This window comes from Nelumbo lutea, chromosome 3, assembly GCF_056320005.1.
Source record: "Nelumbo lutea isolate HS-2025 chromosome 3, American lotus-T2T, whole genome shotgun sequence".
NCBI lineage: Eukaryota > Viridiplantae > Streptophyta > Magnoliopsida > Proteales > Nelumbonaceae > Nelumbo > Nelumbo lutea.
In genome coordinates, this window is record NC_142686.1 from 100,431,327 (window position 1) to 100,575,505 (window position 144,179).

The 144,179-nt window shown below is 37.9% G+C and overlaps 4 protein-coding genes, 1 long non-coding RNA gene and 1 pseudogene across 11 annotated transcripts; 3 read left to right on the plus strand and 3 right to left on the minus strand.

Moving 5' to 3' along the window:
* The first annotated feature begins 12,111 nt into the window (after nt 1-12,111).
* Nucleotides 12,112-75,204, plus strand: LOC148867161 (gamma-glutamyl hydrolase 2-like). Of its 4 annotated transcripts, none has more exons than XR_016109966.1 (11): nt 12,112-13,079; nt 14,006-14,092; nt 22,303-22,392; nt 32,052-32,146; nt 32,600-32,660; nt 53,978-54,067; nt 54,191-54,253; nt 62,465-62,512; nt 62,616-62,704; nt 74,779-74,871; nt 74,952-75,204. XR_016109966.1 is itself a non-coding variant. In XM_088978402.1 (10 exons), the coding sequence occupies exons 1-10, from the start codon at nt 12,627-12,629 to the stop codon at nt 74,983-74,985; spliced, it is 1,155 nt and encodes a 384-aa protein (XP_088834528.1). In that variant the 5' UTR covers nt 12,203-12,626; the 3' UTR covers nt 74,986-75,204. The 4 variants fall into 4 exon arrangements, 2 of the variants coding, with proteins under 2 accessions (XP_088834528.1, XP_088834527.1); XR_016109965.1 differs by having other exon boundaries at nt 12,248-13,079; nt 32,600-32,672; XM_088978402.1 differs by lacking the exon at nt 62,465-62,512 and having other exon boundaries at nt 12,203-13,079.
* A 2,948-nt stretch (nt 75,205-78,152) lies between these two features.
* LOC148867162 (uncharacterized) lies at nt 78,153-81,094 on the minus strand. Its single transcript, XR_016110557.1, has 2 exons — nt 80,429-81,094; nt 78,153-79,379 (listed from the first exon to the last, which is right to left on the minus strand). It is a non-coding gene; the product is annotated as an uncharacterized LOC148867162 (long non-coding RNA).
* Nucleotides 81,095-102,782: 21,688 nt separating this feature from the next.
* Nucleotides 102,783-121,965, plus strand: LCB1 (long-chain base1). 4 transcript variants are annotated; one of them, XR_016109720.1, is made up of 14 exons: nt 102,783-103,082; nt 103,241-103,279; nt 106,299-106,640; nt 106,736-106,830; nt 117,035-117,126; nt 117,366-117,459; nt 117,547-117,619; nt 117,753-117,885; nt 118,499-118,673; nt 120,303-120,443; nt 120,516-120,611; nt 120,732-120,949; nt 121,261-121,420; nt 121,525-121,965. XR_016109720.1 is itself a non-coding variant. In XM_088977044.1 (14 exons), the coding sequence occupies exons 3-14, from the start codon at nt 106,544-106,546 to the stop codon at nt 121,699-121,701; spliced, it is 1,443 nt and encodes a 480-aa protein (XP_088833170.1). In that variant the 5' UTR covers nt 102,783-103,082; nt 103,241-103,279; nt 106,299-106,543; the 3' UTR covers nt 121,702-121,965. The 4 variants fall into 4 exon arrangements, 3 of the variants coding, with proteins under 3 accessions (XP_088833170.1, XP_088833172.1, XP_088833173.1); XM_088977044.1 differs by having other exon boundaries at nt 120,732-120,873; nt 121,293-121,420; XM_088977046.1 differs by having other exon boundaries at nt 106,380-106,640; nt 120,732-120,873; nt 121,293-121,420.
* A 143-nt stretch (nt 121,966-122,108) lies between these two features.
* LOC148867164 (THO complex subunit 5B pseudogene) lies at nt 122,109-124,727 on the plus strand (annotated as a pseudogene).
* Nucleotides 124,728-133,785: 9,058 nt separating this feature from the next.
* On the minus strand, nt 133,786-134,357 carry LOC148867165 (brassinosteroid-responsive RING protein 1-like). The gene has a single exon (XM_088980945.1). The coding sequence runs from the start codon at nt 134,311-134,313 to the stop codon at nt 133,786-133,788; it is 528 nt and encodes a 175-aa protein (XP_088837071.1). The 5' UTR covers nt 134,314-134,357.
* A 2,129-nt stretch (nt 134,358-136,486) lies between these two features.
* LOC148867166 (uncharacterized) lies at nt 136,487-138,423 on the minus strand. Its single transcript, XM_088974893.1, has one exon. The coding sequence runs from the start codon at nt 138,022-138,024 to the stop codon at nt 136,609-136,611; it is 1,416 nt and encodes a 471-aa protein (XP_088831019.1). The 5' UTR covers nt 138,025-138,423; the 3' UTR covers nt 136,487-136,608.
* Between the last annotated feature and the right edge of the window lie 5,756 nt (nt 138,424-144,179).

Sequence of the window (144,179 nt, forward strand, 5' to 3'; positions counted from 1 at the left end):
TGTCTATGATCTATTGCCTCTTTCGAACAAGCGAAACTACAACGAAAAGCTGAGGTTGAGACTGCGGGCGCAATATATTTACCTCAGTTGAAGAAGGGAAAAACCCAACTCTTTAAGGGCGAAGCAATTGTAGAAAGATGAACAATGCTCAAGGATCATATACACATAAATTCGTAAAACGGTAAAATAGGTATTTTGAAAAATGATCATCTCTTTAATGTTATCTATCTCAGTCATTGACGAAAGGGAGGTATTTGTTGAATTTTTCAAAAATAAAAGGGAGGTTTTTGTTAAAGTGAAACTATAGGGGAGGTGTTTGTGATTGTCAAAAACTTTTGGGGAGGCTTTTGTATTTTACCCATAGTTTTATAAAAAAACATTTGGACACATCTCTAATATCGCATAATAATAAACAAAAGGGGAGATTCTTAAAATAAACCCATGGTTTAGGAAATTAACTAACTCTACCCTTACTGTTTATATATTGTCTTAAAATACCCTTAAGTTTTCTGACAATTGTCTAAAACCTCCCTTGTTGTTAAACTCCGTTCACATGTGATATCACGTGATTGGTATATTTTTAAAATTTTCTAAAATACCCTTTTTTGGTTTCAATGAAAAACTATAGATGACAATGAAAACCCGCTTCTAAGTCCATTCCATTGCCAAGGTTGGTGACTAAAGGAGAATATGTTGTTGATGTGGCAGTGGCAAAGGTAGGGGAGCCACGGTTCTTGTGGCTACAATGGGTTAGGGTTATTCCAACGAGGGAACTATTGATATTGGATAAATGCACAACTTAAACTTTGCCACCGTATCAATTGTCCCAGACCCACAACATGATAGGTAACTCGCCTTGGTGTTTCAATTGCCAACTCGGACATGGCCACAACGGCCTCTACTAGTAGAGACTCTAATCTAGAAAACAGGGCCCCTTCTCGGACTCCATAATGGACAGCTAGGGGTTTGCATCCAATTCCACTCTCTCCTCTTCTTAGACTAGCCGAAGTCAGCGACCAAAGTCATACACAACAGGCGATCCTCTCTCTCTCTCTCTCTTTATATATATATAAGGTTCAAAGTATCGATAGGTATCGGCCGATAGTATCGTTTCAGGAGCTCTCCGATACGCTCTACAGGGGGTGTATCGGGGTTCTGACTGATTTAGGGGGTGAAGGAGCCTTAAACCGCCCCCTAAACCAGTTTTGAAAAAAATAAAAAATAAAAAAATATATATATAAAACAAAATACTGATATGGCCCAATACGCCCCTACAGATACTTTTAAGGAGCATCCAATTCCACTCTCTCTTCTTAGGTCTATACTATTACATATATTGTTTGTAATGGTAGTTAGGTTCGTGGTAGTAGCGGTCCATGTTGTTCTTGTGATGGCTGTGATTTCGGTTTTGGGAGAAGATTCCCGTCTGTGATAATTTCTTTTTTCGTTATTTCGATCAAATCTGTGCTCTATGGTCAAAGATTTCTTGCTTTTTTTTCTGTTTTTTTTTACTTCGTGTACAAGTCTGTGCTCTATCCTTTAAAGGGCAACAAAATTGTTTTGTTTATTGTTCTTGTGGCAATTTAAGCAGATTACAATAGAGGGTATGGAGGTTATTGTCCCGAGCCACCTTCAACTGAGATTCATAGTAGAAAGGTTTCATTTTGTAACCATAATCTATAGCTCAGAGTTCAAACAAAGCTTTTTTTGTTTTTTTTTTGTCATTGTTATTTTACTTAAATGAAGCTTTTATATGTTACACCTTTTTTCTATGTTTTTGTTTTCCAACTTGTTCATGCTCCGAAGGTGGTTTTCAAGAGCTTTGTGCTGCTGAATTCTCATGGTGGTGGGAAGTTGCCACAATTGTGAGCCTTCATAGCACTTCAGGTGCAGGGAGGATATGGGTAATCTAGGACAAGCTCTAGGCCCAGCTACCGCTGTTGTTCCGTCCCATGTGTGAGGGTTTTTTTTGCTTGGATTACTAGGCTATATAGTTATGTACTTGGTTGAGGGTTAAGGCCATGTTTAGTTCAATTATCATTCTTTCTCATTCTTATGCAAGATGAAATTCTAAGATGGAAAGGAACGAGTAAAAATAGGAAGAATGAGAAAATATTGCTGCGAACCAAACACCTTTTTCCTAAAAAATGATTTTTTTTTTGTAGCAAGAACGAGAAAAAGTTTTAACCTATTTGGTTTTCATTCTTATTCATTTTTTTCATTAATCGAAATAATAACATATATAGGTATACATACAACACTAAATGGAAAATATATATCATAGAATCATGTGGGCCCCACATCAATAGAGGCAAAGGTGGTAATACTTTTCCTATTACCCTTTTTGCCCTGCTCTACAATTCAACAAGTATCTTCTGCTCTTTTCTTGACCATTTGGCATTATCTTTTGTATCGCTAGATGTACTATGTGACATATCTATAACAAAACAAATAAAAAAAAATTGCATTTATATCTAAAACCATGCATTAGAAGGCAAGTTCCATGAAGCAAAGATAACAATGAGCATAGCCTTATTGAATTAAGATGCATTTGATAACAATATATGCCGTTAAAAAGAAACAATTTTAGATAGAAAATGGAATCAAGCACCAATTTCAAAATCAAGACAAAGTGCACCTAGGCAATGCATAAATTCTATAGTAGAGTATAATTAGCAAATTTTTTAGGTTTCTAATGAACAAGTTAAATAACATTTTAAAATCAAGACACAATTATCATCAAGTTAATCTTGAAGGCAAACAAGATGGTGCCTTGGGCATGGTGTAACCCGTATTATGATGCCAAGGCTTTGGTTTCATCTCATGTGGATGCCTCTTTTTCTTTTATCAGTATGAAGTTTCAATGTTTCATCCCATAATTTAGCAGCTTGGTGTTTTAGTCAAAATGTTTATGGGACTAATATAGGGACCCTCATTGTATTTCTTCTTTGTTAATTAATTCTGTTTTGTAATAGAAAAAAAAAATTATACACAAACCTATCTCTAGAATAAATATTGGTCCCATCATTGACTAGGTTGACCTAAATATTTAAATAAATTAAAAGTTTGAATTTAGTATTTTGGATTCTAGGCACATTGGACTTGTTATGTGAAATTTCTTATATTATAGTCATGTGAAAAATGAGCTAAGGGGCAATAACTATGGTGGATATGGCACTGAACAGTGTGGAATGACAAAATAAGGATTTATGTAGCTAACTCCATATGGTTGGGACAAGGTTGAGTTAAGTTATTTTAATTATAGACTAAAGAGTTCATTTTATTCAAAGTCCACCATCCTGGGTTAGTTTAGTTTCTGTATTAATAAATTACAAAAGTTTTTTACAGGCTCCATTACTTTTTTATTAATCAGTCTTTTTTTTTTCTTTTCACTAGATACTTGATTTTCCTTCTTGTTGACTTATATGGTCTTTATTGTATAAACACTAATCAAGAGTTCAAGTTTGCTAAAAGCCTAAAATGATGTTTACTGTCCTATTTATTTGACTAGATAATTAGATTCACAATTAATAAATAAACTCAACATTTGTTTCTCTCTTCCTCTCCCGAAACTTCTAAGGAGTGACTCATTGTTTTTATGATGGAAAACAATGAAAACTCATAGAATATTAGAGGATTTTGGGTAATTTTAGAGGTCTCTGTGATATCAGCACCACATAAGAGCAATTTGGCGGAGAAGCAAACCTCATAATGGACATAAGTTAATTTGCAGTTTATGCTAATTGGAAATAGATACATGTTTTTTCATCAGATGTAGATGGGTGCGATTTTAGGGGGCTTGGCTATGTAGGAGTAATTTTCCAAGTCTTTGTGATATTAACACCACGTGAAGAATTTGGAAGAAAAGTAACCACCTACTGGCTATAGTTTAATTTGCAATTTGCAAATTATGCTAGCTGGAAACAGATACATGTGTACATAAGATGTAGATGTGGAATGATTTTAAAGGGCTAGGGGTCATGTAGAGGTAATTTTCCACATGTGTTTGCATCAGATATAGATATGGAGTGTCACACACTCTGTCCCCAGTAAATCTGACGTGGATGCACATAAAGTTGGATTTTGAGAATATGCACCTAAAAATTTGCCACTCTCTATTGGAAAAAATGCTTCTGCTTTTTAAGTCTTGTTGATTGGTCAATCAATCATATAAAACTACAGAAAAGGAGATGGAAGGTGACTCCATAATTGCTTGTCGTGAGTTGGATGAAAAGCAACAGCCAAGCAACAAGGGCTTATAGGCAAACATTGAGGGAAACACTCTGCTGAGCAAGGGAGATGGAAACAATTTTCAACTGGGTGGAGGAAATAAAAATAAAAATAATTTTCAAGTGGGTGAGCAAATCTGTAATTTAATGCATACAATAAAAAATAATGTGTAATCCCAGCTTATACCATGGGATGCAAGGCATACTTTATACAACATTCTTTTATTAAACTTAATAAAATTATCACATTTACCAGTAAAAATCATATTAAAATGCAGAAAGAGTGCAGTCAACGTAGCTGGTGTATCATTTAACTTATATGTTCATGTCTTACACAAACCATATGCATAAAACTTGAAAACAAGAAATGTGTTGAACCATGTATTAGCTTTGTTAGGAATAGCTTTCCACCTACATGTCATTTTGCATTTTTGGAGTTTCTTCCCTAAATGATGTGTGCTGTCTTTTTTTCTTCCTTTTCTGAGAATGACAAGGTTAGTGTTTCAACTTTCAATACAGGAAGGCTGCAAAGCCCATATTTTGATTGGTTTTAGCCTTTTTTTTACTTTAATTCTCCTTGCATGTTGAATATGGGTAGTTCTATCTTGAATATGATAGTAGGGGATGTTGAAGAAATCATCACTACAATAGAAATTGATGGTGAAACTTATGAAGGGATTGTTCAGGTATTACATATTGCACTTTTTTTGTTAATTGTAAAACAAATAACTAAAAATGAATATATGCCAAACTAAAATTATAGAGAAAAATGCAAGGAGATTGTTCACTTCCATGTTCCATCAATCTTCCATGTCTTTCTCTATTTTTTTTTTCTGTTCAAATATTCTATTACTTTTTTTTTACTTAAACTTTTCCTGCACTAAATTAGTTTGATCTTGTTATAAGTTAGAACTTTTAATTTGTTTCCATAGGGTCTTGCTTGGATCTCCTTTTTGGTAGACTATATTTGGGAGGGGGTGACATATTGAAATGTTATATAGGAGTCTACTAAGAGAACTCCTATACAATTCTGAAACCTAAATCTCTCAATCTCCCTTTGTGACAGTTTAGGCTAACATAGTCCATGCTTTCTAGCACTATATATATACCTATCAACCAACAGCTTACATACTATGTTATTACTCATCTCCTTTTCTCCTAGGAGAAGTAAAAGTCCCTACTTCCATTCATACTGATTTAAAATCCTTTTTGAAGATGCAATGGATTTTGCACATTCTGAGAAACCTCAACTAATTGGATTGAACAATTTTGCTTTATCTTCTGGAAAATTAGCTTAATTGATTTATTTTGATTGTTTTGGAGTTGTAGTTGTTTTTTTACCAGGGGGTATGTATCTCAACTCTTAACTGAATAGCACTTCTACAACAGATTTCCTTGATCTTTTGACATAATTTTTGCATATAACTGGCTATTTTGTTATACAGTCCGATCTAATAATTTGAAAGCAGAAACCACTGGAGTACTTAAGTCATGTAGATTCTGGTGTAATACCTAAGGATATAGAACAAATAGAAAGCATGAGAAGCATAATGTTACATCTTTACAAGTCCACATTTTTTAGACAATTAAACCATAAATGGCATTGTCAGCAATCTCCGAGATTGTTACAAATTGAAAATTTTTTGTTATGGTTCTTGAGAAAATAATCAAAATTCGTGAAGTAGGTAATATTTTAGGGAAATAGGTTAATTTTAACTTCCAAGTAGGCAAGTATTCATCTATTTTTTTCCCATAATTCTACATTTTGGAGCTCTTCTAAAAATTAAGATTTACATCCCCTTTCTTCAAGTAAGCTAACAATAAACGTGGAAAGTTGTGTGACACAATTCAACAAAACTTAAGATGCTTTGGACTTTCTCTCTCCCCCACCCTCATAAGTTAAGAATTTTGTATGTTTTGAAGCTTTTTAGAAGGAAGTTATTTGCTAATAAAAGGATGAAAAAGAAACCATCCTCTGGGTTTTTTAATGGCAAGCTTAATGTTGTATGAGCAATCTTGCCCTTTTCATTGCCTGAATTAATAAGTTGATCTGCATTTTATTGGTAAATATACTCTATAAAACCTTTACATTCTTTTTGAATAATTTATTGTTTATTCCAAAAGAGGGGAATAAACTCTAGAATCATAGTTCTATACATGCTTAATTAAAGAGATCTGTCAAACAATTTTAGTAAAAAATAATGACTTCCTACTGGTTTTTAAAGTGATTATGGGAGAGACCTTAAATAAACAGTGATGCTTGACCGGCAGTAGAACAAGTTAATTATCACCTTTTGGATAAGATCAAATGGGTATCTATGGTCTATAAATCAGTTTTCTTGTATGTTTCCTTTTTTGGATAACATGCAATGAATAAAAAAAATAAAATTCAAAAATCAGCTATTTTTAGAACCTAGCTTTCTTTCATTCTAGCTTTTGAGTTAGATATCTAATAGATAAAGTTCAGTGATCCATTTTGTCTTTCTAACTAGAACTAAAGGAAGATATTCTATTTGGAACAAAATTCCACCACAATTAATCACGTAGGCCACCAATCAATTGCTACCTTAATTGAAGCTCGTTAGTGTTGTACCTTAGTCTGTCGTCCTTCACTGATTAATGCCCTAAAATGGGATAAAACCAAAATGAATCAGCACAAAAGAAGAAGAAAAAGAAGAGAGATCAATTTTACCTTTGTGCTCTATAGCGAGAGACATAGATCTTACCTTTGTGCTATTGAGAGAGAGTGAGAGAGAGAGAGAGACGGATTTAGAGGAGAAAGTGTCTGAGATTCGAATTTCGAATGAAAAAATAGAATGAAAATTTCGTGCCACAAAATACATACCATTTTTTGCCATAGATGTAAGTTTCATTCCCCAAAAATGAGTCCTACGGCAAAAAATTTGTACCCAAACACCCTCGTGTCATTCATTATTGCCCATTCTCTTTTAGAACCAGAAAGAATTGAAAAAAAATGAGGCCAGTGGCAACGAACCAAACATGGCCTAATTTGTTTTTTTTCTTCTGGATTTGTTTAAAAAAAAAGCAATTATAATGCACTTCTCGAGCATTTTTCATTGTTTTTTGCTATACGTCAGGAGACAAAGGAGTTTACATATGAGTGTACCCGTTCACAGGTTGGGCTTCGGATCTAACTTACACTGTATTAGGCTCGGGCTTTGAGCTGGGCTCCATTCAAATTTTGGCAAAAGCCAAACCTGAGCCCAACCCATAAACAGGTCTAGTTCTGAGCTGGTGCTTGAAATTACTCCTGTTCTTGATTGAAAGAGATTTGAACAACGGTTTAGACGTGTAACGGTGGTGATAGGAACAACAATATTGTTTAGTGGAAGGGAAAGCCTGGGTTAACATGCTCAAGCGAGGAAGGGCATATACGCTGGATACAAGAGCTTGGGGGTTTGGTGGCTGCTAACACCAATATCATTCATCTTCTACCACTTTTTCATGAACTTGGTTTTATTTTGAAATTTTGAGAAATAATGGAGGATAAATTTAATATTTTGCTTTTTTTTCCATCAATATTTAACGATAATGATAATTGTTAGAAAACTTGGGGATACTTTAAGATAATATGTAAACAATAAGGATAGAGTTAGTCAATTTCCTAAATATTAGGGGTACTTTAAGAAATTTACCCTAAACCAAAATAAGAATAATAAAAAAAGTGTAAAAAATGTTGAAAATATATTATTTATTATCATCATCATCACAAAAATTTGCCACGTGTTGTGAATACTTATTAGTTTAATTAAAACATGTAAAAACATATAAACTATTAATTATCCTTCATATAAAATTTAGGGTCCGTTGGTTCGTAGTCAAAATCGAAATGGTCTATTTTATTCCCATATAAGGGTGCTCACGGTTCGGTTGGGGTTATTTTTTGAACCGAACTGACCTGATTAGTTTTTTGAGTATTTGAATCGAAACCGAACCGATGCAATTAGTTAAATGGTTGACCAATTAACCACGGTTCAATTTTTTATGCACTCAAAATAAGAGAGAGAGAGAGAAAGAGAGAGAGAGAGAGAGAGAGAGAGAGAGATTGTCAGTCGATTAGGGATTTTTTCCCATTAGGGAAGAAGAAGAGAGATAAGAGAAAGAACTGAGAACTTGGAGGCTATTAGTTGGAGCCCGGAGGTCGTCAGTCGAAGACTTGGAGGTCATCAGTCAGTCTAGGGAAGAAGAAGACTAGAGAGATGAGAGAGAAAGGGAAAGGCATTTACTCTGAGAGAGAGAACTGAAAGATGAGAGACTAAGAACTCAAAGGTCGTTGATCGGAGACTTGGAAGCCATCGGTCGGTCTAGGAAAGAAGAAGACTAGAGATATGAGAGACTGAGAACTGAGTGTGAGAGAGAAAGGCCTTTAGGTTAATTTGATTCGAAGAAAGGAAGAATCTAATGTCTCTTTTCGTATTCCTAGTTCAACTCATACATTTCTTTTCCCTTCAAACTTTTCTTTGTAATTTTCCAACCATCTTTACATCAAAATTTTCTTCATCCCCTACCAATCGATTCAAGTTTCCAAGTAGTGTAGAGACTTAGAGACCTGATTCATGAGGACTCAAAGACCGAAGAAGTATTTTTTGGACATTCCCAAAACAAGAGTGGAGCTCTAAGAACACTTTGCACTGATAGTATGAGAAAGCCAACCCACTGTTCGATGACCCAGCCATGCATAGGGAATCTTTGGTCTTGGATTATCGGATTGCACGGGGATGCGCATCACAGGTGGATACATGTTGCTCTAGATCTGCATTCTGCAACAGGAAATCATGAAAAGTTGTAACCGAAAATGACAAAAAGGACTATACTTAAACGAGAAAAAAGTAAAGAGAAAGCGAGAAGCCTATTCGATTTTAGAAAATATAAAATATCATATAATATATATTAGTATACATATATCGGTTGGTTCAGTTAACCACCGATTTTTTTAAGGTTAACCGAAATCGAATTGGAATTGTCGATTTCTTAAGAATATCAAATCGAAGCCGAACCAACCGGTTTGGTTAATTGAGTTTTTAGTTTGGTTTTGGTTGGTTTTTTTGATCAGTTTGGTTTTTCCATTTTTTTGCCCACCCCTATTCCCATAGTCTATTTGGTTTAGACAATAATGGGAATGAAATTAGAATCAACAAGAATGAGATTTCATTTTGAAGGGAGAGGAGGGAAAGGCCATTCCATCAAATGGGAAATGCTATTCTACCATGAAGGAGAATGGGATTCTGATTCTACCCAACCAAATAGTTAGAATTGGAATAGCCCATTCCGATTTTGATTCTAGATCCCTATTCTAGTGAATCAAACATGGCCTTAATATATTATCAAATTTAACCCCTACTATATAAATTCATACGACTTCTAAGTATATGCAATTCAAGAAGGGTGGATTTAGCTTTAGCCTAATATCATAACTACTTGTAAATATATAGTTTGTAAAATTTCAAAGGCATAAGAATATATAAAAAGGGTTAAATTGCATATTAGTACCTTGTAGGTATAGTCTCACTTTGGTACCTGAATTTCAAAACGTGTCAACCTAGTACCTGAACTCCCAAAGCATCACAATTTAGCCCTTGTTGTTAGTAATCCATCAGTTATCTACACATGATGACATATGCGACTTAAAACTTCTGAAAATGTCAAAATTATCCTTCGAAATAAGACACTATTCATCATCTTCTTCCTCAATAATCAAGGTTGAACCAAAGCAATGATGAACAACTCGAAGGACATTTGGATTTGGGCATTTAAATGATTAATGAAGAAAATTAGATGACACAAAGGGTATTTGCATATTTTTACATACCATTTAGTGGTAGTTAACGGTTTTGAACTAACCTGGAATATTTTGCATCCGGTACTAAATTGGCACATTTTAAAATTTGGATACTAAAGTCAAACTAGGCCCAAGTAAGGCTGCAACTTGGGTTGGGTTGGCCCAAACCTAACACAAAAATGTTGAATTGGGTTGACTCGGGTTGATGCTCTGATTAGGATTAAGGTTGAAATTTATGAACCCAACTTTACTTCAGGTTGGGTTAAGGTTGACCCCTCGGGCAATCCCCAACACATGCTATCATGTCTTTCTTTTAAGATAATCACGTCACTTAATTCTAATCGAAAATATTAAAAACAATATCATATTTTGTTTTATCTCCTCTATTGTTTTCCACCAATAGTGTGCTGCCCATAAAATATATATCATAAGTCATAACTTATGATAAACTATTGCCATTTCAAACACTTAATTTTCTGAATTTAACCCGACCTAACCTGGACCCACTTGCAGCCTAGGCCCAACGTTCTAAAGTGTAAAACCCTATATAAAACCCCAAATTCCCTCCAAAATCATGTCACTCCTTCAACATCTCCTTTTTAAGCCAAAATACCTATTCCATGGCCGTCGGGAAAAGGTTTAAAATTTCGATACGATACACCCGATACGAGGCATATCGTATTGTATCTTTTAAAAACCAATACAAGATACACATGAAAACTGGATGTTTCATTTTTTTTCATGCGTATCGGACCTGTATTGGGGTGTATCAGTGCGTATCAGAAGCGTATTAGGGGTGTATCAGGGCGTATTGGTAGCGTATCAATGAAAAAGATATGTCCAAAAACTAAAAGAATTTAAAGGGGAAAAGTAAGCTTTTTTTCCCCGAAATAAGCCTTCTTTCACCCCAAATGACTCAAACTCCAAACTCTATTCCTAGAATACTAGATTTGCAAAATTTTGCAAGAAACATGTGTGGATCGTTATTTTTTTTAAAGATTTTTCAAATTTTGAAAAAATATGGCAAAAATAGGTAAAATTTTTCAATATTTTATAATATGTTGTGATTTCTTTTTTTTCTTGAATGTTTAAATTTATGTTGATCTACATTTCATACATTCAAAATCACAATTTTTTGTGCTATCAATAGGTTTATAAAAATTTCATGAAAATATTTGGGGAAAATATAAATTAACAAAAAAATTGAAAATGTAAATTTTTTCTCTGCCTATAAAGACTAAATATGTATTAGATCTATGGATTTATCTATCATATCCATAGAGCAATTGAAATTTCTTTTTTAATAGATATATTTTTTATTTTTTTTTATATTTATAAAATTTAAAAATAATTAATAATTAATTATATTTTATCATTTGATCATAACAATTGAATACATTATAATTCTATGGATGATCTATCATATCCATAGACCAATTGAAAATTCTTCTTTAATAATAATTATTTTTTATTTTTTAATTAAAAAAATAAATAATTAATTATATTTTATCATTTGATCACAATGATTGAATATATTATAATTCTATGGATGATCTATCATATCCACAATTGAAATTTCTTCTTTAATAACTATTTTTTTGAATATATTATATAATGCTTATTTATTTTTTATAATTTTTGAAAATGAATAATAAATAGTAATTATTTAAACAATAAATAATTATTAATTATATTTTCACATAGAAGTTGTGCCAATGCATATTTTATGGTTGGATAGGAGAGTTTGGTTTTTCTCATCCCATAAAACTTTAAAACTTAAGAAGTATATTTTATAAATTATAGTTATGCATAAGATTTTTAATAAAATTATAATTAACTATAATATATTTCTTTATTGAGATCTTATATTTGACAATATTAATTAATTATATAATTTATTAAAGTATTTATAATATTTCCAAACATATTTATACGCATCTTAGATTTTCTCTAACGTACATGCATATCCAACATATATACGGTTACATATATTAAAATTGCCTTTCTTATACACTTCACGTTTTCCATACTTTAAACCTTGCGTCGAGTATAAATTGCGGTGTCTTACCTAGAGTCAAGCCTTTAGCCTACACAACACCGCCACGACCCACGACGAAACATGTCGAATGCCTACACGTGTAGCCAACCGGCTTTTACCAATCTCAACGTCCATGAGAAAGGAGAACATATGATCTTACCTCTTCTCGATTCTTCGGTTCTTCCTGTTGTTTTTAATTTGAACACTGTCTCTCTCTCTCTCTCTCTCTCTCTCTCCGTCTCTCTCTCACACATCCACATATAGATACAGTGTTCTCACTTCTCACATTCACTGGGATAAATTGGACCAGCTTTTTTTAACAAACTTGACTCTGACTTGTAACGCACTGTTTGTTTAACGCACCAGTGTCCATGGTTGATGCTTCTTCATCGCCTTACGTTCTATCAAATCAAACCCTGCGGTCTAAGAAGAACGAGACAGCCGGCTATCGATGTCCAGAACCAGAAGAGTGGCCCTCGTTCTTGCATGACCATCGTCTTTTCTGGCTTCCTCATCGTCGCTAACCCTAACTTCTTTCTTTCGTCGTCAGTTTTCGAAAATGCACTCTCGATTCCACTGTAACTCCATTTCTGATTTCTCCGACAATCAACACGAACAAGACACCAACGACTCTCAGCATCGCGTCGCTTCTTCCGCTTCTTCTTCGTCCTTGTCGTCTGCTCGGTACTCGGAAATTTGGAATTGCTTATGGACTCCTCTTTTGATTTCTTTGTCCAAGGAGATGAATTCCGCGAAAGCTCAGTCGATTCTACTGCCCGGCGAGGTTGGTCTTGGGTGTCCGCGGTTGTCGAGCTCTCCGACTTCTGATGCCGCGCTTTATTTTCGGCCGGTGATTGGGATTTTGAGTCATCCCGGTGATGGTGCTTCCGGAAGGCTTAACAACGCTACCAATGCCTCGTATATTGCTGCCTCTTATGTGAAATTCGTAGAATCTGCTGGTGCTCGCGTTATTCCTCTCATCTATAATGAGCCAGCGGAGATTCTCGCTGAAGTGAGTGCTTCGTTTTCCTTGAAATTGGGAAGGTTTAATGCTTCACGCCCTTCCTTGTTGAAGCTAGGAAATTACATTTTCGTAGAAGCTGGAGTCCATTAATATTTTAATTGGTCGTTTGGAATCACTTGGAATGAAATGATCTTCACTGGATTTAATATTTTAATCAGATTTTCACTGGATTTAATTTTTAGGGCACAAGTTAACCTACCAAACAGAGCAGTTTCAGATTGTTGACAAAATGTTCACCCATTTCCGTCTTACAAGAAATGCACGCATTTCGAATTTTTCATTGCAATGGGAAATCGCTCCAATTTAGATGAGGATATTTTGGGTTTTAAATTTTAATACTATACTACCCAGAAAAAGAAAGAGTAATTTCATTTCACGCGGCATTGAGACACCTAATTTATAATTAAAATTGGGTTAGTGCTAGTTCTCCGCTCCTCAACATTGTATAGGAACACTAGTTTTCCTTGTCGTTCTTTTCTTCTTCCTTCATCACGGAATAACATGATTGTGTACCGTTCTCTCATATGCAAATTGGAGCATCCAGTATTATCGTAGTATTATTAAGGATAATTTATTAATTCTTAGATATTGATATTACAGTACCGTTCTCTCATAAGCAAATTGGAGCATTCAGAAGTTGAAGCTCTTTCATAGTTCATGTAGTACACTTGTTGCATTGGTTCTCCAGTTGTTATAGATCATTTTAAACAGGCTATAAATATTTATCTTTAGCCTTTGTTAAAAACGGTTTGGCTCTCTTTTGCTTTTAATTGCTACAATGTTCCATACTAGGTAGTCTAGGTATTTTATTAAGGTTCATGGTGTTTTCATGGTGTTTTTCCCATCTCCAGTTCTCCATTTTGTTCTGCTAGTTATATGGAAATAGATATGACAATATTTCCCATTTACTGCAGAAGCTCAGTCTGGTCAATGGAGTGCTCTTTACTGGAGGGAGGACTAAAAGGGGTTTATACTATGAGATCGTGGAGAGAAATTTTAAGGTACTTTACTGCAAAAGAGGCAAACTCTCATTATTTTGATATATACATTCATGTGGTAAACCATGATTGAAATAGCTAATGATGCCTATGCTTTTAATTATTATTATTATAATTATTGTTATCATTATTATAAATGGTGGAAGTAGTTCTGTTAAGTATAGACTGTAAAGGAGGGTTAGGAACCCTCAATTGTATACAAAAAGTGTGCCTGTATATATGCACATAACATATACATTCAGCTCCTATACATAGAAATCAAAATATAATAGATGGCCAATGATCAGAAAAATGGCTGGCCGAAGTTCCCACAAACAGCCTTGAGTTACCGGTCCATCGCCTCAAGTTCCATTCCACCTTGCTAACAATCACCTCCAAAGACTCAAGCTTCACTGAAAAAATTTTACAGTTCTGCTCTTTCTGAGATCACAATGTCAATGTATTTATTATTGATTGAAAAAAAAATCCATGTATTCATTATTATTAGCAAGGAAGTTATGTTGTATTTTCCTTTGGGTACAAATATTTTGAAAATGCTCATAGCAGCCAACAGTCTTAATGTTTATATTTTTGGAGGATACCACACCTAATCGATCTCATAGTTCCCTTTCAATGGTAATTTTTTCCAAGTCTTTATCACTGGACCTTAGATCTATTGTTGGTATTCCAACGCAAATTAGAAATTGGGAAAAGAAAGATGCCAAAGCATGGAGATTTGGGGCTGCATTGAAATTGGGAGGATACTTATCAAAAAAATAAAAAAGAAAAGAAACAAATTGGGAGGAGAAATGAAATCAGTGGCCCTCCAATGCCACAAGTTTATGGACTTTGATATTTGGATAGAAGCAAGCAGGTTTTGAAATTCCTAGGGCTAGGGTGAGGGTGCTAGCTAAATGCCATGGAATTGATGGGGAAATGAAATTCAAATCATTGCTTCATGGTTACCCAAACACAACATTGGTGTGGATTCTTTTCTCCCCTTGGATTAGGTACGATGTTAACTCTGGCAATCGAACAAAATTTTGGGAACATCTTTGGGTTGGGGTTTCACCTCAGAAGGACCGGTTTCCTTCCTTGTATGCTTTGTCAGATTTGAAAAATGAACCTATCTCTTCTTTTTTAGTTCCTTCAGACTCCACTTCTGGTTTTGGGTGGAACCTCGGCCTGCGAAGGGCAATTAGGGATATAGACTTGGACAGCCTCTTACCTTTATTAGCCATCTTTGAGAATTTCTTCCTTGTTCCTAATAGGGAAGACACCAGAATTTGGATCCCTTCTACTTCAGGTACCTTCTCTTGTGCTTCGTTTTTTGAAACCTTAACTCAGTCATCTGTCCCTGCTGGTGTGTCATTTCCGATTAAGGAATTTTGGAGCAAGCCCATTCCTCCTCAGGTTGGGTTTTTTTGTTGGGAAATTTTCCTGGAAATAATAAATACAAATGATCTACTTCAGAAAAAGAGACCCAATTCTTGTTTACTTCCTACTAGATGCTCTCTCTGTAAAGATGATGGGGAATCCGGTTACCACCTTTTGGTCTCTTGTAAGGTTACTAAAACTGTTTGGGAGTGGGTACTTTCTCGCTTTGGGTGTACTTGGAACCCTCCTAAGAGTGTCCAAGGTTTGTTCTCCCCTTCGTTTTTCAGATGGCCTAAGAAGCGAGGGAAGATGATGTGGAGGAGTATTAGGGCAGCAGTGTGTTGGTCACTATGGGAGGAAAGAAATTCTCGAATATTTTCAGAAAAGGAAGGATCCTTGGAAGAAGTATTAGACCTAATACCTTTAAGGGCTGCCTACTGGCTAAAAACTATGGAACTGTTCTTAGACTTTCCTATTGCTGACCTGTTAAGAAACTGGAAAGAGATAGCAACCTCTACTCTGTGTAAGAGGACTCTTAGTCCCTTGTGGTCCCCTCCTCCCTCTGGATTTATAAAAGTGAATTTTGATGGCAGTAGCATAAGGAACCCAGGGCCCTTGAGGATTGGGGGAGTTTTCAGGAATGACGAAGGGATTGTTATTGCTTTATTCTTTGGCCCTATTGGAGAAGGAGACTCTATTAGGGCTGAGATCCTTGCAACTTTGGAAGGGGTTCAAAGAGCAAGGGAACTAAATATCAGTCGGCTGATTTTAGAAGGTGATTCAAAGGTGGTGATTAGCTGGTTGAAGAAAGAGGACAGTGGCTTGTGGAGTTACAATAATGAAAAGCAAAAAATTCTTATGGCTATGTAGAGGCATTGAGATACAATAAAGCTGGGTGAAAAGGACTGTTAATTCTTTTGCAGATGGGTTGGCCAAGCAAGGGGTGAATAGGGAGGCTATTTTTTGGGCTAATTTTTAATCTTCTTTCATTGTAGTTTTCTGATGGGGAGATAAGACTCTTTATCTCCCCCTTTTTTGTACCTAAAGCTTCATAATTCTTAATAAAGTTTCTGTTATTGATAAAATAAAAAAAACATTGGTGTGAATTCTTATTGTTAAGATGTGCCGAATAGGGGTAGTTTAGTCTTCTTCTGTTTATTAAGTAACTTGCTTATGTGGCAGTGTTATTAGAGTTACTCTGCCCCACACTTAAGTAAGGTCATTTCTGTCTTTGTAACTATGATTAGAACCTAATATAGATTAAGGGGGTCGACTGAATGGGTACCCCATCAGATTTTCGACAGACCCTTCTTCTTCTTCTTCTTCTCCTCCTCCTCTTCCTGTTCGGACTACTGTAGCAACAGTCGAAACACGGTATCAGAGCAATGCTCCTGACCTAAGTCGGTTGGTAAAGCACCTCAGCACTGTTCGTGACTCTTCACCTTCGTTTTTGATCAGTCGATGGAGAGAACTGGTTCACCCTAGGTCAGAAACAGTACAACTTGTCTCTCTGCTGTGCATAACCTTCTTCAACAAGGAAAATGACTTTAGTAGTGAATGGTTGATTGATGTTCTCAAAGGAAGGTCGGTTCTTTCTTCTTCTAGTGTTACTTATATTTCTGGGTAGAAACCCTACAAGAAGCTGTTGTACTGAGTAGAACCTAGAGAACTAGGTTCATTGTTGCCCTAGGAAGGGCTGTGTGTGCAGTAGCCGAATGTGTAGGGCTGTTGTAAGTTGTTGTGTAATAGCCGAATGTGTAGGGCTGCTGTAAGCTGTTGTGTAATGCCCTCTTGATACGGTATAAGGTAGAAGCAGTGACCTTGCTGAACTCCTTGTGGTTGTGTAATGCCCTCTTAAGTGTGTAAATAAGTCTGAACTGGGTGCAGTAGATTTGGCTGTGTTGTGGTGCTTGAGTGGTTGTAAGAGGGCCTCTACTTGTGATTAGTGAATGGTAAACTGATGTTTATGTGGGACATAAGTGTGTGAAGTCAGCAGTAGTGTGAATAAGAACAAGTGTGTGAAGTCAGCAGTGGTATTTAGAGGCTGCAATAGGGGCTGAAATATCAAACTGTGAACAACATCAATCAGCTTGTAGCTGAGAAGTAAAGTTAGAGACAACTGTGAAAAAGGTACAATGGCAGCAATAGGAGATGGCTACAATGATCAGAAACCTAGTGTAGTAATTTCTTCCGACTACCTAGGAGTACAAATGACCTCAATTAAGCTAAATGGGGAGAACTATGTTACATGGGATAAATCCGTGGAAGTTTTTCTCAAGGCAAAGAAGAAAGCAAAGCATGTTAGAGATGAGAAGCCACCGGTTGACTCTCCAGGGTTTGATGATTGGGAACAAGAAGATGCTCAAATCATGACTTGGCTGTGGAATAGTATGGAACCCAAAATCAGTGCCAACTTCATGTTCCTTGATACGGTAAGGATATATGGGAGCATGCTAAGAAGCTATATTCTGGACAAGATAACACAGCAAGAGTATATCAGTTGTATCAGGAGTACTTTGATTTGCAACAAGAAACCAAAACACTAGAAGAGTACTATGCCTGCATGAAGAATATAAGGAATGAACTCAATGTCTATCATCCCCTTACTCCAGATATTCAAGTTCAGCAACAGCAAAGGGAGCAGCTAGATGTTACAAGATTTTTAGTGGGGCTGAAGTCGGAATATGAACCAGTTAGAGCTCAAATATTGGGGGGCTCTAATCTTCCTACACTTGAGGAAGTATTCTCAAGACTTCGTAGAATCTCTTTGGGCCAGACAGAGAACCCCACACAGTATGATAGATCAGCACTTGTGACAGCTAGAGGTGGTGGACATAGTACAAGAGGGGGAGGTCATTCCAGAGGGGGCCGTGGCAATTCCATGATTGGTAGGGGTGGCCGTGACTCAGGGGGAGGCCGTGGTAGAGGAAAAAATAACTCTACAAGGAAGTGTACTCATTGTTGTAGGGATGGACACACAGTGAATTTCTGTTATGATCTACATGGCCCTCCCTCTAAATTGGCTAATCATGTTGTAGCAGGCGAGGTTGCTATTAGTGACAGTAAACTGGCAGACCTAACTCCTTCCACATCTACATCTACTTTTGGGAGGGAGATGGTGAGTGTTCCACGTGATGAGTATGAACGGTTCCTTCGAACTACTTCACAGCATACCACTGCCACATATGCCCAATCAGGTATCGTTTGCATGCCATCTAAAACTCCTTCATGGATTATTGACTCTGGAGCCTCAGATCATATGACCGGGACTCCAGGTGTGTTCTCTTCTCTTGCTGAAACCTCCACACCACAAACTGTTACACTTGCCAATGGGTCCTCATCTTCTATCTGTGGTGTTGGTATTGTTGACTTGGTTTCTGTCCCTTTATCATCTGTTTTATACGTACCTAAGTTTCCATTCAATCTTATGTCTATTAGTAAAATAACCAAAGCTCTTAACTATTCTGTTACCTTCTTTCCTTCCACTTGTGTTTTTCAGGATCTCAAGACGGGGAAGAAGATTGGTGGGGGGCATGAAACTGGTGGATTGTATTACCTTGACGACGATGGATCTTCAGTTGCACTTCAGACTTCCCTTACTCCTCTACAATGGCATTGCCGACTGGGACATTCATCTCTCAAGGTCCTCAAGATGTTGGTTCCATCATTGAGTCAGTTGTCAGTTTTACAATGTGAGTCATGTCAGTTTGGTAAACACCGTCGTGTGTCCTTCAGTCCAAGAGTTGAGAGTTGTATGTTGAGTCATTTTTCTTTGGTTCACTCAGATGTTTGGGGTCCGATCAAAATAGAGTCTTATAATGGGTACAAGTATTTTGTCTCCTTTATTGATGATTGTTTAAGAATGACATGGATTTACTTAATGAAAGAAAGAAGTGAATTATTTTCCATTTTTCAAAAATTCCATGCTGAAATACGCACACAATTTTGTGTTCCAATCAAAATTCTCCGTTCAGATAATGGTCGTGAATACTTTCTTACTGCATTTCAACAGTATTTAGAACAGCATGGCATTATTCATCAGACCTCGTGTGCTTTCACTCCTCAACAAAATGGGGTGGCTGAACGGAAGAATCGTCATCTTCTTGAAATTGCTCGGTCTATGCTTCACCACATGCATGTTCCTAAACGGTTTTGGAGTGATGCTGTATTCACTGCATGTTTTCTCATTAATCGGATGCCCTCTTTTATTCTTTATGGTCGGTCCCCCTTCTCCATCTTGTTTCCCACTTTATCCCCGTTTCCATTAACTCCTCGTGTCTTTGGTTGTGTGTGCTTTGTTCATAATCTGAGTCCTGGAATAGACAAGCTAGATGCATGCTCAATTAAATGTGTCTTCCTTGGCTACTCTCGGACTCAAAAAGGGTACAAGTGTTACAATCCTATTGCCCGAAAGTGCTATGTCTGCCCTGATGTCACATTTTTTGAGTCTGTCCCCTTCTTCTCCAGTCATGAAGCACCCTTGTCCTCACCCTTACCTCCTCTTCCTCTTCCTGTCAGTGATTCAGTTCTAGAGGCTGTTGTTGGAGTAGACTCATCTCCTCATCCAGTGCAGGTCACCGCTGAACGACCACCGATCCGATAAGTGTATACACGTCGAACGACACCGGCCCCTCCTCCTGCTTCTACCTCATCTGCGGATCCTCTCATGGCTCCTATTGCTGAACCTTCAGATCTTGACCTACCCATTGCCTTACGGAAAGGTAAACGTAGTTCCACACTCCATCCCATTTCCAATTTTGTTTCATTATCTCGTCTTTCTGCATCACATCGTCGGTTTGTTTCACTTTTGTCTTCTATTTCTCTACCTAACAATGTTCAAGAAGCTCTTAGTTCACCTGGATGGCGGCGGGCAATGGAGGAGGAACTTTCTGCTCTTCAACATACTCAAACGTGGGAACTTACTACTCTTCCACCTAGGAAGCATGCTGTGGGCTGTAAATGGGTGTATACTGTGAAATACTTGCCAGATGGTAGTGTGGAGCGTCTGAAGGCCAGACTTGTTGCTAAAGGTTACTCACAGGTGTATGGTGTGGACTATATGGAGACATTCTCACCGGTGGCTAAAATTGGTTCCGTTCGTGTCCTAATTTCCTTGGCAGTTATGTATGATTGGCCTCTCCTTCAACTTGACATAAAGAATGCCTTCCTCCATGGTGATCTAGTGGAGGAGGTATATATGGAGCAACCACCTGGGTTTGTTGCTCAGGGGGAGGGTGGTAAGGTGTGCAGGCTGAAGAAAGCAATTTATGGGTTGAAGCAATCTCCACGTGCTTGGTTTGGGAAGTTCAGCGAAGTGGTGAAGAGTTTTGGAATGAAGCAATGCCAGGTTGATCACTCAGTGTTCAGCTATGACTCAGAAGCTGGGAAGATTTTATTAGTGGTCTATGTGGATGATATTGTCATCACTGGTAGTGATAAATTGGGGATTGACAAACTAAAGGTATTTCTGCAAAATCATTTTCAAACAAAGGACCTTGGAACATTAAAGTATTTCTTGGGAATAGGGGTTGCCGGGTCAAAACAAGGTGTGAATCTGTGCCAAAGGAAATATGTCCTTGATCTATTGGAAGAAACAGGACTGTTAGGTGCAAAACCGGCTGAGACCCCTATGGAACCAAATGTTAAGTTGAGCAGGGATACAGGAGAAATATTTGAAGATCCTGGAAGGTATAGACAACTAGTGGGAAAGCTGAACTATCTGACTATCACGAGACCCGACATCTCCTTTGCAGTCAGTGTGGTGAGCCAATTCATGCAGAACCCTCGTATACCTCACTGGGATGCAATCCTTAGAATTGTGAGGTATCTGAAAGGTGCTCTAGGCCGTGGGCTATTGTATAAATCAGGAGGAAAACTTGAAGTAGTTGGGTATATAGATGCAGATTGGGCAGGCTCAGTGAGTGACAGAAGATCTACTACAGGCTATTGCACATTTCTGGGAGGAAATCTTGTGACATGGAAGAGTAAAAAGTAGACGGTTGTAGCCAGAAGCAGTGCTGAAGCCGAATATAGGGCCATGGCTCACACTACCTGTGAATTAGTGTGGCTGAGGAATCTCCTACAAGAAATTGGGTTTCACATGGATAAACCTATGAAATTGTATTGCGACAACCAAGCTGCACTACATATCTCATCCAATCCTATCTTTCATGAGAGAACAAAGTACATAGAGGTTATTGCCACTTTGTGAGAGAGAAGGTTCTTGCCAGAGAGATAAATACTGAACATGTGGGCTCCAATGACCAGTGGGCAGATTTGTTTACAAAAGCTCTAAGCTCAGGGAAAGTGAACTATCTATGTAACAAGCTAGGATTATATGACATATATTCTCCAGCTTGAGGGGGTGTTAAGATGTGCCGAATAGGGGTAGTTTAGTCTTCTTCTGTTTATTAACTTGCTTATGTGGCTGTGTTATTAGAGTTACTCTGTCCCACACTTAAGTAAGGTCATTTCTGTCTTTGTAACTATGATTAGAACCTAAATAGATTAAGGGGGTCGACTGAATGGGTACCCCATCAGATTTTCGACAGACCCTTCTTCTTCTTCTCTTCTTCTTCTTCTTCTTCTTCTTCTCCTCTTCCTGTTCGGACTACTGTAGCAACAGTCGAAACACTTATCATCTTAGTTATACCTAGGGAGTTTTCAAACATATACCTTATTGAGAACTTATTTATTGAATTTTATCTTAGTTTCCTATATTATCTTTTTCTCTGTGAGTGGACAAATATATATTGTTGGGGAAGAATGGGGAGAGAATCCCCTCAGAAATGACTATGAATAGCATCTTTTCCAGCTTACTATTACTCATGAACATAAGCCATTTACCTTTTTTGCAGCATGTTTTGGAGAAAAATGATTCTGGAGACCATTTTCCTTTGTTTGCTATTTGCTTGGGATTTGAACTTCTTAGCATGATCATCAGCAAGGTAATGAGTCCTGCCTTATTTTTGTTTCCCATTATTTCTGGTTCATTGTGGGCATGATTCTCGGTATTTTAGTACTGGATTACATGTTGAGTCAAGAGTCATGCTCTCGTGTTGTTCTGTTAGTTTAAAACGAAGAATGCCACATGGCATATCTCAACTTCCATTTTATTGATATGGTTTTCAGATAGTTTATGCCAATCTTTTCTTTTCCCGTGCTTGGCTGTTTGGATCTAGTGGGAGGCCACAATATGACATTATGGTATTTGTTACCGCATTGACCTTGGGATGGATGGACTGATGGATAATGAGATAATCTATAATTAAGTATACCTCCTGCAAGTTTTCTGGACACTAATTTGTGAATAATCCTTATGAAACCACTCAGGTGTTGGTTTTTGCTTGGAGAATTATGCAGATGAGATTTATTAATATTCCTTTTTTAGTTACTTCTTACTGATTATATGTCAATGGTGTTTTGGCACATGATTTGAAATTCATAAGAGGCGTCCTTTCTGTGAACATGGGTAACCATAATCTGTTGAAAAGACCATAGGAAATCCATAAGACCATAATCTGTTCCTAATCAAAATGAAATTCTGGTATTAGAAATCTAGGAAATCCATAAGACCAAAAAGATAAAGAGTGCTGGAAACCTTAAAGCATGTCATCCTCTGATTTTCTCATTCTGAAAAATGTGTCTATCATATCCAGATACCTAAACATGCCTAGCATACCTGTGACATCCATATGGTGATGGTAATGACATACACTTAACATATCCACCAAGATAGGTGCTCACCTTGCTCTTTTTTTCTGCCTAGGCATAAGTTCAACATGGTTGGCGGAATTTATCATTCATGGTTCAAATCATGAATTCCAAGGTTCCCAATTCTAAATTTACATTTGAATCCTTTTCTGAAAATCTTAAAATTACTATTTGAATCTTGCAATTTAAAGGAGCCTTTTTTTCTTCATGGGGCTATACAATGGGGGATGGCCTGTCCCTGTACCCATAACCCCCAACCCTGGTGACAGTTACTGGAATAAATTTTGTTTACACTATTTAACACCTTTTAGGAACTTTACTGAGTTTTTTTTTTTTTTTTTCCAGCATATGTAGGTTAAATAGAAATAATATGTTTGTTACTTGACTTTGAAGTAAAACTTGATTGTGATGCATATGTGGTAGGCTAGCAAACGTGCACATGCTTTGCATGTGGCAATTTTAGATGATGTTGATAGTAATAATATGTTTTCAAAATTTTCTACAACTTTTTTATTTTTTGTTTGATATGATAAATGTATAATATTAGAGATGTGCCCAAATGTTTTCTACAAAATTTCTGCATTTGTTTCATGATTTCTTGTGTTTTTTATTATTTAATTATATGATATCAAGGCTTGGCACATTTTCCAAAAGGTTGAACTGTTGACCTTTATCACCAAATAGAAAAACAATTTCATTTAAGGGTCAATTTTAAATTGTGTATTTCATTTCCATCATCAATAGAAACAATTCTTGTTTATCACACTTTTTTTTCTTTAATATGATATAAAATAATAGTGAACTTCTGTAATTTTCATTTTTTTGTGTTTTTATCCTTTTTAAAATTTTATTTAGTTCTGACATAAAAAACTTGACACATTTGACCCAAAATGTTGAATTGTTGACCCACCACCAAATAGGAAAACAATTTCATTTTTAGGTCAGTTTTAAATTTTGTATTTCATTTCCAACATCAATAAAGAAAATTATTATTTATTACACTTATTTTTTCTTTAATATGATTAACATAAAATATTATATTAGAGATGTGCCCTGTTTTTTCTACTTTTTTTTTTTTAATTTTTTGTACTTATTTCTATTTTAAAAGTTTTATTATTTGACTATGACATCATGGTTAACCCACTTAACCTGGAATTTGCTTACCCACCATCAGGATGAAAGAATGGTTTCATTTTGGGTTATTTTTTTTTTTTAAACATGGGTTTTATATTGTTAAAACATATAAATATTGGATATACATCTAGTTGATGGAATTTATTGTTGAGAAAAAAAATCTTAAATATAGGATTCGATGAGAGAATGAGAGTTAATACATTAAATATAAGACTTAATGAAAAATAATTGAATGAGGTGAAAAAGTTGGTCAAATTACATTTTCTGCCCTCACAATTAGAGAGGGGCCAAATTAAAAAATACGGGTATGCAATCAAGAATATGATTCAATGATAGAAAATGGGAGTTTATACCTTAAATATAAGACTTGATGAGAGGGGATTGAATGAAATGAAAAGTATTAGTTCAAATTACATTTTCTACCCTCACAATTAGAGAACGACCAAATTAAAAAAATAGGGGTATTTTTGTCAAACAAAAGTTCCACTCTCATTTGTACTTTATAGCAGTATAGATATAGATATAGATATGGTATATAATGTGCATATATTTTTAGTTTTTTTGGTAAATTTCAAAAACAACAGAGATGACTTGGACTTACATTATAATTCACTATTTGATTTGATTCAATCTTCTCCATGTTATATGATATGGTTACAAATTTCAGATCATTGGTGTGTAGTTACCCAATCAGGTTTCTTGAAGACAAGGTAGGTGATGCCTTGACAACTATGCTTATTTTATTTTTTCCTGTTTCAAATGCAGGAGTGGTGTTCAAATCTGGCATCATTTTTCTAGATTGTGCTGGATGTTTTTGTACCTCTAAATTTGAGTTCTGTTGTGTTTCTGAAAAAAATACTTAAAAAAATAAATAGATAAGAGGATAAGTTCCTTGACAACTATGCTTTATGATTTTCTGTTTCAAATGCAGGAAAGATGTTGAAATCCATCACTTATCAAAAAAAAAAAAAAAGATGGTGAAATCCATCATATTTCTTCTAGACTGCTGATTAAATTTACACCTCTGAAATTCAAATTCTGTTTTGTTTCTGAAAAATAATTTCCTCAAATATACAAATAGATTGAAGATACGGATAAGCATATGATTGTCATGCCTGATTTCCTTATTTAATATTTTCTATAAATTCTATATATATATAAATATTTGAATATCTTTTGTTGGTTCAGCTGATTTAGTGTTTATGTTAGTCATATTTGTGTCTTTAAGTCCTTAGTTATTGGGCCTAAACTTGTTTAATGTTTTATTTGTCTAGGTGTCCCGTCACTAATAAGGGGCATTCTAGTCCATTCATGTAACATTATTTTGTAAACATCTATATAAGATTGTAGGGCCGGCTGAAGTAGTAGAGCCGCCATTCTCAAATCTTCTTCTCTTCTCTTCTTCGTCTTCTTCTTCTTCGGCTGCTGTGTTCCAGCAAACATGGTATCAGAGCACTAATCTGTCTGTCTGGTTACAGCCGCCACTTTTCTGCTCTTCTCCATTCCTTTTTTCCTCTCTCTCTTCTATCTTGACCGCTGTGAAGAAACCCTAGGGTTGACCGTAGAACACAGCAAGGTCTGTATCTAGGGTTTCCCTTGGTTGTAGGGCCCAAGGGGAGTTTGTTCCAGAAGTCGATGCCCTACTAGACTCCTTGCAACAGGTAGTAGCCATTCGGCTGCTAAGAGAGATCTGTGTGGAACAAATCTAGGTGGAAGGACTGACTTCGACAGTCCTAGTACAGATCGTAAGGGTGATCACAGTCTACGACAGCAGAAGTCAAAGCTCAACCTAGTCCAGAAGTGTTCAACTTAGTACAAAGGTGGATTATTCTTGGTTTCAGACCTTTATGAGGGATTCTCAAGCTTGTAACAACTTCGGTAAGTCTGAAATAGTGTTCTTTGTACTGAGTTTTCAATTGTGATCACTGTAAGAGGAAGGAGATGTCTTCAATATCGGGAGAAGTGTCTTCTAGGGATAATAGAACTGGTCGTAGGTCTCCTAATCTGGAAAATCCAAATCTGCACAACTTGCAGATCACCAGTGTGTTGTTGAATGAATACAACTTCAGAGAATGGTCTGTTTCAGCCATGCTCTTCATTACTTATGGGAACTCACGGGTTATTTAGATGGACAGAAGAAGGAACCTGAAGTGGGTAGTGCGGAGTACGCAGTATGGCATAAGGAAAATGCTACCGTTATGTCCTGGCTGCTTGCTTTGATGACTCCAAGAGTGGCCAGGACTGTTCAACACTTTCTCACTGCTGCTAAGATTTGGGAGAAAGTTTCTAAAACTTATGGAGAAAGAAAGAACAATGCCAGAATTTATAGGCTAAACCAAGACATTGCTGCATTGAGACAGGGAGATATGACAATTGCAACGTATTTTTCAACCCTAGAAGGACTATGGGAAGAACTTGATCATCATCTTATTCTTGATTGGGAGAATGCAAAAGACAAGGAGAGGCATGATAAACAAATTGAAGAGGGTAGAGCCTTTAAGTTCTTGGCTGGTTTAGACCCAATGTATGAGAGCATAAGGTCTCAAATTTTGGGAAGGGATGAAATGTCAGATTTACATCATGTCTATTATCTAGTGAGGAATGAAGAGGTTAGGAGGAAAGAGATGCAAGTTGACACTCAAATACAACTAGTTGAACAGCCTGTTGAACATTCAGCCTTGATTTCTTCAAACCAAAAGGGGAACAAGCATTCAGACAAGAGGCATCTTAAGTGCACTCATTGTGGAGGTGAAAGGCATGTAAAAGAGACTTGTTGGGTTCTTTATCCTCATCTGAAACTAGTTGCGTTAAGGAAAGACAAGAAGCACCAGAAGAATCAAACAAGTGGGAACCTTGTTACTAGTCACAGTGGTGATAGCTCGAAGAACACATCTACAGTTGCATCTTCTCCCATGGGACAGACTACTAATTCCTCCGCATCCGGGTCCTTGGGTTTCACTACTGATGAGGTAGAGGTCCTTAGCCGGGCCTTAACCCGTCTAAGGACTAATTCCCTTGCTTCCACCTCCCTTGCCAGATCAAGTATTGTCTCTGCTTATAGTGCAACTAGTTCTATTGACTCTGCTTCTTGGATTATTGATTCTGGTGCAACTGACCACATGACACACATGTCCTCTTTATTTTCCTCTTATCAATTGATGTCTAGCCAAGATAAGATGAGAGTTGCTGACGGTTCTCTCTCCACCATCTCTGGGAAAGAGGGGGGTTGACCTAAGCAAGGACCTCTCTCTTAAATCTGTTCTACATGTTCCCAATCTTACTTTCAATTTCTTATCTGTTTCAAAGCTTACCAAGAATTTAAACTGTAGCATAACTTTCTTTCCTACTCATTGTGTCTTTCAGGACAGATTGACGAAGAGAATGATTCCGGTCATGAGTGTGGAGGTCTTTACTATTTTGATGCAAACATCAGTTCGGCCTTACAAACATCTACTGCCAGTAGTCAGAATAATGAGGAGTCAATAGCTAGGTTACACTTGTGGCATGCTAGGCTAGGTCATTTACCTTTTTCATCATTGCAAGGGCTGTTTCTTGAATTATTCAAGGGTATTTCAAGTCAAAGTTTAGTTTGTGAAGTGTGTCGGTTGTCAAAATAATGTAGAACTCTTTATCCAATTTCTAGTAATGAAATTCAAGCTCCTTTTGATTTGGTCCACTCTAATGTTTGGGGCCCTTCACCTCTTGTTTTTGTAGATGGCTTTCGTTACTTTATCAGTTTTATTGATCACTACTCACGATGCATATGGATCTACTTGTTAAAAGGACGTGATGAAGTGTCACGGATAACTATGGCATTTTGTAAAATGATTGAAACTCAATTTGGCAAGAAGATTAAGCAATTCCGTTCAGACAATGCTGCTGAATATTTTGAAAGATCCTTGAACCTGTTCATGGAGGATGCTGGCATGCTACATTAGTCATCTTGTGCTAGTACCCCTCAACAGAATGGGGTTGCTGAGCGCAAAAATAGACACTTATTGGAGACCGCTCGTGCTTTACTATTTCAACACAAGGTTCCCAAGCACTATTGGTCTCAAGTAGTCCTTACCGCATCATATTTGATAAATCGGATGCCATCTAAGGTGTTGGGTATGAAAACTCCTTTCTCTGTCCTTTGCCCTAATCTTCCAGACTTTTCTCTTCCACCAAGAGTCTTTGGTTGTGTATGTTTTATACATGTAAAGGATCCAAAGAAGACCAAGTTGGATCCTAGGGCTACGAAATGAATCTTTCTAGGGTACTCTCTTACATAGAAGGGTTATAAATGTTATGATCCCGTCACCAAGAAGAAATACGTCACAAAAGATGTGGTATTTTTTGAGTCTCAATCTTATTTTCATTCTTCCCAGAATCCTCTTTAGGGGGAGACTAGTGGGATGGAAGAGGATTCTTCTTCCCCCTTTTTTTTGTGCCTCTTTCTACCTCGGGCCTTCCATATTTTCCTCTTGATCCTCCTAGTTGTAGCATCCCGGGTGAACCTAGTGAGGCTCCCATTGCACTTGTTACCACTCTTGATGCTGCAGATGTAACTGAGGACACTAGTAGGCAACAAAAAGATATAAGAATCACCTACAACAGAAGGAAAAAAGATCCTCTAACACATGGTAGCAACCAATCAGACTCGGATCAATCTGTCTCAGCAACTCCAGGTAATCTTATCACTCATACTTCTGATTTGGATCTCCCTATTGCTCTTCGTAAGTCTACCCGTTCGACACCCTATTAGTGAATTTGTTTCTTACTCATGTTTATCTCCTCGTTATTATTCCTTTGTATCTGCTCTCTCCTCCATGCATGTCCCTACTAGGTACTCAGGGGCAGTGTCTGACCTAAGATGGAGAGAGGCTTTGAATGAAGAAGTGAAAGCCTTAATGAAAGCAAGGACTTGGGAATTAGTGGATCTAGTAGAAGGGAAGTGCACTGTGGAATGCAAGTGGGTGTTCACTGTAAAGCATAGGGAGGATGGATCCATTGAAAGATACAAGGCCAAACTTGTGGCAAAGGGGTTTACTCAAAAGGAATGGATTGACTACAAAGAGACCTTTGCTCCAGTCGCGAAGCTCAACACAATCCGGGTTTTATTGTCATTAGCCGCAAACTTCTCATGGGAGCTACATCAGTTGGATGTGAAGAACGCTTTCCTAAATGGCGATCTACGTGAAGAGGTATTCATGGGAAAGTGTGTAAACTGAGGAAAGCATTATATGGTCTTAAGCAGTCTCCTCGGGCTTGGTTTGAGAAGATTTGTGGGGCCATGAAGAGAGTGGGATACACTCAAAGTGGTGCAGATCATACCTTGTTCATAAGGAAACAGAATAGCAAACTTACGACACTCATCGTCTATGTGGATGATATGGTGATTACTGGGGATGATCTGAAAGAGATAAAAAGATTAAAGGAGTTCTTGGCTTCTGAGTTTGAGATCAAAGACTTGGGCCATCTGAGATGCTTCCTTGGAATTGAAGTCGCTAGGTTACAAGAGGGCATTTATATATGTCAATGGAAGTATGTCCTTGATCTTCTAGAGGAGACATGTATGATGGGGTGTAGACCAGCAGATACTTTAATAGGACAGAACCATGGTCTACAGGAATCAGTAGGAGAGGACTACCTTGATAAAGAGAGATACCAAAAACTGGTAGGGAAGTTGATATATCTGTCTCTCACTCGACAAGATATTGCTTATGCTGTACATGTTGTCAACCAGTTCATGCACTCTCCAAAAATTTCTCATATGAGAGCAGCGGAAAGGATTCTTAGGTACTTGAAGACTTGCCCAGGAAAAAGAATTCTGTTAAAAAAAACAATAAAATTGAAATTGAAGCGTATACTGATGCAGATTGGTCCGGTTCTGTTGGAGACAGGAAGTCTACTTCTGGGTATTGCACATTTGTTGGAGGGAATCTGGTTACATGGTGAAGTAAAAAGCAGAATGTGGTTGCTAGATCAAGTGCAGAGGCTGAATATCGAGCTATGGCTCATGGTGTTGCTAAACTACTGTGGCTTAGGACCCTTCTTGGTGAGCTCGGGATGAAAGTCGAGTGTCCTCTCAGGCTGTACTGTGACAACAAGGCTGCCATCAACATTGCAAATAACCTAGTGCAACATGATAGGACAAAGCATATTGAGATTAACCGACACTTCGTTAGAGAAAGAATAGTCTCAGGGGAACTTTGCATTCCTTATACTCCTTCCGAGATGCAGATTGCAGATGTGCTAACAAAAGGACTAGCTTCAACGAAATTCTTAGACTTACTTGGCAAGCTAAACGTGACTGACATCCATGCTTAGCTTGAGGGGGAGTGTTGGTTCGGCTGATTTAGTGTTTATGTTAGTCATATTTGTGTCTTAAGTCCTTAGTTATTGGGCCTAAACTTGTTTAATGTTTTATTTGTCTAGGTGTCCCATCACTAATCAAGGGGCATTCTAGTTCATTCACGTAACATTATTTTGTAAACATCTATATAAGATTGTAGGGCCGGCTGAAGTAGTAGAGCCACCATTCTCAAATCTTCTTCTCTTCTTCTTCTTCTTTGGCTGCCGTGTTCCAGCAAACATCTTTTATGGTGTTTATTGATTTGTGTAAATCTGTATTTTGCTCTTCCTGACATCTTTATTTGATATACTAGTCAATAATTTCTTATATTTCAGGTGGTTGTTTTATGATAGTTTAATATTAGATGGCGAATGCAATTATTAAAAAAATATTAGATGGCGAATGCATATCCCAAGAGTTTTTATTATACCTGCAAAAGTTATCGGCATTTATATTCCACTAGATGAGCTGATGTTCATATCCTTAAGGGCTAATACATGGTTTAACAATAAGAATGTATAGCCTACAACAGATAGGGGCCTACATCTTTAAATAAATAAATTGAACCATGTTTCTTTTTCTGTATGTCTTTTGTTTATGTTGTGAATTAACTGGGTGAAGACTTTGGAACTCCTTTCTTCCTTCTCTTTTGATGATTTATGGGGAAACTAGGAAGCGGTTGCCAAAAGTTGTATTGTGAGATTAAACTGTCAGTGGAGTGGAAACCTCCTGAAGAGGGGGTCATCAAGCTCAATTTTGATGGTAGCAGCTTAGGGCCTTAGGCAATCTGGGGCCTTCTGGTATTGGGGGAATGTTTATAAACGCAGAGGGACTAATTGTTGCTTTATATTCTGATCCTATAGGAGTGGAGAATTCAGTTAATGCAGAAATCCAAGCAGTGTTACAAGGAGCAGAATTTTCCATATAACTGAATTGTGAACAACTTTTAATCGAAGGTGACTCCAAGCTGGTAATTGGGTGGTTAAAGGAACCAGAAATTGCTGCTGATCCTATAAGGGGGCCTTGCAAATTCAGATGGCTAACTACAAATATGCCAGTCCACTTTCAATGGGAAAGAAGATAGGCAAAATGGATTAGTAGATTCTCTAGCTAAGCAAGGGGTGCATAGGAATCAGATTTTTGGGGCTAAATTGTAACTTTTTGTATTGATCTGAGGCTGCATCTCGAGCCTCATTGTGGGAAGCTTTCTCCGTGTATCATTTGTGTTTTCTAATCTTTAATAAAATCATTCACTACATATAAAAAAAACATGTTTGTGTTGACATTTGGCAGTCTCTTTTATGTGGTTACTGGGCTAGTCTAATTTGTGATTTTAGGACATTTCCACCATTTTGTTAAGGAATCCAGAGAAATAAATATTTGTCTTCTCATATGAACTTCTATTTCATTCTGTTCTTTTAGGATGATGGCATTCTTGAACGATTTAATGCATTAGATCAGGCATCTACTCTTCAATTCACAGAAAAATCAAATATTGAAGGCACTGTTTTTCAAAGGTATATTTTCTTATATGTGTATCATTTTCACATATTACATTCATGAGAGTTGTGCTCTTCTCAAATCTCTTTGTTTCAATAATTTGTAGCCATGTTTTATATTGCATTTGTTCAAGAGAGATATTCTTATGGTCATGTTGGCATTTATTATAGAAAATGTGTTGCAAATGTAGAAATTTATTTTCTTTTGTATTCTTAAGCTATTCTTGTGTTATCTAATGTGCAAAGTGAAGATAATAGAAAACATGGTATAACCACATCTTACCCATCATTAAAAACATTCTTGTTAATTCCCTCTATTACCCTCAAATGTGCATACAGGGAGAGAAAGTGGGATATTCTGTTATTTATTTCAATATGTTAATATTCTCTTCAGTCTTATCAATTTGTCTGCTCAAATAGGAAATGTCATTCTTCTAGATGCTATCATATTATTCATTGCTGGTTATGCAGATTTCCGCCAGAATTGTTAAAAAAGTTGACAACAGATTGCCTTGTCATGCAACACCATCAGGTGATTCTCATTGTATGATATCACTGGACATTTCAGGGTTTCTTAGTAACATTTTAGCGGATATTGTCTTTACCAATTTTCACTGATTCATGTGACTCATCTAGTCTTAGGAGTGCACTAAGAACCCTTTTTTCATTTTTTTAATCATTAGACAAGCAAAACACAAAATCAGGGCCTTGGACACAGAGCTACAGGCAGAGTAGTAGTGCTGTGGTGGTTGATAATCATAAAATTTTTGTCAACCTTTGTTTGATTTGTGATAGTTAACTTCTGAAACTATGCAATTAGATTTTGGAGATTCCTTATAAAACGTTGGATTATCACATGATGTATTAGTTCCCTTAACAGAAACTGAAGTTTGTCTGACTAGGAAGTTATGGTTGCTTTACTGGCTTCTGTCTCCTTTTTTTTTTTTAATATTATTATTGACCATGATCAGAGTTAATGCGAAAAACTACAAAACCCTTCACTAGAAGTGAGTCAAATGCACTTTACAAGAGATACATAGCTTATAGCTGATATTCTGTAGGTAGAAGCCCCTCTGCTCATGGTGCCGTGCTGGCATAACCATCCAACAATCATTTCGGTGAAATAGAGCATATATGAACATTAACAGATGATAAAATTGATGAGAAAGGTTGCTGATTGACACACTGGAGTGTCAATCATAAAATTTCATCATGTACATCCCCCCTCTTCTTTTCTGAAAGAAAGCAACCTTTTTTCACTTCAAAAAAAAAAAAATGATGAGAAGGGTTTCTGATTGACACACTAGAGCAATACACTTCAAGTTTTGACTGCTCACATCTGAAGATCCTAACATCCTTTTTAGATACTGGAAAGTGTTAGCCAGAATTAAATGTCTAGAAATTGCTCTTTTCTGGACTGGGACACAACCCATTGGGATGTAGACAAACTGTCAATCCGATTCCTTTGAAGTTATCCCAAGGGTGTCCCTTTTATAATTTGAATTAAATGCCTTTGGCTGCATCAGTTGGCTTATATTTGTCTTGGAAGATCTATATCCTCTTCTCATGGGGAATTAGCCAATTAATACTTGCAAGCATGGAGGTGAAGTAATAAAAAGAATATTGATTTTGGGCTTCAAAATGGACTAATGGATCAATATTTGGGCTACATTAGGTCCACATCCAGCCTTATAGGATCTTTAAAAGATTATAAATCTTTGTGGTCATAGTTTTCAAGGCACCAAGGCGAGGCTAGGCGATAGGGGGGCACCTTATCACCTAGTCACCTAGGCAATGGATTTTTTTAAGTAAAAGACATTCTAGGGTAGTTATCTAGGTTCCATAGCCATATTTTCCTTAATAATTATCCATAATTTTCATAAGAAAAGTATAAACTTCATGTTTAAGTATAGAAAATCAGCATATTCATGGAGAAAAATGAATAAAGAAAGGAAAATCCAAAAAATATAGGGTTGAAGCCCTATTTTTGTTATAGGAAAATAAGAAAAGAAAAGTGGAAGAAGAAGATCTATGGATTAGACAAAATTTTAAGTTCTTCCTTATTGGTTCAGGTTTTGAAGTCTTTGAGGGTTCAATACACCATTTAGCAATGTTTGCGTTGATTAAACATAGCAAATAAGAAAATAATAAAAAGAAATTAGTATATAACACACAAAATGAATATTTTAGTTTAATAATGTGTTGAGAAAGTTTAGGCAAGGGTGTTTTTAGTCTTTACCTCTTCCCTTTGTACTCTTTTTGTATTTGGGCGCCTAAGTAGGGGCCTCTTTGTAATTTCTTGTTTAAAAATATAAAGTGCCTTTTGAGGGTGTGAACAGTAACCAAAAAACACACCAATCGACACATTCATCTTCTTCTCTTTTCTCTCTTTCTTGCTTTCTTTCTTTCTTTCTTTCTCATACAAACCCTAGATTTACAACACTAGTTTCCAACTTGGTACCAGAGCGGGTAATGGCACTTGGGAATACCTTTCTTGATTACTCTCTTTCACGAGATGAACTGCTGATGTCAAACCGCCGCCGGATGATGTCAACAGTCCATACAGGTGTCGGCAACACATGAGTCATATATGGTTTGATTCACCCTGATTTTAGAAGATTTTTGGTATGACTCTTGTCTTTGTTTGAAGCTTCTATGAATTTTAGTAAATTTTTCGAGCAGAAAATCGCAAAGAATCCAGATATGATGTTGAGTCTTGAACACTTTGTTTAATCAAATTTTCTGCTGCAAAACCTAGACCATTCAGGTCGTTTTTTACCTTGGAGCAACGAGAAGTGGTCCCATATTTTTCTGAGCCCTAGACAAATTTTGGGAGATTTTCTTCTTCTATTTTGGAGCCAACTTAGATTTTTGGCCTTTTTTTTTTCCTCTTAACCGTGTGGTGGCCTAGTTTCTTGGATCATTAGCTGTGCTTAAGTATTTGGGGCCCCTTTTCGTTGACGCAAAAGTGTTTTGATAGATTATGGAATCATCTAAGGATGTACAAATGGTTTCTAGTGTGTTCCCGGGAAGTGCAAACATTTTTAGTGGTATGATAACTACTGTTAAACTTGATAGAACCAACTTTTTAGAGTGGTCCCAATTTGCTGAACTTACCATTATTGGGAGAGGTAAATTGGGATTCATCACAGGAAAGGAGGTGAAGCCAAATCTGAAAGATCTGAAATATGCAGAGTGGGAACAGGATAACTCATAACTCCCTTGTAATGTCATGGTTGATTTGTTCAATGCAACCTCATATTGCCTAAAACTACATGTTTCTTCCAACGGCCAAAGATATTTGGGATTGAGTTGTTGCCACTTATTCTCAAGTTAATAATACTACTAGAATGTACTAGCTTCGGAGGGAAGCTTGTAGTATGCGTCAGGGGGAGAGATCTATGGCTATGTATTTCTCTTCTCTACAATCTATCTGGGAAGAAATGGAGCACCTGAAGACTCTTGTATGGAAGGACCCTGAAAATGGTGAGCAATATCGAAAGTATATAGAGGAGAATAGAGTCTTTGATTTCTTGGCTTGCTTGAATGTAGAGTTTGATTTTACTAGGCAACATATTCTTAGTGTCGACATTGTCACTCTTGCTTCTGCGTAATCCCTTGTACAAGGGGAAGATAGTAGAAGGATAGCCATGATGCAACCTCCTATGATTGATCACTCTGCCTTTATGTCATCTCGATCCAAGCAAAATACTAGTAAGCACCCTGTTATTGAGAAGATTGAGGATGTGATTTGTGATTATTGCAAAAAGCCAAGACATACTAAGGAAAAGTGTTGGAAGCTCAATCTTCACTTAAAACAAAAAAATACAAAACCGAGAGGAAGGGAAATGCTCACTTGGCTACAGTTGGTAATGATGTTCAACCTTTTGATGTTCTTGACTCCTTTGATGTAATGGACAAACTCATGAATATATGTTGTAGCTGGAAAAGGGTGGTACATCATCCTCACTTGGTTCTGGACTTAGTAATCCATCTAGTTCTTATGCCAAGACAGGTATTGCACTTGCTTGTTCCACATCTTTTAGTCCTTGGATTGTAGACTCTGGGGTCAGTGCCCATATGACTGGTATGCCTTCACATTTTACCTCATATAAGTTAACCCTAGGGACGGGCAAGATTACTGTTGTTGATGGATATCGGACCCCTATTTCAGGTCAGGGTGAAGTTAGACTCACTCATAACCTTTCTCTTGAATCAGTTCTTCATGTGCCCCAATTACATAAAAGTTGTCTGTTAGTGTTCTCTTACAAAATCCCATAATTGCTTAGTGACTTTTTTTCTTACCCATTGTGTTTTTCAGGACCTGAGCACGGGGAAGATGATTGGAAGTGGGCATGAAGTTGATGGTGTCTACCTCTTTGATGGACCTTAAGAGCATGGATTATCGAGCCAGACTAAGTCTTGTTCAAATGTGAAAATGAGTCTTTTGAAATTATGGCATTGCCGTCTTGGTCATATGTCTTTCAATTTTGTAAAACTTTTGTTTCCAAACTTGTTTGATTCAGTGTCAAAGTTGATCTTTGAACGTGAAGTTTTTCATCTATCAAAACAATGTAGAACCACATATTTTGCTAGTAGTAAAAGAGGTAATGTTGCTTTTCATTTGATTCATACTGATATTTGGGGCCCATACGCCATCTCTTGCATGGGTGGGTATAAATACTTCATCCTCTTCATTGATGACTACAGTTGGTATACATGTCTCTACTTGATGAAAAGTCGAGATGAAGTTCCTATGGTGGTTCAAAACTTCATGAATATGGTAGAGACAGTTTGAGAAAAGAGTTAAGATAATAAGATTTGACAATGCCAAGGAATACTTTGAACATCATTTGCATAGATTTCTTGAAGATCGGGGCATTATTCACTAGAGTTCGTGTAGTCATACTCCACAACAAAATGGGGTAGCTGAAAGGAAGAATTGGCATGTGGTTGAAGTTGCTCGAGGTTTACTGTTCTAGACTCATGTTCCCACTCGTTTCTAGGGTGATGCTGTTGAGACATCTGTTTATCTCATCAACAGACATCCTTCAAGGACCCTTAATTTTCAGTCTCCTCATCAACTTCTATTTCCTAATGAACCTCTTTTCAATCTCCTCCTTAAAATCCTTTGTTGTGTTTGTTTTGTTCATGATATAAGTCCTTTTCGACGTAAGTTTGATCCTAAGTCAGTTAAATGTGTCTTCCTCGGTTATTCTCTTGTCCATAAAGGCTATAGATGCTTTGATGTTCTCTCTGGCAAGAGATATGTCTCTAAGGATGTTACCTTTTTAGAGTCCTCATCTTTTTTCCAGTCATCCCGTCTTCTTTAGGGGGAAAATGCAAGTGAAGATCGGACTCCCTTTTGCCTTCCTATCCCTGTCTCTTATGTTTCTCCTTCTCCTCTCTCTCTTCCCTGTAATAATGTTATTCCTTATCTTCCTCCTCCTCCTCTTCTTGTGTATCAACTTCGGTCCTAACAGTAGTTTTTCATCGGGCGCAGTAAGAGGGTGGCTCCTGAAGTAGAATGCCCATCACTTTCTATTCTCCTAGACTCGAGTAATCTTGAACCTCCTGATAACTCTATTATTGATCCTGACCTTGATCTTCTTATTGCCATTCGAAAAGGGAAGAGGACATGTGGCAAGTATCCTATTACTAATTATGTGTCTTATATTGCTTTCTCACCTTCCTATTGTGCCTATATTTTTGCCATCTCTTTTGTTTCCATCCCATGTAGTGTTATAGAGACAATGCAGTCCCTTCACTGTAAGGAAGCTATGAACCAAGAGATGGAGGTCCTAATAAAGAACTAGAGTTGGGAGGTTGTTCCTTGTCCGAAGGATAAGACTCCTATTGGGTGTAAGTGGGTCCACACTGTTGAGCACAAGGCAGATGGCTCAATTGAGAGGTACAAAGCCAAGCTTGGCTTGTAGCCAAAGGATACATACAAACTTATGGCGTTAATTATCTAGAAACCTTTGCTCTATTTGCTAAAATGAACTCTATTCGTGTGATCATGTCTCTTGTTGCCCATTACTCTTGGTCTTTATATCAAATGGATGTGAAGAATGCTTTCCTCAATGGGGACTTACAAGAGGAAGTGTATATGAACTTACCTCCAAGAGGAAGTTAGAGACAAAAATCCAGGTGCAAATGGCTAAAGGAAGGGGACATCAATACAAGGTTTTTTCATTCGTTGGCAAATGGGAGGAGAAAGAAGAATTTTCTTTCAAAATTGGAGTGGGATGGGCAATTGCTGACAAGGGAAGATGATATAGCTCAAGTTTTGGTTAATTACTTCAAATTAGTGTATGAAAACCTAGGAAAACCTAGTGAGAGCTTAGAGAACTTGAAGTGGAGGGTGGAAGATAGTGTCTTATTGGAATCTTTGGAAAGAAGATTTGAGGCCCAAGAAGTGAGAAATGCAATCTTCTCCATGGGTCGAGCTAAAGCTCCTGGCCTTATGGTTTTTCGATGGCCTTCTATCAAGATTATTGGGAGATAATTAGAGAGGACTTGTTGGAGGTTTTTGAAGAGTTCTATCAGAGAGGCAAATTTAACTCGGGAGCAAATGCAACTTTTATCGCCTTGGTTCCTAAGAAGAAGGACACTCTCCAATCAAAGGATTTCAGACCTATAAGCCTGGTGGGAAGCATGTATAAGATCATCTCTAAGGTCCTAGCGCTAAGATTAAAAATGATCCTCCTGTCTCTAATCTCACCGTATCAAAGGGCCTTTGTAGAAGGAAGATGATTTGTAGATCAAATACTTATTGTCAATGAATGTGTTGAGGTGAAGAGGAGGAGAAAGGAAAAGGGGTTGGTTTGCAAATTGGATCTTAAAAAGGCATATGACATGGTGGACTGGGATTTTTTACTAGAGATGGTGCAGTTGGGAAAAGGCATATGACAATGTGTTCATGTCATTTCTCAATATTGGTGAATGATGTAGCTAGGGGTTTCTTTCCTGCAAAGAGGGGTATTAGGCAAGGAGGTCCATTGTCCCCATTCCTCTTTACCCTAGTAACTGATGTGTTGAGTGCCATGATTTCGAGGGCCGATGCTAACAATTTGATAAGAGGTTGGAGGATTGGTAGGGAGGAGGTGGTGATTACACACTTACAATTTGTAGATGACATCATCTTGTTTTGTGACGGGGAGGAAGGGGAATTATGGAACTTAAAGAGTCTAGTGCTTCAATTTGAAAGGAAGTCCAATCTTAAAGTGAATTGGGGAAAAAGTTGTGGCAGGGCTCAATCTACGCGGAGAGGAGGTGGATTCCCTAGCTAGGATTTTGGGGTGTGAAGTGGGGGGTTGGCCTTTACAATATTTGGGGCTACCACTGGGAGGGAACCCAATGGTTGAGAGTTTTTGGTACCCTATAATTGAAAGATTCTTCAAGAGGTTAGCAAATTGGAAGAGGAATTACATCTCTTTAGGGGGTAGGATAACCTTAATCAAGTCAACCTTAGCAAACATGCTAGTTTATTTCCTGTCTACCTTTAGAGTACCAATGAAAGTAGCTAATCATCTAGAGAAGATAATGAGGGATTTCTTGTGGGAACTAGGGGATACTAAGAAGGATCACTTAGTAAAGTGGGAGGTGGTTTCTAGGAGCAGGGATGATAGAGGCTTTGGGTTAGGAAATATAAGATTAAGAAACATGGCTTTGCTAGGGAAATGGATTTGGAGACTATCGATGGAACATGACAGACTTTGGCCTAGAGTGATTGTTAGTATTCATGGATTGGCAGATAACGACTGGGATGCAGAACTCGATCCCGGGGCTTCTCAGTGTTCTCCTTGGAAAGCTATTCAAGGTATTTCGCCTCTTATGCTTCCTCATTTCAAATATGATGTCTGTGCTGGAAATAAAGTCTTGTTTTGGGAAGATGTTTGGGTTGGTGAAAACTCCCTTAGAGATAGATTTCCTTCTATTTACTCCTTGTCTGAAAACAAAAGAAAAGTGATTTCTCAGTGTTTGTTGATAACTCCTGGGATTTGGGCTTGAGAATAGGTCTAAAGGATTCTGAAATGGGGATGGTTGATGATTTGATCACTCATTTAGGGGAAGTTTTTCTTGATCAGTCCTGTAGAGATAGCAGAATTTGGAAACCTTCCCCTTCTGGTTTTTTCAATTGCTCTTCTTTTTATAACATTTTGCTTTAGACCTCTAACCTTGTAGGGAACTTTCCTTCAAAGGAGGTGTGGGGTAGCCCTGTACCCCCTAAATAAAATTCAGGCCTTTTGTTGGGAAGTGGTACTCCAAAAAATCAACACCTTGGATTTATTGCAGAAAAAGAGGCAAAATATGTGCCTCTCCCCCTATGTTTGTTACCTCTATTTGGGTTATGGTGAGACGATTTCACATTTACTAATCTCATGTCCCTTTGTGTTCTTTATTTGGTCTTGATTTTCTTCTCTCTCTGGCTACAGGTGGACTCCCTCCTTAAGCGTGGTGAACCTCTTTGATCCAACTTTTTACAGGCAACCAACGGTTCGTGGAAGGATTATGTGGAGAGCCACTAGAGCTGCTGTATTGTGGTCAGTGTGGGAGGAAAGAAACAATAGGATCTTTAAAGGCAGATGTAGATCCAAGGAAGAGGTTGTGGAAGGAATTGCTACTAAGGTTATCCATTGGTTGAAATCCTGTGATCTTTTTAAGGATTTCTCAATTGAAAACATTTATAGAAGTTGGGATATTGTGGCATCTACTACTACCTCCAAAGCTATGATACAGGAAGTTTGGTCCCCACCGGCACAACAAAGGGTGAAAATGAACTTTGATGGAAGCTCTATAGGTAATCCAGGCCCATCTGGTATAGGAGGTGTTTTCAGAGATAATGAAGGCAAGATAATGGCTTTGTTTTCAGGTCCAGTAGGAGTTGGAGATTCCTTAAGAGCGGAAACCTTGGCACTACATCAAGGTGTAAAACTGGCCAAACAGTTGGGGCTACAACAAATTGAGATAGAGGGAGACTCCAAGTTGGTAATTGGGTGGATGCAATCAGGACAACTGGGAATTTGGCAATATGGACAGCTGATAAGGGAAATTCTTAGCATAACAAGGGAGGTGGGTGTTTGGAGATCAGCAAATGGTTTTGCTGGCGCTCTAGCAAAACAAGGGACTGCAAGGGAGAGTCTTTTTTGGGCAGTGCTGTAATGTTTGATGTTTATTGGATCAACCTTTTCTAATAAGGGTTGAATTCTGTATTTCAGGTTAATTTATCTCTAATGAAAGTTATCGTATCTTATAAAAAAAAACTTACCTCCTGGGGTGAGCTTTCTTAACAGTGAAGGAAAAGTTTGTCGCTTGAAGAAGTCCTTGTATGGGCTCAAGCAATCTTCCAGAGCTTGGTTTGACAAGTTCAAAAATGCTATCTTAAAGATTGGGTTTTCTCAATCTTAGGTAAACCACACTTAATTCATTTAAGGACCTTGGTGATCTTCGATACGTTCTTGGCATTAAAGTTGCAAGATTTAAGAAGGGAATTTTTCTGTCACAAAGGAAATATGGACTTGACTTGCTTCATGAAGTTGGGAAATTAGGGTGTAAACCTGTAGAAACTCCAATTGATCCCAACCACAAGTTGAGTGCTATTGACGGAGAAGCTTTTCCAGACAGAGGGGTATATCAAAGATTGGTGGGCCGCCTTTTGTATCTCTATTTGACTAAACCTGACATATCCTATTGCTATCGGAGTGGTTAACCAATATATGCATGAACCTAGGACCTCTCATATGTAGGCAGTTAATAGAATTTTAGTAAAGGGATGTTGTATTCTAACCACAACCATCTAAAGATTGAGGCTTACACAGATGCGGATTGGGTAGGGTCCATTGATGATAGAAGATCAGCATCTGGTTATTGTGCATTAGTCGGTGGGAATGTGGTTTCATGGAGGAAGAAACAATCTGTGGTTGCTCGTTCTAGTGCTGAGGCAGAATACAGGGCAATGGCTCATGGAGTGTCTGAACTACTTTGGTTGAAAACCTTATTGGCTGAGATGGGCATCCAAGCGGGTATCCCAATGAGACTATATTGTGACAATCAAACAGCCATAAACATTCCCCACAATCCTGTTCAACATGATCGTACAAAGCATATCGAGGTGGACAAACACTTTATTAGAGAAAAAAATGCTTGCTAGTGGAGAGATTTGCCTTCTTTTTGTAAGACTGGAAGACCAACTAGCCGATTGCCTCACTAAAGGTGTTCACCACCCAAAGTTTGCTAAGAACCTTGCCAAGTTGGGCATGATTGACATATATGCTCAACTTGAGGGGGAGCGTTGAGAAAGTTTAGGCAAGGGTGTTTTTAGTCTTTACCTCTTTCCTTTGTACTCTTTTTGTATTTGGGCTCTCAAGTGGGGTCCTATTTGTAATTTCTTGTTTCAAAATATAAAGTGCCTTTTGAGAGAGTGAATAATAACAAAAAAATACACCACTCAACACATTCCTCTTCTTCTCCTTCCTCTCTTTCTTTCTTTCTATCTCATACAAACCCTAGATTTACAACACTAGTTTCCAACTTAATGTCTATTTTATAATTATAATCTCGAAAAATTAAGAATATAAAGTATTTTATAACACAATGTGCAAAACTGCTTGGCAATTGGGTGAGGCAAGCCTCCAAGGGTGCCTTGTTTCCTAGGCGTTGCCTTGACAACTATCTTTGTGGTTTTGTTAGATCTATATAGATTTGTGTAGGTGATATTTAGCGTCATCTTCAGAATTCTTCATTTAAAAGATTCTTATTGTGATTTGTAATGTTTTATGGAGCTTGATGAATGTGGTAGCAAAGGATTTCTTCCAGATGAATGGAGACTGTGGATTAAAGGATGAATGGGGTAGAGGATTCAGACAGGGTGATCCCTTATCCCCATTCTTATTCACCTTTGTGGCTGAGGTCTTGAGTAGACAAATCATCAAGGCTGACCAAGATAATTAGTTTAAAGGTTGGAGGATTGGTAGTTTAGAAGTGGTGGTTTCTCACTTGCAATTTGCTGATGATACAATCATTTTTTATGAAAGTTGTGATGAATCCAGCTTAAGGAATTTGGAAGGTTTGGTGGACAAGTTTCAACAGGCCTCCAAACTAAGTTGAATTGGGGAAAAAGTTGTGTAGCTGGAATAAACATTGGGGAGGGGGGCATCTAAGCCATGGCAAATTTGCTAGGTTGTGAAGTGAAAAGCTGGCCTCTAGAATACTTAGGTATGCCCTTGGGGGGAAACCCGAAAGCTGAAAGTTTTGGAAGCAAGTGTTAGAGAGGTTCACAAAGAAGTTGGCAATGTGGAAGAGAAATTATATTTCCTAGGGGGGAAGAATCACTTTGATAAAATCTACCCCAACAAACCTGCCCACTTATTTCCTCTCCACCTTTAAGATCCTAGTGAAAATAGCTAGGAAGTTGAAGAAGATTATGAGGGATTTCTTGTGGGAATCTAGCGATGAAAAGAAGGATCATTTAGTGAAGTGGGAGCAAGTTTGGTACCCTAAGGAGCAGGGTGGCCTAGGTAAGGGAACATATTAAAGAAAAATAAGTCCCTTCTAGAGAAATGGCTGTGGAGATTCCCTTGTGAAGTAGATAGGTTGTGGCACAAGGTCATTAAAAGCATTCATGGTGAAGTAGATAACAGTTGGGATGCAAAACTAGCTTCCAATGCAGCTCCAAATTCCCCTTGGAAGGCAATCTTTGAGGTACTACCAACCTTTCTTCAATTTATCTGGTTTGATGTTGGGTTTGACAATAAAGTATTATTCTGGGAAGACCTTTGGGTTGGGGATTTGCCTTTTATTATTAAATTCTCGGACCTCTACTCCTTATCAAACCTTAAAAACAAACCTGCTGCTAGGATTTGCATGCTTTCAGACTTGGGTATCTCTTGGGACTTTGGCTTCAGAAGAGGGTTGAGGGCAAATGAATGTGAGTCCCTAGTGCTTTTGTTCTCAACCCTTGAGAAGGTCTATTTAGACCAATCTATAGTTGATAGTAGAGTCTGGTCCCCAACTCCTGATCGTTTATTTTCTTGTGCCTCTTTCTTTGGTTTGCTCACTCTGATCCTTTGGGGGTGAATTTCCAGTGAGAGAAATCTGGTGTAAGCCAATCCCTCCAAAAGTACAAGCTTTCTATTGGGAAGTGTTCCTAGGGAAGGTTGTTAGTAAACCCTAGCAGATTCTTGGTTGAAGTAGAGAAGAAGAAAGAAAAGAGAAAGAAAGGTTCGGCCAGACTAGAAGAGAGTCAAAATCACTCTTCCCTAGTTGACCCACTTGTATTTATTCAAAAACATAGAGTTACAGGAAAGACCATTTTGTCCCTCATAGAAGATGGGACACATAACTTAAAACACAGATACAATAGACCTTTCACTCTCAAGAAGATAATCCAGAATGACCAAAATACCCCTAACTTGAGCATTCTAACACTCCCCCCCAAGCTGGAGAGTATATATCATATAGTCCCAGCTTGTTACAAATGTGATATATTCTTCCCCGAGACAATCCCTTTGTGAGAAGATCTGCCCACTGATTTCCTGAGCTCACATGAGATGTGGTTATCACCCCACATATCACTTTATCTCTTACGAAGTGACAATCAACCTCAATATGCTTAGTTCTCTCATGAAAGACGGGATTGGAAGAGATGTGAACAGCAGCTTGGTTATCACAGTATAGTTTCATGGGTTTGTCAATTGAGAATCCCATCTCTTGAAGCAAGTTCTTTAGCCATACTAGCTCACATGTGGTATGGGCCATAGCCCTGTACTCTGCTTCTGCACTACTTCTTGCCACCACTGTTTGTTTCTTGCTCTTCCAAGTTACAAGATTGCCACCGAGGAAGGTACAATACCCTGTAGTTGATCTCCTATCTGATATAGAACCAGCCCAATTAGCATCTGTGTACCCTACTATCTCAAGAGTTCCTCCACTTTGGTATAACAAACCACGACCTGGAGCACCTTTTAGGTACCTAACAATTCTCAGAACAGCTTCCCAGTGAGGAACCCGAGGATGTTGCATAAACTGGTTCACCACACTCACAGCGAATGATATATCTGGTCGGGTAATGGTTAGGTAGTTCAATTTGCCCACCAACCTTCTGTATCTTCCAGGATCATCAAACTCTTCACCCGCATCAACACTCCGCTTGGAATTGAGTTCCATAGGAGTCTCTGCTGGTTTAGCACCTAACATCCCTGTTTCTTCAAGTAGATCAAGAACATATTTTCTCTGACATAGGTTGATCCCATGTTTTGACCTCGCAACCTCTATTCCCAGGAAATATTTCAGCTTCCCCAGATCTTTCGTATTGAACTGATCCTGTAAGAATTTCTTCAACCTGTTGATTCCATTGCTATCACTCCCAGTTATGACAATATCATCCACGTACACGACTAGCAAGATTTTCCCATCCTTTGAGTTATAGCTGAACACAGAATGATCAACCCGACATTGTTTCATCCCAAAGTTTTTCATCACTTCGCTAAACCTGCCAAACCAAGCACGTGGAGATTGTTTCAGTCCATAAATTGTCTTTTTGAGCCTACACACTTTGCCAGACTCCCCCTGAGCAACAAACCCTGGTGGTTGCTCCATATACACCTCAACTAGATCACCATGCAAGAAGGCATTTTTGATGTCAAGTTGTACAAGAGGCCAATCATACATAGCAGCTAATGAAATCAACACCCGAACTGAACCAATCTTAGTCATAGGAGAAAATGTCTCCATATAGTCCACACCATACATCTGAGAATAACCCTTGGCCACCAACCTCGCTTTCAATCGCTCCACACTGCCATCAGGAAGAAACTTCACTGTGTAGACCCATTTACACCCAACTGTGTGCTTACCGGAAGGAAGAGCGGTGAGTTCCCATGTGTGATTATGTTGTAGAGCAGAGAGTTCTTCTTCCATGGCTTGCCGCCACCCTGGGGAGGCAAGAGCTTCCTGGACAGTCTTGGGAATGGGAACAAATGAGAGTAATGATATAAATTTGCAATGAGAAGCAGAAAGGTGAGTAGTAGAAACATAGTGTGAAATGGGGTGAGAAGTACAAGTACGTTTACCTTTTCGCAGAGCAATAGGAAGATCTGGATCTGAAGGAGAAGGAGCAGTAGCAGGATCTGTCGACAGGGGCTGAAGTGGAGGAGGACCCAATGCACTTCTGCGGGTATACACTTGAGTGATTGGCGGCTTCTCAGTAGTAATAGGCATAGGATGTGCATCTACAGTAGAAACAGGAGCTACTGGAAGGATGTCCACAACAGGTACAGGAAGGGGAACCATAGAGGGAGAGGAAGAGACCCCAACATCTGAGAAGAACGGAACTGACTCAAAGAAGGTGACATCAGAGCACACAAACGATTTATAGGATTTTGGGTTATAACACTTATACCCTTTCTGAGTCCTTGAGTAGCCAAGAAAGATACACTTAGTAGCTCGAGCATCTAGCTTGTCTAAACCAGGCCCCAAGTGTTGAACAAAACAAACACAACCAAAGATTCTTGGGGTAAGAGGAAATGGAGATAAAGTGGGAAACAACACGGAGAAAGGGGATTGACTTCTAAGGATTGACATGGGCATCCGATTGATCAGAAAACAGGATGTGAGAACAGCATCACTCCAAAAATGTTTTGGGACATTCATATTAATCATCAAGGATCGAGCAGTTTCAAGAAGATGTCGATTTTTTCGTTCAGCTACACCGTTCTGTTGTGGGGTGTAGGCACAAGAAGTTTGATGAATGATCCCATGATGTTTTAGGTATTGCTGAAACGGTGAGGAGTTGTATTCTTTGGCATTATCGGAGCGAAGAATTTTAATATGAACACCAAATTGAGTGCATATTTCAGCATAAAATCTTTGAAAAATAGGGAGCAACTCACTACGATCTTTCATAAGATAAATCCATGTCATCCTTGAAAAGTCATCAACAAAGATTGCAAAATACTTATACCCATTGTATGACACCACTTTAATTGGACCCCATACACCGGAATGAACTAAAGAGAAAGGACTTGAGACACGACTATCAATTCTTGGACTAAATGAGACTCTATGATGTTTACCCAATTGACATGACTCACAATCTAATGATGAAAGATGACTCAAGGAACCAGTAACTTCAAGGCTTTGAGAGAAGGATGACCAAGTCTGCAGTGCCATTGAAGAGGAGTAAGAGATGACTGAAAAGCTACTGGAGGACCACCACCATCAAGGTAATATTATCCACATGCTTCATGCCCTCCACCAATCTTCCTCCCCGTCTTGAGATCCTGAAACACACAAGAAGAAGGGTAGAAGGTTACAGAACAATTAAGAACTTGGTTAATCTGCTGACAGACATAAGGTTAAAAGGAAACTTAGGAACATATAAAACAGATGATAAAGGCAAGGAGGAGAGATTAACATCACCAACACCATAGATAGGAGATGTAGAACCATTAGCAAGTGTAACTGTTTGAGGTGTGGAGGAGTGGGAAAAGGAAGAAAATACATCATGAGTCCCAGACATATGGTCCGAGGCCCCAGAGTCAATGATCCAGTGTGAGTCTCTGGAAGCTAAGCAAGCCATACCTGAATGGGCAAGTGTAGCGGTGTTCTGCTGAGATGTTTGAATGAACTGCTCATATACTTCACGTGGTACACTCACCATTTCCTTCTCAGAAGCACAAGTAGATGTGGAGAGGATTGGGTCAGTAATTGTGTCACTACCCTTAGTCCTAGCATGGTTAGCCCAAGTGTTGGGTGCACCACGCAAATCATAGCAGAAAATAACTGTGTGCCCCTCTAAACCACAATGTGTACACTTTCTCCGAGTATTACTCCTTCCTCTTCCCGGACCTCCCACTGAGTCTTGGCCTCCAGTCCGGCCACTAGCCCTGCTAAACATGTGACCACCACGGTTGCTTGGGAGTTCACTCCTGACACCACCACTTCTATTTCCACAACCACCCCCTTTAGTCACTACCAAACCAGATCTGTCAGAGAGAGAAGAATGTTCTCCCGACTCAATAGATGTCCTCTTAAGGCGAGCAAAGACTTCTTCAAGTGAGGGAAGAGCAGATCCTCCCAATATTGGTGCTCTAACAGGCTCATACTCAGCCTTCAACCCCACAAGAAACCTTGTCACATCAAGCTGCTCACGTTGCTGTTGTTGGATCTGAACATCTGATGTTAGAGGATGATACACATTAAGCTCATTACGAATGTTCCTCAAACTTGCATAGTACTCTTCTAAGCTTTGACTCCCTTGCTTTAAATTGAAATACTCTTGGTACAACTGATGCACCCTAGTTGTATTGTCTTGTCCAGAGTATAACTTCTTAGCATGATCCCAGATTTCCTTAGCTGTATCTAGGAACATGAAGTTCACACCAATCTTTGGTTCCATGCTGTTCCAGAGCCATAGCTGTATCTAGGAACATGAAGTTCACACCAATCTTTGGTTCCATGCTGTTCCAGAGCCATGTCATTATCTGTGCATCTACTTGTTCCCAGTCACTTAACCCAGGGGAATCAGAGGGAGGTTTCTCCTCTCTTACATGTTTTACCTTCCTCTTGGCTTTCAAGAACACCTCCATAGATTTTGCCCATGGTACATAATTCTCACCATTCAACTTGACGGATGTCATTTGAACACTTAAATAGTCTAGAGAAAGCATGACACCTGTTTTGTTATCATCCCCATTTTCAAATGAAGCCATCTTAATTATTTCACCTTCAAATATACAACACAATTCCACTTATAACACCACCAATTCCAGCTTTTTTAAATGCACATTACACACCACACACTAAGGCTGAAATCTCTCAGTCTTCACATCAAACACCTGGGCTGCACACTGCAGAACCATTCACCATCAACACACTAAGACTGAAATCACTCAGTCCTCACATCAAACACTTGGGCTGCACACTGCAGAACTGATTACACACAAGGTATAGGAGATCACTTTTAAATATTTTGAAACATAGATACACCAATCACCACGACACAACCACCACCAATCTACTGCTGTTGTGAACTTCAGCAGTCGACAACTCTTCTTTCAACATACATACGAAGAGAAATGCAAAGGAACACGACTGAGATCCATATCAGTCACACTGAGCACCACCACAACCAACTTTTGAAACAAAAGGAAACATTCGCAGTTCCTTGGACAAACAACAGTAGTGTTCATACCTGTCCACATTCAGCCCTCTTCGATACTGAATAGAGGGTTTAGTATACCACTCCAACGACCACCACAGCAACGACTGGAGGCATCCTCACCTCCAGCCCCACAAAACGACAGCTCCTTTTCAGCCCCTTATCGAACCTCCACTCAGGTCAGTCGAAAAGGAAGAAGATGACTGTGAAAGTTGGCGGCGAACCCAGAAAGAGAACAGTAGCAAGAAAGAAATGAGGATACGACCTTACAGCTTTGATATCATGTTAGTAAACCCTAGCAGATTCTAGGTTAAAGTAGAGAAGAAGAAAGAAAAGAGAAAGAAGAAGAAGAAGAAGAAGAAGAAGAAGAAAGAAAGGTTCGGCCAGACTAGAAGAGAGTCAAAATCACTCTTCCCTAGCTGACCCACTTGTATTTCTTCAAAAACATAGAGTTACAGGAAAGACCATTTTGTCCCTCATAGAAGATGGGACACATAACTTAAACACAGATACAATAGACCTTTCACTCTCAAGAAGATAATCCAGAATGACCAAAATATCCCTGACTCGAGCATTCTAACAAAGGTAAACATTCGTGGTGTTCTAAAGAAAAGAAGGCCAAACAAATGCCTCTCTCACGTGTGTGTCCTTTGTATGGATTGTGGTGAAACCCTACCCCACTTACTTTTATCCTGCTCTTTTGTTTCTGGTATTTGGGATTTTGTTTGTTCTCTCTTTGGATGCACATGGGCTTCCCAACAGGATGTGGTAAGTCTATTCAGCCCCTCCTTCCTGAGGCAACAGAAGAAAAGAGGAAAGTGCTTATGGAAGGCAGCAAGAGTTGCTACAGTATGGACTATACGGGAGGAAAGAAATCAAAGACTTCTCTGGAAAAAGTAAATCAAAGGAGGAAGTTATTGCAGCCATAAAAATCAGAACTGCACATTGGGTGATGACCATGGAGCTATTCAAAAATTTCTCCACGAATGAGATTCTATGAAGTTGGACTGAAGTAGCACAAACAGATGCACCCAAAGCAGTTGTGAGAGTGGAATGGAAGCCACCTGCATTGAACAAACTAACCCCGGAAGTACAAGCATAGGGGGTGTGATTAGAAATCATCTGGGTGTGGTGATGGCAGTCTTCTAAGGACCAATAGGTATTGGTGACTCAATACAGGCTGAATCTCTAGCTCTACATCAAGGTCTAAAGATGGCTGAGCAGATTGAAACAACAGATTTAGAAATAGGAGACTCACTACTGGTCATTTCTTGGGCTAAAAACATCACATCAGCACCTTGGAAGCTCAAATTTATCTTCAGAGAAATTGACATACTTGCAAGGAGGCTCAACTCTCAGATTGGTTGGGTCAAACAGTATGCAAATGGGATGGCGGATACCCTAGCAAAACAGGGGACAAATAGATCTACCTTGTACTGGGCAGAACTGTAGCTGCTTGTATGTGTTTGCAGACTGGGTTAATGCATTACTGCAACCTATAACTATTGTAACTGATTGTAACCTTTTCTCTGCTATTAATCAGAAATTGTTGCTGATAAAAAAATGTTTTAGGGAGCTTGAATTTGGGAAGATATCAAGGGTGTTTTCTTGTAAGCTTTAATTATGCCACTATAACTTTTATGGTTTCAATCACTTCCTCCTTAGGAGATGTATCTACAAATGACATTATGGAAATGGACTGTACAAACAAATACACAAAGAAATTGTGAGGATGGAATGGAAACCTCCAGAGCCCAACAAGCTGACGTTGAACTTTGATGGTAGCTCCTTTGGCAATCTGGGGAGGGCAGGCATAGGGGGAGTCTTTAGAAACCATTTAGGAGTAGTAGTAGTTTTGTTCTCAGGACCAATTGGCTTTGGAGATTTGATCAAGGCTGAGATAATGGCTCTTCTACAAGGCTTGAAACTAGCAGTACAACTAAGAGTTGGAGAGCTGGAAGTAGGAGATTCATTGTTGGTCATTTCTTGGGCTAAGCATATCAACTCAGTGCCCTGGAAATATAGATTTGCTTTCAGAAAAATTGATCTTCTTACAAAGAGTTTTAATTCTAAGTTTGGCTGGGTAAAAAGGATAACAAATGGGTTAGCAGATATTCTAGCAAAACAGGGTGCTGATAGATCTATTTTATTTTGGGCAAAGTTGTAATCAGTTGCAGCAAAACAGGAGCTGATAGACCTACGTATTTTGGGAAAGCTGTATTCTGATGTAAACTGGGCTACTGAGGCCTTGTTCGTTTGTAACAGTGCAGCTTACCTGGGTAAGTCCACTTACCTAGGTAAATGTTTCCTGGGTGACATTTACCTGGGTAAATGCACTTACCCATGTTTTTTAATTTTCAGGATTCCCAGGTAAATAATAAAATGACATTTCTACCCACAAAAAGTAACTTAAAATGGGTAAAGTGGTCCCATCATGTTCTATAAAAATTTCTTCCAGTTGGGAAAGTTACTTACCCACCTAGGAGATGGGTAAGTTTTACCCAGGAAAGTAAGGGTAACTTTACTGTGAGGCCCATTGCTTAATGCAAAAAGAACATGGGCAACTTTCCCATGCATATTTACCTGCAAACGAACAGGACCTGAGTGGATGAAACACTTGTAATTGTTAGGGCTATCAATGGGTTGGGTCTAGGTAGAACCAGTTCTGAACCGATTATTTAATTAGGACAAAATCACAGACAGAACCACTCGATTAATAGTCGGGTCTATCGGGTCTAGACTCAATAGAGCCGATTATACTGAAAACTATATTTGTTTATTTATTAAAATTTAAATTTTGATAATTCAATCTTGATAAAACTAGTAGAAAAATAGTAATTGTTAATAAATTAAACATTTTTAACTAATATTATCTTATTTATTATCTATCAAATTTATCATTTCAAACTTAAAATATACTATAAGAAAATTAAGAAAATGTTATACATAATAAAATAATTGGTTATGGGCCTGAATTGGTTCGGGACAGGCAAGAACTGGAACTGACCCAATTATTAATCAGGACAAAATCATGGAACCAGAACTGTTATAATTGGTTCGATCAGTTCGGGTCCATTGGGGTAGACCTGACCCATTGACAGCCCTATATCACCATTACTTTCCTTTTGGACAACTAGTGAAGAATTTGATTTTGCTTTGCAACTTCATTGCTGTTTTCTGTTATTCCATCATTCCATTCCATGCATAATTTGTTAGGTTCCGTTGATTTCTTGCCCAAGAGTTGTGAGATTGTAACCATTGCAGAAAAATAGTGGGACTCCATGGCTGTTGTTTTCATTTTTGTTTGTTGCTTGTTTTTCTTTTGTTTTCTTTGGTTCCTTGAACCTATTCTATTTTTTTCTTCAATCCTAATCCCTATCAATACATCTCTATCATTATTTTCTTGTTTACTGTAATCAGTCTAGGCCTCCATTCTCATCTTTTTGAAGTATTACTCTCCCAAGCCCCTTTATACACTTGGTTCTTACTTTTGATATCTACAGCTTCTCTTTCAATGGTTGTCCTAATTATCTTTCCTTATCTTCTTGGTTCGAATTCCAAAATCTACATCTTTCACCTCCTAATAGCATTTTATACTTTTTGGCAGATTGTTGAACAAATCTACATCTTGTAGTGAATTTACAAGGAATAATAAGATGATGTTATACTTTGAATACCCCTTTACATTCTTCATGCATAAGACACATGTTACTGGCATCTTTTTCATTCTCTCATCAAGAGTCGCTTCGAAAGTCCTACCTGAACTCTTCTGACTAAATAAGATAAGCCTATAAAACAGTAAGATACTATCATTTTTTCATTATAGATTGAGATGTTCTTCAAATTTTATGCACAAATAGATGAATAGCAGCAAATAGCATCTTTTATCCTGCATATCCATGGAGCTCAATTACATTTAGAAACCTGATCAGCATCTATCTTTAAGCAACTGAATGGAATAAAGGACTCTATAATCATATGTGCTCACCCAGTGAGATAGGTCCTATCCCTGCCAAACCAAAAATCAAAAGAAAGAAGAGAAAGCCTTTAAAAATCTTGTCTTGGGATCCTTTCTAAACAGAGAACCTCAACGTTATAGAAACTGGGGGTATCTAAACTACATAAGCCAGAAAGGACCTCCATTGATCATTAAACCAGAAAACTAAGAAGAAAAAAAGGTCCTTGGATCCCATGAGCAGCCATTTTGTGCAAATAAAAAAAAAAATACTGAAGGTTAGGACAGTATCCAGTCTACCCTTTCCAAGACCCCAGATAGCTGGGACGAACAGTGGGCAGTGGCCTTTATCTTTTTTTTTTTCTTTTTGGGGGGGTGTCAACCACAAGGATTAATATCCATCTATATAATGCTAAATCGGTATTGTATCTGTCCGGAATTCATGACAAGATGGTCAAAATTTTGTAGTGATTTTTTGGTCTTTCAAACAATTGGACTTTGACCAAGTGTATGCTATTATTTCTCGCCAGTGAAGCTTTATTTAGTCATAGTTACCCTGAAAAAAAAAAGAAACAAAACTGAAAATTATTCTTCAGTTCATTGCACCTTATGGGTTTCTATATGACATGAAATGAGGCGAGTATTATGCCCAACTCAGATAAGTTCAATAGTTTATATTTCTGGTTATCAAAGAACAATGGCACTGAATCAATCTGACTTTTAACTGTAACAGTATGGTGTGTCACCAGAAAGGTTCCAAGAGAATCCTTTACTATCCAGTTTTTTCAGGATTTTGACAACAAGCAAAGATGAAGATGGGAAGGTAATAATACTGGCCATTGGTTTGCTTTTTACTTCTGCTTATTGCTGAAAGCAGGTTTACATGTCTATTTATTATTGTTCTTCTTTGAATCCTCATTGTTGGAGATTTTCTTTTGGGTGTCAGGTCTATGTCTCAACTGTTCAAGCATACAACTACCCAGTGTCTGCATTTCAGTGGCATCCAGAGGTGGTTCTTATGATACTTTGGATATTTTTTTTGCATCCCTTACAATTGCAACTTTCCTTTGAACTCATTATTTATGGTTTTCATTATAGGATTGTGGAAATTCAATCATGTCTAACATGACTTCACAATTATCATCCGAAATACCTGACAGTAATAGCCAGCACCAATTTCCTTTGAACTCATTATTATTATTATTATTTTTTTATCAATAACAGTGCATTTTATTAAAAATTGAGAAAATAGAGAAATAAGGAGCTAAAAAAACTTAACTCCCCAATACCTCAAAGTACATTAAAGTACACCCAACTGAAACCAACTACAAAACAGCCTAAAAAATAGGGTTTCTGTTCACCCCTTGACTAGCTAAGCCATCTGCCAATGAGTTTGCACTTCTCTTTATCCATGTACATCTAACTTCCATGTCCTTACTCAGCCACTTAAATTTCCTCTTTTCATTGTTGTAGTTCTAGAGCTTGGAGTTGTCATCTTTTAACCAGTTTACTACAATTTCGGAATCACATTCTATGATCAATTTCTTAAAATGCATGTCTTTGACCCTTTGTACTCCTTCAAGAGCTCCTAATATTTCAGCCCTCTAGGAGTTTCCCTCCCCAATTGGGCCAGAATACATAGCTAACAGTAGAAACCACTGATTGTAGATTTAGTTGAATTTTGCGAAAGGAAAGGAGGAGGAAGATAAAGATTTCAGTAGTAGAGAAGAAAAGAAAGGGAAAAAAGAGTAGGAAGTCAACCAGGATTCTTGAAAAAAACAACCCTAGCTGCCAACCCCTCATTATATTTATACTTAACTTAAAGGATGAGATATTACAAGGTTGCCCTTAGTAGGGCGGCTACTAATGTAGCTGAACAGTCACAACTTAAAAACATAAACTAATGGGCCTAAATCCCAACAACTTCTTAACTAAATAGCTTAAAATAAGAATAAAAAACAACTAGGCCCAACTCAACACTCCTCCTCAAGTTGGGAGTAAATGTCACACATTCCCAACTTGCGTAGATCATGCTCCAGCTTGTTCTTTGCAACGCCTTTTGTGAGAACATCCGCGAGCTGCAGACCAGAAGCAATGTATGGAAGACAAACTTCTCCAGAAGTTACTCTTTCTCTGATAAAATGTCTATCCACTTCAATGTGCTTAGTTCGGTCATGCTGGACTGGGTTATGGGCAATGTTAATTGCTGCCTGGTTATCACAGTATAACATCATAGGTTCTTCTGCTTGTACACCCATTTTTTTTAATAGAGAACGGATCCAGAGAAGTTCTGAAACTCCATGTGCCATGGCCCTGTATTCAGCTTCAACACTTGATCTTGCCACCACTGTTTGTTTCTTACTCTTCCACGAGACAAGGTTACCCCCAAACATGAGTGCACACTCCTGAAGTTGATCTCCTGTCATCAAGGCATCCTGCCCAATCTGCATCTATATAAGCCTCTAGTTTCAACTGTCCATGATCAGTAAACAATACGCCTCTGCCCGGGTGTCCCTTCAGATAAGCAAGAATCCTGTCAACTGCCTCTCAGTGCTGGACTCGTGGAGCATGCACGTATTGACTTACCACACTTACTGCATAGGAAATGTCTGGTCTTGTCATACACAAGTATAGCAGCCGACCTGTCTTTTGAAGAAGATCCAAGACATACTTTCTTTGAGAGATAAAAATTCCATATTTTGATCTTGCAACTTCAATGCCTAGGAAGTATCTCAGTTCTCCAAGATCCTTAATTTAAAAAATCTTTATGTAGATTCCTTTTCAGACAATCAATCTCACTTTGGTCATTCCCCGTAACAACAATATCATCCACATAAACAATTAAGACTGACACCAAAGATCCCATTTGTTTCACAAACAAGGTATGATCGAATTGAGTCTGAGTGTATCCAAAAGCAATCAAGGCCTTTCTGAATCTGTCAAACCATGCTCTGGGAGATTGTTTCAAGCCATAAAGTGACTTCTTAAACCTGCATACCTTTCCCTTTTTAGTATCGCTGTAAAAGCCAGCAAGAAGATTCATATACACTTCCTCTTGCAGATCCCCATTTAGGAAAGCATTCTTCACATAAAGTTGAAACAAGGGCCAAGAGTATTGAGGCAACAAGAGAAAGAAATATCCGAACAAAGGTCATCTTTGCAACCGGTGCAAAGGTCTCTAAGTAATCAACACCATAGGTCTATGTGTACCCTTTTGCAACAAGTCTTGCCTTGTACCTTTCTATGCTTCCATTTGTCTTATATTTTACCGTGTAAACCCATCTGCATCCAACTGTCTCCTTGGCTTATAGTAGATCCACAATGTCCCATGTTTGATTCTTAATCAAAGCTGCTATCTCTTCTTGCATAGCTGTATTCCACTCAGGTTTAGAGAGAGCCTCACTAATACCCTTGGGTATAGACACTGAGTCAAGGGAGGAAAGAAAAACACGGTAGGAAGGAGGAAGTCCACTGTAGGATAAGTACTGTGAAATACAATGAGAAATACACTTTCTCTTCCCTTTTCTGAGAGTAATAGGAAGATCAAGGTTATCTGTAACAGGGTTAGTAGAATCAATGGGAACTGAAACAATAGCGGGACCAAGAGGAATACCTGAATCCATGTCAGTCGAATTCAGAGTCTCCAAGGAATCGACAGGAAGTGATATGAGTTCTGCTGCAGTGGAATCAACCTCCTTGTGAAGTCTCTGTCGTAAGTAATGCTGTGAAGCAGGACGCAAAGGAGGTGGTAAGGTAGGTGACACAAGATGGTCAAGCACAGGAGTAGACACAGGATGGTCAAGCACAGGAGTAGATGTAGGGACTAGAATTGGGAGATGAATAGATTGTTGACTCACTTCCCCAAAACACTCCCCCTGAGAAGGATTCTTTGAAAAGAAAGTATGTGGATTCAAAAAAAGTGACATCCATGGTAACATACCGGCTCCCAGAGACAGGATCATAGCAGCAATACCCTTTATGATTTTTTGTATATCCAAAGAAGACACACTTCTTTGACTTGGGATTAAGCTTTGAGCGGTGAGGACCAAGGACATGTGCAAAGCAAACACACCCAAACACCCTGAGAGGAATATGAGACATCTCCCCCTTAGGAAAAAGGAGACTAAATGGGATGTTGAATCCAAGCATACAAGAGGGCACCCTGTTAATCAGATATACTACTGTGAGAATTGCATCACCCCAAAACCGAACTGGAATTGTAGATGTGCTCATCATGCTTCTTGCAATCTCAACAATGTGTCTGTTCTTCCTTTCTGCAACACCATTATGTTGTGGACTGTAGGGACAACTGCTCTGATGGACAACACTATATTCTAACAGATATGAAGCAAGGTGTTTTTCAAAATATTCCCTGGCATTGTTTGATCTAAACACTTTTATTCTTGTTCCAAAATGTGTTAGCACCATCTGATGAAATTGCCTCACCAAGGATGGTACTTCATTGCGGGATCTCATCAGGTAAATCCAAGAGTATCATGAGAAATCATCCACAAATAAGAGAAAATATCAATAGCTTCCCATAGAAGGAACATGATAAGGTCCCCACACATCCGAATGGATAACATCAAAAGAAGAAGAACACCTTTTACTACTAGGTTTAAATGAATGTCTATGATGCTTTCCAAGTTGACAACCTTCACATTCTAGACTTGACAAACTAACAGACTCAAAAAGTTTTGGAAACAAAAGACTCGAAGAAGAAAAAGGTAAATGGCTCAAACGATTATGCCAAAGCATAATTTGACCCACAGACCCTGACTCACTATCCTTGCTGACATGATGACTCTGATGAGGAGGAAGAACATCCAAGAGGTAGATCCCATTCACTTCACGACCACTCCTAATCGTCCTCTTTGAATCCAGATCCTGCAAAATACAATGTCTAGGAGAAAAAATTACTGAGCAATTCAGGTTCTTAATTAAACTACTAATAGATAACAAATTAGTGCTAAATCTAGGAACATGAAGGACTGAGGGTAGAGAAATAGAATCACTAATCTTGATAGATCCCTTCCCAGCAATAGGAACATGGGATCCATCAGCTGTGGAGACCCTATATCTGCCAGAACAAAGCTAGTAAGAAGAAAAAATAGTAGAACTATGGGTCATGTGCTCTGAGGCTCCAGAATCTATAATCCAAGGAGGTCCCTCCTTACCTAAAGTAGAAACATAATTTGCAGTGACATGTGAACTACCTGTGTGAGCAAAGGAAGTAGAGTGGACTCCACCAGTGCCACCTGTACCTTGTTGTCCGCTTGCTGCTGAACTAGAAAGAAGATATTGTCTTGCAATATCATACTCAGGATTAAGGCCAACAAGAAATTCAAACACCCTATACTTCTCTAGATGTTTCTGATAGGTAGCTGCATCCTTAGTGGTTTCCCAAGAAAATGTCTCTAAATGGTCAATCTCCTGCCACAGGGTTTTAAGGGTTGAAAAATAAGTTGCAACAGGTCTATCCCCTTGTCTTGTAGAAATAATATGATTTTTCAACTGATAAGCCCTAGCAACATTCTCCCTCTGTGAATAGGTTTCTGCAACCCCATTCCATATTTCCTTGGCTGTATTTGCCCATAAAAAATTTTTACCTATACGGGGCAACATGGAATTGCACAACCAAGTCATCACCATATAATTCTCCTATACCCACCGGGAGTTGCTAGTTTCGGGTTTCACTTCCTCACCAGTGATATACCCTAATTTCCCACGAGCACCAATGGCCATCTTTGCAGATTGTGACCATTCTAAGTAATTTGCACCATCCAACCTAACCGTAGTAATGGTCCCAGTCCCGAAAAGGTGTCCAACACCTCCTCCCACTAGTCTCATTTCACTCCCGAGCTTATTTTCAACTCCGTGACCCTCTATGCTTCTCAAAAAATGTAAAAAAATATTTGAACTATGTAACGAGATCAAACGAAACACTTTTGGAACCAACAACACCTTTCTGGTGTCCTAGACTATCTTCCCACAAAAGATTCCTTTTCTGTGGGATGGGAGGAGAGAGAAGAGGCAGCCACTCTCTCTAGAAGCCTCCAAATCAGGCAGGACTTGAACCACCCCTTATAGAAAACTCCAATGAACCCTAAAAAATTAGGGCGCCACTTCCTAGGTCAAAATTGAAGAGTCCACCAAAAAATCCAAATTGGGCTTACCTGACAACTTCGATCAGCCTCTTAAATCACCATGCAGTCGGCCGATCTAGGGCTGCATGAGGAAACAACTCAAGGAACCTTCGGCCTGCTCTGATACCAAGTAGAAATCACTGATTGTAGATTTAGTTGAATTTCTTGTGAAAGGAAAAGGGGAGGAAGGTAAAGATTTCAATAGTAGAGAAGATAAGAATAGGAAGTCAACCAGGATTCTTGAAAAAAATAACCCTAGCCGCCAACCCCTCATTATATTTATACTTAACTTAAAGGATGAAATATTACAAGGATGCCCTTAGTAGGGCAGCTACTAATGTAGCTGAACAGTCACAACTTAAAAACATAAACTAATGGGCCTAAAGCCCAACAACTTCCTAACTAAATAGCTTAAAATAAGAATGAAAAACAACTAAGCCCAACTCAACACTAACATATTCCTTTTTTCATCTCTTATCACTCTCTCTATTCTAGAGGGCCCTGGATTGCCCAAACTACTACCATCAAAGTTTAGTTTGATAAACCCGCTTGGTGGAGGGGTCCAACAAGAACTTGAAGCTTTCTTACTTGAAATTGATTCTGCAATTTCCTTCCAATTCCTTAGCATCACATCAACTGAGAACTCAGCAAACAACTCCAAGGTTTTTAACTAATGTATTACCCTTATGTGAATAATCTCCAATATTACTTCCAAGCTTCTTTCTTTGTCTAGAAAAATCCACAAATTTCTTACACATCTCCACATAATCTTCGCTCTTTTTGTTGAGCAGTTGGGCATGGAAGTGAATAAGCTTTGCACATTCAAAGGGGGAGTCCACCTGCACCCAAACAAAGAAGTAAACCATTCCCAAATAGCTTTAACAAATTGACAAGAATTTAGTAAATGGTATCCAGACTCACCATTGGATTTACAGAGGACACACCAATGAGGAGACAAGCAACTATTGGGTCTTTTTCTTTGAAGTAACTCTCCTGTATTAGCTCTTTCCAGAAAGGCTTTTCAACAAAAACTCCCAACCTTCGGAGGTATAGGTTGACTCCACACTTCTTTAACAGGGAATGACTGTCCAACAGAAGAAGGTTGTATCAGGGCTTCGAAGAAAGAGGCACAAGTGTAGGAGCTCGAGGGAGTGAGTGTCCAAATTCTATTGTCTTCCTTTGTTGTCTCTAGGAAGATCCCTTTAAGGATGGATAATAAAGCTGAAATACAACCTAATTCTGTGTTCCTTATATCTCTTCTCAACCCCAGGTTCCAATCGAATCCAGAAGGTGAGTTAGAAGGTACAAGGAAGGAGGAAACTGGTTCATTTTTAAGGGTAGAGATAGCAAAAATATTTGGAAACTGATCTTTCAAAGGGGAATCTCCAACCCAAACATGTTCCCAGAATTTAATTAGGTTACCTGAGTGCAAATCATATCTGATCCAGGGAGAGAATACGGGTAAAGTAGCTTGAATAGCTTTCCATGGGGATGCTGTTGTAGTCCTTGCTAGAATCCCAGAGTCCCATCCATTGTCTGTCACCCCATGAATACTTCCCACTATCTTTACCCAAAGTTTTTCTTTTTCCAAAGAAAATCTCCATAGCCACTTCCCAAATAATGCTAAGTTCCTATTCCTTATGTTCCCAACTCCCAAACTGCCCTCCTTACTCCTACACACCATCTCCCACCTAACCCTATGGTCCTTCTTCTCCTCCCCTGTCTCCCAAAGAAAATCTCTCATAAGTTTTTCTAATCTGCTAGCCACCCTTACTGGAATCTTAAAGACTAACAAAAAATAGACAGGAAGGTCAGCTAATGTGGATCTAATTAAGGTGATTCTCCCTCCAAGAGACAGATAATTTTTCTTCCATTTTGCAAGTCTCTTTCAAACCTTTCCATAACTGGAACCCAAAATTCATCTCTCTTATTTTGTTTTGACCCTGTTTGGCTACTTCTTGGCTTATTTATTTTCTTTACCAGCTTCAACTAATTCATTTTAAGATGTATTACTGCCCTAACTTGTTTTGATCTCTTCTAAGATTAAAATAGTTTTCCCCAGTGGGTGGAATTTGGTAACATATGCAGGTGCTTGGGTCCTTTATTCAATTTCTTATCAGGGTATCAATATTTTGATTGCTACTTTCTAGGTATTGGTTAATGTTGGTTCATAAACAAAGTTATACTATTTATGTTGCTGAAAGTTCAAGAACACAAGTTTGCTAGTATGCATCCATAGAAACTTGGTTTGATTAGGAATTGTTGTGCTAGCAAGAAAGTGAAATAGCGTTTGTATAGATCTGGTTGTATTCTTAGAAAATCAAACTCAAGGTTCAAAGTAAAACATTGAAATTGGAAATTTTTGGACAAATTGACAAGAGGTATAGCATAAGAAAGCTGTTGAAATACTGACATTATTCTTTCAATTTGGTTTGTTAGCTAGTGTAGTTTGGTTTTGATGTTCCAAATGCTTTGAATTTTCTCTTAGACTTAGACAAATTTAGACTTGAGAAATTGACAAAATCAAAAGTGAGGAAGATAGATGAAATGCCTTTTGGAAATAGAACTATAACAAAGTGGGAGCTGTTGGATACAGCCCAAGGATGTAAAACTAAATTAGTAAATCCAATGGTTTAGGCGCACACACATCAAGATTGGTGAAAGTTTATGTTAATCTTTTCAGTATCTACTTGTGCTAATTATTGGTCATATATGATATATGGTATTCCAATCAGTCCCAGCAGCAATGCATCACTCTTTTAGGAGTAAAGGGCCTTTTCTTCTCTTTCAAACATAGTACATCTAAAAAATTTGTTGAAGTGTTGAAAATTTGGATCAATGTATCAGATAATTTATGTTACATGCAGGCATGCAGTCCATTTATTGATTGTATATTGTCTATTGTTCTTGACATTAATCTTTTCAAGAGTCAAAATATAGGATCTTTCAAGAAGTGTCTTTCCCTGATCCATATGATGTAAATGAATTTCTGATTCCTGTCTTCTTAAGAGCTCTCATTGAGTTTATAACTATATTTCATTGATTTACTGATACTTTGTAATTTGTTTCTTTAGTGAACCACAAGTAATATGGAACGGTCAACTTTGGTTCTGTCTTTCTCTGTAATTTTCTTGCCTGCTGATTCTAGTAGTGCAATTCTTGTTCACTGTACTGCCACTTTTTTTCTCTCAACGTAAGCATTGAAAAAACTGACCTTTTCTGCAGAAAAATGCATTTGAATGGGGTTTATCAATGATTCCACACACTGAAGATGCAGTTCAAGTCACCCAGCTTGTTGCCAACTCTTTTATCAGGTTGTAATTGACTCAAAACATGATATTGAGTTAGGGATCTTTCTTTTCTTTCTTTTTTTTTATAATTCTTAATGTGTAATAATTGGCAGTTCCTATTTCTTTAATGGATTGTCTGACCTGATAATGATTTGAAAATCAGCTTATCCCTTTATATGGACTGTTTGGAATCATGTTGATTTTTTTTGGAAGCTGCGCCATCACCATGTTATGTGAGGGACTGTTTGAAACCATGTTGATTTTATGTCTGTTTTTAAGATGCCAGTGATTGTGAGTAAAAAATTGGAAAGGTTGATGAGGGATTTTTTGTGGGAACCATGGAAGGAGAAAAAGGACCATAGAATTAGTTGGAAAATGTGAGCAGTAGCAAGAAGTTTGTTGGATTGGATCGAGGCAATTTACAAAAGAGGAATAGAGCTTTGTTGGGAAAGTGGGTTTGGAGGTTTCCTATGGATAAGGACAAGCTTTGGGCTAAGATAGTGATTGGCATTAATGGGCTTGCAACTGACAGTTGGGATGCTGAAGTACTGAATGGAGCTACCAGAGCCTCTCCTTGGAAGGCTATCCATGCTATCCTCCCATCTTTCCTCCCTTTTATCAGGTATGATCTTCGTTCTAGTAATTTATAAAATTTTGGGAACAGATGTGGGTGGGTAATATCTCTTTGAAAGAAAATTTCCCCCTTGTCAGGATATAAAGGTAAACCTGTGTCCTCGTTCTTGGTTCCTTCAAGCTCAAGGAATGGTGTTGATTGGGATTGGAGTTTGAGGAGGGGTGTGAGGGATTTGGAAATTGATGATGTTTTGGACTTGATTCATATCCTTAATGGGGTTTACTTGGATTCCTCTAAACCTGATAGTTGTAGTTGGACCCCATCCTCCTCTGGTGTTTTTTCCAGTGCTTTTTTCTTCAAGGTCCTGATTCAACCTTTTAACTCTTTGGGGATACCTTTCCTGGTGAAGGAGGTTTGGGGTAATCCCATCCCTCTAAGAGTTGGAGGTGCTTGTTGGGAAGTCTTCCTAGAAAGAATTAATACTTGTGATTTACTCCAAAGGAAAAGGACTAATTGGTGCTTATCCCCACACTGGTGTGTTATGTGTAAGGCTAGTGGAGAAGCTTGCTTTCAATTATTGATCTCCTGCCCTTCTGTAGCTTGTATTTGGGAATGGTTTTTCTTGTTGTTTGGGTGTAGGTGGTCTCCCCTGGCTAATGTGCAAAGCTTATTTGCTTCTACCAAAAAAAGGGGACGAATGTTATGGAGATGGGTAAGGGCAGTTATGTGCTGGACTATATGGGAAGAAAGAAATGCAAGTGGCTAGTTCTGAAGATGTTTGCTGATTTCTCAACAGGTGACATCATGAACAAATGGAAGGAAGTGGCTAGTTCTGATTGCCACTAACCCAACATAAGCCCTACTTGGTCTCCTCCAATGGTCACATCAAGTTGAACTTTGATGGGAGTAGTGCAAGGAACCCAGGCCCATCTGGTATTGGAGGGGTGTTTAGGGACAGTGAAAGCAAGATCATTGATCTATATTCAGGCCCAATTGGAATGGGTGATTCCCGAAGGGCTGAGGTTATGGCTGTCATGGAAGGATCGCAAAAGGCAAAAGATCTGAATGTGAGAAAACTGATTGTAGAAGGTGATTCAAAGTTGGTATTGGAGTGGTTGCAAAAGGAAGAAAAAGGTTTCTGGACTTTCAATAACAAAAAAAAAAAGAGATTCAAGTGGATGACTCAAGATATAGAAGTGCAGTCCAGTTGGGTTAAAAGGGCAGCAAATGGTCTTGCTGATGTCTTAGCAAAACAAGGGGTGGGGAGGAACCAGTTGTTTTGGGCTCAATTGTAACAGTTTTTTTTTTTTTTTTTGTACATGGAGAGTTAAGAAAGTTTACTTCTCCCTATCTTGTAATTTTTAAAATAGTTCTAATGAAATTCTGTTATTGATCTAAAAAAAAGTTTAATGAGTCTTAAAGCTTAAGGCAGCATGATAGGCCCTCAGCTGTCCACTCAGGCCCATCCCAGGAGATCCAAACCCAAGACACTCAGCGATCAGGCCATGCATGAGAGAAGCCCCTGATATGTGACTCCTCCATTGAGGTTCATCTACACGATAAGGCCACGTCCCTCCAGTTAGTTACCCATCGTAGTCGTAACCATGTGCAGGAGAGAGAGAGAGAGAGAGGAGAGTATAAATAATTGTAATCTGATCTAATCGGCATGAGAAGTAAAACCCCTACTATTCTCCTCCCTTCTTCTTCTTCTCCCCTTCTCTTTTTCTCCCTACTACTCTGTTTTAGGAGGGTGAGCTTCCTCGAACCAGCTCAGAGTTTCAAATTTTTGAAGTGAATCTATCAATTGGTATCAGAGCCTAGCTCCACGATGACCAACATAAGATCAACTACGGTGGATGAATGGATCGATTGTATTGAAGTGGAAGTTCATAGAACCACATCAGAACTAAGAGACACCAAGGAGACTCTATCTGCCTTGGTGGGATAGTTCGAGTGAATGTCGACTCCAATGGTGAGGGACCCAGAAGCTGAAGGATCCAATAGCAGTGCTGGAAGACGTGGAGGGATCTCCCCAGACAAGTGATGAAAATCATCTTCCCAATTTACTCAAGTGATGATCCGATACCCTGGATTTATCGAGCTGAACGCTATTTTGAATATCTTGAGACCTCGACACATCAGCGGGTGCCCATTGCCTCCATCCATCTAGACGGGGAGGCCATTATGTGGTGCCAATGGTACCGGAAAACCCACCCCTAGACTACATGGATGGATTTCACAGAAGCCTTACGTGTAAGGTTCAGACCATTTGGGTATGAAAATTTTGATGAGTCACTATCTGGAGTCAAGCAAATTGGTAGCCAATGGTACCGGAAAACCCACCCCTAGACTACATTGATGGATTTCACAGAAGCCTTATGTGTAAGGTTCAGACCATTTGGGTATGAAAATTTTGATGAATCACTATCTGGAGTCAAACAAACTGGTAGCGTACATGAATATCAGACAGAGTTTGAGAGGTTAGCTACCCATGTGCATGGTTGACCTAAAACTGCTCTGGTTGGTTGTTTTATCGGGGGATTACGGGAAGGCATAAGGATTGAAGTGAAATCACTACAACCTTCAACCCTTATCGCTGCTATTGGATTAGCTAAACTCCAAGAAGACTGGCTGAACCGATTAAGGAAGACCACTAGACCTGTTGGGCCCACGATTGGACCTCTTTTACGTAATCCACCCAACTGGATAGATTCCACCCTAGGACCATTACTTCCCACTCCTAACACTAAACCCGAAGTCCCAACACCTAAGAATCCTGGAACCATGATCGTACCCTACAAGAAGTTAACTTGGACTGAGATGCAGGCCCGTTGTGAGAAGGGGCTATGTTACAACTGTGACAAAAAAATTTCCCCGGGGCATTGGTGCAAGACCCCTCACCTCTACCTATTGCAAGTTAAAGAGGAGGATGCCATCAGTGAAGGGGAACCGGAAGTTGGACCCATCCAGACAGGCCTATTGCAAGTTCCGTGTCCACCCAGACGATGTAACTAAGACTGCCTTTCGGACATCAGATGGACACTACAAGTTTGTAGTTATGCCATTTCGTCTAACGCTCCCTCCACTTTCCAACGGCTCATGAATGAAGTATTCAAACCCTTCCTAAACGTTTTATACTTGTCTTCTTTGATGACATTCTTATTTACAGTCCAACTTGGGCCTCACACATGGAGCATCTATGTTGCACTCTGGACCTACTTAGGCAGCACTTGTTGTTTGCCAACCCCACTAAATGCTCGTTTGGGCAGACCTAGGTTAATTATCTCGGACACATAATATCTGGTGGCAAGGTCTGCATTGATCCCGACAAAGTTTCCAGCATGGTGAACTGGCCTAGGCCCATGAACCAGAGGTCCCTCAGAGGGTTCCTTGGGTTGACGTTGACCGGTTATTACCGGTGTTTCATAGCAGGTTATGTCATGTTGGTTGCACCTCTCACCAAGTTATTAAAGAAACAGGCTTTTGAGTAGGATGAAGCAGCTGAACAGGCATTCCAATCTCTCAAGAGGGCAATCACAACACCACCCACCTTGGCTCTCTCAGATTTCATTAAAGAATTTGTAGTTGAAACTGGTGCTTTCGGGAGGGGAATTGGACAGTTCTAATGCAGAATGGACAACCCTTGGCTTTCTACAGTTGAGCTCCGTCAGCCCAGGCCCAAGCGAAGTCCACATATGAGAAAAAGTTGATGGCGATTACACTACCAGTACACAAGTGGAGGGCATATTTTCTGGGTTGGATATTCACAGTGCGAACAGATCACCAAAGTATTAAACATTTATTGGAGCAAAGGATTCTAAGCCCAGAACAACAGAAGTGGACCTACAAGTTGTTGGGCTATGATTTCCAGATTGATACAAACCTGGGCCTTCCAATACCGTCGCAGACGCGCTATCCAGGGTAGAAGTGTTCCAGCTTATGGGCCTGTCCAAGCCCAGTTATCCATTATCTGAGTTCATCCAACAGGAGCCGCAATCTGATCCAGAACTCAGCCAGATCCGAGCTCAATGGCTCCAGGACCCAACTGCAGTTCCCGGTTACTCCATAACAGGGACTACACTCTTTTATAGGGGTTGTGTGGTGGTGGCAAATAAATCAGATTATCAGAGAGAGTTGCTTAAACTTTTCCACAACTCAGTCGTGGGAGGGCATTCTGGGTTTCTCAGAACCTATAAGAGGGTAGCAAGCCATTATAACTGTAAGGGGATGAAGCGTATGATTCAGGATTATGTGGCCCGTTGTGATGTATGTCAGCAACACAAGTATAGCACCCAATCTTGACCGACAAGGATCCCCTCTTCATGAGCAGATTCTGGGAATCTTATTTCTCAGCCCAAGGGGTGCACATGCTACACACATCCAACTACCACCCCTAGACTGATGGTCAGTCTGAGGTGGTCAACCGGTGCCTCGAAACATATTTGCGTTGCTTCATTGGAGAGAAGCCCAAACAGTGGGCCTACTGGCTGCCTTGGGCTGAATATTGGTATAACACCACATTATCAGGCTTCGGCAGGAACCACTCCGTTTAAGATAGTATATGGGAGAGATCCTCCAGCAGTACTGCCTTGTGAAAAAGGGACTTCTACCGTGGCTGAATTTGAAAGCCAACTGTTGACCAGAGATGAAATATTGAGATCTCTTAAGTTGCACCTACAGAGAGCACACCAGCGCATGAAGTTGGCTTATGACCACAAACACCGGGAGCTTGAATTTACAGTTGGGGACTAGTTTATTTGAAGGTCCAGCCATATCGGCAAGCTTCACTGGCTTGGTGAGCTTGGCAGAAGTTAGCCCCCAGGTATTTTGGACCATTCATGGTGATTGAATGAGTGGGACAGGTGGCTTACAAATTGGAGTTTCCCTCTTCCTCGAAATTACACCCGGTCTTCCATGTTAGTATGTTGAAGCCATGCCTGGCTCCTACAACTAAAGTCAGCCCGATCTTCCCTCAATTCACAGATGATGGGGACATACTGATCGAACCACAACAAATCATAAATATAAGGTGGGTCAAGATGGGCAAGAAGTTACGCAAGCAAGCCTTAGTCATGTGGAAAAATTTGCCACCGGAGGATGCCACTTGGGAAGACTGGCAAATTACAAGATCAGTATCCCCACATCAACCTTGAGGACAAGGTGTTTCTTGAAGAGGGTGGTACTGATAGGCCCTTAGCTGTCCACTTAGGCCCATCCCAGGAGATCCAGGCCCAAGACACTCAGCGATTAGGCCATGCACGAGAGAAGCCCTTAAATCACCAATGTGACTCCTCCACTGAGGTTCATCTACGTGAGAAGGCCACGTCCCTCCAGTTACCCATCGCAGTCATAACCATGTGCAGGAGGGGGAGAGAGAGAGAGAGAGAGAGAGAGTGATGAGTTATCGCTCACCTCGGAAGCCCCTTTGAGGGTGGCTTAACCTCCTGAAACAAAAGATGGGAGGGAAAGGGGAAAGGTAGGAAGAAAATGACTCAGAGAGAGATGAAAGGGATATTCATTCATGCCACTTGTTACATGGTCAGGGCCTTATATAGCTGGCCTACATGTATGCAATCATGGAGAGAATATCTTCTGGTGGCAGTGTAACTAACTCTGGGAGGCTCTGCCGTGTGTCACGCTAGCCTCTTTATCTTCTAGTGAAATGCTGCTCGGTGGTGGCCTGCTCCACTCCTATAGTTTGGTTCGGAGGGAGTGTTTGGGTCCCAGCAATTCCTCCCCCCTTAGCATTGACCTTGCCCTCATGGTCTAGGTTTGGAAACCTCTCATTCAGCCTAAGATAAGGTTCCCAAGTGGCATCATCTGGAGGAAGCCCAGCCCATTCTACCTTGGCTTCTGGCGCAACCTGACCACCTCGTCGAACCCAACGGAAATCCACAATTCTGATAGGCTCTGTGTCAATGTCCCCTTCTTCAGTGAATTGGGGTAAGTTGGGTGAGACGTGTATGATTTCCCACCGCCTTCTTAATAAGTGAGATGTGAAACACTGGATGAAGCTTTGAGGTTGCAGGGAGGTCCAACCGATAAGCAACAAGGTCCACTCTCTCCAAAACCTTATAAGTCCCATAATACCTGGGCGCTAGCTTGTGCCAAGCCCATCTTACTACTGAGATCTGGGGGTAAGGTTTGAGCTTAAGGTAAACGAAGTGGCTGACTTGAAATTCTAACAGGCGGTGGTGAGTGTCATAGCGGCCTTCATTCGCTGTTGGGCTTTTGTCAAGTTGGACTTAAGCAATCTAAGAATCTCGTCTCTCGCAAGTAGACGGGTCTCTACTTCTGCCACCTTGGATGACCCATATTCATAAGGTAATATGGGAGGAGGTTCTCTGCCATAAAGAGCTTTGGAGGGTGTCATTTCAGCAGCCGACTGATAAGTCGAATTGTACTAGTATTCTGCCCACGGAAGCCAATGAGCCCATTATCGAGGCTTTTTCCCTATGAAACATCTAAGGTAGGCTTCCAAGCAACGATTAAGAACTTCAGTCTGCCCATCAGTCTGCGGGTGATAACTCGTGGAGGGGTGCAGTTGGGTTCCTTGCAACCAAAAATATTCCTTCCAAAATGAACTCAAGAAAGTAGGGTCCCGATCTGAGACAATGGATCTTGGGGTTCCATGCAGCTTGGCGACGTCCCGGATGAAGATGTCAGCCACCATTGCTGTAGTGTAAGGGTGAGGTAATGCAGAGAAATGGCTGTACTTGGTGAGACGGTCAACCATTACCATGATAACCTCCTTTCTTGTAGAATGAGGAAGACCCGTGATGAAGTCCATGGAAAGGTCTTCCCACACTTGATCTGGAATCTTGAGAGGTTGTAGAAGGCCAGTGGGAGACTGTGACGAGTATTTCTGTTGTTGGCTGGTTTGGTATTTGGATACATATTGTAATACATCATTACACGTTCTTACCCAATGATAGTGGTTGTTGAGCCTCTTTAGGGTCCATAGCACCCCTGAGTGCCCTCCCAAGGCGGAGTCATGAAACAACCTTAGTAGTTCAGCTTTGTGGGCCGAATTCTGGGCAACAACAAACTGACCCCTAAAGAAAAGATCAGGCCTCACAACTTGGTAACCAACAACTTGTGAAGGGTCTCGCCTCCACTTATCTCTAATGACCTACAATTGCAGATCAGACCTGGCTTCTTGTCGTATATCTTTAAACGAAGGGAAGCTTGGCTGAGAGCAGGTCAGATGGGCTAACTCTTCTACTCGTGACAAGGCATCGACTACTCTGCTTGCGGGCCCCGACTTATATTCTATGAGGTAGTCAAAGCCTATAAGTTTACTAAGCCATTTTTGCTGCTTCAGGGTGTGGACCCTTTGCTCTACTATGTACTTCAATTTTCGTTGGTCTGTCCTAATAACAAATTGCTGTGCCAATAGGTATGCACACCACTTTTGCACTGCCATTACCACAACCATCATTTCTTTTACATAAGTGGACTGACTTTGGTGAGCTGCTGAGAGAGCCTTGCTGAAATAAGCAATGGGATGGCCTTTTTGCATCAAGATGGCCCCTACTCCTACACCCGACGCATCACATTCTATTTCAAAGGGGCTGAGAGAAGTCTGGAAGAGTGAGGACTAGAGGGCTGGAAACTGTTGTCTTCAAGTCTTCAAAAGCCCGTTGGGCTTTATCAGTCCAACTGAAGGAATACTTCTTTAATAGACACGTTAGAGGGGCGGAGGGGGCGTTTGTGAGGGCCTGAAACGGCTTGAAGATGTGTGTCCCAATCCCTACTATACACTAGAATATCATTGAAAAACACCAGAATAAATCGCCTTAGAAATGGCCTGAAGATGTCATTCATGAGGGCATGAAAGGTGGAGGGGGCATTTTTGAGTCCAAAAGGCATAACCAAAAACTCACAATGGCCATCATGGGTCCTAAAGGCCGTCTTGTGGATGTCAACCTGGTGGACCCGAATCTAATGATATCTAGACCGCAGGTCTAATTTGGAGAACACTTGTGCCTCTCCTAACTCATCTAGTAGTTCGTCAATGAGGGGTATAGGAAACTTGTCCTTCACAGTAATCTGATTCAAGGCCCGGTAATCTATGCAAAAGCGCCAACTACCATTCTTCTTTACTAAGAGTACAGGAGATGAAAAAGGGCTGGTGCTGGTCTGTATATGCCCTTTTTCCAATAGTTCTCTCACTGCCTTCTCAATTTCCAGCTTCTGAAAGTAAGGGTATCTATATGGCCTCACATTAGCCGGATTAGAACCGGGTAAGAGAGGTATCTGATGATCATGTGCCTGGGGTGGAGGTAATTGGTTCAGCTCCTTGAATACATCGCCAAACTGATTGAGTATCGATCATAAAGCCTTGTGTTGGGATTCTGTGGGGTGAACACAACCCTAGTTGTCTAGAATTGGGATTGTGGGCCGAATGCCTAAGTGCATAAATATGGGTTGGTTAGCATCCTTGGAGGCCCATATCATGGAGGCTAAAGTGTCACTTTGTGGACTAGGGGGGCGCACCCCTTGTAAATGGCAAGACTGGCCATCCTGGTGAAAATCCATTGTCATTTTGGCCCAATCACATAGAGCAGGGCCTAGGCCATGCAACCAATGAACCCCCAAAATAATATCAGCCCCCGAGAAATCCAATGGGTGGAGATCCACCACAAAATTATGGTCCTGTATGAGGATTTTTTCCTTCTTACATACACCATTACACGACATCTGACTCCCATTAGCCACATGGATTGAAAAAAGAGGAGTGGGTTGTATGATCATACCTAGCTGCTCAACCAAACGACAAGTGATGAAATTCAGGGTAGAGCTACTGTCAATCAAAATCATCATGATCCGGCCCACCAATCTTCCCTCTACGCACATGGACTGAAGAGAGTTGAGGCCCATTAGGGCGTGTAAGGAGATCTCGGCCCCGTCAGGTTCTGGTCCATCTGGAATCAGTTCGCAGTCATTTAAGTGCTTTGGGTCTGTCTCTTCTGGCTTTTCCTATTGTCTATAGGAGAAACACCCGCTGGACCCGGCATTTATGGCCCGGTCCAAACTTATCATCACAGTTATAACAAAGGCCTTTCTCGCGTCGGGCTTGCATCTCAGCCCATGAGAGACGTTTGAAGGGTATAGTGGGCCGTGGCAATATGGGCTTCTGATGATCCCCAACTGGTTTCATGGGTTGCTGATCGACCCGTGGAGGAGTCCTCAAATTCGGGTAGGTCGGTTTGCTAGCTCTACGAAGGTTGTCGATTCTTTCTTCTTGCAGGCGAGCCAATCCCACCGCAGCCATGATAGTCGTCGGACAGAGAGCCCTCACCTCCAGGCGGATATCCTCTCTGAGACCTCCCACAAAACATCCTCCTAAGGCTTTCTCCGACCAGCCGTGTACCCTGGTCGCCATCCGCTCGAACCTGAGCTGGTACTCTACTACCGTTCCAGTCTGCTTCAACCAAGTGATCAGCTCATTGTAGTCCATAAACGTCATCGGCCCAAAGCGAATGCACAAAGCTTCGGTGAACTTCGCCCAAGTTACCTGGGGATGATTCCGGCGATACCACTGGAGCCATAGAATCGCGTCTCCTTCTAGATGAATGGAGGCGATGGAGACACGGTGGTGTGCGGGAGTTTTGTGGTATTTGAAATATCTTTTTGCTCGGAAGATCCAAGGAATGGTATATCTCCACTGGAATAGTTGGGAAAGATGATCTTAGTGACTTTTCCGGTGGGGTAATCCCCTATTCTTTGGCTACCGGAAGCAGAGGCTTCCGCTCTTGCTAGGTGACTGGTCTCGTTGAACTGTTGTTGAGAGACGAAGCTGGAGACGACCACTTTGAGTTCCCTGAGTTCGTTCAACACCTGGTGAAATCCAACCTCAAGCTGGTCGCCCCTTTCATCCACGGTAGTGGAACGTGTCTGTGGCATCGTGAAGCCTGGGATTTGGATAGCCTGGCTCTGATACCAATCTGATGAGTTACCGCTCACCTCAGAAGCCCCTTGAAGGGTGGCTTAACCTCCTGAAACAGAAGATGGGAGGGAAAGGGGAAAGGTAGGAAGAAAATGACTCAGAGAGAGAGAGAGATGAAAGGGATATTCATTCACGCCACTTATTACATGGTCAGGGCCTTATATAGCTGGCCTACATGTATGCAATCATGGAGAGAATATCTTCTGGTGGCAGTGTAACTAACTCTGGGAGGCTCTGCTGTGTGTCACGCTAGCGCCTCTGTCTTCTAGTGAAATGCTGCTCGGTGGTGGCCTGCTCCACTCCTATAATTGGGTTCGGAGGGAGTGTTTGGGTCCCAACAAAGAGAGAGAGTATAAATAATTGTAATCTGATCTAATTGGCATGAGAAATTAAACCCTACTACTCTCCTTCCTTCTCCTTCCTGTCCCCTTCTTTTTTTCTCCCTACTCCTGCCCTGTTTCAGGAGGGTGAGCTCCCTCGAACCAGCTCAGAGTTTCAGATTTTAGAAGTGAATCTATCACAGCACAAGGTAGGTGCCTGTCTGAAGTGGGAAGCAACTTGTTAACAAAATCAAAAGAAAACATATAAATCTATGCAAATCTATATTCTAAAAGAAATAAAATTTTTTAAAAAGACTATTAGCTCAATTGGTTAGAATATCATGTTAATAACATTTATGGGAAGGTTGCACCTTGTACATTCAAGTCTTACATAAGCTAAACTGTTTAAACTCTAAAGCTCATAGATATAGCCTGTATTATAGTAAATTACCTATTTAACATCAAGTTCTAGTTAATTTATCAAAACATGACAACATGCTAGGTGAGGTGCAACTGGGTTTAGGTTAGTTTTTTATTTTTTTTTGGTAAAATGGGTTTAGGTTAGTTACACCCTACAAAATGAACCTCCCTGTGAGGCATGCCTTTTACAACATTGTAAACCTTAATGCTCAAGGCACAATAAGAAAACTTGGCTCTCACCTTGTAAAAATTGTGATACCCCATATTATAAATATTGCTAAACTTATAGCTCCTTCAAGAGTTGCTTATGAGTGGAATCATTTTATCCAAGTTTTGCATGGCATTTGATTCATTTCTGGTTGCCAAAGAAATTGGAAATGGGTTTATTTCCTTGAATTCCAGATTTGAGAAATGAGTCATTCCAATATTTTATTACAAATCAGGAATGTCTATTTCTTTTATGGTTAACTTGTGCATAGAAATGTATAGGTTAATCACAAGAGAAGAATCTCTTCATTTCGTGTGGCTACTGAACTGGCTATGAATAATTTCAGAAAGTAGGAAAATTGGATTTTCTCATGACTGGTCACAGTATTGGATCATGAAAAACCTGCATAGATATGGTTGCTTTTTGAGTTTTGATAATGGAGGACTCGGTTCTTATTTAAAACAAAGCATTGATAACCCATATATTTTGTATTCTTTCAAAAATCCAAATTCATGTATGCCTGCCAAGGAAAGTAGCTGGACCTGGGAATAAGTTTCTTTTTACAAGTCTAGCTTTCCTTCAAACCTTTAGTGTACTGATCTTTTCTTTGTTATCATGATACAGTGAGGCTAGAAAGTCCTCAAACAGGCCTCCTGCTCGCAAAGTGCTGGACAATCTGATTTATAATTACAGTCCCACTTATTGTGGGAAGGCTGGGTAAGTTTGGAATGTCATTGAGATAATATGTGCCTTTGGGTGTTTTATGCATAGTCTGAACATTTTTTTCCTGGCTGCAGGCGGGGGTACGACGAGGTTTACATTTTCTCTTGATCTTCAAGCCTAAATTCTGTTGTCCAATTATATATCTTGTTAAATGCATGTAACTAGTATCCAGGAATGGCATTTGCTATTTGAATGTAAAATCCATTATGAAATGTTAACAAAATTGCACCGGTCACCTTGTGATTCTGAAACCCTCGTCAGCCCCAAGAAATTGCTTAAATTTGGATAAACTTTCAACAATAAAAATCTGAGGGGCCTTATTTCCAATCTTGCCTGGTTGACACTGGATTTAGTAGGCACACACCCTTGTGTGGCTGGGAATGAGCCGTCTCAGAAATTTGCTTTGAATCATTTAAAGAGTAGGCTGGGTGTATTTATGGGGTGTGTCAGAAAATTTTATGAGAAACGAAGTTTCTCTGTGTTACACCCAAGGTTCAAAGTATCGGAAACGTCAAGTGTATCGAAAAGGTAAATTTAAGAGACGTATCAGGATGTCTTGGATACGCATGTATATCGGAGAAAAATTAAGACATGCATAGATACGTTTAAAAACACTATAAATACTTTAAACTAATATATTTTAATGGTTTTTGAAGAAGTATATTATAGTTAATTATAATTTTATTAAAAATCCTATTCTTAATTATAAATTATAATTCTTAAGTTTTAGTGTTTGATGGGATGAGAAGAACCTCTCTTATTCAACTATAAAACATGCATTGGCACAATTATATTTTATATGAAAATATAATTAATAATTATTTATTATTTAAATAATTATTATTTATTATTCACATTCAAAAATTATAAAAAATAAATAAACATTATATAATATATTAAAAAATAGTTATTAAAGAAGAAATTTTAATTGCTTTGTAGATATGATAGATCATCCATAGAATTATAATATATATTCAATCACTATGATCAAATAATACAATATAATTATTTATTTATTTATTTTTTATTTTAAAATATAAAAATAAAAAAGTTACTTATTAAAGAAGAAATTTCAATTAGTTTATGGATATGATAGATCATCCATAAAATTATAATATATCAATTGTTGTTATTGAATGATAAAATATATTTAATTATTATTTATTTTTTTAATTCTAAAAATATAAAAAATAAAAAAAGTATTAAAGAAAAAAATTTCAATTGCTCTATGGATATGTTGATATGATAGATAAATCTATAGATCTAAAACATATTTCTTTTTAGGCAGAGAAAAATTATATTTTCAAATTTTTTTAGTTTATATTTTTCTCAAATATCATAATGAAATTTTCATAAATTTATTGATAACACAAAAAAAAAATTGTGATTTTGAATGTAAGAAATGTAGACCATCATAAATTTAAACATTCAAGAAAAAAAGAAATTAGAAGATATTATAAAAAATTGAAAAATTTTACCTGTTTTTGCCATATTTTTTTAAAATTCGAAAAATCTTTAAAAAATTAACGATTCATACTTGTTTCTTACAAACTTTTGCAAATTTAGCACTCTAGGAATAAATCTTGGAGTTTTAGAATCATTTAAGGGTGAAAGAAGGCTAATTTCGGGGAAAAGAAGATGCTTTCCCCTTTTAATTTTTTTTTTTTTTTGGTTTTTGGCCATATTTTTTTTTTGTCAATATGCTACTGATACACCCTCGATACGGGTTTGGTACGCATGAAAGAAAGACGAAATGTTCAATTTCAATGTGTATCCTGTATCTATTTTTTAAATATACAATATGATACGCCCCGTATTGGGTATATTGTATCGAAATATTAAACCTTGGTTGCACCGCGGTCGAGAGGGCCAAGGAAGTTCCTATGACTCAAGTTTGAAAAGGGTACAAATACAAATATGGCTGAGTTTAGAAAGAGTATAAATGCAAATATGTACTGTGCAAATAATGCAAAATATAAGGTTTTACACTCTACACATTTGCATTTGTACTCCTTCCAAACTGAGCCTGTGTGGAGTACAAATACAAATGTATAGGTTTCCATATGATTGCATCTCTATTGAATGAGACTATGAGAGTTGAATCAGATGCATTTGCCATTGTTGTTGTCACGAGGGGAGGCATGATATATTGATGGGATGCTAATTTAAAGGATCCATCATCTATCATGATTTAATTTGTAAAATAAAAGTTTTTTTTAATGTAAACCACATATAGTAAAAGGTTGAAGAAGTATATTACATAACCAGGTGCATTATATGCTAAGATAGTAGTAGGCAATTGGGTTGGGTGGGTCGGGTTTGGGTTGGGTCAAGACACTTTGGGTTGATTTCAGATCAGGTTGAATTTCTAGTTGGATTGCTGAATGTTAGATCCTAACCTAAATGGTTGGGTTGGGGTTGATCCATGGATCAATTCGGGTCGTCCTAAAAAAATAACTGGAATTTAAAAATATATAAAGGAAAAATACATGAAAATGTCAAAATTAAAGTTGCGTTTGGAATCAGTGTAAAACATCATCGGTGTAAGTACACCGATGATGTTTTACACTGAACTGTCATTAAGTGACCGTTGTATTCTTGAAAAATGTGATGCAATTGGTTTAAAGTTTTACATTGATTTTATTGTAGTATTTACATCGATAATCGATGTAAAACTTTACATATGATGGGTTATACATTGGTTCACGACATAAAACTCTACTCCTAAACACATGCAAAACTGAACCAAAGTGGAGTTTTACGTTAATCATTATTACACTCTTTCCAAACGTGGACAAAACCGAACCAATGTAAATGTTTATATCATTCTTGATTTACATCGATTCCAAATGCAGCCCAAAGGAAATAACCTTAAAATTCTAAATATAAAATAAAAAATAACTTGAACATTTAACAATTCAAAGAGTAAAAATAAAAAGTAAAGACTAAATAGTAAAAATTAAAGAGTGTAAACTTTTAACAATGCATAAATAGTCCTAATTATACTTAGACAATCGGATTAGTGGATTAACCCATGACCTGACCTGACCCAACCCAACCCAGTTTTCTCGAGTTGGGTTGGGTTGGGTCATTCTCAAATTTAGACCCTAACCCTTTTTTTCCGGGTTGTGTTTGTGGGTTGGGTCTAACTTTTTTGCCAAGTCTAATTCATGGTATTGATTTGTGTATGACAGAGGTGTATCCTACCTTGCATTTAATGGTTTTTAATTTGTTTTAGGTAAATTACCCGGACCCCTGTACTATGGGGTAAATGACAAATACCCTTCAATACCCATATATATCAGATAACTAGAGACATTAGTTTTTCTTCCATACCCATATATATCACTATAGGTCTTTTGTCTTTATACACTTGGCATTTTCATACTTTGAACCTTACAGCTAAATTGACCGTCGAAGTTTGCACGGGCCTTTGACGTATTATCTTCCTACTCTCACGTTGGAGGACTCGTCGGCCTCCGCGAGAAACAAAAATTAACTTGTTGCCCTCGGCCCCATCGCAGCAACACTCTCCGTAGCTAGTCTTTGGCGTCTCGAGTCAGTAACTGTGCTTAAGCCATCAACGACTTCTAGATCTGAACCAGCACCGCCTCATCGTACTCCTTCAAAGCCAACCCAGCTCCGGCCGCCCCAACCGCTTCCTTCTGTTCAAAGTTCAAACGTACCGCCGTAAGCTCCACCCAGGCCTTTCGACGCCAGCCACTCCCGTCCAGCCGCTCGTACTCTCTTCTCTTCCAGTACCCCTTCGCAAACGCCCCTTCCATCTTACACCTCACCAACTTCTTTCTTCTTCTCTCCCGGAATCAGAGAGAGATAGGGGGGAGATGATTTCACCCCCTACTCGTTTGTTATATCACCCGCACCTGTTCTTCACCTTCATAGACCCCTTCGCTCTGGTTGCTGTCGAATTCAAATCCACCGACGACGACGACGAAGCGGAGTATCCAAAAACAGAGCAATTAACCGAAAATGAAGGACCCGATCGTTGTGGGGTTAAGAGATTTCTCGACAGCAGCTTTAGCAGAGGCGGTTGTGCTTCCTTGGCGCATAGCCGATGACTTTCCGTAGCCTGGCATCTTTCCTCGGAACCCATTTCTCCGGTTTCTCACTCCTCGACCCTTCTCGCTCGCTGGTTTTCGTTTTCCTCAACGCAATGAAATAAAGCATATAACGGTATCAGCGAATCACGTTTCGGGAAATTCCTGAGCTATAACCAATCTTTCGATGCAAAACACAAACAGAATCATCAATTATCGCTTTTACAAAGAAAATAGATAATTAACTTTTTGTAAATCAGATGCCGCTGCAGTCCGTCCGAGATTGAAATCGGATGAGCAAAGTCCCTCTGCTGCTCTCAACAGAAATCGGATGTCGTTGCAGTCCGGCCGTCAAAAATCGGAAGAGTGAAGTTCCTCTGCTGTTTCCCAACAGAAATCGGATGCCGCTGCAATCCGGCTATCGGAAAGACGAGATGTCGATTTCTGTTAACGGATCCATCAGCGGCGTTTTGATTGGTCAAAACGGTATTCGAAAATTCAATTTCAAATTCGCTATTCGACATAATCCACTAAAATTTGGATAATTGGAATATTTAATCACTCGAATTCAGATATCCTATTCACATTCAAATTCGGATACGATTCAATAAATATCCAAATTCGACCGATTATTTAATTTTTATATATAATATAAAATATTTTATATAATTTAGATATAATAATTACGTTATATAAATAAGTTATAGATTTATATACTTTTTATCAATAAAATATTTATTTTATATATTTATTAATTATCTAAAATAATTAATTAATCAAATTCGAATTGAATCGGATACTTGAATATTTAATCGGATTCGAATTTGGATATTAATTTTCAGTATCGGTCGGATATTGAACGAATTCAGATATCAGATTTTCTAATCAGATTCGAATTCAGATATTGCTTGATCCAATTCGAATTCGTTCCACTTACACCCTAATTACTTCAATACCAAGTCTTTTCCGCATGTTACATAATACCCAAAGTACCCTCTACATTCCCTCCAATATGTTACCACTTTCTAAATTGCCGTAGGAGGCTTTCCTGGGCAGTCCAGAGAAGTTCTTGTATGACTAGGTATGTGATTTTCAGGGTTTTTACAGTATTTTGAACTAGGCTGCTGGTAGGTTTGTCTTTAAGACACATAGTTCTAATCTTCATGATGTTCTAATCTTCTTCTCTTTTCCCATCATTAACATCTATTTGTTTATTTCTTAGTGACGTCTTCTATGGTTGCAGGAGACCTGAAAGGGACAGAAAAGGGTTGCAATAGAAAAGGTGGCAAAGAAGGTCCAAAGCTCAAAACCCACCATATAATAAATCGTCGTTGCCAAGAGGGCAGCAACAATCGGGAAAGACAAAGGGGGTGGAACCGGAAGAAAATAGAAGAATAATAAGAGAGGGGAGAAGAGAAAGGGAGAGGGAAGAGAAAGAGAGAGAATAAAGGAGAATGGGAGGAGAGAGGATACTGGATGGAGAAGAACACTACCTCCCCGCTGCTGCTATAGAGACATAGAAGATGGGTGATGCGTCGCGCACGGTTGTGTCTAGTATCAAGAAGAAGCAAGAACCCACCTTCCCTATCTCTGCCGCCCTCCCTCTCCAATGAAATCAATTAAGAGGGATGAAGAGTTATTGTTCATCGTATCCCACCTTGAGATGAAGAATAGAGTAGTGGCAGCAAGAGATCTCTCTCCTCCCAGCAGCAAGAAATCTCTCTCCTCCCTGTTTCTTTCTGCTCCCCACACATCATTCACTCATTAGCTCTATGAAATTCAAGCTCGGGAATTCGTTTCTCTTCAGTAGATCCATTCGGACCGCTTCTGTGTTATTTCTCTCACAGTAAGACAAGTTGTCAGCTACCGAAACAAGTTGAGACTCCTTGTTTCGTGGATTAAGTGCATATTGAAATCCAGTACAATCGATTCTCTACATGGGCCCATTAAACAAAATCGGTGTTCGAACAGGCAATCTGAAAGGATCAAGTTTCTAAAGTAGAGAGGAGGGGGAGGGCAATAGAAATATCTGCCCGCCTGTGCATGCTCCGTCGTTCAATAGTTGCAGCGGCTGTCGTCGTTGGGATGGCGATTGCGATGGCCACGTCGATGGGTGGCACTCCACCCTCTTTCGACTAATGGGGCAAGTGTTTGAGTAGGGTTTTGAGTTAGTTATACAAACACAAATGTAACTTCATAAAAGAGTAAAACAGACATTTGACTTTTTTGGTCAATGACTCTAGGAAGATTTAGACAATTGTCAGAAACAGCAAGATAGCGATAATCAATTTTTAAACAGTAAGGGTGCACTTAGACAATTAGCTAAACCATTAGGGTGGTTTAAAATAATTTAAACAGTCAAATGAGAATTTTTTTTGAAGTCAACTAAGGAAACGCTAATGGAGGGGGTTTTTGTCTAATGGCCAAAATTCAGGAGGATCTTTGTTGCAAATTAAAGTTCTTGGAGTATTTGTCACTAACCCCATAGTACGGGGTTCATGTAACTTACCCCTTTTTTCAAATTTTAACTAGCGATGGCCCCTACTTCTTAGGGGCAGAACATGATGGTAAGTGGCTTACCAAAGGTAAATTATTGTATAGGAAAAAATTTTGTGAATGGTAAATTTTTTAACTAAAAGTTTATTGGAAAAAAGATATGTTTAAAATAAATAAAATTTTTGAATAATAATATATTTAATTTAATAAAATAGAACAATAAATAAATAATTAGGGTGGTCACGCAATAGAGTGAAAGAGAGATTACTCTTGTCATTGTCATTGAGCTGTCAATGAGTCGTTAGGTACTCAGCCCACCATTGGTTGGGCTTGGATAAGAATTTAGGCCTCCAAAGCTTGGCTCGGGCCCAAAACACCAAGCTTGACTTTATTGGAACTGGTCCAAGCCAATGTTTTAAAAACTAAACTAGAGGCTGAACCGTTTTTGCCTCTAGGTCGTGGGTCACCAATTCAACTGTCTGGGTCCAACGGGTTAGGTCATGCCACATCAAATGTATGGAAATTCAAACATGTGTGTGTATGTATGTATAAACATACGTTTTTTTAATAAATAATATATAATTATGTTCTATATGTAATACATATATTATTTTATATTAAAATTTTTATTTATAAAAATAATATTAAAATTGCAATTTGAGGCCAAAAAAATATTTTGAGAAAATAGAAGGACAAGGTGTCTATGGCTCCTTGGGACTCATACATCTTGAAAAGTTATCAAAAAATAAAATAAAAAAAAAACACCTCAATCAAACATTGAACTGCAAAGTTATGGCCTCCTGAAGTTTGCATACACATTGGGTGTGCTACCCATAACCCAATCACCAGGTCAAACGGGTCAATGGTCCAACTGTTTAGGCTAGACATTTTTTACCAAGTCAATGATTTTTTTACCTCCCTCCAGGTTTTACTCAAACCAAACCCGAAATCTTGATCGGGTGATGGTTCAAGCAGTGCAACCAGTCAAGTTCAACCAAACCTAACCCATTGGAAACCTTGAATATTTTTAATTTAGTTTAAAGTTTTTTATTCGTAAAAATATTAAAAATTATAATTTGAGGGCAAAAAGGGGTTTTGGAAAAATAGTTACCCAGAATTAAAAAAAAAAATCACCTCAATCGAACATCAGAGTGCAAAGTTATGGCATCCTAAAGTTTGCATACACATTTAGTGTGCAACTTGTGACCTGATCACCAGGTCGAATGGGGCAATGCTCCGACCCGAAATCCTAATTTAGTGATGGTTTGAATGGTTTAACCGATTGGACCAAACCCAACCCGTTGGCAACCCTCAATATATTTTAATTCAAATTTAAAATTTTTATTTGTAAAAAAAATTAAAAATTTAAAGTTTGCATACACATTTAGTGTGCAACCCTTGACCCAGCCACTGGTCAAATAAGTCAACGATTCAACCATCCGTGTCGGAGGGTTTTTGACCAAGCCAACGATTTTTTTACCTCCATTCGGGTTACTCAAACTAGACTTGGAATCTTGACTAGGTGATGGTTCAAGCGGATCAACCAGTCGAGTTCAACCAAGCCTAAACTTGTTAACAACCCTAAACATTTTTAGTTCAGTTTTAAATTTTTTATTTGTAAAAATATTAAAAATTGCAATTTGAGGCAAAAAAGTTTTTTGGGCAAAAATAATAGGGCAAGGCACCTATGGCTCCTTGGGACACATAGATCTCAAAAAGTTACCAAAAAAAACTCAATTGGACATTGGAGTGCAAACTTATGGCTTCTCAAAGCTTGCATACACATTTAGTGTGCAACCATGACCTAGTCACTGGGTCGAACAAGTCAACGGTCCAATCATCCAAGCTGGACAGTTTTGACCAAGTCAATGATTTTTTATCTTCCTCTGGGTTTTACTCAAACTGGATCGAGAATTTTGAATGGGTGATAGTTCAAGCGGTTCAATTGGTCGAGTTCAATCAAACCCCAAAAAGTAAAATGAAAGAGAAAGAAAATTTTTAGCAAATATGAAAGAGGTAGAAGTTTAGTGCATCATTGTAAATAGTTAGTAGTGGCACCATTGTAAATAGATGTTTAGCATCAAATATGAAAGAGAAAAATGAGAATGGACATGTTACCATTGCTTTTTTGTTTTATTCAATGACATCATTACAATTAATTAAATTTTTAATGGTAAATATGATATTGATTTCACATGCCCCAAATTCCACACGTGTAGATGCTTTTTACTCTTTTGTCATGCAGCCACGTCTCCTCCTCTTATGCCCCAAAGAGTTAAAGATACGTTATGATATGAGGTATATTGTATCAATACTTTAAACCTTGATAATCAAGATGGGTGTTACATGGCAGGCTTTCTGGAAACTATAAGGTGTCCCCAAAGAGTTAAAACATTTTATGGAGGCCTTTGTCAAATGTGCTCTCGATTTCATAAGTAGCTTATGCCACGTTTGTAAGATCATGGACCGGTTCTTTTATTGTCCAACCATGAGAGTTGTTTGGTTTCGGTTCAGTTTTAGGCTAGGATTCGCAATAGATTCTCAACCAAACATGTCGTTACATAGTTGGCTAGTTTTCTGGTGGGACAAAGATAATGGCAAGCGCGAAAGGCTAGATGTGAGGTTCATGATGGGAAGGACTTCAATCCCATTATATGAAGCTTCAGATAATGCATTGAATGATTATCAGGTTGTCGTGCATCCATCTAAAAGATGGACTAGATCTGCTTGTGGCCCTGGTGCTCAAAATTAACATTGATGGTGTGGTAGGCTTCACTAGGGTGGGAGCTAAAACAATAATCAAAGATCACCATGGATCCTTTGTGGTGTCTCATGTTGTTGTCTTTTTTTTTTTTTTTTTTTTTTGCGAAATCTGAATCTCCTACCCATAGAAGAACACTACAATTGTACATTGAGAACATCTCCCCATGAATGGTGACATATAAACACGGAAGATACTCCCTATGATCCACTACTAGTTGGTTTGGAAAATTTTATGGATTGGTGATAATGCTCCAATTGAACTACAAGGAACAATATGATAAATATATATCTTGTTAGGATTGCCTGTTATTCTGTATTCTAAGACTGAAAATATTATTAGATTTCATGCTAGTCAAGATCAAAATTTGGAATATATAGCCAACACTATTGGACATTATTCTGTCCCGGCTGGAAATATTATTAGACTTCATGCTAGTCAAGATCAAAATTTGGAATATATAGCCAACTACTAGTTGGTTTGGAAAATTTTATGGATTGGTGATAATGCTCCAATTGAACTATAAGGAACAATATGATAAATATATATCTTGTTAGGATTGCCTGTTATTATGTATTCTAAGACTGAAAATATTATTAGACTTCATGCTAGTCAAGATCAAAATTTGGAATATATAGCCAATACTATTGGACATTATTCTGTCCCGGCTGGAGAATGATTTATATAAGTTGATTTAGTTAACTAGTTGAGTGGTAGGTGTAAGAGGTCACTAAAAGGAGATAGAAAATTCTCTGGTTCCTAGAGAGATGTATCAATTGGACCGGATTTGGTCCAATCCAATCCGGCCCACTTTAAGTCCATTATAGATGGACCAATTACAATTCAATCCAATGAATATTTTGGATTGGTCCAATTCAATGTCTAGACCATTCAATTTATTCAAATTGATTTTAGTTTACATTGGTTCCAATCCAAACATGGTCTATTGACACCTGTCTTATCTTCCATCAACAAGTTAGATATTGATTCAATCTAACCCAATCCAATATAAATCAATTATTAGTATTCAGTTAGAATTTTAAAAGGAGAAATCTTTTATGCTAAGATGAGCTTAATTGGTAGTGCTACAATCATTGTAGTAGAGATGAAAGAGGCCTTCAAAGCACACAAAATTGCCAAGCACTTCCTAGCCTCACACATCATAATAGAGTGAATTAAAGTGTTCAAAGGTGATCTTCTTCCCCCTTGAAGAAAAATTTAGATTGTTCCGAACTGCAAAAGACTTATTTGAGATTTACACATGTCAACAAGTACAAAAATTCAGAGAAGGAAATTTTGCTGCAAATTGACTAATAAAGGATTAGAGCAAGAAGCTACCATTTCTCTTAAATTTCCTTAGGATCTTAATTTTATTGCTTTTTTGGACTCGGTGGGGAGAGTTCTCCATTGGCTCCTGTAATTGCTTAGGTTGTGTTTGGAATCAGTGTACACCGATGATATTTTACACTAAATTGTCATTAAGTGATTGTTGCATTTTTTAAAAATGTGATGCAATCAGTGTAAAGTTTTACATCAATTTTATTGATATAGTATCTACATCGATAAAATCAATGTAAAACTTAAATATGATAGTTTTACACTAATTCACGATGTAAAGCCCCACTCCATCCAAACACGTGAAAAACTAAATTGGAGTGGGGTTTTATGTCGATCATTACTACATACTCTTTCCAAATTAGGACAAAATCAAACCAATGTAAATTTTTACATTGATCTTGATTTACACCGATTCCAAACACAACTTTAAGAGATAAAACAATGGATAAAGATTGAAATTTTGTATAAATAATAGGGATATTCTATATATGTGAATAAATTTGAAACATACTTTTATAATTGGAGATAAGAATTGATTAGAAAATTGTAAAAAGAATAAACATCAAGGGTATCAACATTGATCTAAACCCCATATGAGGCATTTTAATCAATGTGTCTAGGAAAAGAACAAAAGGGGTTGTTGGTTTTTATCAATTGGGAGGTCTTTTGTGTTGGTTGAGCCATGTTGGTCTAGCCACTTCAGAGAAGCTACAAAAGATAGCTTCACTGAAAAGTGGATTTTGCAGTTTCTATAAGTGTAATTTCGGCCTTTTGAATTTCTAACAAACACAACTTCATGATGTTCTAGGTTTCTAAGGTCATGGAACACTAGAAGCCACAGCATAAAGTCCCTCCCAAATGGGCACTAAGGTTGATAGAATGTGAATCTAAAGGCTCCACATGTAGATGTACAAATTTACTAAATTATATGAATAATGTGAGAAATTGTATGAATAAAATGGATGTTATTGGCATATAAGGTTTGAACATTGACCAAATTAAAATTGGGGCATAAGACTATCATTTTTAGGTTATAGATTATTGGAATCAGTCTTTGGGCTTTCAAAAAAAAGTCAAATCAGTTGTTATTACAAGCATGCATCAAAGAAGGGGAGGGTGTGAAAAAAAAAGCAAGTGGATTAAATTTTTAACAAATAATGGTATATATTGTTTTGTCTATTCATGAATGAGTTTTTAATGAGGTCGTGATCTTATTTATGGTTCAAAGGTTAGGACTATATTTAGTTTACCCTCCGAAGACCTTAGCTAGCTGAGACCAACATTGGGTAATGGTTTTTCCCCATTACACTCTTATACATGTACATTTGTGCTAATGCAAATGGAAATACAATGCAGAGAAATCAAGTCTTAAGGGTATTTACAAATATGTATTTTTTTATTTTAGAATAAAAACAACACCTACATTAGCAAAGACATGGTTGTTGTTTGGAAACAAGTACAAATATGTTTAGTGCAAAACCATGTATACGGTATTTCTAAATCCCATATTTGTATATGCATTCATCCTAAGTTGTGCCTAAAAACAAAATCATACTTAATAAACACGTCCACGTTATATATTATAGTTACACTTATTTGGTTTCTATGCAAGTTCCACAAACAATCTTTCTTATTGTAGGCTGCAAATGAGTGAGATTTGGTTCAATAAATTGTTGGATTCAAATATGTGTTTTGTTTGAAGGAAAAAGTAAGGAAATGTAGGAATCTTCTTTCCGGATGATATCTTGGAAAAATTGTATGAAGTGGTAAATGCATGCATGGCCGTCCTCCCCTTAGAGAGATCAAGGAGTTTTTATGTAAATCCTCTAGCTTGCAAAATGATGTACTAGTTATTGCTCTCAATTTGAAGTATGAAATCATTAGATTTGCTGAAGAAAATGATTATCTAAAAATGTGGATGTATAAGCTTTTTTAAATCAAATCCTTTTCTTTTCATCTTTTTAAATGGGTGCTAGACCTAGCTGGAAGCCTTCAGTAGTGCCGGTCTATATATTTTCCTTTTCTCCCAGTCTTTTGTTTTTTATTTATTTTTTTGTTTTTTATTTTTTGTTGAAAGCATGCTTAGATCTATTGATCTAGCTATTGGTCTTGTTCTTAAGTTCGATCAAACTATAGTTACGCTCTCTTGAACATCTACAGCTCAAGTTTGTGTCGAGCTTGATCTTTTGAAACACCACTTGAATAGGGTTTGGATTGGTACTAGTTGTGAGGGTTTCTGGCAAGAGGTTACTTCCTTCCTATTGTGTGAATTGTTACAAAATAGGGCATTTGACTGAGAAATTCAAACATGGAAAACCCATATGTTGAACTGATGAGAAAAAACCTATTGATGATGATTTGAAGAAGGGCAAGCCTTCTACCTAGCCAGTGGTAGAACAATATGTTCTTGTTTGTAAGCCTAAGATTAATGATGGTGATAAGACTCTAGCTAAGGTTGTTAATGTTGATCTAGACACAGAGTTGTGATGAGGGTGGGGTTCTAATTAGTGGGATAATCCCAAATACCTCTAATGAGGCCAATAGCAATAACCTCAATGGTGATTAGGAAGATTCCATTTGAAATTTAAATGAAAAAATATCCCATAGCAATATCGGATAATTCTATACTTGTTCTAGCATTGCATCAAGAGCTAGTTAACACTAGGGCTAAGGAGAAATCCGGAGGATCTATAGAGTTTATGCAAGTGGTTGTACATTCAGATGATGAGGGGCATGTGTTAGCTCTTTTTATTGCCGTGAACCTATCCATGCATGATCCATATATAACTCATAAGGATAGCGATAATGGTGTTTTACGAAATTTCAAAATGGAATTTGAAAAGGAGTGTGAAGTTCAAGATAATGGAAGTCATTAAGATAACAAGATATCGTGGAAAGACTGATGAAATGCATAATTTATTTGTTCTCACAGTAAATCAATGGAGTTGAGATGGCATAAAGGTTGGAATTAATAAATGATAACAATATCTCTTTATTTATTCAAGAAATCTTAGATTGTATAATTCCCCTGAAGCAAGCCAAACATTAAGGCTGCGTTTGGAAGCAATGTAAATCAAGATTGATGTAAATATTTACGCCAGTTCAGTTATGTTGACATTTGGAAGGAATGTAAATCAATATCGATGTAAAACTCTACTTCTGTTTGGTTTTGTTGGGATGGAGTGGAGTTTTATGTCGCAAATCGATGGAAAACTTTATATAAAGTAGAATTTTACATCGATTATTGATACAAATACTACATCGACAAAATCAATGTAAAACTTTACGCATTTCTCATCATGCTTTTTGAAACTCAAACAATCACTTTTATGGTTCGATATAAAACGTCATCTATGCACTTTTACCCCAATGATGTTTTACATCGAATCCAAATGCAACCTAAATATGGAAGTTATAGCCACTCATATGAAGAACAATAACCATAATGATACAAATTAATTCGATTGAGAAGGAAATTCCAAAGGAAAGAGTGGATGATGGTAGAAAAAAAAAAAAAAGAAAAAGAACCATAACTCTAAGAACGTATAGGAGATGGTCCAAGTTTAGAGGTACCTTTGAGGTTTTGCTTACTTGCCCCTTCTTTATTCTTTTGCATTAATAAAGTTTTATTTTTTTATAAAAAAATGTAGAAATCAAATCAAACACAACCTAAAGAAATCAAATCAATTCATACAATCTAATCTGTTAATGGATTTTTTTTTGATAAATATGGATTGAATTTAGATATAGATCAATACCAATACTTGATCCGGTTGTAAAATTATTTATGCAAATGTCTAAATATGGTCGAATTGAGAACCCTTTCCTTAACTCCATCAATGCTTGATGTGTAGAAGCACTTTTATTTATTTATTTATTTATGTTTACTAGCTTCTCTCTTGCACTCCAATTTCTCTCACTTCTTGGCAAGTGAGTTTCCTTGTCTTCCTCTTATTTTCAACATATGTTTGGAATGTGTTAGAGGAGTTTTTGGAAGTGTGTAATTATTATTGGTTTGGAGGAGATTCCATTTTCCTTTGAGAGTCTTCCACTACTTATATTTTTTCCTATCATATTAATCCTAATGTATTGTTTCATGGCACCTTGCTCTTTGCTCTGTTTGTTGGTTATTATTAGGTTTTTTTCTTAATGCTTCATGTGATGCAATCAAGGAGGCCAATGCAGAATAGCTCAACTATCTAAAAATTGTAGAATGTCATTTGAATTGACTCATGAAGTGGTTTATCATCATCATTAAATCTCCATTAATTGTCTTTTTTATCTTGAATCTTGGATCAAGCTAGATCTTTATATAAAGACACATGTCATGAGATGCCCTACTCCTCTTTCTTTCAGCTTGGTACTCCCATGTCACATTAAACAAAAACTTACTCTTAACCAAAGCATTTTATTTCTTTTTGTTGATTTAATACTTGATTAACACATGTCATGGGAATGTTGCCTTCCCATCCTCCAAACCTTACTATTGCCATGTTAGTTCTTCATGATGACTTAATGAGTTGTCAAGGCAGTCAATCAATGTGTCTGTCCTGTCAATTGTGTCTTGGATATCTGCCCTTCGTGACTTTACCAACCTTTTTTTAATTGGATACACATGCTTTCATCACAAGGTTCTTTTATCTAAGCACCTGTTGAAGGTAGTTTATGGTTCTATTCATTTACTCATTTTGACCGGTTGATCAGGATGCGATGGGCATGTGGCATGATCTATGTTGCCCTAAAACTTCCCTTGACAATTATTTCTAATCCTTTTGGAAGAGGTTCCAATGTGGTTGAAGAAGATGAGTTTTCTAGTGTTATTTTGGTTAGCAATATGCTTTCTGATATTCTTACAATTATTCATTTCTATGATAATCAACTATTTTCAAGGTGATGTATTTCTCCAAGTAGTTGGGTAAGATTAATAGTGGTCATTATGCCATTATTGTGAAGGTTTTGGAAATGCTAGAGGGAGTGTTGGAGTTATTGTGGATGTTGGTCTTTCAAGTCATAACTTTTTTTGAAAGACCCTAAATGGAGAAGTTTTCTATTTTATTCCAAACTTTGCCTTCTAGTAGCTCAAAGAGGTGACCATGGTGGTAGAAATTTCAGGTTTCACTCAAATGGTTGGGACTTTTGGCAATAATGAATAACTCACACACTAAGCCCATGCAATCCATGACTGACCATTATGTAAAGGTTAGTGCATGGATTTCATGGGCCTATTGTGTGGGTTCTTGATTATTACCAATAGAGACATAACTTTTAGTACAATTATGGAAGCTTTAGGACTATTAGAAGGTTGGTGCTCCATATGTATTGTAATGAGAGATGTGTTGCCACCTATTTTAATGGAACATTTAGGCAATGTTCGGTATCATTGTTGTTTTCTTAAACCTTTGTTGTGCCTTAAAATTTAATAAAGTAGCTCTCAGTTCTATGCATATATTATATTAATTGTTATTTGGTTCAAACTAGGCACCATTAGGCACCACATATGCAAAAAGGAGAAAATATTGTTTTCATTGCAAGAAATGTAAAAAAGTAGCTCCTGTAGAACCAAAGGCATCCAATGTTGTTTGAAATACCTTAAAAATGCTCAACCAAACAATAAAAAGTTAGGGAGAGAGAGAAAAATGTCGACATAGTGTTGACATGGAAGAAACACCTTAGAGGAATGACCTTATTACAAAACACCCATTTTATACCGTGGTTGTGACTTATTTTACTTGGTTCCAATGCACCATAGATAATGGCATTCTTTTTTGCCATGGCACATTCTGGGTTGAGTTATGATGTGTTTTCAAATTGAATATATCATGATATTTTCACTACACCAAAATCTCGTGTTCTAGAAACCACCACACCTTGGAACACTCATCAAATAATGACTTTGTAATATTTTAATAATAACTTATGTGTTCCAAATCTCAAAGCTGTGGAACACACCACATAACCACAATATAGAATGTTTGGTGTGATGTTGTATGCTCTAAAACACACCATTTCAATCAGATCATGGGGTGGTAGGACCAAATGACCTAAAATGTACCACACTTTTTTAGGTCCCACTATTGAACACTAGACCTATTCATGGGCCGGGCTGGGCTTTGCCTCTTTATCAATAGAAAATGTATAGGCCCAAGCCCTAGCCCAGCCCAACCATCGGGCCTAAATCTTGAGCCTGAGCCCGACACTTATATAAAGATCAAAGCTTAAGCCCAAGCTCGAAACTTGACCTGTACACAAAATGTCTTATTTTCACTGTACTTTTATAAACTAATATTATATTAATTTAGTAATAATTTAACAAATTAATAAACTAATTTGTATTTCCTAATAGTAAATTAATATTTATTAATAACTTGAGAAACAAATATATATTATATATAACATAAATGGTTTTTATTATATGTAATAGTATATGGTCAAGTATTTAAAGCCTGAGCTTGAGCCTGTGGTCCTGAAGTTTTGTTCAAGCCCAAAAAATAATGGGTCGGGCTGTTGGGCTACTTAGCCCATGAACAGGTCTACCGAATACATCCTTAATAGTCAAGGCATTTTTAATTACTTATTGGTTCTAAATTCAGTCTGGGACAAAAAAAAAAGATTATTAGCCTTCTCCTTTCATTCCCCCAGCTTTGGAATTTAAAACTTTGATTGTATTAGGATGGGGTTAATCTTAGCTACAATTTTGCTCTTTAACCCCTATTTCAGCTTTGGTGGTTGGAGTGCTTCATGTCAAAGGAGTCTTTTGTTGAGTGTTATCTTTGGTGGAGGTAGTTGGTTCTTTTTTTAGTGTTTTTGTTGATCAAATTTTTTGATTGATGGTGCTTAGGGTTTATATCTTTTTCATCATTAGATTCTTTTTTATAATTGTTGAGTGTTATCTCTAGTTTATAATTGGGTTTATTTGTCCATTGTCATAGGGCTGCAAAATGGATTGAACTGAATTTGGTAAGGGGTATATCTGATTCAATTTGAGAAAATTTTAAAGGGATTTGAATCCATTATTAACCAGACGAATTTTGCAAAACATGATTTGAATTCGATTTTTTTATCTTAATAGATATCTTATTCCAATCCAATGTTTACTCCTATTGAGTATAAGTATAAGACTTACAAGGGGAGAGAGAGAAAGAGAGAGAGAGAGAGAGAGAGAGAGAGAGAGAGGAGAGTAGAAGACTTACAAATGAGTTTGCAGCCCTAACTGGTGGATTTGTGGTGGCAGACTGTTGGGCTAGTGCTTGATGGTTGGTACCTAGTTGCAGCATCCCTCCAAACAAATCCATAGAAGCACTACGACAATGATAATGTAAACAGGCGAATAAAGGTGTGTAGTTTGGTGGGCGTTGTTTGGGTCTAGTGGCAGCGCAGAGCCGTAGACTAGTGTTGGTGGTTACTAGTTAGTCATTCCTCATCTGGGTCTGATTGGCTAAGAGAGTGAGAAAGGTGTGTCGGTGTGGTGTCATGGTAGGTGGTTGGGTGTTCGATTGCTAGTGTGATGCTACAACACTACCAATGGCTAAAGAGAAAGCAATAGTCGAAGAGAAAATGAGAATGAAACCCTCAATTCTCAAATCAACAAATCCAATCCAATATTCCCAATCAATTAGGGACTTATGTTTATTTGTCTTATAAGCCAAATTACTATTTTATCCATAATAAAAATAGTAATTAGAAAGATATAAAAGAAATTTAAAATATAAATTGAAGGGGTATAAATGTTATACAAGATTATTTTAAAACATATATACAATTTTAAAATAAATTATATATATAGCTATATTCGAATTCAATTTGTTAACTTAATAGACCACCTTTTTTTATTCGATGTGATTTGTTAGGATCAAGAGGGGTATCCGAATCTACTTCTAATTGGATCAAACTCGAATTCATCATATATGATCTGACTTATTTGTAAACATTGTCCATAGCACTTACTTTGACTATTCTTTCTTATTGCAATATCTCAAGCCATTTTTTAAGTACTAGTAAGTGTGTACGCACCTGGAAACTTTTTATGATGATGATTAGGGGTGCAACTCAGGTGGGTAGGGTAGGGTTGGAGGTCAACCTGGGCCTAACCCTAAAGGTGCAAACGTTAGACTTAGACCTAGCCCAACCCGATGTTAAGCCTAAGTTTATCAAGCCAAGCCCAACATAATTCATGTTGGGATTGGGGCCGAGTCGAGTTAGTTGGGTTTGAAAGAATTTATGTACATATTTTTACATATTCATCTTTTAATGGGCTTTATGACCCAATTTAAGAGTATAATTAATTGAAAATATGTACATATTTCATTTACTAATGCATGCTTACATACTTTATACATATATTGATAATTAAAAAACATATTTTATATAAATATAATACACACAGTGTCAGGTTGGGTTAGGTTGAGCCCAAGTTTTATGGCCCAGGCCTAACCCACAACCCAAAAACTCAAGCCCACCCCATGAAAAAACTTAGGTTGGGTCAAGTTAGGTTTAGGTTGGACCTGTCCAAGTTGCACCCCTAATTAATAATGATAGTGAATAACATGTTTTCCAAAATTTTCTACTATTTTTTATATTTCTATGTCTATACAAATTATTCTTATTTGTGACACTTATTTTTGTTTTATATGGTAAATATATGATATTAGAAAGTGCCCAAATGTTTTCTATAATTTTTTGTATTTTTATATTTTAGTATATTTTATATTTTTTAATTATTATTGTTATTTAACTATGACATCAAGGGTTGACACATTCTATTGACTCACAACCAAACAAGAAAACAACTTCATTTTTTGTTGGTATTTTTGTTTAATATGATAAATATATGATATTAGAAAGTGCCTAAATGTTTTCTATATTTTTTTTTGTATTTATTATATTTTTGTGTATTTTCATATTTTTAAAATTTATTTTTATTTAACTATGACATCAAGTGCTGGCACATATTGTTGACTCATAACAAAACATGAAAACAACTCCATGTTTTGGTTGGTTCTAAATTTGTACTTTATTTCTATCACCAATAAAAATAACTATACTTTGTCACACTTATTTTTCTTTAATATGATTAATTAATATAAGATTCAATGAAAGAATAGGGGTAACACCCTAAATATAATACTTAATGAGAAGGAATTGAATGAGAAGACATATAGTAGTTTAAATTACATTTTATGACCCCACAATTAGATACCAAATTCAAGAATAGGAGTATTCTAGTCAATAATAGGATTTAATAAATGTTGATGGGAGTTAATATCTTAAATGTAAGACTTAATGAGAGTTATTTGAATTTGGAGAAAAGTGGTTGTCCAAATTGCATTTTGGTCCTTACAATTAGAGAGGGACGAAATAAAAAAAATTGGGGTATTTTAGTCAAACAAAAGTTCCACACTCTTATTCATACTTTTAATAACTAGTGAACGCGTTGTCATGACATGAATGCTTTCGTTGGCCAAGTCATGTGGCACTCACTCAGCCCTCCAAGCAAGTCAACCAAATTGCATGCCCAAGACCCTTCTTTCTAGGTTGCTTGAGTGCTAAGAACACACACCAAGGCACACGAGCACACCAAGTATTGTAGGAGGAAGAGATTGTATTGCACTAGAAAAAAACTTACAACTCAAAAAATGCCCTTACAAATTGGATATCCCTTGCAAATGAAGGGACCCCTATTTATACACTAACCCCCTCAAGGAATCCTCTAGAACTATTTACACTTAGCATCATCTAAAAGCATATCAAGAACTTTCTACCTTCTGCACTCTTTTAGGGGATGCCTATTCCATAAGATACAAGAACACTCTAGAGAAAGTCTAGATTGCTCTCAACCCCTCTAGGGCATTTCACACAAACCTGGATTATTCCACAAGGTTCTAGAGAGTTCCACCAACATCTAGGCTCTAGCCCCTTCTAGACACATGGAGAACACTCTAGAACACCCTGGAATGGTCTAGAACAGTCCAAAAACCTATAGAATTAGCTAGAAGCCTCAGAAAACATCTAGAAAACCTCTAGCCAAGCACCCCATTGTGTCACCCTATGACATTCTCCCCCCACCTGATTGTGCAACGCCCTTGTTACACTCAATTGTCTTGTGCATCCCATTGCCTGATCAAGTCCTCATGGCCAGCCACAATCAACTCATCCACTTGTACATATGATGCTTATGATGCAGACAACCCCTTCCACTTGACTACGTACTCCATCCATGGAGTTACCCCGGGAAAAGTGGTCATGGTCTCAGTGATAATCTCCTTAGGTTCTCTACCCTTTGGATATGTGGCCTTCATAGGTGCTATAGCCACCCATTTTCTCCAATCTTGATTAGTTTTCTGGCCCCTGCTAGTGTCCTTGCCTTGGTCCTTGAGCAACGCCCTTGATCTCACGTTCTTGGGAGTTAACTGCCTTGATCATGCCCGTGCTCTTTGTGACCTCTAAGCCCAAGCGCTTTTCCTCATCAATTGAGACAAAGTTGTGAGTCGCCCCCATGTCGATCATGGCCTGGGTCTTCTCACCATTGATCAACGCCTCCACATACATTAGCTTTGACCCGAGTGTGGTCTTGGATGCCCTCTTATCTGTTCCCTCCAGCTTCTTAATACTGCAAACTGACTGTAATAACCCAATCTTGGCCTCTTCATGGACGTCTTCTTGTTGCCCCATTTATGCCACCAATTCACTAAGCGCCTTGCATTGCGGACAGTCAACTTTGCCTTTCCCTTTGTACCTTGACTTAAGCAGATTGGTCTTGCCGTCTCGAGATTTGCTCTAGGCCCCCTTGCCCTGGTAATCACTTTGCATGCACCGATCATCCCTGTGGCTGTGGTGATCTGCCCCACCTATGTCGTAGCCACCCCTTGCAAATTTAGGCTCCATTGAGCTACCCATGTTGCTCTCCACCAATTTCTCTGCCTCGACCATGGCAATGGCTAGATCCTGCACGCCCCTATGTTGCAGCTCAATTCATGAAGTTGAACAACAACTCCTTGCCATGTCGGGAATCTTAAGCATGAGTGTGGAGAACTCCCATACATAGTCCCTAATTGACCCAATATGCTTTAACTTCCTCAAGTTGCATCACACCAAGTACTCTACGTTCTCCGAATAGAATTGGCACTTGATGTCCCGCTTGAACTCATTCCATGTATCAATGTGACATTACCCCTTCTCCATGTCTGCACAGCACTACCTCCACCACAAGATAGTTGTATCATCAAGCACCTAGTGGCAACATATACCTTGGCCTGCTCATCCCTTATGTGCATGGCTTCAAAGTACTTCTCCATGTGCCATAGGAAGTTGTCCAACACCCGTGCATCCTTGGCACCAATGAAGTGAGGTGGCTCAACTGCCCTTACCTTTGGCACATCCCATAGAGTCCCCACCTCATCCCATGCTAAACAGCTTCTTATGGAGCACCATGTCTGCCTTCAACTCATCCACATTAGCTTGGACTTTGGCCAGGCTTCCCTTCAGCTCGGCTTCCAACCCTTCTCGTTCTTTGTCTTCCCCATGCTAGGCAAGATCCACGACCTCTTCTGTGGTTGCCTTGAGCTCCACCAACCTACCCTCTAGGCCATCAACTCGGTTGCCCATGTCCGTGAACTTGTCTTGCATGTCTCCCATGGCAAGCTCCAACCTTTCCATCCTAGCCTCTAAGGTAGCAAGGACGTCTCTTGACACTTCCCTTGTCTTCTTGGAGTGGCCCTTTTCTCGCTCGTGTGTCTTTCTATTGTCAAGTCCATCCAACATCATGTCCATGCACAAAGTTGCTCAGATACCACTTGTCATGACCTGACTAATCCCATTGGCTAAGTTGTGTGGCACTCACTTGGCCCTCCAAGCAAGTCAGCCAAACTGCATGCCCAAGACCCTTCTTTCTAGGTTGCTTGAGTGCTAAGGACATACACTAAGGCACACGAGCATACCAAGTATTGTAGGAGGAAGAGATTGTATTGCACTAGAAGAAAGCTTACAACTCAAAGAATGCTCTTACAACTTGGATGCCCCCCTTGCAAATGAAGTAGGGGACCCCTATTTATACACTAACCCTCTCAAGGAATCCTCTAGAACTATTTACACTTGGCATCATCTAGAAACACCTATAGAACATTCTACCTTCTACACTCTCTAGGGGATGCCTACTCCATAAGTTATAAGAACACTTTAGAGGAAGTCTAGATTGCTCCCAACCCCTCTAAGGCATTCCACACAAACCTGGATTGTTCAACATGGTTCTAGAGAGTTCCACCAACATTTAGCCCCTTCTAGACACATGGAGAACACTCCAGAAGACCCCAGAACTAAGAATGGCAATGGGTAGGGTACCCATGCAAATTGCCCTACCCGTTCTCGAACCCACCAACGTACCCTTGATCCCAAATAGAGGTGTAAATCGGGTCGTGCCGCCTGTGGCCCGACACGAACTTGGATCGGCCTGGCACGGCCTGGCACGACGGTTTGCGGGCTGTGCCAGGCCTAGCACGACCATGCAGGCCATGCTGGGCCTGGGATTTTAGGTCCACAGGCCAGCACAGCACGGCACGACCGAGCAGGCCATTCCGCCCACGGGCTGGCACGGCCCAACACGGTCCATATATATTATATATATATATTTATATATATTTTATATAAATTATAATTATATAATAATATATAGTATATAATATATTAATAAAATAAATATATTTTTTAATTTCATTATACTAATTCATTTAATTATTGCATATATAGGCAATTTTATACACAAAATTCATATAAAATTAAACTTTTAAGTTTTTTGTCAATTTTTTTAAATAAATAGCTTTGGCCCAATACACGGCCCGACCTGGCCTAAGGCTCGGCCCATGGGCCCCGTGGCACGACATTGCATGGAACGGGCCCACATGGGCCCGGGCCGTGGGTTGTGCCGGGCCGACCCCCAAAATTTTCATCGGGGAGGGTGGCAAGTCCGTGATGGCCCGCAGGCCGCCCATGGGCACACTTTACACCTCTAATCCCAAACCCGTTTAACTTTATCTTTCAATTTCCCAAACCTGTCCCGTTCCAAACCCATTAAACCTATCCTGACCCGTTCCAACCAATTATCATATGATCAAGTTAGACTTTTCTTTAATTGCAATATTAAGTACATAAAAAATATTAAATGTTAATTATCAACCAACATTCAACAAGAATCAACATTAATAGAATCCTTCCATATAAAAGAACAAAACAAAATAGTCTTAAGTCAAAAAAATAAATAAACCTAAGTGACATAAGAGAAACATTATTTCAAGAACTCTTGCTGAAGCTTAATCCTCCAATGGAATATCATACTCAATCCAACAATGTGAATTTTATATGCAAGCAACAAAATGCCAAAACCAAAAGATATACAATATAGTGGAGTTTTAACTTCTAATAAGGACTAAAACATACTTTTGTTTCAGTATATGTCCAGTTCAAAACCAAAAGATATACAATATAGTGGAGTTTTAACTTCTAACAAGGACCAAAATATACTTGTATTTCAGTATACGTTTGCAACAAATAAAAAATAAAAAAAATACTTACCTATGTCAAATGGCCAAAAAGGCAAAAACGATGGATGGCAATGGTGCAACACTAGCGTCTATCTAGCAATAGTTAACAGTCACAGTCTCATAGACGATTTTCTTCTTCTGGATGATGGATGGCAATGGTGCAATACCAGCATCTATCCAACAATAGTCCATAGTCACGGCCTCACAGACGATTTTCTTCTTCTGGGTTTTCTTTAGTCTTTACATTTCTTTTTTACCTTGAAAATCGAAACTTGGAGTTTTGGTCTTGGAAGAGTAAGAGTCACAATTCGTTTGGAACTTGGAAGCATGTTAATAGAACACAAGGTTGGTGGAATGAAATGGTATAGTTTATATTATTTACTATTTGTAATTACTCATGTTGGCTGACTTGGCCACTTGGGAGTTGGGTTATGACTTCCGAGAGAGTTAGAAGACGAAAAGTCATAGTCCGGTTTGAATAGGTTCTTAAATCTTAATTAATTGTTCTTAATATTATATTATTTATTATTTTACTATATATTATACCATGCCACAGATTTGATTATATATATATATATATATAATTGGGTATCGGGAACTGGTATCCGCATTAAACAAACTGGGTATCGGGTATCGGGTATCGGATATCCTACTATCAAAATCCAAACCTGTCCCAAACCCTATAGGGTTTTGATAAAAAGGTCCTATTAGGGTTGGATCGGATACCCAAAAATTGTCGTGAAATTGCCATCTCTACCCGGAATGCTCCAAAACAGCCCAAAAACCTACAAAATTGGCAAGAAGCCTTAGGAAACATCTAGAAAACCTCTAGCCAAGCACCCCATTGTGTCACCCCTTGACAACATGCTTTACACGTGGCAATTCTAGATGATGATAATGATAGTAATAATATATCCAAAATTTCCTATAAACTTTATATATTTTTTTAGTTTTTAGTTTTTTATTATTAATCAGATGCATATTGCAAAATCCAAAATTGATTACATAAACACCTCATTCAAATATGTGATAATCGGATCGAGTAGTGAAGTTTCAAGTATCATTGACAAGCCTACCTGTTTAGCTAGGCTCTTATTTTTTTTTAACGTTTTATCTTTTTTGTGTATCTTTTCTATGTTCATTTATCAAAACAAATGTAAGATTTAAATGGAGGGAATTGAATGAGGTGAAAAGTTATAGTTCAATTTACAATTTAAACCTTATAATTAAATTAGGACTAAATAAAAAAATGAGTATTTTTAGTCAAAAGAACGTTCCACAATCTTATTCATATTTTTAATAGTAGTATAAATGTAGAATTATAGATGTGTTCAATTTTTTCAATAATATTTTTGTATTATTGTGTGTAAAAATAATTCTAATATGTTACACTTACTTTTTGTTTAATATGATAAATATATGATATTGTACACATGCCTGAATGTTTTTTTGCAAAATTTATGTATTTTTCATTTTTATTTTTATATTTTAGTAAATTTTATTATTTATTTATGACATTAAGGTTAACACGTTTAACCCAAAAGTTGAACTATTTATTATTAATTTTTATATATTTTTTTGCCATTTCTAAATTATGTATTTCATTTTCATTATTAGTGAAAATAGTTCTTGTTTATTATACTTTTTTTTTAATTTGATTAATAAAATATCATAAATGTGTCTAATTTTTTCTATATTTTTGAATTTTTATATTTGTTTATATTTTAAAAATTTTATTACCTAACTATAACTTCATAGGTTGATCAATTTGATTCAGATAGTTGAATTATGTAGCCACCACTTGGATAAATAATGGTTTTGTTTTTGAGTAAATTTTAAAATATATGGGTTTATATTGTTAAAAATATTGACATAGATCTAATTAGTAGAATTTGTTAGTGAAAATAACTTAAATATATGATTTAATAAGAGAAAATGAGATTTAATAAGACAGTGAGAAAGGATTAAATGATGTGGAAAGTAATAATTGAAGTTACATTTTCAACCATTACAATTAGGGATGGACTAAATACATAAGTATGGGCATTTTAGTAGCCATTAAAGTTGGAATTAAAGGTATAATAAAATGACTTTTATACCCTTTATCAAACAAAGAAATATAAGGTAATTTTAGTCCAAAAAAAGTTTCACATTCCATCCACGCTTTTATGTATAGTATAGATAGTATGGCTTAATGGATTTTGCTCTTTTTGTTTACGATTTAAAAATATCTAAATACATTTTTACCCATAAATGTCTAAATGCATTTAAAAAACCTAATAAACCCAATCTTTCATGATTCTATAATACCAAAAAGACATAATACCATAAGAGTTTTGATCAATTAAATCACTTGATTGGTGATTGGATGTAAGTGGAGATTCTAAAATTTGCATAGGGATGAAAGGTTTGAGGTTGAAAGATTGAACAACGAACTAAGATTAGAAATCCACAATTCTCAAACCCAACCTTCAAGGTTCATGTTGTTCAGTTCATTTGAGATGTGATTATCTCTTCTCCGCCCTTCTCTCTCTCTCTCTCTCTCTCTCTCTCTCTCTCTCTCATTCTCCGGTTTTGATTTCATTTCATTTTGTCTTTGTTTTTCATGTGTTACATTAGATTAAGTCCTTGTTTGGAGTGCTTATTGGATAGGATAAATAAGGATCCATTTGGTTCAAAATCGAAATCAGAATTGGAATGGTCTATTCCCATAGTCTGTTTGGTTCATATAGGAATGAGAATGATAATTGAAATCAATATGAATGTGATTTTATTCCCAAGGGAGGGGTAGGGAATGACAATTCCCTCAAATGGGGGAATTCCATTCCAGCAAGAATGGGAATGGGATTCTGATTTCGCTCATCCAAATAGTTGGAATTGGAATAGCCCATTCCAATTCCAATTCCATACCCCAATTCCCACAAACCAAATAGAGCCTAAGTACTTAATAACAAGCGTTTATCTAAATAAGTTCTTTATTAGTGTTTGGTGAAAAAGTATTCTTTCAAATGCGGGTAGCATATGTATTTTGAAAATTATGTATCAGGTCAAGATGGGTCAGAAATGCAATAAGCACTTAAAAATAAGCTTCAAAACAGACTTATTTTCTAAAATAAGCACTTACTTGGTTTTCTTTTCTCAATGCGCAATTGCACATATGTGCTTATTGTGTGGGCTTGACTCAAAATAAGTACTTAAAAAGGAATTGGAATTTGCTTATCAAGAGTGCACCTCACACTCTCATCCCACCATATATGAGACCGAATCTGCTCCTCACACAGGGAGCCTCACACTGACCTCACAAGCACATTTTACCATATATTGGGAACATCTCCCATACTTATTACATTATTATTCACAGGAGATGTTCTCAATGCATGATGAGATATGCATGTGAGGTCCATGTGAAAAACAGATCCCAATTCACTGTATATTAGCAACATCTCCCCATAAATAACAATATAAATAGGGGAGCCCGGTTCTCCTCACACCGATCTCACAGCATGTTCCAGCTGTACATCTTATTTGTTATTTTTCATGGGAGATGTATACACAGTGGGATATGGGTGTGTGTGAGGAATAGATCCCAATTCTCCAAACGGGGCTAAAATTTAAGAGATGGACGACGGATTTTTTATCGAATCGAGTCGGATAGTATCCAATTCCGAATTCAATTCGATCCGCTGGCTGACTGATAAAAAACACTAAAAAATCCTAGATGATGACGTGGAAAACTAACGAAAAATGCGCGAAATCCCCTACGCATGGTGGGCTTGACCGCTTTGCATTGCTATTACCTATTGGCCCATTTGCTAGCTGGGATTGGTATTTCTCGTATTTTATAAAATTATTTTATTAATTAATTATGAAGCTTAATTAGAGTTTGAACGTCAACTTGGAGATTTTTCTCGTTTTTCCCCCTTCCTCTCTTGCATGTGCTGTGCTGATGTGCAGCTGTTCTTCTTTTATCCTCTTATTTTAGCTGTTGTCCAATCAATATTCATTCATCAGTCCAACCTCCCTGTAAGTTATCTTCCATCCATCTATTATTGCATTTCTTCATCTTCTGTGGACGTCTTTGTCAACAATCTAGGGTTTCTTTTTTTTCCTTTTTGTCATTGCGTTTTAGGGTTTAAAATACAGCTGTCTGTGTGCATGTGTTCATTATTTTCATTTTACAGCCTCGGTTCAAGGCTTTGGATCTGAGAGTTCGTTTTGAGGTATGTTGATCTAGTGTGATTTCTCAGTTCCGTTGTAAGATTTCCAATTGAATCCACCTCTGTCTTAAGGTTTACTTGATTTTTGGAGTGAAATGATTTGATTTTGAAGTTTCGCTGAACAAGAAAAAAGAAAAAAACGAAAACTTGATGGCTTAAAACAAATTACTTCTGAAGCATGGAAAGACATGAGAAGGATTTTTACACCATAATTTCCGATATAGAACTTGGAGGACTTAGTCGTTCTATCTTTCTCGTTGAACTTTAATTTTCCGTACTGTAGTGTTTTTAGTTTGTTGAACTAATTATTGATTCATAGTATTCAATGAATTGGCTATAAGAGTTCTTATGTGGCAGAGGCCAAGCATCCATGACCACCTGTACTACGAATATACCTTTGCAGTATGCCGTCAGTATTAAGAACGAGGATTCCTGCATTTGTGCTTGATTTCTTCTAGTGTAGAACTTAGATACGAACAAGAAGAGAACAGCTATGTCAAAATGACTCCTTATATTATCTCCCGTTCCCCATAGAATCAAGAACTTAAATGATCGAGTAGAACCTCAATTTTTATTTTCCTGTGGTGCCTGACACAATACAACCAACATTATCTTCGAACACTGTTGGTTCATTTTGGAAGATCCTTCAATCCATCCATTTATAAATGATTAACAGTTTGGAATGAACCATAACCATTACTTAGTTAACAACATTGTCCTAAAAAAATGAATCTTTACAATTAATCTCGTCGTACTCCAACTCCACATTTAAAGAGTTTCTATTGTGCTTTAATGATTTGAGGATAATAACTTAAATTCTCTTATTTTCTCTATAGTCAAAAGAATAGGCAGTCAGGATTTCACAATTACCTTCTGCAGCACCATGAAGAGCTTGTAGAAATAGGGAAATTCATGGAGCCTATCTCTGGAGTCTGTAAAGCTAATCCAGATCAGAATTTGACAGAATTCACATCTCAGTCACAGTGCAATAAAGCAACCTAATTCCAACCTAAGAGCAGCCAGACTCCCAACACTATCAAGCTTTTGCATTGTGTATGTTTTTCCAGTCAATTTGGTTGATAATATGAGCAGCATTTGGACTTAGCCTATAGAAAATAATCAGGACTCTGGTTGAATACAATGAACATACTGCATTGCAATTGAAAAGTTGCCAGTAGTAATCAATTGAAAAAAAAAAAAGAAAAGAAAGAAACTAGGACTCCAGTAGTACAAGTGAACTCTCCATTCAGTCCAGCTGTCCCATACTTGATTGGTTTTTTACCCTTGCAATGGCATCATTTAGGGGCTGACGTTCAAGCTGAGAACATTTTGTGGAGATCAATTGTAAACCAAACACTTTTGGAAAAGATTTTGATAACAGCTGGATATGAGAAATCCTTGGAGTCTAGCCTGCTAAGGAAGGCTTTTTTAGCTTAAGATTCATATGGAGATATGAGTCTATAGAAATTTTTCCTGGGATATGTCCACTAGATGTCTTATGGAGGTAATCCATGGCATTCCATCAATGAAGATAAAGGCCTAATTTATTGAGTCACCATGAATAACATGTCAATTTTGATAGCACACTGGAAGATGGTTATTAGTCAGTTTATAGCACCTCTGTTCCTGTTCTGGTCCTTCTGGAAATAAAAGGATAGCAAGTAGATTCTAAAATATCAGGATAAAAAAGACCTAGAAAACATATAGGCCAAAATTCATAGTTGACTTATAAAAAAATCATAGTTGTTAGCTGTTTTCAAAAATTATATGCACAAACCCCCTTTCTTTGCTGATTTTAAGATAGAAGATTTCTTCAGATAATGGGGAACAATTGCTAATACTGCATCTAGAAGACCTCGAGTCAATGAGATCTGGTTTCCTCCAGCTGCTGGGTGGAAGAAATTAAATTTTGATGGCAGCTGTTTGGGAAATCCTGTCCCATCAGGTATTGGTGGGATAATAAGGGAAGAGAATGGACATATTCTATCCATGTACTCAGGTCCTGTTCTGCATGGTGATGTGGTGAGATTGGAACTGATGGCAGCAGTGTATGGAGTGGGAAAAACTAAAGAAATGGGGATTTACAGGCTGATTATTGAAGGGAATTAAAAAATTGTTGTGAATTGTCTGAAGAAGGCGGAAGGAATAAGATGGAAGCTAAAGAATGAGTTCAGGCACTTCAAGCAGACATCTAAAGACATGTTGATTCAAATAAGATGGATTAGGAGATAAGCTAACAGCTTGGCTGATGCTCTAGCTAAACAATTAGTTTGAAGACAATCTATGTTCTGGGCTGTTTTGTAATTAGTGGGATAATCTCTTTTGGGATTTTTGTTTATTTTTGCCCACAACTTCTTGTTGTATATGCTTTTTTATTCTAATGAGTCAAATTTGTGTTGCTGATAAAAAAAACCCTTTTTTGGAAACCCCAAAACATTTGAGTGTAAGTGTAAAAAAATAAAAAATCAGAAGCATAACTGGAAAGTTTTGTTTTCTTTCGAGTGTAAGTGTAAAAAATAAAACAAAATCAGAAGCATAACTGGAAAGTTTCGTTTTCTTTTAAGTTTATTAACTGTCCAGTAGTTTTTATTTATGAAAATTTATTTGTAAAGCAGGGTGGGGGATATAATGCTGCTAGGGCAGTTTTTTGATCAGTCCCTGTGTACATCATCTTGTTGCACATGTTTTGTTTTCTTTGTATAATTTTTATCTTACATATATCAAAAAAATATAATTTTTACCTTACCTTGTCTCAAAAAATGTGATCTGGGTGTCTGCCTTTTTTCCTAGGTTACCCAACCTAGTGACTTCCTGCCTGAAGTCCAAAATGTGCTGTATCTAGGAGTTACAAATTGATAGATTATATGCATGAATAATTTCATATGAAATTTCATGCAAAGTGATACATTGATATTCATATTCTTAGGTTCTTGACATAATATCGGTTTTCTTATCCATTTATACGTGTTTAATTCTTATTCATTGACATTCTTTATATTCATTTCTGCTGTTGAATGAATAGGCTATTGAGCAAAAATTGCATGCTGATTGCAATGCCTACCAGCTGAATCTCAAATTCAACTGATTTTGGACATGCTAGCAGGATATATTCTGAAGCAGCTATAATTGCGTAGTCAGACACTTTCGGTTCCCCCGAGAGTGGGTGTTTGGAGCATATTGATCTTCATCTGTTCACCAGATCTGCAACGTATTCTCTGTATGATTTAAGGCTGAAAATTTGCCTGTTATCACATTAAGTTGGAAGCAATGGCGCTTTCTTTTCTAAATATAATGAACATATCATTAGATTGGGCATTTGATGCTCCTCCTTCTCGGGCTGTTGTTTTTGGTGTTCATATTGGTGGTAGGTTTCCATATCTTTTCACCTGAAAGTATTCATCTGATCATTTTACTTTTAATTGTTCCACGTGTTGACTTTGTTCTACCCTCTGGTTGAAGGGCATCTGGTTGTGGAAGCTCTTCTTGTGATAGTTATAGTTTTCCTCCTGTTGCAGAAGAGTTACAAGCCTCCTAAACGGCCTCTGACAGAGAAGGTTGGTGAAACAACTATTTATGTCTTGACTTGTGATTTACTAATTTTATGGCCACAATAGGTAGGGTTTTGTCTGTTTGATTGCTTCCTAGCTAATTATTTATCTATTATTGTTATCATCACCATTTTCATCACCAATTCAGTTTCCCTGTGTCATACGTTGGCAGAAATATTGATGTCTTGGCTGTGACACTCATCACTGACCAAAATGGTTTAGTTCCCCTATGGATTGGATTGACGTATCTCAATCCAGTTAAGACATGGAATTTATACTAAAAATCCAAGTCCCCAAAACAATATAACAACAACATACATGTATCTGAGTATCATAGCTTATTATCATCTTTGAATCATGCTAATTTTTCTTGTATCATCAATTTATTTTTCTCCTTATCCAAATCTTAACTTGATGCATGATGGACCTACAAAATAAGAAAACAAGAATAAAAATAACGTAGGAATCAACACCTGACAGTTTCTTGAAGGAATCATCACCATCAAGGAAACTTAGCCTCAACATCAATGAAATCTAAGCCAAACGCAAAATTCTGTTTCATTTTCCTCCTCTTTTAGAGCAATAATATGGACCTTTTATAGACTTCTTTTTTTTGGTTATAGCTACGGAGGCCACCTGTATCAACATACACAGTGCCCTTGCTGTTAGAACACTATTCCACTTGATCCTGAAAAATTTTCCCTGATTTTGTCCTTGTTTTGCCAGAGTTGCAGATACCCCAGTGGCTGATCTTGTACCCATTTCAAATTTATAACATTTTTATAGATTAATTTCCTAAATCTAATGACCGTTAACCACACTCTAATTCACACTTGGAGTAACTAGAACTTTAAAAAAGTTTGAGACTCATTGATAGTTTGGGACAAATTTCTAGTATAGAAACAATTTCTAAAACCAATACCCACCAAAATAACTCCTAAAACCATTATTAATTGAAAAACTCAAATAGTCCCATAACTAGAAATCCCATCACAAATCCATTGGCTGTCTGTAACTCAACCATAACTTGCTCAATTCATGTCCAAATTTTGTCATCTTGGCCTTGTTTCATAATTTAATGAACTTTTTAACATCACTAAAATCAAGCCAATTTTTTAATGTCATTAAAACTAAATTAAGTTTTGATACTCCAAATTTTGGTTGCAAATAGAGTGACAAACTTGATATCCGTGTTTTCAAGGCTTCAAGGCAAGGCTAGGTGACAGGGGGGTGCCTTTCTCCTAGTCACCTAGGTGATGGATTTTTTTTTTTTTTTATGTAGAAAACATAGATCCTAGGGTAGTTCCCTAGGTACCATAACCATATTTCCTTAATAATTATTCATAATTTTTCATAAGAAAAGTATAGAGTTCATGTTAAAGTATAGAAAATCAACATATTCATGAGAAGAAAAAGAAGGAAAAGAAAATTCAAAAATGTAGTAGTAGTAGTAGTAGAAAATGTGTTGACTAGACAAAATTTTAAGTTCTTCCTTGCATTTCATTAATTAGAAAAATTATGGTACAACAAGAAGTGAAAGAAACCAGCTTTAGAAGCTGACCCAAGACAGAATTACAAATGTGCCCAAAAACACGTGTTCTTTGAACCCCTTGTTTTGCTAAGCAATCAGCCAAACTGTTGGCTGATCTCCTCACCCATCTCACCTGGATTGTCGTGTCCCATGATAACCATTTAAATCTTCAGAATTCATTCTTCAGCTGCCATGTCACCCCTTCCCCTTTCTGCAACCATTTTATCACAGTTTTTGAGTCTCCCTCAATGATCAGTCTATTAATACTCAACTCTTTAGCCTTCTCAATTCTATATGCTGCAGCTAGAAACTCTGCCCTTGGTTATTGGCTCAGGTTTATCACAGTTCTTCCTTATTGGTTCAGGTTTTAAAGAAATTAGTATATAAACACACAAAATGAATATTTTAGTTTAATAGTGCCTATCTTATAATGTCAAAAAATAAAGAATAAAAAAGTATTTTATAATACATAGTACAAAACTGCTTGGCAATTAAGCGAGGCGAGCCTCAAAGGGCACCTTGTCGCCTAGGCGTTGCCTTGACAACTATGCTTGATATGGTTCTTTTTGGTTTCAATCTGATGTTATCCATAGTCCAGTGTAGCTTTGAATATGATATCCTTTTTCTTCCACAACATAACTTTTCCATTTTACCACTTTTCTAAAGATACCTTCAGCAAACAATGCACACAAAAAAAAGCTAGCTGTAGCTTGTAAGATTAAAAGGGCAGAGGGACAGATGTATGCAGCCTTACCCCATGCAGAGAGGCTGTTGCCAAGACTTAAACCCTGGTCACCTAGGTCGCAATCGAACAACCCAACCATTGCACCAAGGCCCACCCTCAGCTGTAAGATTAAAAAAGAATGGTAAATTTATCTTGCTTTACATGTGTACACACACATATATTTGATTGGTAACTATACACTTCTATTAATTTGTGATAAAATATGGAAGATATATATACAAGGAAGATGTGCCAAGCACACCTTTTATCTCTAATCCCTAGGTAGCCTATGCTATCTTACCTGTCGGTCCCATCAGTTTATAATAACCATAACAAAAAAAAAAGTCTCCTCTGTTACTATGATATTATTTACTTTGTATATTTATGGTGTGGACTAGTTGCTTTTGTCAATTGGGAGTTGGGAGTTGGGACACTTGTCCTCCAATAAAGATGTTATTGAGTCTACATGCTTTTAGAACACATAAGCACAATGGTAATATTTGAATTGGTATTGGCTTTATTAGACTCCAGTTTTTATGAAAACATAATTTCAAATTCCAGAAAAAACATTTATTAAATTGTTTTAGTAATTTAGTGCATTAATGGGTATTTCTTAGTTAATGTGGAACCATAAATTTTAATGATTGGGATTAGTTTCTTAGATTTTATCTGGCAATATGAGGGAATAGAGCTACAACAACCAAGGACTAACTAAACTTACGACTGTTTACGTTCAGGGCTTTTATTTTAAAAGAAGTTTCATACCTAAGGGTTAAGTAAAGAAAAGACTTTCATCTATCATTTTTTTCCTTTTGAAACTTAAAATAAATAAAACAGTTCCACAAATTATTGGATTGATTTAACCGGACATTGTCACCTTCTGAAGGAGATAGAATGCTCTTATTCTATCATTCTAAAATATTTGAAGTATCTAACTAAGGATAATTTTTTGTAGAGAACACTGATGTGGGCCCCACATCTATGGTCCCACTGTGTTCGTAGGGTAGAATGTGTTTTAGTCATCCTAGGGTTAGCTGGTGGTCAATCTGTTATTTCAGTTATTATTTATTTCAGCTTTATTTTGTTCTATTTGTTATGTAAATACTAAGGGCAGATCTGTCCTTTCCATGTAATTAGCATAACCTATAAATACTAAATAGAAGTGGTGGCAGCAGAATATTTAGATTCTGTTATTCCTTTCAATTCTTGTGTTCTACTGCTCTCTCTCTACTCTTTCTCCTCTCTCTATACCTTTTCTCCTATTTTCGAACCTGAAATCTATTAGGGTTCAAGGCTTATAGCAGTCTTGAACATCTACTTGGTATTAGAGCAAGGTTAGGGTTTCTCATGTGAGTCTAGTCCAGCCGACCACATGAGAATTTCCTAGGGCTGGAAGCTGAGAAAGTGGAGTTCGTGGGCTGATTCTTGGAGATCGCCAGAGGGTTTAGCAGCTGTTGAAGACTTGTCACGGTTGCAGAGTGTTGGTGATTAGGAAGAATCAGAGAAGGCTAGGGTTCGGGTAACCTTGGAAGGCAGCGAACAACTTTTTCTTGTAAGTTTTTTATTTTTTAAGAGAAGTACTATTAGAGAGGATAGGTTGGACCTATCTGGAAAGGGCGGCCAAACCATTTTAGGGTTTTCTCCTTTCTATTCTCTAGGGTTTTACAACAAACCCTCCTGTTGGGCCGAACTGCCTTAAGGTTCTTTTCTCCTACTCTAGGGTTTGAAAGTGATCTTGAGGCAAACCCTAATAAGCTTGCGGCAAGCCCTAATGTTAGGCTAAACCTTGCGATTTACCTGGAGCTCTCCTCAAGTTTTTTTCAGCATTGATCAGCTTTTAGGGTTTCATATTAACCCTACTGCAAGTCTATTAGTACGGTACTGGTTAGAATGTGCTGCTGAAATGTTTTCTTTAAGGACTGATTAAAACCCTAATTCTGCTAAGCATATAAGACCTGCTTCCAAGCTGTTTTCAGATTTTTTTTTGGGTTTTCGAACTCTCTTAAGGGATGAGAACTGTACGGACTGTTGCTGTTGTGCTTGCTAGTTGGTTTTAGATCATCGGCTATACCTATTTCATGCACATATATCGTGAATACAGATTGGTTTTATACTGATTTTTGGTTGTGATTGATAGTCCAAGTGCTGTTCTTTGACTGTAGTAACCCTAATTTTGAGACTACTGGTTCTTGACCGAAATGGAGTTTAAAAATCAAGCTTGGGAACAATAGTTATGTGGTATGTGAGCATTGTAAGAATCCCAAACACACAAAAGAAACATGTTGGAAGCTGCATCCTCATTTGGTCCCGGCAAAGTTGAGAAGCAAGAAGGGTAATGCTCATGTGGCCGTAAATACTGATTCAGCATCCTAGTCTGGCACAAGAGGCACATTCTTAGAGACCTTAGCTGTAGTTCGGGCTGCCCTTATATAGTTGGAAGAGGAAGTTGGTTACTCAGTTTAGCTACTGCAGTCACCATTAGCCCCTGCCACATCTGCTTTCGCACATTCAGGTACTCGAGCCTCAGCCTACCATGCCTCAGCTCTAGGTACTATTGAACCCTGTTGGGTAATAGATTCAGGTGCATCCGACCATATGACTAGCTTGCCTTCATTGTTTACCACTTATCATTTATCTTCTGGTAGGGATAAAATATCTATTGCTGATGGCTCTCTTGTCCCCATTTCTGTCCAGGGTGACATCAAGCTATCGGATACTATCTCCTTGTCTTCTGTCTTACATGTTCCTAAGCTTGATACTAACATTTTTTCAGTCAATAGTATTACCAAACACATGAACTGCTTAGTAACTTTCTTCCCTGACCAGTGTGTTTTTCAGGACCTGAAGACGAAGAAGGTGATTGGGACTGGCTGTGAGACGAATGTGATCTATCTACTCGGGGAGAGTTCTCGTCGAGAAGAGTTAGTGGATAAGGAGTCACTTGTTTCCTAGAGTGTGAGTTCGGTTATGCTTTGGCATAACCGATTGGGTCATTTGTCTTTTCGGTCCTTAAAGAGTCTGTTTCCTAATTTGTTTGAGTTTGTTGAGTTGTCCCTGTTGCAATGTGAAAGCTGTGAGTTTGCTAAACATTGTAGAAGCTCTTATTCATTGAGTAATAAAAGGAGTAATCGTCCTTTTGATCTTGTGCATACGGATGTTTGGGGGCCATATCACATCCCTTCTATGGGTGGGTACAGATATTTTTTGTTATTCGTTGATGACCATACCCGGTTTTCTTGGATTTATCTTATGCGTTCACGAGATGAGGTTTCCGCCCAGACTCAAACCTTTCACCAAATGATCCTAACCCAGTTTGATGCCAAGAACAAAGTTCTTAGATCTGATAATGCAAAGGAATACTTTGCTAAGCTATTGGCATCTTACCTTCTTAATCATGGGGTTATCCACCAGAGCACTTGCCCTCATACACCTCAGCAGAATGGGGTTGCAGAAAGGAAGAATAGTTACATCTTGGAGGTGGCTAGAAGTATTATGTTTACCTCCAATGTCCTATTCGCTTCTGGGGTGATGCTATCCTCACGGTGGTATATCTTATTAATCGGGTTCCTTCCCAGGTTCTTGATATGCCATCTCCTTTTTCCCTTCTATACCTAGATGAGGAGTTGTTCACTGTTCCCCTTAAAACATTTGGTTGTACCTGTTTTGTTTAGCTTCTTGGACCCCATCACTCAAAGTTCGAACCAAAAGCCTCCAAATGCATTTTTCTTGGTTATGCACAAACTCAAAAGAGTTATTGCTGCTATGATCCTGTCTTAGGGAAAAGATTTGTCTCCATGGGTGTCACTTTCTTTGAGACACCCTATTATTCTCGGGTTTCTCCTCAGGGGGAGAGCAGTGCAAGTTGGGATTTGGGTCACTTTCTTTAGGGGGAGAGTAGTGCGAGTCGGGTTCATACTTTTGGGGCTGTTCCCTTACCTATTCCATTGGGTGATGAGCGCTACCATAGTGAGGGTGGTCAGAGGGATCAAGAGTTGAGGGTCTATCACAGGCGATGCAGACAGGTTGATCCCGGTCATCAATAGTCCATGCCAGCTCCAATCTCTTTTGCGGCTCCAAGTCTAGGTATTACAGTCCCAGGGCCCACAAAGACTTCTTCTACTATTGCCACTTCACCTCCTCCAGATGACCTTGACCTTCCCATTGCCATCCGTAAGGGGAAACGACATTGTATCACATCTACAACCCATTGTATTTCCTAGTTTTTATCCTATGATCGCCTACCTCCCACCTACAGGTCCTATCTCACTTCCGTTGCCAATGTCCCTATTCCAAGAACAGTGCAAGAAGCCCTATTTGTCCCGGAGTGGAAAAATGCAATGCAGGTTGAAATGGATGCCCTGTTAAAAAATAACACCTGGGAGCTAGTTGATTTGCCCAAAGGAAAGAAACCAGTTGGTTGCAGATGGGTATTTACTGTGAAGCACAATGTAGACAGCTCCATTGAGAGGTATAAAGCTCAACTAGTTGCAAAAGGGTTCACCAAAACTTATGGTATAGATTACTTGGAGACCTTTGCCCGGTAGCCAAGATGACCACCATTCGAATTCTATTATCTCTTGCAGCAAGCCACACTTGGCCTTTGTACCAAATGGACGTTAAAAATGCTTTTCTGAATAGAGACCTGCAGGAAGAGGTTTACATGCGGTTGCCTCCTGGATTCTATGATATAGAGACAGGTAAGAAGGTCTGCCAGCTCAATAAGGTATTGTACGGTTTGAAGCAATCACCTAGAGCTTGGTTCGATAGATTCAGACTAGCCTTTGGGAAGTTCGGTTATGTGCAGGTCCAGTCAAATCATTCCCTATTCATCAAGAGGGTGGAGTCTTCTCTGACACTACTTGCAGTATACGCTGATGATATTGTGGTGACAGGAAATGATAGCCATGAGATTGAGTCCCTCAAACAGCTCATTCATCAAGAGTTTGAGGTGAAAGATCTTGGTACACTTCGGTATTTTTTGGGTATTGAGGTTGCTAGATCTAAACAGGGGATATTTGTCTCTCAGAGGAAATATGTCTTAGATCTGTTGGCGGAAGCTGGAAAGTTAGGAGTCAAGCCTGTGGATACACCCATTGAATAGAACCACAGGATTAGTGCAGAGAGTGGGGAGCCTCTTGAAGATAAGGTTATGTTCCAACGATTAGTGGGAAAACTACTATATCTCTGCCTCACTCGGCCAGATATCAGTTATGCAGTTAGTGTTGTCAGCCAGTACATGCATTCTCCTAGGACCACACATCTTCTTGCAGTAGAAAGAATATTAGCATACTTGAAGAGATGCCTGGGTAAAGGTATACTGTTCAAGAACAATAATCACATGAAGGTGGAGGTCTATATAGATGTCGATTGGGCTGGGAGTGTTGATGACAGAAGGTCTACCTTTGGATATTGTGTCCTTGTGGGAGGTAACCTTGTCTCTTGGAGGAGTAAAAAACAGAGTGTTGTCTCCCGATCCAGTGCTGAAGCTGAATACAGGTAAATGGCTAACGGAGTGGTTGAAATCCTATGGCTGAGATCACTACTTGAGGAATTGGGTATTGAGTATGAGAAGCCCCCTGATGCTGCATTGTGATAATCAAGCGGCTATTAATATAGCACACAACCCTGTGCAGCATGACAAAACTAAACATATTGAAGTTGATTGGCATTTTGTACGAGAGAGGGTCTCATCACAAGAAGTGTGTCTCCCGTACATCACGTCCAACATGCAGCTCGTAGATATCCTCACCAAAGCTGTACCAAGGAAGAAGTTAGAGGCGGATCTATCCAAGTTGGGAATGATAAACATTTATTCCCAACTTGAGGGGGAGTGTAGAGAACACTGATGTGGGCCCCACAGATATGGTCCCACTGTGTTCGTAGGGTAGAATGTGTTCTAGACATCCTAGGGTTAGCTGGTGGTCAATCTGTTATTTCAGTTATTATTTATTTCAGCTTTATTTTGTTCTATTTGTTATGTAAATACTAAGGACAGATCTGTCCTTTCCATGTAAGTAGCATAACCTATAAATACTAAATAGAAGTGGTGGCGGCAGAACATTTAGATTATGTCCTTCCTTTCAATTCTTGTGTTCTATTGCTCTCTCTCTGCTCTTTCTCCTCTCTCCTCTATACCTTTTCTCCTATTTTCGAACATGAAATCTATTAGGGTTCAAGGCTGATAGCAGTCTTGAACATCTACTTTTTCAAAATTGGATATACTTTTTTTCTCTTATGGGAAAGTGTATTAAGGGTGCCACCTTGCCAGTTAACAAACTTTGAGCATTTTCTCATTGGGTTTTGTTGAATGCCTTTTACCTAATCATAATTATTATCATCTTAATTTTTGAGCATTTTTTTCATTGGGATGGTAAGGAGAAGAAAAGGATGCAAGAGAAAAGAAAGAAACTGGCTCCTATAAGCTGGGGGACTGTATCGTGATTAAAACAGAAAAACCCCTATACAATTTTAAGCACTTCCATGCTATTCATTTTATAAGTGTTTCTGTTTCATTAAACCTCACTAAATGTATAGAAGGGATCTCCATCCTCTAACAGGATTTTCCAAGGGCAAGAAAAAACATAACTTGAACTTATAGAAGGGATCACCATCGAGGCTATACATTGGTTGAAAACTATGGATCTCTTCAAGGATTTTTCTGTAGATGACTTGCTTAGAGGATGGAACACAGTAGCGGGTTCCTCCAGTTCTCCTACCATTGAAGAGGATTGGTCCCCTCCTTTACAGCATAGCGTGAAATTGAATTTTGATGGCAGCTCTATAGGCAACCCTAGTCTCTCTGGCATTGGGGGTGTTTTTTGAGATGTGGAAGGACGAGTCTTGGTCCTTTTCTCTAGCCCAATAGGGGTCGGTGATTCACTAAGAGCAGAAGTAATGGTGCTCCTTCAAGGGCTCAGACTGGCTAAACAGTTGGGATTTCAAAAGTTAGAAGTGGAGGGCGATTCAAAATTGGTCATAGGTCATTAGGTTGGATGCAAACAAATGATTTGGGCACTTGGTCCCTTAGACATGTAAGGGAAATAATGAACCTGACAAGGGAGCTTGGGGCAGAGTTTAATTGGACTAGGAGGTCAGCAAATGGTTCGGCTGATGCTTTAGCAAATAAAGGGGTTAATAGGGATACTTTATTTTGGGCATGCTTGTAAATTGATTATGTAATGAAGGATTGAGGGATCTCCTTATTTTGGAAGGTGACAGTTGTAGTTTCTTATTTTCAAGCTTAATGAAAGTTACCATTTCCTATAAAAAAACCTCTAAATGTATACTGAACCTAGTATTTGCACAAAAATTTTTTCTGATCTGATAAAAGAAATATGTAGTGACACAACTTTGACTTATTGTTGCCTAACTTGTTTTTCTTTTTTTTTTTGTTGTCAAATGTCAGTATTGAATCAGAGAGCTTTATAAATTTCTAAATTAGCCTTTTACAAATCTATCATTTATATATATTTGTGCTGGGATGGGACATTGCATGGTGCAATGAGATAATCTTGGAATGACCTGAGAATGTGGGTTCAAGAATGGGAGTGGCCGCTTTGTGCAAAAAATCTGCCAAAGGTTCAGTCCATATCCAGTCTATCCCTCCCAAGGCTACATCTGAATAGTCTGGACCATCATTGGGTAATGACCCTTTATGTTTGTGTTGGAGAACAAAGAACAAATTGATGTACCTCTATTTTTCTGCTTCTTATGTCTGGTAGCTATTTTTTTTGTTCATTTATTTATCGATCAAAGTGTATTTATCTATCTGATTACGTGGATTTTTTTCTTGTTATTCTTTTTCTTTTTGGAATTTTCTAGTCTCTTTCTTTTTTTCATATTGTTTATGCTAAAATTTGTGTTGGATGTAACATCTTTATTTATTAGGTTCTTAAAAAGTTTTAGATTTCTTTTCAACAATTGGTGAAAAGGGCTTGTGGTTGTGGGTTCTGTAGGAAATAGATGAACTTTGTGAAGAGTGGGTTCCAGAACCTCTTATTCCTTCTATTACTGAAGAAATGAAATATGAACCACCAATACTGGAAAGGTGAGTCTGAGTAGTTATTTTTCTGTTTTTCTGCATGCATTCTATGTTCGTTGTTCCAATTTGCAGTTATAGTTCATTGATTCCGGAAAAATTATGATTTTTGATTTCTTATTCCAATTTGCAGTTATAGACCATTAACTGATCTTGTGATATTATGCCAACATTAAACCAACTTCCATGTGTAGTTGGACACCAACTCATGTTATGTATTCCTGCTCATGACTTGCTATTTCTTGCAGTGCTGCACAGCCTCATACAGTAGTCAATGGCAAGGAAGTTGTGAATTTTTCTGCAGCGAACTACCTTGGGCTAGTAGGACACAAAAAGTTACTTGTGAGGAAAACTTATTCTTGTTGTTTTGCTTAGATTTCCTTTTTGTTTTCACTTGAGTAAAGCATTTATAGTTCATTTAAATTCCAGGAATCGTGTACTGGAGCACTTGAGAAATATGGTGTTGGTTCTTGTGGTCCTCGTAATTTCTATGGAACAATTGGTAAGACAATATTTCTTAATCATTGATATATGTTCCTGGCAAGTTTCTCTATGATGGTTGGTCTTTACAGAACTATATCATAAGAGTTGATATCATTATCAACCACACTCCTAATAAATTGTGCCCAATCCAGATGTTCATCTTGATTGCGAAACTAGGATTGCAAAATTTTTGGGAACTCCTGATTCAATCCTCTATTCTTATGGAATTTCTACCATGTTCAGTGCTATTCCCGCCTTCTGTAAAAAGGGAGACATAATTGTTGTGTAAGTACAGTTTCATCTGTCATTTAATAGTTTCTCTGTGAAAATGGCTTATAAATAAGTATTTTGGCAATGACATGTTTTATGGGGATGCCAACAATCTGTGATAAATAATGCATTTTTTTTTTTTTGTAGTCTGGGGCACCATAATGACCATCAGACTCAGTTTTGCATCTTAGTACAGTTTGTTTTTTTTGATTGTGAATCAATAAAAGGAAAAGAGAAACCTGCTCTTCTGCTGTGAAATAGCTATAGTATAAACCTATGAATCTTATATTCTTTGTCCTATCATGTCTTGGTCTATGTTTATAGGTTTTTCTTATTTTGTAAAGATGGTCTTCCTCCTGGTGGTTGGCCAATATTGTATCCGCTTTCTTTTCTGTAACTGAGTTTCATTTGCAACAAACATTCTTGTATTGGGTTATCTAAGTTAATGATCTAAAATTCAGTAACCAACATAACTATTTTCTCGTGGAATCTCCTTTTCTTTTCTTCTTGGTATGGTTTTTTGTATGAGGTCCTCATGAATGTTAGGGACATTATATCTCCTACCTAAGAAACAGTTTGATTTTTGAAATTTAAAGTTCCTGGCCTTGATTCAAAGCTGCTTTTCCAGGGATGAAGGTGTCCACTGGGCAATACAAAATGGCCTACAGCTTTCCAGAAGTACCATTGTGTATTTCAAGCATAATGATATGGAATCTCTGGAAAGTACCTTAGAGAAAATTACACGTGAAAATAAACGAGCAAAGAATGTGCGGCGTTACATTGTGGTTGAAGCTATATACCAGGTATATTTTGTTACATATTTCATTCTTTGATTAAGGTGCTATTTTCCTCTTCGAGTTTCTCCTTTATATGTTCTCTGTACAAGTAAATACTAAATACTTAACACCTTTTTCTTACATAGATGGTTTGTTCTCCTTTAATTTAATTTGTCTGTGAAGAATTGTTGCATGCCTGGATATGCCTGCTGTATTAGGGATGTGAGTTTTTGAACCACTGGAGAGAAATATCTTGGTTTTTAAGTAACCATAAAGCAATGTAAGTTATGAATGAGGTAGGAATACCTTTTCTTGAAATTTCCAGTGCTCTGAATTAGTAGTACTTCGCAGTTTTGTGTTGTGACGCTGAAGTTTGAGTAATAATTTCATGTAATTAGGATATCAAGTTAGTGAGTCTATGTACATGAAACCACAGCCAGGACCTAGGCTCAAAGGTTTGGGAATTTAGGGCAAGATTTTGGTTGAAACATTTGAGGTGGGTTTTTAAGATCAAAATATACACAGCTAATGAATTGTGCTGAAATGTTGAACCAAGGTGGAATTTAATAAAAGTAAGGGTTGAAATGGTGTGAAAGGGTTATTAAACTTGGCCTGCATGCTTGGTAAAGTTTGGATTCAGGTGGTTAAGAGGGAATGGAAACAGCTTTCTTCCATATACAGGGTTGACTTGTCTAGAAAATGGGGAATCTAAAATAATAAGTTAATAGATTTGAAAGGAAGAAAGAGCCTGATAAAGTGTTCTAGCTTCATTCCATCTTGCAATAGGCTCATGGGAGAAAAATTGGTGAGAACCAGAAGTGGGGCCCAAAGTCACCTTAACTGCTGTTTAGAGTGTGCCTAGACATGTTGAGTAATTCAATCAGTAGATAAAAAACTCTTACTCATGTAAGATATTAAAAAACCTTCAACTTCATAATTTTTGCTTGTCTTATTAATTGGGTTGATTACTGTAGATTTAAATTTTGTTTTTTCACTTCTCAGAGGGTCAATGGGCTAAAGTACTGTCAAAAATGATTTTGCACCTTTTTGAAGAAAGGTGCAAAATGTGGAAAAAATGCCAAAAATTCGAAAAAAATTTAAAAAAGTAAACACAATATTAATTGAAAATGTAAACTTAAGTTTTAAAATAAATGCTTTAGAAAAACGTATTATCTCAAATTAAAATTACATAAACATAACATGCCAAACATATTTAAAATGAAAACTTAAAAATAAAATCAAACATAACATATAAAACATATTCAAGCATGTAAAACTCTCAATCCCTTTATTCTTTTCCCAATTGAATTATTTTAAATAGCTAATGTGATGTTAAACATTATACATGCCTGATTCTATGAGCTGCCTTTCTACCAAGCCCCTCGAGGGAAACCCAAATAAGTCCATATTGGGATCTTAAATTCCCAATCCCTACAAAAAATAATTTTATAATTTTAACTGTCTTTTAAAGAATCTTTTATTAGCTTTTGAGTTTTGCTGATTTCCAATGGAAATTCTATTTGGTTCTCCATGCAATCTAATTGGATTAAAGAATCTATTGCATCTTGAGCTATATTTCAGTTATATAATGTTTAATTATTTCTTCTGTTAAATATTGCCTGTGAGCTACTGACATTAATGTTCTGATAATTGCAGAATTCTGGCCAAATAGTTCCCCTGGATGTGATCATTAGGTTGAAGGAGAAGTATCACTTTCGAGTTTTGTTGGATGAAACCAATTCATTTGGTGTGCTTGGGGCTTCTGGAAGAGGTCTCACCGAACATTGTGGGGTTCCGGTATGTGGACTCCTTTAGTTTAACTGCTCACTTATTTCTGTTCATGTTTCTTAAGGTTTTGCATCAATTCAGGTTGAGAAAATTGATATTATTACTGCTGCAATGGGGAATGCATTAGCTACAGAGGGAGGATTCTGCACTGGAAGTGTTAGAGTTGCTGATCACCAAGTATGAACATGCTAGCTGGATAACGCCTTTCAATATGTTAGAAGCTGATTTTTGTCAACAATTTTTTTTCCCAAGTGCCATCCTGGGGATTTTTATTGTATTTTTTCTTCTCTTTGTCAGCGTCTCAGTGGCTCTGGATACGTTTTCTCTGCATCTTTGCCTCCTTATCTTGCAAGTGCTGCAATTACTGCTATCGACCTCTTGGAGGAAAATCCTGATCTGATTACAAGGCTGAAGGAGAACATTGCCATATTATGGAGAGGTTTGTTCTTGTTGTTTGTGAGATGTGGTTGCTAAGTTATGCTGTGTTTTGAAGGGCCTTGAAATTCCATGGTCATGTATCCTTGTGAACTTACTATTCAGTCTCATCATTAGGGTATTAGTTTCATCTGTTCATTTGGTACATCTTTTTCTTAATGCACTACTGAATGCCCAATCAAAGCCATAATATTTGGCTTTGCTATTATTTGCCAAGGCTTTTTCTATTTCCTTTCAAATTCATTTGAACTACTCTTCAGAGTACGGAGTACAGAGTACAGGGAGATCTTGTTGATAATACTATAATTAATAATATAACAGATGCTTGGGGCACCCTTTCGCTGATGTTGCTGCAATGTTATTCTGTTTGTTAACCATTCATAATTCTCAGTACTCTGTGGTTCTGTATCTCGACAATTGCAGGCCTATCAGGAATACAGGGTCTTTCAATTGCTAGTAATCCATTGTCGCCCCTTGTGTTTCTCAAACTAAAGAAGTCAACTGGTTCCTTCAAGAATGATTTGCAACTGCTTGAAGATATTGCGGATCGTGTAAGTGAAAAATGGGAGTTGGGAAGCCATATGTTTTACTTTTACACTTGAATAATTCCACATCATGTTATTATTCTCTTCCCCTGAAAGCCTTTCATTTGCAGATGTTGAGAGAAGACTCGGTGTTCGTAGTGGCTTCCAAAAGGTCGACACTTGATAAGTGCAGGCTTCCTGCGGGCATCAGATTGTTCGTATCAGCTGGTCACTCAGAGGAGGATCTGCTCAAGGCATCCGAGTCATTGAAGAGAGCTGCGGCAGCGGTGCTGTCAGGCTACAGTTAATAAGTACTCGTTTAATTGTTTGTTGTACCAGCAATTACCCTCCATAAACGGTGGTTACTAGGAGAAAGTGAAAGAAATCCGGCAGATATTTAGTTCGATTAGACACTTTTTTTTTTATTCTGTTTTTTGGTAGCTTTTGATGTCAAAATTTCTCTTGTAAATAGAGTTGAGTATGGTTTCATGAAATTAGAGTTGTTTTATAATTTATTGACGGAGGATGGGCTTTTGGGAGACTCCAAATGATTTAAATACATTTATAGACCATATAGTTAGAGCTCGTTGGACGTTCATGTAATGTCCAAGACACAATTGTTTAAACCTGCAATAACTCTCATCTCCATCCATCGTCGTACCACTTTCTTCCGTCGGAATTCCTGCAGGGTTTATCAGTGTATTACATCTGTCTCATGGCATTCACTCTCTTCTTTGGCCGGAATTCCATCAGCATCAGGTTACAGGACGTACAGGTACAACCTCTTCCTCTTGCAGAGATGATGTCACTGACTATGCTTATGCTCCTCAAGAGTTGTTTTCAGTGCACGGAGGGGATGGGCGCTCTCTGCGGGCAGCAGATCTGATTGCCAGCTAGTGATGTTCCAACTAGACTAGATTGTGTCAACCATTTGGTACGAGTGTATCACCCGACAGATCATCTCGTAGTCTGCACGTCAAATTGTTTGTGTTTGAACTCACCGAGTCGCTGGCACTTCTTTTTTTTTTTGTTGGAAGTCGCTGGCACTGTTAATTGTGCCTATTGTTTCATGTTTCATGACTTCATCAACCTCTATCTCCTTTGTATCTCTTTACCCTCTCTTATTGTACCTCGGATCCACTCAATCCATCTCTTTAGTACGGGAACCAGTTGCCAAGGGTTGTCGGTTTCTGATGCACTTCTCAGGAAGACATACCGTCGCCACCGGCAGCAACAGGCACCTGATCCACCACCAGCAGCAGCAATGATTCAATGATTCTCATCCTACCCAGTTCGGCAACAACAACCTTATCTAGATTAGATTAGATCTTCTTGCTTGTTCTTATCTTATTGTTGTTATCTTATTCTATTGCTCTTATCTTATTTTGTTAATAGCTTATCAGATTAGGATTAGTTTATCTTGTTAGTAGCTTATCGGATTAGGATTAACTTATCTTATCCTTAGCAAGATAGAACTGAAAGTCTTCCTATTCAGCAAGGAGATTCCCTTTGATTAGGACTCTTGTAATCTCTTATTTAACGAGACCCCATTATTGAATGAAGATATTAAATTTCTAGTCAAGAAAGAGAGTAAAAGGAGAGTTCGGTGATCTCTTGGACAAATCACCCTCTAAGACGCCAAGATAGGTTCAGCTAGGAAGGGGAGGAACAAGGGAAAACATGAGCTTTTCCCCGTGGATCGACCCGTGACGTGATCCTATTCCCGGGCCCATAACAACTTGGTATCAAAGCCAACCGTCATGGGAGATCTGGAGCAGCTATCATCCAGGGTCCACGAACTGGAGCATAGGCTTGTGGAAACCAATGTGGAGATTCGTGAGGTCAAAGATGATGTCTGGGAGTTACGACGCTTGTTGGAATCGTATTTCTCTAACAAGGAGAGGAATCTAGATGGGGCTGTAACCACAAACAGCCGCCGACCAGACTTGATGGAGTCGTCCGGCGAACAGCAGGTCGTCGCCCCGGTAGCCGTAGTCATCCCCAAGTACAGCAATCTGGAATCCTCGTCGTACAACGGCAACGGAGACCCCTTAGGCTGACTGTATCGTTGGGAGCAATTTTTTTGGAATCAATGGACAGGTGACCGGGATAAGGTAAATTGTTCTATATTGCTAGAAGAGGATCGTGTTAAAGCAGAAACATAACGTTCTAAGGCACCAATAGATTTCACTACATTGCAGCTCCACAATTTGATGTATGAAAAAAATTCAATTTGTGAAAGCCATAAAGGTGCACAAAGATTTCAAGTCAAAGTATCTGGATATTGAACTTATGCCTGAGGAATAGTTTTTCAGTTCAGCCCCTCAAGATATTAAAGGATCTGTACTATCAAAAGACAGTGCACATGACCTGATGCTAAGGGGGCTTAATTTTGAGCTTTTCCGGCGAAAAGAACTCTACAAACTTCATGAGAAACTGGAGCAACACAAGAAAAGCCTTATGGAGACCATTGCACACCGAAAGAAGTTCCTTTCAAGTCTATTGAAATCTTTGAAGAAAGCATCCTTGCTTGTCCAACACCAATTAGGGGTTCTACATACAAAAAAATTAAAGCAGCATAATTTAGCAAAATTACTGCCACCTCCACTCTATGTGATTTACTCACAATTGTTGGCTTAGAAGGAGGCATTTGGGGAGAGTATTGAATTGGAAATTATAGGAAGCATGAAGGATGCTCAAGCCTTTGCCCACCAGCAAGCAATTAAGGACAATGGTGTTTCTACAGATACAAAAATGAATAAGTTGGAGGATGATGTGTCTGATGAGGAAGAGGAGGGCCAAAGAAGGAGAAAGCGATCAAAGAAGGTTACTGGAAAAGAGAACCTTGACCAATCAAGAATTTATCGATCTCATCCTCTTAAAATCATCCTTCATATACATGATGATGAGGTTTCAAATCCCAAGCCTGCAAAACTGGTTACTCTGAGGTTTGAATAGTTATTGAAGTTGAATGTTGTATGTGTTGGGATTGATGGCTCTCAAGAAGGACCTCAGAACAACATTTTATGCAACTTGTTTCCTGATGATACTAGTACTGAGCTTCCCCATCAGTTAGCTAAGCTCTTTGTTGGTGTTGCTGTTGAAGTCTTGGTAGAATGGTGTAATTTATCATTGGCTGAAACCACATGGCTCCCATTGGCAGAGTTCCATGCCACATATCCAGAGTTTGAGCTTGAGGACAAGCTCGTAGTCCAGGAGGGGAGTAATGTTATGGACGCATTCATCGGGAAGACATATCGTTGCCACCGACAATAACAGGCACTTGACCCACCGCCAGCAGCAGTAGTGATTCAATGATTCTCATCCTACCCAGTTCGGCAACAACAGCTTTATCTAGATTAGATTAGATATTCTTGCCTGTTCTTATCTTATTCTATTGCTCTTATCTTATCTTGTTAGTATCTTATCAGATTAGGATTAGCTTATCTTGTTAGTAGCTTATCAGATTAGGATTAACTTATCTTATCCTTAGCAAGATAGAACTGGAAGTCTCCCTATTCAGCAAATAGATTCCCTTTGATTAGGATTCTTGTAATCTCCTATTTAAGGAGACCCCATTATTGAATGAGGATATCAAATTTCCAATAAAGAAAGAGAGTAAAATGAGAGTTTGGTGATCTCTTGGACAAATCACCCTCTAGGATGCCAAGATAGGTTCAACTAGGAAGGGGAGGGACAAGGGAAAACAGGAGCTTTTCCCCGTGGACCGACCCGTGATGCAATCCTATTCCCGAGCCCATAATAGACTCTAGCTCATGCCCAGAAAAACTGAAATACTGAAATACAGATGAGTTCCAAGCTTCCAGTTAAAATGAACCCTCGCACTCTGCTATTAATATGTTTGGCTTGCAAAAGGTAACTAATCTTTGGGTTTAGGGGTTTCAATGGACCAGGTTTGGGTTTGGACATGTCTGAATCAAAATCAATTTGAACAGATTGGAGGTACCAATAAGACATTGAATGTGATTAGTCCAGACTTAATGGTCCAAAGTGTTTATTGGATTGGATTGGGCCTCATCCATTTGTAATAAATTTATATTAGACTGGATTGGATTGCCAGGTCTATTAACATAAAAAGAGAATGGGTGTCAATCAATCGATGAGTCAACGGATCTAAGTTTGGGTTGGACCCAATTTAAATTAAAACCAATTTAAAAAACCAATTTAAACAGTTTAAACAGACCAAACATTGAATTGAGCCAGTCCAGAAGGCCAAAGTATTTATTGGATTGGACCTGGTCCATCTATAATGGACTCATACTGGACCGGATCGGATTGGACCAGTATCTAATCCATTGACAGCCCTATTCGGGTGGCTCTTCTTTTATCACTTTCTTTTTGTTTTCCTCTATACTTCTTAGAGGGGAGATGAAAGGCATTAAGAGACTTGGGTAGATGGTCTGTATACTCTGTACATCTGGTAACTGCGTGGATAGGCTGAGATGTTTATTTCTGATTTGATGTACCGAAATAAACATCAAATCAGAAATAAACATCTGTTGGAGAATGGGGAGGTGTCACCGGCCACTGTAGATGCCATTGTGGATAGAGTTGGCTGCTGTAGATGCTTCCGACCGCTGTTGGGGAATGGGGAGGCGTTGCCGGAGAGATGATGGGAAGCCTTTGTGTTAATGTGTATTCAAAGATCAGAGAGATGCCGCCTGTGGAAGGAGATCGAAGAATGGGACGCCTCGCTGAAGAGGTTATACCGTTCGCCAGTCATCACTTGTGGAAGGAGATCACAGAAAGGGGTGCCTTGCTGGAGAGATTATACCGATCGCCGCCTGTGGAAGGAGATCAAATGATAACCGCTGCTAGCCTGCTAGTCTGCTACTGCTAGTTGCTGATCTGGAAGCGAAGTTCCAAGCTCTTCCAGGTTTGAACAGAAAATATGTTGAGGTTGAGGGAGGGGAGACTATCAAGTATCGAATGAAAAATTAGGGTTAGTAATAACATATATATATATATATATATATATATATATATATATATTATTGGATTGGGCCGAACTTTTATGTGAAATTCCAAGCCCGGGCCCGTGGGCATAAGAACATGTCCATGACCAACCGGAGAGCTGGCCGGGTCGGGTCATTGGACTATCCGGCCCATGAACAGGTCTAAGTGGGGTTAGTCAAGTTTTAAAGTTTTCTTAATCATGGTTTACATTTCTATCTTTGACTTGGCTTTGTAGTCAAAATTTCGTTTGATCAATGATTGAAATTGAAACATTTACGTGGTGTTTGGTTCATCAGTATGTTTATTATGGTAAATTATTTACCAAAAGTAACATGTTGGATTATCTCATTTACTTAGCCTGATTTATTTAAGCTTACTTATCAAAGCTATTGCGTTGATAGGAAGCCAAATACTTTTTTTTTTTTTTTTAATTTTTTTTGATACTTTTCTGTTGATGGTCAATTAATATCAGTAAGAAAAGTTTCTTATGTGTAGAGAACCAAACACCCCCTTGGGTTATGTTTGGTTTGATAGAAAATAAGAAAAATGGAAAGCTGAGCGAAAATCCTTAGGGCCTGTTCTATTTTTTGGATTTTGAGAGGGGGGAAGTTGGTCAATGGGATTTTGATTCCCAATAACCAAGATACCCATATTATTCATATATATGGAGTCCATGGAAAATTTATTTTCTTTGGGTATCATCACTTACCCTATCACTTACTCGAATAAGTGATACCCATTTCCTAGGTGAATAAATAATTTTTTCATACTTACCCGCCTGGATAAAAGTTGCCAATATTTAGATGAAACAAAATCATCCCTTTTAATAATGACATTTTATGACTAAATATCTGAAAAATAAAAGAACATAAATAACCCATGTAAATAACTTTCCAAAAAGTGAATGGCGCCTTATAGAAATTGTAAAATTGGTGAATAAGTTTTTCCCTTATTTTCTCTCAAGTCAAATACAGCCATAAAGCATCTGTTTGAATGACAGAAAAGTAGATGAAAAAAATTGAATGAGATAAATTTTTGGTGCAGGTAACCTATTAGGGGGACCCACTAAATGGTTGGCCGCTTGGTCTTGCTGAAAGTCTCAAACTAAGGCCATAATGGTTCATTGGTATGGGCCTCATTTATTATTCAGTTTTTACTCATTCTAGTTTAGGTAAGAATGACTAATATGAGAGCGTTTCACTACAAAATTTTTGCCATGGGGTTCATTCATTTTAGAATGAAAAACGAGTCTATGGTATAAAAATTGAACTAACTTGCAGCATAAACATTAATGATGCTCCATATTGTTCATTTTCATTCTTCAAAAAATTTCTATGCCAGCGGTCCTAAACTATTGGTCTTAATAACTGTTGGCATAATTTTTACTAGTGGATGGCCGGTGGTCTATCGTGAATGTTAAGCTACAGAGGTGACTTCTAAACATAAAAGAAGTATCATAGGAGCATTCTAATATCTAGAAACGAATTGAAATGAAGAGACACCGACCTTGATCTATTGAAGTAAAGCTGGCGTCCATGGCTCTATTCTGGTGTTAGAGACCATCTGAGACACTTCTTTGACTTTGTCACCTTCTCTTCTACTCCTCTACAAGAAACCGAACCGGAGAACACCTTTTTCCTTGCTGAACTGTAAAATTGAAAACTGAGCACAAGGGAGACTTTTCTCTCTAGTCAAGGTTGCTCTCAACCGATGGATGGCTAGTGTGTGTATGGGGTTTTATTTATAGAGCCCAAACCGCCTAGAGAGGAGCCTTCCTTTATGGTTAAGGAACTGTGAAAATCAGAAGTTTCATCAACCTCTATTTTACAAACCATTAAATCTGAAACCAAGCACTCCCTCTCTCATGGAAGCCTTAGGTGGACTTCTAGAATAGCTTGCCATTTCAGCAGCTAGATCCAAACACTATTGGGTCCCCAGTGTCGGATTCATCTCAAGCCACTATGAACTCTTTAATGAATTCTAAGAGTGAAAACTTATGTTAGTGGATATTGACTGTCGACCATCTACCAGTAAAAACTATGCTGGCGGGTTTTGAGATCCAGCAGTTTATGATTGTAGGCATAAAGCTTCTTTGAAAAAATGAAAATGAACGATATTAGACACGATTTTATGTTGTTTTACTATATTTTTTGACATTCTTAATATATTATCTTTATTGAATAGGCCATTATCAATTTGATGAAATTGTCAGATATTTTGTACTTCTTCATGTAATTAATTTTATCTTTAATTTTATAATTTTAAATTTCATTTCTATTTTGAACTCTTTTATTCTTTTGCACTTCTTCATTTGTATAATTACTTACTCAACTCAACAAACTAATTTCCTTTTATTTAGTTTTAAATAGGTGCTAATTGTTTCTTTTAAGTTTTCTTTTATATTTTCTTTATGCAATCAAATGCAAAAGCTTTTTTAATTTCTTGTCTTCTTCTTCTTCTTCTTCTTTAATTTTGTATTATTGATGTGGAGATTACATCATGGTTTTCAAAACCAGATTGGAGTAGACGGTCGGACCAGAAAAATTGGGAATCAATTCCATTTTACCCCAGAACCGTCTTTTGGCCAAAAAACCGTTGATTTGATCAACAAACCACTGACCCGGGCAATCAAACCGTTCGAACCGTCCAACGGTTTTTGACCATTTTTTATTTTTTATATATATTTTTAATTTTTTTTTGTCAAAATGGGTTGTCTGTTGGTTTGAATGGTTGGACCATTCACCCGAAAACCAAACTCCTGAACGATTTGTTGTCCGATTCGGTTTTAAAAATTTGATTACATGTGATTTGTTTTTATTAGCGTGGAACTTGTATGTTTCCTTAAAATTTAATCTCGTTCTTGCCATGAATTCATTGTTTTTTTCCAAAGCTTGTCAATTTAATTTGAGCTTTTAACAACATTACCCCTAAAAAAAAAACAAAAAACAAAAAAAACCTAAATCAATTAAAAAGCAATTTTGTCAGACTTGAGTCTAAATAAACAATTATACCTTTTTGGATTGAAACCAAGTATTATTTCTAGTTTTTAAGAACTCCAATTTCATTTTTTTCTTAAAACCTAGTAAAATTATGGTTTGATTGGACAATTTATCACTGCTGAGTGTTGGAAACGAACACGGTGTTTGTCAAAACATTTGAATTTATTTAGTTTTAGACTTATAATAAATGAGTATAAAAATAATTATTTTAAGTATTGTAAGTGTTGGAAAATGGTTGAAATCTCTCTTTTTTTCTGTTTTTTTTTTATTATTTTTTTTATCAGGGGGTGGGGACAGAGATTAAGGGTGCCCGTGAGCCCACTAGGCACTGGCCATTTTGGTCCTGTGTCTTCTATTTTGGAGGAATACTAACTCATCATCTTCTATTTTGCCTAGGTATATGCAATTTATGCTTAATTCTTCAAATTCTTTGTTACATGCATTTAGTAGAAGTTGATGCTGAGTAAGCATTTAAGTGTGGCAATTTTCATGGTATGGAGAAGGTAGCTTACCTAAACCAAACTAATAATAAAGAAGTTTTATGTGAATTTGAATGAATTGGTTATCAATTTGTTAGGTATCAAAGGACTTTTAAGAAGTATTATATTTTATTAAAATTTTGTTAAACTACTAGAAAAGGACAATTCATTAAAGTGGCTCACATTTTTGTTTTTTTAAGTTTTAACCAAGGCGTGACTGGGGTGATGGTGGTAAAATTTGAAAAAAACAGAACATTCAATACCAATCAATGTTCAAATAACTGGACTGGACATAAAATCAGAAAACTCGGGTCCTGGCGGGGAAGGCGAGCTGCAAGGTGAACTCTGTCTCTAAACCCCGATGGTCAAGTTAGTACCAAGTTGTGTGAGTTGTAAGTAAATTCAGAACAGAGAGAGCAAAGTAAGTACTAAGTAGTTCCTTGTCCTTCTGAAAGCCTACCTTGTAGGGGAAAAGGCCTGCCCTCTTATAAGAGGTGAGGAGTATTCTATTTTTCATGTGTTTGTTTTGAAAGAAAAGCTGAGATTGAGAGGGAAAGAGGTGGGACACGAGTTCCCAAAAATCGACATGCGGGGTCGCACCAAAATGGTGAAACCCTGGTGGGAAAAGAAAATTTGGCCATTTGTGAGAAAATATTATTGAGAGTACCTTGAAGACAGTCACGTTCTTCCTACACGCCATCCAACAGTCATCTCTCCGACGCCATCTCTGGTGATTTTTTTAGCTTAAATCTGGCATCCCTTTGAAATTTTCGTTCTTTTAGGTATTGTTTTTGTCTTTGTTTGTTTTATGAGTTCTCCCTTCGTCTCATCGTTGTCTTCTTTCGTTGAGCGAGTTCCCCCTTCAGATCCCAGCACCAGATCTAGCATCTCCAATGCCATCTCACCATCATTCTAGATCTCAACACCAGATCTCTCATTTTAACGTTGCAACTCATCATATCTGGCGTTTTTTTGTTGTGTTTATAATAAATCTTCCATTTTTTGTAGTTGGGAACTCTTTGGTGTTATGTTGGGAAGCAGATCTTCTGTTTTTTTGTTGTTGGGAAGTCATTAATGTTATTTTTGATTTGTTCCAAATCTGCAATAATTGTGATTATATTTAGTTTTTGATTTTTGATTTATTGTTGGGAACTCATTGTTCAGATCTTCCAGTTTGACGTTTGATGTTTATTATTGCTCTGTTTCAAGTCATTTCAGGTTTTTTTTTTGAGCTACTAAAGGTTACAACATTTTTTTTTCTTTTTTCTATTGACTCTTACTCTGTTAATGATGTTTATTATTGCTCTGTTTCTTATTTTTCTATTGAATACTAATATGCATTTAGCTGATTCTTTTCCTTATTGTATTTGTTCGACTCAATTTTTATCATATTCTTTCTTTAGGTATAATTTCTTCTACCATATTAATTTTCTGGTTTTCTAGTTTTCTTTGTGGAACTAAGATAGTTTTTAATGATTATAGGCATCTTGAGATATTAATTTTCTGGTTTTTAGCTCTAGTATATTGATAAGAATGCTAGATTAAGTTGCCAATAACTCAAAATGAAACTGAGAAGAGCAGGAAATATATATACTTTCTTCTCCAGAAATCTGGATTTTGGTTTCTTCAACCTAACATGTTTCATTGTTCAAATACTATTGTGCCACATCATCCCCAAAACAAGTATTGTAAGAATGCATGGATTTGTCAAATTGGGATGGATCTAACAATCTTGTAAAATTTTTTCATCAATCAAACACTGAAAAACATGTTTTTCAGGATAACTGGTCTCAACAACCAAACACAGGTGACAAAATTGAAAAAACAAAAAAATCTCTTCCCATCCCTTCCTTTCTCAGCAACCAAACGGACTGTTAGGGATCATCGGAAGCTTTCACTCCGCTCATCATTTCCCTAAGAGAGGGGGAGGTTTCCACTGTTACTGCCAAGAGTGCGACGTGTCTCCAAGAATCTCAGGGGCATTAAATGATCTGCAACACATTACACGTGTTGACAAAGTAAGTCGGCTTTATGAGATGGGAGAATTGATTTGGTGCTTGTATGGGTGTCCCGGGGTGAGAACTGGAGTCTTGGTTCTTGGATTCCACCCGGGGTCTATTGATAAAACACGAACCCATCCAATGAGTGGGTGAGTCCCGACCTGGCGTTCTTTTAAGTGACACGCGGCGCTAGATGACTGGTGTGCTAATTTTGTCCATCATCAAATACAAATCTTCAAATTTTCTTTTCTTAAAAATACATGTATATTAATGCAATATGTAAATTAAATATAGATGAATAAAAAGTTAGGCTCAGTTTAGAAGGAGTACAAATATAAATACATCTAAAATACAAGATTTTGCAGTTTACATATTTGTATTTGTACTCCTTCCAAACTGAGCTTTATGGATTTAAATCTTGCCATTTGTACTTTAAAATTTCCCTACATTTGAGACGTGGTCTATAAGTATCAAATGTGTGGAATTTACCAAAATTGTTTTTTTCTTTCTTGAACTGGACCAAGAATATGATAGTAAAATTTGAGAAAAGAAGATAATTAACATTGTTTTTCCAGTTAAATCGTCTGATCAGCCGGTTTGGGACAGTTTTCTACCTATTATGGTTTATAGGGTATGATTGAACCGGATATAGGCCTGGCCACAGCTCAATCGGTCCGGTTTCTTAAATCAATTCTTGGTAAGGGAATAAAGTTTGTTTCTTTCTTTTTTTTTGTCTCTTTTTTTTTTTTTTTAAATAGAAAGTTGAGTGAAAATTCTCAGTGAATTTCACAAATTTTGTAAGAACTTTTTCTCTCAACTTTCTGTTTCTCTCTTATTTATTTATTTTATCAAATCAAACATACCCTTGTTTCACAATTGAGAAATTCAGAGTGTCTACACATAATATTCTTTGGCTACTTGAATTGATTTCTGAAATTGATAAAGGAAATTATATTTGGGGAAAATACAATTTAATTGTCAAAAATATTGAAAACTAAATTATACACAACTTAGGTTGACACATTTTTTTAGTCATAAGCCCTTTGATGTATTGTTTTTATATATGACATTTGGCATAAGGGTGTATGTGTAGGTGAATATGCTGGCTGAGCCTTATTAATGTCTTTTGTCCGTTGTAATAGTTTAGTGACTTGGGTTTAAATGCCTTTGTTGGGTTTGGGAGGCTTTGGGATTTGGGATAAGGATAATACCCTTTGTTGTTTCTACTCAATTCTGTGCAAGTAAGCTCAAGGAATACATATAGAAGCTCAAGGAGGAGTTTTGCTTTTTACCAGAAGAGTGTGGTGGGGAGGTCAGCTATGTGAACGAAAACATCAATTCAAGTCTAGAGAGCACCTAAGCCTAAGTAGCAGTTGTTGCCCTTTTTACAAAGGGCCAAGGCCACATGTTAAAGGGTGTGTTTGTGTAAAAAAGGACTAAAGGTCGGAGGTTGATGAGACTTCATAACTTTGCTAGGATAAAGCCAATACCATCACAAGCATAAGTATACATTACATACCGATATAGGCAAACTCTCCTACTTCAAATCTGATGGGAGAATGCACTCTGAACAAATGACTTGGTCTACATTTTGCTCTTTGTAGTATAGAATCATTAGTAATATATTATTGCAAAACATCTCTATATACACTAGTAAGTGGTGTGTAGTGTTGTCTATTCATGAAGACTCTTTGTCCATATCTTCATGTTGTCCTTGGACGGTGGTGGGAGTCTTTAATGTGTTCAATTTTTTTTTTTTAATTGTTGGTTTCTACTTGACATCATAAAATAATGAAAGTGCCCCCTTCAATGGAATGCTTGCATGAGAGAGAGAGAGAGAGAGAGAGAGAGAGAGAGAGAGTTGATCAAGTAAACAAATAATTAATGAAAAAAAAATTATGTTCATGTTAATAGTGGTTAAGTTTCAGAACTCAATTTCAATCAATCAATAAGTCCTCACCAAACAAGTAAGCTATCCTCTCTACCATCCATGAATCTCCCCCACCCCTTGTCTCCTCTTCTTGTATAGCCAAAAGATTAGACCTACACAAGGGGCATGTTACCTGCCCTTGATCCACCCATTTGTCTAGGCACCCTCTATGTAATACATGTGTACAATTACTCAATTCTCTGATTTCATGGTTCCTCTCCAAGAAACACAAACAAACAGCACAAACCAGCTTATCATCTGGACATGATCTTGTCCTATCAACAAAATTACCGAATTCTACCACTGGTAGACTTTTCTTGACAAACTCCACTGCAACAACATCCATCTTTTTAACCACCATGGACGAAGATGAAGATGATTCATCCTCTGCTAAGATGGAATGTTCTTGATTAGGCGGATCGAGTACACCAATATGAAAGAACACCATCATAACCATTATCCTGACATGGGCTAGTAAGTTTAGCAAGTGTTTGATAAGTTTTGGCATCTCAATGCCAACACAAGGGAAACCCATGACTCACACAAGAAGTAGGGGGTTTGTCAAGAAGAAAGAGAAGAAAGTTGAGTGGGTAGGAGGGAGGCACTAAAGAGCACTAGAGGAGGATTTATAGAAATTTCGAAGAGGGTTTGAATGAAGAGGATTTGGTAGGAAAAATCTGAGATGCAAGCACACAGATTTTCATGATTAAAAAACACTTTAATTGCATGGATTTAGGTACTAATTCAATATGTTATATCTCTAAAAGAGGGTTAATAATTTGATTAATTTAATCAAAAGTTTAGTACAACTTATGTCATTAACTTTTCCACAATATTTTATTTGCTTTCTTTACTCAAATTATATAAAACTAATGCTGCCCTTACTTTAACAACACCATTCATATATTATAATGTGTAAACTGTGCTGCTGTCATAATATTGAAAAGCATTTCAGGAAGTCTGGCATGTACTATTTTCCTCTTGATAACAACTCATCCATATTCTGGAACTGTATTCCTGATTCTCATTCAAGCTGCACTGCTGAGTATTAATCATAGTAATTGAACAAAGCTAGAGTTTGACTCAAGGAAAAAAGCTTGGGCACCTTTAGAAAGTATTAATGGAGATCAAGGGTGATTCTATAAATTTTGCTTGTTATAGTTGTCTAAAGATGCAAATCTCTAGGGGTGATCCCCTGGGAAGAAAAGGAATATCTTCAGTACCCCACAAATGGGGTAAGAGGAGCCTAGTCCAGTTAGCTAGCATTAGAAGCTGAATAATAGAGCAAATTGTTACATCTTTTATTTATTTATAGAATATGAGATAGTACAGATTTATAATAATATTGCAAATGGATGGTGAGGTAACTTCACATTAATTTGATTGCAAAATAAGTGGTTAGGGCACCTGAGATCATGCACTTGTTTATTCAGTAGTTTGGTCTTGATGCAGAGCCCCTTGTGATGAGACAAATGGACCACAGTTGATGAATCTTTTGTTGCCTGTTACGTGGCGACTGGTGAAGCAATATCATATTGTGGGACCAAAGAATATTGCTTAATAAAGGACAATAGCAAACATACCCACTACTGATATTTGAGTAGTGAAGTCATCCCCCCCTTCCCTCTTCCCCAGGTTGGGGGTTGGGATCTGTTTGGTTGATTTTGAAATTTTAGGTTATGCAGGGTGGTGAAGTAATGCAGAGAGGCTGCAATTTAAGGTTTTTGGCATCAAACTTTATTTTGTAAAGAAAAAGTGGGGAAAAAGCAATTAAAGTGTTACTTTGGTACTTGTTCAGGACATTTATCTGGGTCAGTTGCCCAATCCTAAGCAATGAACTTTATATTGGTTTAGTTTCTGCTCAAATATAAGAAATCAAGAGCTCCTAACAGTGATTATACCGTCAAGTCTTTGATATTTCTTCTTGTCCAGAAAGGGATTTAAGTAGTTATTGATATAAGTTTCATGCTAATAAGATTCATCTCATACAGTCATTCTGTCATTTCAAATGGCATGATCTTCACAAAGAAATGATTCTAAATCAGGATTCTTCTAGCCCCAAAAGCAACCAAATTCAACCCTTCTCTAATTTCTAATTATTCTATTGCATCATCACAATAAATCATTTATATGTTTTAAATCGAAGTAACCCAGTTAGCAGTTGGTTGAGCAACTGCAGAGAAGTCTACTGTAAAGTGCATCTGCAATGATGAATGTCTAAGAAGACCCAAAAACCGCTTCTTTGGGAGGAGAATACTTAATTAAAACCTTTAACATCAAATTTCAATCCAGAAAGAAAGACAGTTGTTTTTTCATCTAAAATAATGCTTATATGATGTCATCGTCGTAACCAAACCAACCCCTTAGTTCTGTTGCTTCTGTATGCTGAGGAATCCTGCAAACCTGTAATGTATCTCAGCTTTAAGTAGGCGGGTTGATAAAAAATCCAAAGGGGCTACTGGAGATTAAGTCAGATTATATCAGGATATGGCCCATAGATGTATCAAGCTGGACTTCATGTGGCTCCATTCAAGCATCAATCAAGATCTTAAATGTCCACATGTGAAGATCTTGTGTGTCTGCATATGTTGCTGATCAAATGATCTCAACAATCTCTGCTATTTTCAAACCTTTGGGAAATATATGGATTTAAAAATTAGAAACCTGGGCTCAGGCATCAATTTGATGACATTGGACAAGCTTAAAGGTACTCAAAACTAACGAGTAACGATAAGAGGACAAAATGTTATTTACAGAAGGCATTAGAGATTCCTTAATCTTAGTTGGACATTAATTAATTAATCATGGAAACAATGATCTTTCTGTAAACTCAGTGACCAGAACATGACTGCTTCAGCTCAAACCATACCTGCCGAAACACCTTGATGATGAGATCATGGTATTCATCTGAATTCAGAGACAGATAACAAGCCAAGAGGTTCTCCAGCTCTTCCGGCCTTCGCATTTGATTCTCCACTATCATCTCCATCATTGATTCTCTGAAGTCCTTCTGAGGATCAAACGAGCATTTTGCAACAGCAAAGTTCTCCAAACCTGTTCTTCCCTCCACTCCTCTTTCTTTCTTCTTTGTCTTCTCTCTCAACTTGGTCTTCTTCATTTCTTCAAGTGCTCTTATTTTGCAAGCCTCAACCTTTGAAGGGGTTCTTGGAGAACAGACTTTAGCTTTACAGCTCTGTTTTGTTCTTCTTCTCTGCAATTCTCTGCTTATGTAAATAGATTTCCTCTGTTTCTCGCTTTTCGACAATAACTCCTTAATTTTTAACTCCTTGGCTGTATTCCACTCCAATTCTGAGTCCTCTGCGAGGCTTTGATCTATTCTTTCTGAATTAACAGATGCAAATTCATAATTCTCTTCTTCTGTACTTGGGTCATTGTTTATAACATTCGAGGAAGAGATGTAGTGAGACTTCCTCGACCCATTATCTGGAAACCTGCAATTCTCATCATGGGTTGTTCGAATTATGCTTACTGGTTCCGAATCTAGTGTACTCTTCTCCTTGTTCGAAGAACTATGATTCTCTTCCACTGATTCACCGGGAAAAACCGGTGGCTGCTCTTCTTCCAAAATTCTTGAACCTGTTTTTCTCAATTCTCGATTCTTAGCTTTCCTGTCTTTTTTCTTCTGTGGTGCTTGAAACTCGGTTTCATATCGATCATCCTGCTCTTTACATATCCCATTTTCTGGCAAGATCTTCATATGAGCAGGGGAGCCACTCAACTTCTCGATTTCTTCCTTTGCCACCATTTTAGAAGTAGTTGTAGAAGTTGATTTACAGCTTGGGCGGCTGGAGACTGGGAATTCAAGCTCATCGTCAGAATCATACCAGACAGACTTCGAAAGATCACTGCTAGTCTTCTTACCTCCAGAGCTCTCTTTTCTGAAAGAGAGCCTCCAGAAAGCATCATCACTATCCAACTCGCTTACTACTCTAGTCCTCCTGCCTGTCCTTCCATCAGGGACCTCTGGTTGCGAGAAAGAGGAGACCCTTTTGGACAATTGAGTAGGCCTTGAACAAACAGACACTGATGAACCAGAAGACAATGAACTGGGTTTTGTTTTTCTCTTGGTTTTAGCAGGCTGAGGCTCTGCTTCGCCGCTCATTTGCTTGAATTTTGAAAGCCAAGACATGGGGAAAACTTGAGAGAGCGAAGAGAGGCGAGACGAAGAAGACGACGACGAAGCAGAGGAGATTGAAGGGTTGGATTTCTTTCTTCCCCATTTCATGTTTTTGCTGATCTTATTTGTTCAGCTGGGGTGAGACTTAGAGAGGGGGAGGTGCAAAGGAAGCAGAAAGTTTGGGCTTGGGTTGGCGTGGGGAGGGTTTGAAATTTTGAAGGAATGAAATGATGAGGGATAGCGGTTAAGGGACGGTTGGGCTGTTACTGGCTACGTGGGTTTCTCAATTCTCACCTTCTCTACTGGCTTCTTATTCAAAAGAGAAGCCCGCCTTAAGTCTTGAGATCAGAGTTGCTCACTTTTTACTACTTTGTGTACTTTGTAGAATCAAATGAGCTTCCTTTTGCTTTCACTTTATTCATTGGCTTGTGTTTTTTTGTCCCCAGAATGTGAATTTTTCCTTCCTTTTTCATCTCTCTCTTGTTTGTGAAAGTCAAAAGACTATCTTGTAGCTTCACAATTGCGTTTCTGTTTCTGTAACAAGGGTAAATATCTTATGTGTAAAACAGGTGGATTTAATGTCTGTGTACACCTTACTGTTTGAACATCAGCTGTGTGTTGGCATGGATCTGGAGGGTCAGGTCAAATCATGTAGATGTAGTCCTGTTCATTATATCATATACTGTAGTCTATAGTGTAATAAGTCTTTCTGAAACAGTAGAATGTGAAAGTACAGCTATTCATCCATACACTCACATAGCTGTGTTTGGAGATGGACAACCCGGGCTGAATGAATCACACAGAAGTTACAGAAAGGTGGATTAGGCACTTGGCAGGCTCTGAATTGAATTACATTGATCTAAATTCTAAACTCAGCTCAGTCGTGCCCAGAGAAATTGAAATGCCTGAAGCCTGAAAAACCCAAAACCAAACTGGTAGAATATAGAAGAAAAGAAAAGGTCAGGGAGTTATTAAACTTAATTATAAAAGAAGAGAGCAAAATGGCCAAAACCCATTACATCAAAATTACAAATGAGTTGGATTAATCCACTGATTAGCTCAAGCAGCTGATGAATCATGAATGGGTCCAAAAATGACTTCAGTGGTGTTGCTCGTCGCGTAGCAGCTGATGAATGGGTACAAGGCCTACACTGTGCTCAGGTCAATCTGCCATTGTTCTTCTACAACAAATCAAAGTGCAATTGTGGACCAGAGGAGAAAAGGGGTGTTTGGGGTCCAAAGTTTAACAAACGAGGACACAATCTCTCAAGTAGAGCAATTACCTACCTTGGAAATTGGGTGTTGGTTCTTTCTCTCTTCTTATGGTGGTGGGGTAAAATAAAACCCAGCGTCCAATTAACCCTCCCCAAGGAAGGATAAAACACAAACAGACACTAGGCAGTACCTCAATGGGTTTGGTAGATTTACATGCGTAAGGAGGAAGAAGAGACAGGTACTGTGGGAGAAAAGATGTAGGGTGAAGGAGGAGCTAGACCCGTAACTTTAGGCCAGAGCAGACAAATGATCAGCTCATCATATTCCGTCCAGGCCAAACTTCCTACTCTATGCCCAACTATCCCTAGCAGCAACATCAATCCGACAAATCAATTTTGTGGGCATCTTCTTTGCACCTTTTTATGATTTCTGTGATTTTTGTCTCTCTTGGATACACTTGAAAAGACATTTCTGGTTGTTAGAAATCAAACTTCCCCTTTGAGATGGAAATGGAACAGGACTTGGGTGATGGATAACACCAATCCAACCCTTACCTGAAACCTGTTGCTGATGGCCCAAAAGGAGTGAATGAAGAACCTGGGTTTATCATGGTTCACCATGGGACTCTCTCTCTCTCTCTCTACAAGATTTGAAATCTGAACTGGATCAAATGAGTGAATTGTTGGACTAGATTCTATCCATAAAGGGCTAGGGCTAATTAATTAATTAATGTTGCAGCTTTGAATCAGCTTGAAATTGGATGTTGGAAGATGAAGACAAAAGCTAGTAAGGTTGTACCACGCAGATGCAGTGAGTGTAATCCTTAGCTGACCCAGCACAGGTTGGGACAGGGTTAAAAAAAATGAGGCTATAGTTTATGGGTTTGGACTTTGGTACCACTTCGATTGGGTTTGTTTATGGCCTAGTTGTAGGTTGTACGTCTGGGCTATAAGCCTACAACTGATATGGAGAATCTATCTGTCTAATAAACTAATAATCAAAGGGCTTCTTCAGATGGGAATTTTTCCCTGCTTATCCTTCTAAAAATTCAGAGGTTTTTCTTCACACGTTTATCACATGAGTGCCCTCTCTCTCTCTCTCTCTCCTGTTTTCAGGATACATTGTTACATGTATCCCACTCTCTCCTAAAAGGTCTAAAATGAAATCAGCTTCATCAAAGCTTTCTGTCCATAAGATTTAGGCATCATTTTGAGTGTTCTTCTTTAATTCTCCACAATCAAATTCTTTTAGTAAAATCAAATAGTTGCAATAATTTTCCACTACCCTTTTGTTCACCATAGTTTTGATCTCAATGATTTCAAATCAGTAAAATTTTGCAAACTAACATGTTGTATGAAATACATGAGGTGGATTATTATTCATCCAAAATTTTGAAATATTACTGAAGTAATATAAATATAAAGATATTGTAAAATACTAAAATTATAAATAAAAATTAAAATTTATTGGACAACTTTCGTCCAAAAATCTGAAATTTAGAAATATTTCACCATGGGCCAAGTGTCCAAAATGACCAAAATTTCCAAAATTTAAAACCCTTTTTCTTTTGGAAACTGGCACAGTTGACAGGTTATGGGACACCAAACCTTGTTGTCTAGGTCTTATGTATAGGGTCGTGTGCCTTTGAGTTTTACTCCCTCTAGGGTAATTCCATTCAGATGAGGCCAAGGAAAAGTGTAAAGAAAAAAAAAAAACAATAGAAAAGAAGAAGAAGAAGAAGAAAAGGAAAAAAAGAAAAAAGAAAAAGTAGGCAAAATAATCACAACACAGATAGGGAAAATTAAGCCTATAAGACAAACTCATGGGTCAGACACAATTTAGAGGAAGTGGATTGGTCCAACCTAAGAGAGGGCCTACACTATCAAATCAGTTTGATCTCATGATTTCAAACTATGTCATTATTCATTATTCTCAACTATATTTCTAGGTGTTCCTATAGACTTTTCTATACCATCCAAATGTTCATATCAAAGTATGTAACTGCAGTCATATCTTGAGCTGATTTTTGTCCACTGTGGTTGTCTACTGGATGGCAGGTCTTTATCCTCTGAATGTAGGACACTAGGCACTTGGCAAATCCAAGATTTATTATAAGATTCTTTTGAATCAATAAAGTATAAACCATTTCTAAATTTTGATGTTGGATCCTAGAAAAACATTTGACATGTAAAATATTTGAAAGAGAACACAATTATTTATACAAAATAGTATTTTTATTATTTTATTATTTATTCGAAAACAACTTTTCTTGTATTTGCAGGGATAAGGCTGCATACATCTGTCCCTCACCAGATCCTACATTGGCGAGAGCCTCGTGCGCTGGGCTGCCCTTAATAAATTTTATTAACTTTTCTAATGACTGATTGCAAGCTGAAACACAAACTTGAAAAAATGGGGTCATGGGCTGAATTCCATGAAATGAAAATTTATTAGATGAGAGTAATTCAAAGAGATAATTATATGCTACAACTTTTACAAGTAAAGCCCATAATCTCATCCAAGACTCTAGGTAAAATGACTGACACCTTGAGAGGGGACAAGTCATTTTGTTACCCTATTTTCACTCTAGTCTTGGATAACATTTTACTTCCCTTGGCATTGTACTTGCAACCAAACATTAAAAAGATTAATATTTTTTTAAATAACTGTGCTTCATTAAAAAAAAGAAAAAGAAAATTCTACTGTTTATGGTAACAATTAATCAGTACTAGAATGGTACAAAACCTTAAAAAAAACTTTACCCAATCAGGATTCCATGTGAATTTGGATGAATATAACTGATTGTATATAATTTTTCTTTTAAAATAATAATAAATTATTTAAATTTGATTTCACATTTCATTGCTTTCTTTTCCATCTCTCTCTCTCTCCTATGGATAAGCCTGTTGCTAGTTCTGGTTCTACAGGAAGGAAGCAGCTTATATGTCACATCGTGGTTTTGGTGGTGATAGGCAGGGCCTGGGCCTGGGCATGCAAGAACAGAGCAGAGAGCAGCTCAAGCTTCCAGCCGCTCGAGCGGCCATTAGGAGGAACAGCTTATAGGGCCCACGACGGTCCTATCTCACCCACCCAATGGCTTCTTATTGAATCATACAAGCTTTGGAAAATTTGTCCATGAACAAGAAGGATCTTCCAAGAAGATATGTGAAAGGGGAGAGTAATCTGATGCTGATGGATGTGATTGATTATCCATTGATTGTGCCATTTCCCCACCCCACCACAAACATGGCCCATGGCCCACTAAGCCCAATACAAGCCATTCTTTTATCATCAGGATCTTACTAATTTACAATCTAGACTGAAGAATCTAGAGTTAGTATTTGCCTTTGTGTGGATTTACACATTGGGGCAAATTGATGTCTAATCATGCTGGGCCACCACTCATGTGATGACTGATGATGGCCGTCCAAGGCATTTCAAGTGGGCCCTATTGAAAAGTATAGATCCAATCAGTAGTGATAGAGAATTGGGTTCAGCAGGTGGCAGCTGTTTCAATAGTCCACACCCAACCAACTCAATTGGGCAGCTTAGATGCTGATTTGGGTCTCATTAACTGATTTTGTCTATTTCTTTGTTTCTTTCTGTGAAAAATGAAGAGGGAAAAACAATATGGATTGGAGGAGAGGAGGAGGAGCTCTCAGGATTGATACATCTATAGTTCTACAATCTTTATCATATGTGGATACTTGTGGCCTCACGTCAAAACGATGGCCAAACCCCGGGGGAAGGGGGTGTTTGGAAAGAAATATGAGGAGGAGAGAGAGAATAAACAATATGAGATGGGTATGTCACTAGTTCATCTAGCCCCCTCAACTTAGGGAAAGTAATGATGAGACTGAAAAGGACTCAAAAGGTGGATGTGATAAGAAATTATTTAAGTATCTAAATTTAATTTAATGATGAATATGACACTGAACAGAACAGAATGGCCTGGCCAAATGAGATAAAATTTAATTATGTGGCTGACCCATACAGTTGAGACAAGGTTTAGATTATGATGATGATTAGATGGGTATTCACGTGTGTAAGGAGACACCTGTCATAGACATAGACAGAGTGGAAGTGAAAGAAAACTCAGAGAGTAGAGTAATTGTGCTTATATCTATCAAAGAGACAAGCATAACCTTAACTGTTTTCTTCAATTTATCTTCTAACGCTTGTTGAACCAAGATGATAATTTATGAGCATTTTAATCTTAAATGGAGAACTCATATATTTTTTATCGTCATTGAAGTCAAAAGAGAACCTATAGGACTGATTTTACTTGTCGAGGCAACAGCTTGTTCTTGTAATGATCCATTTTCTTAACAATTGTTTACTTCTTAGAGTACAAATCAAACTTCATTTGATGGTGAAATGCCATTGACATGGTAGACATCAGTAAATGAAAATTAAGTATACTTGAGAGAGAGAGAGAGAGAGAGAGCTTATTGCTAAAATGGATCATTTTAGATTAAAATATATGAGTTATCTGGTATTGGGACTGCAAGTTGTCCTGGCCCCAGTAAACTTTGTGGGATTTTGGTAAGAATGAGTTTTTATTGCTAAAATGAAAGTGAATTTTGTTTTTTCAACCATTTTTTGCATTCAAAATAGGGGCAATAGAAGCACACTTTGCACTCAAAGTTAATTGATGTAAAATAGAGTGGTCCCGGGATTCATGTTTGCATTCATCACAATCAAACAAGACACTAAATTTTCTCAGTGCAAAACTGAACTTGGTTTGCACCCTTCTATTTGAACAGATTTGCATTCACTTTTTGTACTCTCGCTAAATGCAGCCTAAGGTAGCATTTGCACTGGGAAATTTTCAGCCTAAACTGCCTTGCCATTTCCTTAAACAAGTCTTTATCAATGATGAGCTTTTAATTTAACAAAAATGAAGCTTTGTAGCTTTCATATCACTTCGAGAAAGAAAACTCCAGGTAGGCAGGTACTGTAGGGCTGATGTAGACTGGGGAGTAAACATTTCACCCTATCTAATGGACAGCTCTGATTGGTAAAGTTTAGGCAGTCAGTGGGCTTGG

What these genes read in the sequence shown, in the direction of transcription:
- LCB1 (XM_088977044.1), top strand. Translation starts at nt 106,544, where the DNA reads ATGGCGCTTTCTTTTCTAAATATAATGAACATATCATTAGATTGGGCA. An exon ending in AACGGCCTCTGACAGAGAAG is followed by an intron (nt 106,831 to 117,034) that starts GTTGGTGAAACA and finishes TGGGTTCTGTAG; the next exon opens with GAAATAGATGAACTTTGTGA. An exon ending in CCGAACATTGTGGGGTTCCG is followed by an intron (nt 120,444 to 120,515) that starts GTATGTGGACTC and finishes GCATCAATTCAG; the next exon opens with GTTGAGAAAATTGATATTAT.
- LOC148867161 (XM_088978401.1), top strand. Translation starts at nt 12,627, where the DNA reads ATGCACTCTCGATTCCACTGTAACTCCATTTCTGATTTCTCCGACAAT. An exon ending in TCGTGGAGAGAAATTTTAAG is followed by an intron (nt 14,093 to 22,302) that starts GTACTTTACTGC and finishes CCTTTTTTGCAG; the next exon opens with CATGTTTTGGAGAAAAATGA. An exon ending in GTTGCCAACTCTTTTATCAG is followed by an intron (nt 62,705 to 74,778) that starts GTTGTAATTGAC and finishes ATCATGATACAG; the next exon opens with TGAGGCTAGAAAGTCCTCAA.
- LOC148867165 (XM_088980945.1), bottom strand. Translation starts at nt 134,313, where the DNA reads ATGGGTTTCCCTTGTGTTGGCATTGAGATGCCAAAACTTATCAAACAC.
- LOC148867166 (XM_088974893.1), bottom strand. Translation starts at nt 138,024, where the DNA reads ATGAAATGGGGAAGAAAGAAATCCAACCCTTCAATCTCCTCTGCTTCG.